Source organism: Lepisosteus oculatus, chromosome 10 (genome assembly GCF_040954835.1).
Source record: "Lepisosteus oculatus isolate fLepOcu1 chromosome 10, fLepOcu1.hap2, whole genome shotgun sequence".
NCBI lineage: Eukaryota > Metazoa > Chordata > Actinopteri > Semionotiformes > Lepisosteidae > Lepisosteus > Lepisosteus oculatus.
This window is the reverse complement of record NC_090705.1, coordinates 20,694,211-20,838,389: the sequence shown is the minus strand read 5'-3', so window position 1 is coordinate 20,838,389 and position 144,179 is coordinate 20,694,211. Positions and strand designations below refer to the sequence as shown.

The 144,179-nt window shown below is 37.4% G+C and overlaps 1 protein-coding gene across 4 annotated transcripts; it reads right to left on the bottom strand.

Moving 5' to 3' along the window:
- Positions 1 to 30,428: 30,428 nt before the first annotated feature.
- On the bottom strand, positions 30,429 to 142,470 carry adgrb1a (adhesion G protein-coupled receptor B1a). 4 transcript variants are annotated; one of them, XM_015357160.2, is made up of 33 exons: positions 141,906 to 142,470; positions 113,556 to 114,540; positions 98,259 to 98,417; positions 96,931 to 97,035; positions 94,667 to 94,831; positions 92,565 to 92,744; positions 90,374 to 90,538; positions 89,804 to 89,968; positions 89,024 to 89,125; positions 88,394 to 88,500; positions 87,285 to 87,479; positions 86,563 to 86,631; positions 85,473 to 85,581; positions 82,583 to 82,726; positions 79,684 to 79,759; positions 78,966 to 79,068; positions 78,170 to 78,213; positions 67,793 to 67,919; positions 62,989 to 63,092; positions 60,574 to 60,676; positions 60,256 to 60,406; positions 59,784 to 59,853; positions 58,986 to 59,052; positions 58,466 to 58,551; positions 50,296 to 50,394; positions 44,070 to 44,241; positions 42,768 to 42,863; positions 42,349 to 42,388; positions 40,762 to 41,390; positions 34,156 to 34,191; positions 33,756 to 33,860; positions 33,399 to 33,452; positions 30,429 to 32,547 (listed from the first exon to the last, which is right to left on the bottom strand). In XM_015357160.2, the coding sequence occupies exons 2-33, from the start codon at positions 114,298 to 114,300 to the stop codon at positions 32,353 to 32,355; spliced, it is 4,767 nt and encodes a 1,588-aa protein (XP_015212646.2). In that variant the 5' UTR covers positions 114,301 to 114,540; positions 141,906 to 142,470; the 3' UTR covers positions 30,429 to 32,352. The 4 variants fall into 4 exon arrangements, with proteins under 4 accessions (XP_015212646.2, XP_006635755.3, XP_015212647.2 ...); XM_006635692.3 differs by having other exon boundaries at positions 92,565 to 92,729; XM_015357161.2 differs by lacking the exon at positions 50,296 to 50,394.
- Between the last annotated feature and the right edge of the window lie 1,709 nt (positions 142,471 to 144,179).

Genomic DNA, 144,179 nt, shown 5'->3' with positions numbered 1-144,179 from the left:
TTTCCACTGAAAGAATACCTTTCAAGAATTAATTTGACCACTCCTGACACACTCTTTTGGGTTAGACAGTGTTGTATTGTCTTTTCAGACTCATATTTTGATTCAGAGAAGCAAATTTCCCAGTCAGATGAGTGGAATATTAAGAAAATTGTCTTTGAGAAAGTTTTGACCACTTAACCCTAACTAGCAAAACCCGAAGCTAGGGTTAGGGTTACATTCCTATACAATGTAGACAGTTTTTAATGGCATGGCTGTGTTTTAGGGCTCAAAGGATACTTAGGAATATAGTTCTTTCAATGTTTTCTAAACATTTTTTTCTGACCTATGTGGCTGTATATAGTGCTTTGCCCAAAAATGGAATGGTGTCTGAACTGCCCTCCAAGCAAGAGTTTGAAAGAACCTGATTTAACTTTTAAACTCTTGCTATGGGCTTTGAAATCACAGGCATATTAACAGATCAAGCCAAAATGTACTAGTTGTTTCGGACTTTTAGGCCACTTAAGCCTATACGTACATTCATCCAGCACTCCGTTCAACACGAAATTTCCAATGAAAGAATACCTTTCAAGAATTAATTTGACCACTCCTGACACACTCTTTTGGGTTAGACAGTGTTGTATTGTCTTTTCAGACTCATATTTTGATTCAGAGAAGCAAATTTCCCAGTCAGATGAGTGGAATATTAAGAAAATTGTCTTTGAGAAAGTTTTGACCACTTAACCCTAACTAGCAAAACCCGAAGCTAGGGTTAGGGTTACATTCCCATACAGTGTAGACAGTTTTTAACGGCATGGCTGTGTTTTAGGGCTCAAAGGATACATAGGAATATAGTTCTTTCAATGTTTTCTAAACATTTTTTTCTGACCTATGTGGCTGTATATAGTGCTTTGCCCAAAAATGGAATGGTGTCTGAACTGCCCTCCAAGCAAGAGTTTGAAAGAACCTGATTTAATTTTTAAACTCTTGCTATGGGCTTTGAAATCACAGGCATATTAACAGATCACACCAAAATGTACTAGTTGTTTCGGACTTTTAGGCCACTTAAGCCTATACGTACATTCATCCAGCACTCCGTTCAACACGAAATTTCCAATGAAAGAATACCTTTCAAGAATTAATTTGACCACTCCTGACACACTCTTTTGGGTTAGACAGTGATGTATTGTCTTTTCAGACTCATATTTTGATTCAGAGAAGCAAATTTCCCAATCAAATGAGTGGAATATTAAGAAAATTGTCTTTGAGAAAGTTTTGACCACTTAACCCTAACTAGCAAAACCCGAAGCTAGGGTTAGGGTTACATTCCCATACAATGTAGACAGTTTTTAACGGCATGGCTGTGTTTTAGGGCTCAAAGGATACTTAGGAATATAGTTCTTTCAATGTTTTCTAAACATTTTTTTCTGACCAATGTGGCTGTATATAGTGCTTTGCCCAAAAATGGAATGGTGTCTGAACTGCTCTCCAAGCAAGAGTTTGAAAGAACCTGATTTAACTTTTAAACTCTTGCTATGGGCTTTGAAATCACAGGCATATTAACAGATCAAGCCAAAATGTACTAATTGTTTTGGACTTTTAGGCCACTTAAGCCTAAATGTACATTCATCCAGCACTCTGTTCAACACGAAATTTCCACTGAAAGAATACCTTTCAAGAATTAATTTGACCACTCCTGACACACTCTTTTGGGTTAGACAGTGTTGTATTGTCTTTTCACACTCATATTTTGATTCAGAGAAGCAAATTTCCCAGTCAGATGAGTGGAATATTAAGAAAATTGTCTTTGATAAAGTTTTGACAACTTAACCCTAACTAGCAAAACCCGAAGCTAGGGTTAGGGTTACATTCCCATACAATGTAGACAGTTTTTAACGGCATGGCTGTGTTTTAGGGCTCAAAAGATACTTAGGAATACAGTTCTTTCAATGTTTTCTAAACATTTTTTTCTGACCTATGTGGCTGTATATAGTGCTTTGCCCAAAAATGGAATGGTGTCTGAATTGCCCTCCAAGCAAGAGTTAGAAAGAACCTGATTTAACTTTTAAACTCTTGCTATGGGCTTTGAAATCACAGGCATATTAACAGATCAAGCCAAAATGTACTAGTTGTTTCTGACTTTTAGGCCACTTAAGCCTAAACGTACATTAATCCAGCACTCCGTTCAACACGAAATTTCCAATGAAAGAATACCTTTCAAGAATTAATTTGACCACTCCTGACACACTCTTTTGGGTTAGACAGTGTTGTATTGTCTTTTCAGACTCATATTTTGATTCAGAGAAGCAAATTTCCCAGTCAGATGAGTGGAATATTAAGAAAATTGTCTTTGAGAAAGTTTTGACCACTTAACCCTAACTAGCAAAACCCGAAGCTAGGGTTAGGGTTACATTCCCATACAATGTAGATAGTTTTTAATGGCATGGCTGTGTTTTAGGGCTCAAAGGATACTTAGGAATATAGTTCTTTCAATGTTTTCTAAACATTTTTTTCTGACCTATGTGGCTGTATATAGTGCTTTACCCAAAAATGGAATGGTGTCTGAACTGCCCTCCAAGCAAGAGTTAGAAAGAACCTGATTTAACTTTTAAACTCTTGCTATGGGCTTTGAAATCACAGGCATATTAACAGATCAAGCCAAAATGTACTAGTTCTTTCGGACTTTTAGGCCACTTAAGCCTATACGTACATTCATCCAGCACTCCGTTCAACACAAAATTTCCAATGAAAGAATACCTTTTAAGAATTAATTTGACCACTCCTGACACACTCTTTTGGGTTAGACAGTGTTGTATTGTCTTTTCAGACTCATATTTTGATTCAGAGAAGCAAATTTCCCAGTCAGATGAGTGGAATATTAAGAAAATTGTCTTTGAGAAAGTTTTGACCACTTAACCCTAACTAGCAAAACCCGAAGCTAGGGTCAGGGTTACATTCCCATACAATGTAGACAGTTTTTAACGGCATGGCTGTGTTTTAGGGCTCAAAGGATACTTAGGAATATAGTTCTTTCAATGTTTTCTAAACATTTTTTTCTGACCTATGTGGCTGTATATAGTGCTTTGCCCAAAAATGGAATGGTGTCTGAACTGCCCTCCAAGCAAGAGTTTGAAAGAACCTGATTTAACTTTTAAACTCTTGCTATGGGCTTTGAAATCACAGGAATGTTAACAGATCAAGCCAAAATGTACTAGTTGTTTTGGACTTTTAGGCCACTTAAGCCTAAACGTACATTCATCCAGCACTCTGTTCAACACGAAATTTCCACTGAAAGAATACCTTTCAAGAATTAATTTGACCACTCCTGACACACTCTTTTGGGTTAGACAGTGTTGTATTGTCTTTTCAGACTCATATTTTGATTCAGAGAAGCAAATTTCCCAGTCAGATGAGTGGATTATTAAGAAAATTGTCTTTGAGAAAGTTTTGACCACTTAACCCTAACTAGCAAAACCCGAAGCTAGGGTTAGGGTTACATAAACCATACAATGTAGACAGTTTTTAACGGCATGGCTGTGTTTTAGGGCTCAAAGGATACTTAGGAATATAGTTCTTTCAATGTTTTCTAAACATTTTTTTCTGACCTATGTGGCTGTATATAGTGCTTTACCCAAAAATGGAATGGTGTCTGAACTGCCCTCCAAGCAAGAGTTTGAAAGAACCTGATTTAACTTTTAAACTCTTGCTATGGGCTTTGAAATCACAGGCATGTTAACAGATCAAGCCAAAATGTACTAGTTGTTTTGGACTTTTAGGCCACTTAAGCCTAAATGTACATTCATCCAGCACTCTGTTCAACACGAAATTTCCACTGAAAGAATACCTTTCAAGAATTAATTTGACCACTCCTGACACACTCTTTTGGGTTAGACAGTGTTGTATTGTCTTTTCAGACTCATATTTTGATTCAGAGAAGCAAATTTCCCAGTCAGATGAGTGGAATATTAAGAAAATTGTCTTTGAGAATGTTTTGACCACTTAACCCTAACTAGCAAAACCCGAAGCTAGGGTTAGGGTTACATTCCCATACAATGTAGACAGTTTTTAATGGCATGGCTGTGTTTTAGGGCTCAAAGGATACTTAGGAATATAGTTCTTTCAATGTTTTCTAAACTTTTTTTTCTGACCTATGTGGCTGTATATAGTGCTTTGCCCAAAAATGGAATGGTGTCTGAACTGCCCTCCAAGCAAGAGTTAGAAAGAACCTGATTTAACTTTTAAACTCTTGCTATGGGCTTTGAAATCACAGGCATATTAACAGATCAAGCCAAAATGTACTAGTTGTTTTGGACTTTTAGGCCACTTAAGCCTAAATGTACATTCATCCAGCACTCTGTTCAACACGAAATTTCCACTGAAAGAATACCTTTCAAGAATTAATTTGACCACTCCTGACACACTCTTTTGGGTTAGACAGTGTTGTATTGTCTTTTCAGACTCATATTTTGATTCAGAGAAGCAAATTTCCCAGTCAGATGAGTGGAATATTAAGAAAATTGTCTTTGAGAAAGTTTTGACCACTTAACCCTAACTAGCAAAACCCGAAGCTAGGGTTAGGGTTACATTCCTATACAATGTAGACAGTTTTTAATGGCATGGCTGTGTTTTAGGGCTCAAAGGATACTTAGGAATATAGTTCTTTCAATGTTTTCTAAACATTTTTTTCTGACCTATGTGGCTGTATATAGTGCTTTGCCCAAAAATGGAATGGTGTCTGAACTGCCCTCCAAGCAAGAGTTTGAAAGAACCTGATTTAACTTTTAAACTCTTGCTATGGGCTTTGAAATCACAGGCATATTAAAAGATCAAGCCAAAATGTACTAGTTGTTTCGGACTTTTAGGCCACTTAAGCCTATACGTACATTCATCCAGCACTCAGTTCAACACAAAATTTCCAATGAAAGAATACCTTTTAAGAATTAATTTGACCACTCCTGACACACTCTTTTGGGTTAGACAGTGTTGTATTGTCTTTTCAGACTCATATTTTGATTCAGAGAAGCAAATTTCCCAGTCAGATGAGTGGAATATTAAGAAAATTGTCTTTGAGAAAGTTTTGACCACTTAACCCTAACTAGCAAAACCCGAAGCTAGGGTTAGGGTTACATTCCCATACAGTGTAGACAGTTTTTAACGGCATGGCTGTGTTTTAGGGCTCAAAGGATACTTAGGAATATAGTTCTTTCAATGTTTTCTAAACATTTTTTTCTGACCTATGTGGCTGTATATAGTGCTTTGCCCAAAAATGGAATGGTGTCTGAACTGCCCTCCAAGCAAGAGTTTGAAAGAACCTGATTTAATTTTTAAACTCTTGCTATGGGCTTTGAAATCACAGGCATATTAACAGATCACACCAAAATGTACTAGTTGTTTCGGACTTTTAGGCCACTTAAGCCTAAACGTACATTCATCCAGCACTCCGTTCAACACGAAATTTCCAATGAAAGAATACCTTTTAAGAATTAATTTGACCACTCCTGACACACTCTTTTGGGTTAGACAGTGTTGTATTGTCTTTTCAGACTCATATTTTGATTCAGAGAAGCAAATTTCCCAGTCAGATGAGTGGAATATTAAGAAAATTGTCTTTGAGAAAGTTTTGACCACTTAACCCTCACTAGCAAAACCCGAAGCTAGGGTTAGGGTTACATTCCCATACAATGTAGACAGTTTTTAACGGCATGGCTGTGTTTTAGGGCTCAAAGGATACTTAGGAATATAGTTCTTTCAATGTTTTCTAAACATTTTTTTCTGACCTATGTGGCTGTATATAGTGCTTTGCCCAAAAATGGAATGGTGTCTGAACTGCCCTCCAAGCAAGAGTTAGAAAGAACCTGATTTAACTTTTAAACTCTTGCTATGGGCTTTGAAATCACAGGCATATTAACAGATCAAACCAAAATGTACTAGTTGTTTCGGACTTTTAGGCCACTTAAGCCTAAACGTACATTCATCCAGCACTCCGTTCAACACGAAATTTCCACTGAAAGAATACCTTTCAAGAATTAATTTGACCACTCCTGACACACTCTATTGGGTTAGACAGTGTTGTATTGTCTTTTCAGACTCATATTTTGATTCAGAGAAGCAAATTTCCCAGTCAGATGAGTGGAATATTAAGAAAATTGTCTTTGAGAAAGTTTTGACCACTTAACCCTAACTAGCAAAACCCGAAGCTAGGGTTAGGGTTACATTCCAATACAATGTAGACAGTTTTTAACGGCATGGCTGTGTTTTAGGGCTCAAAGGATACTTAGGAATATAGTTCTTTCAATGTTTTCTAAACATTTTTTTCTGACCTATGTGGCTGTATATAGTGCTTTACCCAAAAATGGAATGGTGTCTGAACTGCCCTCCAAGCAAGAGTTTGAAAGAACCTGATTTAACTTTTAAACTCTTGCTATGGGCTTTGAAATCACAGGCATATTAACAGATCAAACCAAAATGTACTAGTTGTTTCGGACTTTTAGGCCACTTAAGCCTAAACGTACATTCATCCAGCACTCCGTTCAACACGAAATTTCCAATGAAAGAATACCTTTCAAGAATTAATTTGACCACTCCTGACACACTCTTTTGGGTTAGACAGTGTTGTATTGTCTTTTCAGACTCATATTTTGATTCAGAGAAGCAAATTTCCCAGTCAGATGAGTGGAATATTAAGAAAATTGTCTTTGAGAAAGTTTTGACCACTTAACCCTAACTAGCAAAACCCAAAGCTAGGGTTAGGGTTACATTCCCATACAATGTAGACAGTTTTTAACGGCATGGCTGTGTTTTAGGGCTCAAAGGATACTTAGGAATAAAGTTCTTTCAATGTTTTCTAAACATGTTTTTCTGACCTATGTGGCTGTATATAGTGCTTTACCCAAAAATGGAATGGTGTCTGAACTGCCCTCCAAGCAAGAGTTAGAAAGAACCTGATTTAACTTTTAAACTCTTGCTATGGGCTTTGAAATCACAGGCATATTAACAGATCAAGCCAAAATGTACTAGTTGTTTCGGACTTTTAGGCCACTTAAGCCTATACGTACATTCATCCAGCACTCCGTTCAACACAAAATTTCCAATGAAAGAATACCTTTCAAGAATTAATTTGACCACTCCTGACACACTCTTTTGGGTTAGACAGTGTTGTATTGTCTTTTCAGACTCATATTTTGATTCAGAGAAGCAAATTTCCCAGTCAGATGAGTGGAATATTAAGAAAATTGTCTTTGAGAATGTTTTGACCACTTAACCCTAACTAGCAAAACCTGAAGCTAGGGTTAGGGTTACATTCCCATACAATGTAGACAGTTTTTAACGGCATGGCTGTGTTTTAGGGCTCAAAGGATACTTAGGAATATAGTTCTTTCAATGTTTTCTAAACATTTTTTTCTGACCTATGTGGCTGTATATAGTGCTTTGCCCAAAAATGGAATGGTGTCTGAACTGCCCTCCAAGCAAGAGTTAGAATGAACCTGATTTAACTTTTAAACTCTTGCTATGGGCTTTGAAATCACAGGCATATTAACAGATCAAGCCAAAATGTACTAGTTGTTTTGGACTTTTAGGCCACTTAAGCCTAAATGTACATTCATCCAGCACTCTGTTCAACACGAAATTTCCACTGAAAGAATACCTTTCAAGAATTAATTTGACCACTCCTGACACACTCTTTTGGGTTAGACAGTGTTGTATTGTCTTTTCAGACTCATATTTTGATTCAGAGAAGCAAATTTCCCAGTCAGATGAGTGGAATATTAAGAAAATTGTCTTTGAGAAAGTTTTGACCACTTAACCCTAACTAGCAAAACCCGAAGCTAGGGTTAGGGTTACATTCCCATACAATGTAGACAGTTTTTAATGGCATGGCTGTGTTTTAGGGCTCAAAGGATACTTAGGAATATAGTTCTTTCAATGTTTTCTAAACATTTTTTTCTGACCTATGTGGCTGTATATAGTGCTTTGCCCAAAAATGGAATGGTGTCTGAACTGCCCTCCAAGCAAGAGTTTGAAAGAACCTGATTTAACTTTTAAACTCTTGCTATGGGCTTTGAAATCACAGGCATATTAAAAGATCAAGCCAAAATGTACTAGTTGTTTCGGACTTTTAGGCCACTTAAGCCTATACGTACATTCATCCAGCACTCCGTTCAACACAAAATTTCCAATGAAAGAATACCTTTTAAGAATTAATTTGACCACTCCTGACACACTCTTTTGGGTTAGACAGTGTTGTATTGTCTTTTCAGACTCATATTTTGATTCAGAGAAGCAAATTTCCCAGTCAGATGAGTGGAATATTAAGAAAATTGTCTTTGAGAAAGTTTTGACCACTTAACCCTAACTAGCAAAACCCGAAGCTAGGGTTAGGGTTACATTCCCATACAGTGTAGACAGTTTTTAACGGCATGGCTGTGTTTTAGGGCTCAAAGGATACTTAGGAATATAGTTCTTTCAATGTTTTCTAAACATTTTTTTCTGACCTATGTGGCTGTATATAGTGCTTTGCCCAAAAATGGAATGGTGTCTGAACTGCCCTCCAAGCAAGAGTTTGAAAGAACCTGATTTAATTTTTAAACTCTTGCTATGGGCTTTGAAATCACAGGCATATTAACAGATCACACCAAAATGTACTAGTTGTTTCGGACTTTTAGGCCACTTAAGCCTAAACGTACATTCATCCAGCACTCCGTTCAACACGAAATTTCCAATGAAAGAATACCTTTTAAGAATTAATTTGACCACTCCTGACACACTCTTTTGGGTTAGACAGTGTTGTATTGTCTTTTCAGACTCATATTTTGATTCAGAGAAGCAAATTTCCCAGTCAGATGAGTGGAATATTAAGAAAATTGTCTTTGAGAAAGTTTTGACCACTTAACCCTCACTAGCAAAACCCGAAGCTAGGGTTAGGGTTACATTCCCATACAATGTAGACAGTTTTTAACGGCATGGCTGTGTTTTAGGGCTCAAAGGATACTTAGGAATATAGTTCTTTCAATGTTTTCTAAACATTTTTTTCTGACCTATGTGGCTGTATATAGTGCTTTGCCCAAAAATGGAATGGTGTCTGAACTGCCCTCCAAGCAAGAGTTTGAAAGAACCTGATTTAACTTTTAAACTCTTGCTATGGGCTTTGAAATCACAGGCATATTAACAGATCAAACCAAAATGTACTAGTTGTTTCGGACTTTTAGGCCACTTAAGCCTAAACGTACATTCATCCAGCACTCCGTTCAACACGAAATTTCCAATGAAAGAATACCTTTCAAGAATTAATTTGACCACTCCTGACACACTCTATTGGGTTAGACAGTGTTGTATTGTCTTTTCAGACTCATATTTTTTTTCAGAGAAGCAAATTTCCCAGTCAGATGAGTGGAATATTAAGAAAATTGTCTTTGAGAAAGTTTTGACCACTTAACCCTAACTAGCAAAACCCGAAGCTAGGGTTAGGGTTACATTCCAATACAATGTAGACAGTTTTTAACGGCATGGCTGTGTTTTAGGGCTCAAAGGATACTTAGGAATATAGTTCTTTCAATGTTTTCTAAACATTTTTTTCTGACCTATGTGGCTGTATATAGTGCTTTACCCAAAAATGGAATGGTGTCTGAACTGCCCTCCAAGCAAGAGTTTGAAAGAACCTGATTTAACTTTTAAACTCTTGCTATGGGCTTTGAAATCACAGGCATATTAACAGATCAAACCAAAATGTACTAGTTGTTTCGGACTTTTAGGCCACTTAAGCCTAAACGTACATTCATCCAGCACTCCGTTCAACACGAAATTTCCAATGAAAGAATACCTTTCAAGAATTAATTTGACCACTCCTGACACACTCTTTTGGGTTAGACAGTGTTGTATTGTCTTTTCAGACTCATATTTTGATTCAGAGAAGCAAATTTCCCAGTCAGATGAGTGGAATATTAAGAAAATTGTCTTTGAGAAAGTTTTGACCACTTAACCCTAACTAGCAAAACCCGAAGCTAGGGTTAGGGTTACATTCCCATACAATGTAGACAGTTTTTAATGGCATGGCTGTGTTTTAGGGCTCAAAGGATACTTAGGAATATAGTTCTTTCAATGTTTTCTAAACATTTTTTTCTGACCTATGTGGCTGTATATAGTGCTTTGCCCAAAAATGGAATGGTGTCTGAACTGCCCTCCAAGCAAGAGTTTGAAAGAACCTGATTTAACTTTTAAACTCTTGCTATGGGCTTTGAAATCACAGGCATATTAAAAGATCAAGCCAAAATGTACTAGTTGTTTCGGACTTTTAGGCCACTTAAGCCTATACGTACATTCATCCAGCACTCCGTTCAACACAAAATTTCCAATGAAAGAATACCTTTTAAGAATTAATTTGACCACTCCTGACACACTCTTTTGGGTTAGACAGTGTTGTATTGTCTTTTCAGACTCATATTTTGATTCAGAGAAGCAAATTTCCCAGTCAGATGAGTGGAATATTAAGAAAATTGTCTTTGAGAAAGTTTTGACCACTTAACCCTAACTAGCAAAACCCGAAGTTTAGGTTAGGGTTACATTCCCATACAATGTAGACAGTTTTTAATGGCATGGCTGTGTTTTAGGGCTCAAAGGATACTTAGGAATATAATTCTTTCAATGTTTTCTAAACATTTTTTTCTGACCTATGTGGCTGTATATAGTGCTTTGCCCAAAAATGGAATGGTGTCTGAACTGCCCTCCAAGCAAGAGTTAGAAAGAACCTGATTTAACTTTTAGACTCTTGCTATGGGCTTTGAAATCACAGGCATATTAACAGATCAAGCCAAAATGTACTAGTTGTTTTGGACTTTTAGGCCACTTAAGTCTAAACGTACATTCATCCAGCACTCCGTTCAACACGAAATTTCCACTGAAAGAATACCTTTCAAGAATTAATTTGACCACTCCTGACACACTCTTTTGGGTTAGACAGTGTTGTATTGTCTTTTCAGACTCATATTTTGATTCAGAGAAGCAAATTTCCCAGTCAGATGAGTGGAATATTAAGAAAATTGTCTTTGAGAAAGTTTTGACCACTTAACCCTAACTAGCAAAACCCGAAGCTAGGGTTAGGGTTACATTCCCATACAATGTAGACAGTTTTTAACGGCATGGCTGTGTTTTAGGGCTCAAAGGATACTTAGGAATATAGTTCTTTCAATGTTTTCTAAACATTTTTTTCTGACCTATGTGGCTGTATATAGTGCTTTACCCAAAAATGGAATGGTGTCTGAACTGCCCTCCAAGCAAGAGTTAGAAAGAACCTGATTTAACTTTTAAACTCTTGCTATGGGCTTTGAAATCACAGGCATATTAACAGATCAAGCCAAAATGTATTAGTTGTTTCGGACTTTTAGGCCACTTAAGCCTAAACGTACATTCATCCAGCACTCCGTTCAACACGAAATTTCGAATGAAAGAATACCTTTCAAGAATTAATTTGACCACTCCTGTCACACTCTTTTGGGTTAGACAGTGTTGTATTTTCTTTTCAGACTCTTATTTTGATTCAGAGAAGCAAATTTTCCAGTCAAATATTTCTCAAATAATTTTCTCAATATTTGAACCCTAACCCTAACTTTCCAAACCCTCTAGCTAGGGTTAGGGTTAGTATTATTAGAAAACATAGAGGACGTTTGATGGCATAGCTGTGTTTTAGGGCAGAAGTGAAATTTAGGAACACTGATATTTTAATGTTTTCTGCTTTTTGTTTTTCTTGTATTTAAGGCTCTATGTACTGCATTGAACTAAATGTGAATGTTATCCAAATCCCAGAAAAGCCAAAGATTTGAAAGAAATCGGTTAAATGTCTCAATCTGTTGCATTTGGCATTGAATGCACTGGGATTTTAACAGTTGCAGCTAAAATGTATTGGGTTTTCCTGACTCTTAGCCTATTTAACGCTGACACCATGCTCATGGCGAGTACTATTCCACACAATATTTCCAATTTCAGAATTGTTGTCAAAAAATGAAATTATACTCTAGTTGATACATCTTGCTTGGTGTGGTAAGGCTGCTAAGTATTTTCAGACTAATATTTTGATGCCCTGAGTTACAGATGCAGCCATTCAAAGTGTGCGGTACACACACGTACCGGAGGTAATTTTCTACGGCGTTGCGCATTGTGACGCACGATGACGCGCGGTACCACGGTACGTGATTGGTTGACCGACAGGGGCACTCGTGGTCCGTTGGTCTGTCGTAGAAAGATTTACAGTAACAGTCTTTACTGTGCCCGTTGTAGTATTGAATATTTATATGGAATTTTACCACTGAAGAGAAATCTTAGTGCCTAAGCATGAAAAGAATAGGAGCATACTGCAACGCGTGTGAAGGCCATAAACGATATTAATTCTGGAACTTAAACATACAGTATATGGCTGGTCTCGGTACTTTAAAGAAAACATACACTCCAGTATTCCATTTCTCCCTAAACATTTTAAGCATCGAAGTCTTTAACTAACGTGATACCAGAGTCAACAAGCATACTTTTAGAATTTGATTAAAAGGGAATATAATATGCAATCGCGTATCTCAAGAAATTAATAACGATATGATTATATTTGTGTACTGCGACAGGGCTGTGTAGGGCTGTTTCGCCTCTCTCTTCATGGGACTTCTTTTGTAGCCCACTGGTCTACGTGCCCGATTACCAACTCAAGGGTTGTGTGTTCAAATCCAGCTGGTGCTGGACTTTTCTTTTAACAAACATTTCTTCAAAAAAATAGAATAGCAATATTATGGACAAGCAATTGACTTTTATATTTCAAAATATCTCAACATGATCGATTCTAAGTCATTTTTGATAGCAATGAATAGTCGCCTTCTTCCCTTCTGACAACGGTCCCTGCGGCCGCTTCCTGCTTCTATTGTGTGTGTGGGGGGGTGGGGGGATTCCTTCAGATCTCCCTTCAGATTTAAAAAGTTATTAATCATATCTTCGGTGTCGCATCTTACAAGTGCAGCTGATCTTTTGCTGCCTGGGTGGGTCAACTATCACAAAGCTTTAGAGAACCTAACATTTCTATTATCAACAAATTGTAAATTTGTAATAGAGTAAATTTTTATAGAGAAATGGAGGCTGGACAGTATGCGTTACAATATAAACATTTGTATTGATTTAAATCGTGTTTTGATTTAAATCACAAACGCGTGTTTAATTATATGTGTTTTTTTTAATCATAATCAGACTAATGCAACATAAATTGTTACAGTATCTTTGTCTTCTAAGTATCTTAATAAACTTTCAGCATAGCTTTCTACCCGTTTAGATTTATTTTTCTTGGGATTTTGGGATCAAATGTGGAAGGATTAGATTGTAATCGTTTTTATTTTTCAAATACATTTTAGAAAAGTGTAATCTATACCTACCCAGACTGTACACCTTCCTAAACCCCGCCCTGACCACTTTCACTCCTGTCCTGCTCTTCCCCGCGCACCCCAGCTGGGCGCTCTTCGGCCTCTGCCCGGGACGAATGTATATTTAGATATTTACACCCGGCGCAGCACCGAGGGAGCGTCTGCAATTATAACTTAGTTTTTAAAATTAGTCAAGCAATATGAAGCATCTCCTTTTACTTTTAAGTCCCTTAAATACATTGAGCACAGCCTTCTCACCACTTAGATTACTTTTTGATACCATCCTTACACAAAGCAGAAACTTCTTGTATTTTCCGATGACATACAGTACAAGTGGAAAGATTACAGATTTTAATCGTCGTTAATTTTGTTACGTTATACGTTTTAGGAACGTTTCATCTATACAAACACCACAAAACTATTCTCGATTGTATTTCTGAATGTTATGTTACACCTACAGTAGTTCACTGCTTTAAATACATCGAATTAAGAAAGTTAGGTGTAGCACTTTAGATATTTTTTTCTGAACCGGGGAAAATCTGATCATGTTTCTCTATAACAATAATAAAATACATTGTTTTACATATCACCTTTAAAAGTGGCATCTCAAAGCAATAAAGAAGATGGAAAAACAGTTAAAAGGGACCAGAGTAAATATCAGACAAACGCAAACGCGTTTTTAATAAAATGCTTTTATTCATTCAGCAGAGAGTGAGAGGGACATCCAGCAGAGAGAGACACACACACCGGTTTCCATCGACAAAAGTCTGCATTTTCAGGAGTGACCCCCATTAGTCTTCCTGAAATCGTCGGATTATGAACGAATAAAAGCATCTTATTAAAAATGTGTTTGCATTTGTCTGGGTATTCACTTTGTAATCTGTGGTTTACATCTACTGTATTGTTTTGAGATGCCACCTTTAAGGGTGATATGTAAAATAAAGTTTTTTATTATTGTTATAGAGAAACATGATCAGATTTTCCCTGGTTCAGAAAAAAGACGATTAAAATCTTAAATCTTTCCACTTGTATGTCATTGGAAAATACAAGAAGTTTCTGCTTTGTGCTAAGACATTAACGAGTACAACTACCCTCTCTGCGGGAGTGCTGGCTGTGACGAATTAAACTTTGAGTTTACACTTACAGCTTGTCCAAGGTAATTAATTATTAATACTATTAGTAATATCTTCGTTAAAGGCTTTGATGGCAACAGCTCAAACATGAGAGGTTGAGCTTTATTAGCTCCACCTTGCTGAAATTCCCGATACTATTATTTTGCTTGCCGTATTATAGGAGAATTTACGGTAACTAGCGGTATTTACCGGTAACTCGCGATAGACTGCGTACAGCGCACCGGAAAATAATGCGGTATCGCCCGCGCATTTTGAATGGCTGCATCTGTATATTTTCTGCTTAAATGAGTGTTAGGTTGCAATGAAGAAAGTCCTTAGCTAGGGTTAGGATTAGTATTATTAGAAAACATGGATGGATGGGTGGCATAACTGTGTTTTAGGACAGAAGTGAAATTTAGTAAAAGTGATATTTTAATGTTCTCTGCCCTTTTTTCTTGCATATATGGCTCTATGTACTGCATTGACCTAAATGGGAATGTTGTCCAAATTCCCAAAAAGCAAAAGATTGATAGTAAGTGGTAATATGTCTCAATCTGTTGCATTTGGCATTGAATACACTGGCATTTAAACAGGTGTATCTAAAATTTATTGGGTTTTCCTAACTCTCAACCTATTTAACGTTGATAGAACGCTCATGGAGAGTACCTTTCCACACCAAATTTCCAATAGCAGAATTTTTGTCAAAAAATGAAATTGTACCACAGTTGATACATTTTGCTTGGTGTGGCAAGGCTGCTAAGTCTTTTCAGACTAATATTTTGATGCCCTGAGTTATATTTATATATATTGTTATGTATTGAATGGTCCTGCATATTAAGATAGAAAGATTAAATTTGGGGGGTTATCCTACTCTAACCACAATTGAGCCTGAAACTATGCTCATTGAGATAATCATCCAGCACAACATGCCCAAAAGTAGAATACTTTTTTTAGCCTTGTTGGTATGTTTTTTTTAGTATGGTGTTGTAGCGGCAATGCTTTTTAATAAGACAGAATTAAGCATTGCTGTGCTTTCCTTAATGAGACCCCATCTCTCTCTTCATGCAGGCTGATTAAAGGTGTTTTCTTTTGATAGGGGACAGCTCCCAAATGGGGATGCACTTAGCTAAGCCTGGCTATCATGATCGATGGTCATCCATTGGTGCCTATCTGTCTAGGGAGTACCAGATGGACATCTGGACTGCATTCCTAAGTGTCAGGAGTAAGTGACCCATACCTTGATCAACCAATCAGGGACTGGCAGGGCGTGGTAACACCATGTGGGTCTCCAATGTCCGCCAAACTCTCAACTAATCAGCACACCTCTGTGTCTTGGTCAAAAAGGTAGCGCAAGCTCAGATCGGAGCTCTCCTTGGCCATTTTTCGCGCATCCTCAGAGACAAGCACGTGACAACTGGTGTTGTCTGCACTGGGACTTGGACTTTGTTCTAAGCACGAGGCTGGGAATCCCGTACGTACTCAAGAATTCTGCAATGACCAACGTGAATGCCCCACTGATCAATGGCAGCCTACAGTTCACCCTCGTCGACAACCTGAATAGCTTATTCAGAAGCACCGCTGGACAGGGAACGAACCAGTTTCTTCCCGTGCAAAAGAGTGACTTGCGAGGACCCGCGGTCACACTCCGTGCATAGAGACTTACTACTAGTCAGCTGGACTGCTGGTAGACCCCTCGGAGCAACTACTGCCCTGCAAGCCGCAGTTAGATTCCTCCGCCCGTCCTACTCCGAGCTGCACCTCGATTGGTTGGCTGGTAGCCAGAGGACGCCTAGATGGACACCTACTGTATTGGACAAGTGCTGGAACAGAAGTTGCAACAGAGCCTGTCATCTGGTTTGGTGTTCGTGCCGGGTAATTCAAATCCCTACAGTGGATAAGTAAACCTCATGTTCTACAGTGCGTCTCGAGAATTTAAACGTTAACTCAACACAAGTTTTTATCAATTTAATTCATGAGTAATGTATTTACTTCCGTGTCTAGTGTAACAGTGGGTAATAACACTGACTAGAGATTTGGTATAGCCGAACGATATATTGAAATATATTCTCTGTTGTGTATCTCTTTGTGTTTGCATCTCTTCGAGATTATATACCTTGTATATTGATAACCCTCACAGTAAGGTCTGCCGCCTGTATCCAGGCAGACTGGTAAATGTTTGGTGCAAAATTAATAATGTATCTCGTGTATTGAATCTGTGTGTGTGCGTTAGTTGTTCAGACTATAGATTTTCTGAAAGCCACAACGAACCACCTCTTGATTACTGCTACAAAGTAGATACTTTTTGATGGCATGGCTGTGTTTTAAGACAGAAATGATATTTAGGAAAATCGTTATTTCAGTGATATCTTCCGAATTTCGTTCTTCCATATATTGCTACAGAGCATTGCTCTAAAAGGGAATGTTGCCAAAATTGCCCTTAAGTCAAAAGTTAGAGAAAAACTGTTAGGGTTCCAGCAAAAAGTGGATACTTTTTGATGGCATGACTGTGTTTTAAGACAGAAATGAAATTAAGGAAATTTGATATTTCAATGTTATATTCATATTTCTTTTTTTCTTGCATAACCATTGCCCTAACAGTCTCTGTTGTTTAAAACTTTCTGAAATCAATAATTTGAAGGGAAATTATTTTAAATTTTAAACTCTTGCATTTGGCATTGAATGCACTGGCATATTAACAGATTAAGACATAATTTATTAAATATTCCTTGACCTATTTAACCAGTAAACCATGCTCATTAAGAGCATCATTCAACACAAAGTTTCCAATAACAAAATCCTTGTCAAAAATAGAATTTTACCATCATTTATATAATCTCTTTATTGTGGTAAGAGTGCTTAGTCATTTCAGACTGAAACTGTCATTCAGTGAAGTACTGTAAAACTGTAGTCTGAATAGCACCTCAGAAGTGTGTGTATTCCTCACACTTTTCTCTACTAGGACTCAAGCAAGGCTGCAGATACAAATCAAAATGAATACTGACTTAGCAGTCTATTCCATTACAGTATCATTGCTCTATCATACGTAACCACAATATGACTCTAATAGACAGTATTAAGAAAACTAGGAGAGAAAGCACCAGGAAACAGATGAAGGTATAATATACAGAAGGGATAAATAACATATGTATATAAGTATATATGCACATGTGTAATTGTTTGCTTGATTGCTTGACAGATCCATTCAGCACATGTCATAGGTATTTGCTCAAGGTCATTGGCACCAGTCAGCATAGCTCAAATCAAATGAAATGCTGGATGTTCTGGGAGCTTTTTAACATGTTTTCGAGGTCCCTGAACAATATTCTTTCCCCTCCTTTTTGTGCAATGCTCATGATAGAGGGAATTACCTCTGTTGTTTGAAGACAAACTCTCTTTATTCTGCCTTCAGCTCCCATGCACCCTGTCTGTTGGTATTATAGTAACAGGAAAAAAGGTTGTATTTGTGGTTTTCACAAGTAAGAGCTTTGTGTGAAAATATTTATTAAACCAGTCTTGTATTTGAATTTGTTTTGTTTTTTTTTTCATTTCAGTTTGTTAAAAATCCACAAAATAAAAAAAGAAAACACAAAGAAAAAATAGTGTACCCCACACTTTGGCTGTATCTTGGCTTGAGGTATAGTCTTTTGCTTCAGAAATATACCTGTAATGACCTTCACTGCAGGTGATGTATTTACATGATGAGAATTCATTTCCATTTGGATCAGGATATAGGATTTTATGAGTACTTTGAAGCCTACGCAAACCATAAAAGTTGCAGTCTTCTCTTTATTAATGAAATAAATCAAAACATTCCTTAAATGGATATTTGCCAGCCTTGGAGAAAGTTACTAAAGAACTGGGCTGTTTTACAAGATAGTGAGATTGGACAGTTTATGAGCACAGGGGTATTGGAATTAAAAATCATGTCCCTGCAGGAGCATTTGTGAATTCTGGCATGTGAATTGTTTTGGACTAGAGAAGAAGCTGTGATGTACACCCTCATTTGACAAGGTGTTTGCTTTAGTGGAGATAAGATCAAAATCATTATCCTATTGTTACTTCTACAGTCTGGAAATTATTCAACACAGTAAAGTGCATGTGTGATATGTAGACATAATGTAATTGACAATAATAGAATATTAAACAAGTTTATAATTCTTACTCAGAACCTCTCAGTGTGTATGCAGCATTAAAATTGTCCTTCTGTTGAATGAATGTACTTTAGATATTCTTTCTTCTTTTTTTATTCTTTCACAGTCTTAATGTTGAAGAAAAATCTTACCTATATTTTGTGTGGAGCTTTAGAAGATAACACAGTTGCTCAAAGATGGATCTTCATCATACAGTGCATGCTACTGTAATGATGTTTTACAGTAAACATGTTGTGCTGCTAAAGAACCAACATGTAAAGTTACAACTTTTAAACTTTTTCTGGAGCTTTTACCACTTTATAATGAAAATCTAATTAAGGACCCTTTATGCCTTTTTTTGCTGAGCATACTTTCCACAGGTGAAGGTCAATACTAACACTTTCAAAGACAAAACAGTTGATTACCCCAAGCAGGAGCTGTGTTTATTACCCCAAACAAAAACATCCTACATACTGTAGATATAATAGAAAAAGCACAAAGTACAGAATTGTTGGCATTTAAATATCAGAAAAAAGGATAAAGAAGTAAGTCTGGAAAGCCACATTCCTCTTTAGTGACTAATTGTATTCCTATGTTCTCTCACTTTTTGTGCATCTGGTCTTGTTTCTTACCATACAAAGAAGTAACAATTTTACTACAATCTGAGACTACTGAAAATTAAGCCTCAATTTTACCTCACTAAGCCTACAATTTAGAAAAATAAATCTTGTCATGTTTCCCCATACCCTAGCATAGAGGCAGTAGAAGAGGTTTTGCTTGCTGTAAATTTAGATAGTGGTAATAATAATGATAATCCTGCATAACCCAACTTAATCTCAGGTGTTACACATAGATTGTAAAACTAATTTTACAATGAGCTACAGTATAGATCATTGTCCTGCTGCTTTTGTCAGTTATAATGGTGATAAGATAATTCAGCAGAAGGATAATTACCCTTTGTTGGACAGGCCTTGATACTGAGTATCTGTTACTTCCTTCACTTCTGACACATTACAGGCTGTGGTGTCTTTTCATTTTAAATACACAGATTCTCTTCAATATGAGATGAGATTTGAGTCTCCTCTGTGTGTTTACCTGACTAAAAGATAAGCAAGGAACAACTCCTATTTGTCCCTTAATGACTACAGTGAATGACAGTTTCACAGAGAGGACCTTCTGTGCAGGAGACTGACTGCTCTTGTCAGAGGATTATCCTTAACAATGTCCCATAGTTAGAATTCGGCTTTTACTATGAGCTGTGCAGCTCCAAGATTGAACTCCAGGATTTAAGAGCAATTCACCTTGTTGCATTTTACAATTTATCAAAATGAAAGGACAAAATATTCAGTAGAACTAAGACTTTTTCTATCGCTTTCTTCTGCAAGTCTTGAAAAGTGCATGGTAAATGCAAGACACAATCATTTGAAGTTAACTTGAATAATAATAAGCCATTTCAATGGATAGATTTTAATGGATGGGTACTGTTTTATATCTAATGCAATTATATTTATGAACAAACTGTGGTGGTCAGAGGTGGCTTTGAGAGAAAGGCACCTGTTAATGGAAATAAATGATTGAGTAGTTAGCATTCAGTGCAAAATTCCCTATGAGGGAAATAAGAGAAAATATTGTAGCGTTTACAGGTTCTTTTCAGAACAAAGGACCAGTGGAGACGCAATTAACAAACCAAGCACTAGCTTTATTCATTAACAACCACACAAAACCAAACACAGGATATACACGCACATGAGGAGACTGACGGAACACGTACACATCTTTAGGGTGGTAATTACTTAACACCATGCTATACTTTTACAAGACTACACAGGGCACTAGAACTACTAGGACATTATTTACACAGGTAGGGTCAGCCGCTGGTCATCGTGCTGACCCTCAGACTCTCCCCGGCTACCACTCCCAGCATGCCCAGCGGTACTACGAGCGCCTAGGGGCGCTTCCTCCTCACCACCAGGCGAGGACGTTACAATATCTTACAGGGTAAACTCTGTGTGAGATTAGCCACTCCCCTAGGTTAATTAAGAGGTTTATAAAAACAGCTACTGTAGGAGGAAAAACGTTTTAGGGTGTGTCTAGGCTTCAGGTTGTTAGGAGAGTACGCAGGAGAGCTGTAGTATGGTGCTCATTAGTAATGGACTGAGCTGGCTTATAAGGCTGTTAGAGATACTTGAGAAAGTACAGTTTAGGTATGTACTAAGTGATGATACACATGCTGGAAAGGTGGTCATTTGGTAAACTGTTCACCAGGCTGCGGATCAGGGTGAGCCAGTTGAACCAGTTCTGACTGGTGGTGTTGGGACCTTAAGGACTTGAGCATTACAGTTCAGTTTAGTAACATACTTTTCTACCATAGGAAAGAGGGACTGGTCTAGATGTAGTCTAAATCCTGAATATCCATCAGGATGGTGTCAGATATTTTAAAAAATCAACAAACCATCTGCTGTTGTGTTAGGGGTGCATGTTTTAATTAAGGAGTGGTCTCCCAGGCCAAACACCAGTTATAGGATCATAGGATCAGCTGAAAAATTTAGTGATGGGTGGGTGGGGGTATTAGAGGTTATTGGTTGTTATCTGGTGCTTGAAGAGTGAGTTGTAGTGTTTATTGATTTGAAGAATGAGAACTGGGTATTGGGGGTTATGCTGTGTTTAATGCTCCAGTGTGTCTTTGAATTAATGATTTACTTTGGTGTATATTACAAATGGGTGACATGGAGTTAATGGAGTTGAATTCTTCAGTACCTACTTATTGAATCAGATTGAGAGTTAAGATTAAGAGCATACATATGAAAAAACTAGTGTACTCAATGCACACAAAAGCAGTAGTGTTGGTTTATAGTGCAACCAAGTTTAAAAAAAAGCAACTCAGAAGGAAGAGGACTGTGTAGTCTTACCTGTCAGCGGAACAATGAGAGAGCTACTGTAGGTTTCCAGAGACAGTCTGAAAGATGAGAGACCACCTAAAATGTGAAACCTAAGATGACATGCTGGCGGTGTTGAGTAATGGTTATGTGTGTGCTAGTACTCTCACAAAAGACAAAAAAATAAACATCAGGTTTGTGTAAAAGTATAGTTCTGAATATTCAGTACTGAATCCAGTATACAGTATATGGCGCCTGAGTGAAAACACAAGCTACTACTCAGGTATTTGCATAACATCAGCATCACTTGCATTTTTCAAGCATAGCAAAAGAAGACAAAAACTAAACGTCTTTCATTTAAAGTCACATAAAAATGTAGCAGGCACACCACTTCACAAAGGATTGTGCAGAAGTTTACATTTAATCACAATTACTTTTGCAATTGTTCATTGTTTATACAGTAGAGTCATAAAAACACTCTAAAATGAGAATGAGAGAGAGACCCATAGTAGAACAGCAGATTATCAATTAACCAAGTTCAAGGACTTCATATAAATCTACTTTAAATCCTTTAGGTATAATTGAATTCAGGTTGCAGCAAATTACTGAGAATTAAAGCAATAAACCTTGACGTGGGTGGTCAGTGTTCCTTCTTTAAGATTTAATTAAGTGTGTCTGGTGAGCTCTTCCATACAGTATGCAGATCGTAATGAGGTTTGAAGCAGGAGCTTGTGGCAAAATTCTGAGGATGAAGACATAGCCAAATACTGTATAAGAAGTAAGAATACTACAAATCAGTAAGAATAAGTTGCAAGGTTAGTGAAATGCATTGACAATCACAAGAAAAAGCAATGTTTAGAAAATGGATGACCTTCAAGACAGAGCTAGTACTGGCATCAGTGAGACCAAAGAGGCAGAGTAAGAATGAGGCTCTGTGAAAGCTTGGCACAATGACAGACCAGATACAGACTTGCACTGGTCCAAGGATCCCAGCAGGAAAGAGGAGGACTAAGGTGGGCTATCTGGTAACTAGGTTATGTGTGGAGCATCTGACAATTTAGATGCCAAAAAAGTGACTGCTTGATGTGATCAGGGCTGAAGAAACAGAAATGTGTAAATTTAGGATCAAATAGTAAGACAAATTGCAGGAGTGATACAGCAGGTAAAGAAGTTGGAAACAAAAATACAGGGAAACTAAGGTACAGTACATAATAATATGAGAATATGCTGAGACTAGTTATTAGATTCTCCTTTGATTTCTCACATGTTCTACATGAAGAATACCAACTGAATTTTTCAGTTTTTCGAACAGAATTTTTAGAGTTCCATAATGCAGAATTCTCTTATTCCTCATTCAGGTGACTTAATAAAGCACTGTAATGGTATGTACAGTGCCTTGCGAAAGTATTCGGCCCCCTTGAACTTTTCAACCTTTTGCCACATTTCAGGCTTCAAACATAAAGATATGAATTTTTTATTTTATGTGAAGAATCACCAACAAGTGGGACACAATTGTGAAGTGGAACGAAATCTATTGGATTTTTGAAACTTTTTTAACTAATAAAAAAATGAAAAGTGGGGCGTGCAAAATTATTCGGCCCCTTTACTTTCAGTGCAGCAAACTCACTCCAGAAGTTCAGCGAGGATCTCTGAATGATCCAATGTTGTCCTAAATGACTGATGGTGATAAATAGAATCCACCTGTGTGTAATCAAGTCTCTGTATAAATGCACCTGCTCTGTGATACTCTCAAGGTTATGTTGAAAGCGCAGAGAGCATCATGAAGACCAAGGAACACACCAGGCAGGTCCGTAATTCTGTTGTGGAGAAGTTTAAAGCCGGATTTGGATACAAAAAGATTTCCCAAGCTTCAAACATCCCAAGGAGCACTGTGCAAGCGATCATCTTGAAATGGAAGGAGTATCAGACCACTGCAAATATACCAAGACCTGGCCGTCCCTCTAAACTTTCAGCTCAGACAAGGAGAAGACTGATCAGAGATGCAGCCAAGAGGCCCATGATCACTCTGGATGAACTGCAGAGAACTACAGCTGAGGTGGGAGAGTCTGTCCATAGGACAACAATCAGTCTTACACTGCACAAATCTGGCCTTTATGGAAGAGTGGCAAGAAGAAAGCCATTTCTCAAAGATATCCATAAAAAGTCTCGTCTAAAGTTTGCCACAAGCCACCTGGGAGACACCCCAAACATGTGGAAGAAGGTGCTCTGGTCAGATGAAACCAAAATCGAACTTTTTGGCCACAATGCAAAACGATATGTTTGGCGTAAAAGCAACACAGCTCATCACCCTCAACACACCATCCCCACTGTCAAACATGGTGGTGGCAGCATCATGGTTTGGGCCTGCTTTTCTTCAGCAGGGACAGGGAAGATGGTTAAAATTGAGGGGAAGATGGATGCAGCCAAATACAGGACCATTCTGGATGAAAACCTGATGGAGTCTGCAAAAGACCTGAAACTGGGACGGAGATTTATCTTCCAACAAGACAATGATCCCAAACATACAGCAAAATCTACAAAGGAATGGTTCACAAATAAACGTATCCAGGTGTTTGAATGGCCAAGTCAAAGTCCAGACCTGAATCCAATCGAGAATCTGTGGAAAGAGCTGAAAACTGCTGTTCACAAACGCTCTCCATCCAACCTCACTGAGCTTGAGCTGTTTTGCAAGGAAGAATGGGCAAGAATTTCAGTCTCTCGATGTACAAAACTGATAGAGACATACCCCAAGCGACTTGCAGCTGTAATCGCAGCAAAAGGTGGCTCTACAAAGTATTAACGCAAGGGGGCCGAATAATTTTGCACGCCCCACTTTTCATTTTTTTATTAGTTAAAAAAGTTTCAAAAATCCAATAGATTTCGTTCCACTTCACAATTGTGTCCCACTTGTTGGTGATTCTTCACATAAAATAAAAAATTTATATCTTTATGTTTGAAGCCTGAAATGTGGCAAAAGGTTGAAAAGTTCAAGGGGGCCGAATACTTTCGCAAGGCACTGTATATGGTAAGTAAGATAAGTGGTTATGTGCAAGAATGAAGGGGTATTGTGCAATTATAGGGGCTAAGGATGATTGTGGGGAAGTAAACTTAAAGGTTCTGGTAATCTGTGTGTGACACATAACTATACTGTATATAGGTTAATGTATTTTATGTAATGTTATATATATGTATTTTAGATGTAGTGTTTTTGTATGTCTATTTGTAAAAAAAAGATAGCTGCTTGGATGCAAAACAAATCAGACAAGAAAGTATTATTGTATGCTACAAAAAAGTTCAGTTGAATAATAGTAATATTTTTTGTTTCTATCCTGTATTGTCCCATGTAATTCCACTAGCATTTTACTTTCAATGCTGTATCAACTGCCTGGCAATGCAATCTGTCAGATGAGAGAGCAATTGTATTCCAAGAGATAAGTACCAGGCAACATCCGATCAGCTCACTAATATTTGTCACATGACTCTGTCAACACCAGTGAAAAAATACCTAAAAATGGACACTGCAAAAAACATTGTTGTCTGGATTAAGGGTAGAGAAGTGTATTGAGAGCTTTATGATGGTTAGGAGTCCATTTAATGTTTTCAGATTTGGCAATGAAGTGTAGAGGCAATCAATGGAAGATTTTAAGTATTAATATACTGGGCCAATTATAATGGAAAGATTAGTACCCTTGCTAAGACAAAGATAACAACAGAACACAGGCAATTCCTGTTCCTCTAGAGCATCATTAGAGCTTTTAAATATTACAACCCTTAACCAAACCACAACCCAGGCCTAATTGTTATGAAAATACTCTACAGACACACTGGAGGAGGATACACTTTAAAAATGCTTTCTTAATCTCTTTGAATAGGAGTTTTAAATTATTTTAAGTGAACTCTTAGAACAAACTTTCTCTGGGTTCCAATGGATGAGTGCTGCTTTAGAAGAGGAGATCTTTGAGACAGAACCCTCAAAACAGACTACAAGATTACGATCTACATACAAATAAATTAAATTAAATATAGTAAAACTAAGATACTCCATTTTTATATTAAATAACATTTTTATACTATGAATCACATAATTAATGCTCTAAATTTAAATTCCTGCATGTGAGTACTTGCTTCACTGTTGAAGCAAGATTTACATGATATAGAATTTAAAAATGTGATTGGACTTTTTACCAATTGTTACATTTCCAGTAAAAACTGGTGAAGTAAGAAAATGTGAAAATGTTGATTATTTATTTAAGAAATTAAACCTTGATTTCCTGTTGTCAGGTAAACTTCCATGCTTCACAGAAGTTATTTTTAACATAATTATAATTTTCTCATATTGATAGACAGGATAGGAATAATTTTGAAACATGTATTTGAAAATTAGTGTACATACTGTATGTACTGTATATGGCAATATATAGTACAGTAATTAATAACATTCCTTAACTGTTCTTAATATAGCAGGTTTTATTTTTTATTTTACATCTGAGATGCGAAGTTAACAGAAAAAAAAATATTTATGGATGATGAATCTTTTAACCTTTTATTTACCTCTGTGCACTGACTATGCTCTGTTTATGCAATGTTTAGCAAAGTACGTGCTTAATGAGGAATTGTTCTGTAACCTAGGGTGAAGAAATGGGAAAGATAAACAACTATGTTAAACAAGAGACTGAAGCTTGGGTATGAATGTTATTCACATACAGTGCCAGACTGTGATGCCCAGAAATCATCTCCTTTTACCTGGCACATCAGTGCCAAAAATGTTGTGAAGGCCACTTAGTGTAATCAGGTTTTTAAACTGTGGTTCTACAGAGCATAATGTTTTTTACAACAGAGCCACCAATCTATAATGTACATGCCCCCAGCAAAATTAGCCCCCCACAGAAATGCATCGTTGCATTTTTTCTCCACCACTACATTGTCCCTTATCACACAATGGACTGAGGAAGGCCAAAGTAGGCCTGTTTTATAAAAGAATAGCTCCACTGCAAAGCACTCAAATAAAATAAGTGCAGTTTATTTACAGTGCTTCCAGTCCCCCACACCAGAAAAACAAAAACCCAAAAAGGAACAAAATTAATTCTTCAAACAAAGACATTCTCCTTTTCTTATTTCTTTCTCTCTGATTTAAGTCACACTACTTGACTCACCGACCACCAACAACTTCTCCTCCCTCTTAGGCTGAGGAGACAGCTTAAAAAGCATGTAAGCCCCTCCCCCTCTGGAACAAACCATTTCTCCAATTCCCAAATTATACATTCATAATTAATTCCTTTCTTACCAAAGAACATCACATATCTTAATAACACGGTTCTTTTTATCCTGGTCCAAATAGACAATACAAACAATAACATTTCCCTCTCTTCACATGCATGTGTTTTTTTCCATCTCCATAAATAAACTTGGAGAAGTGGTGTTAGGATTGGCCTTCTGAGGCCACCATAGGGTGACCCACCCCGGAAGTACCAACACCAAACAAACAGTGAGTATCATCCATTTAGGGAGTGCTCTTCATTTACACTCACTCATGTCTGTGTTAACTACAGTATGTGTTTTATGTTTATGAAATTAAGTAATAGCAGTTGTGGTGTGATCAATAATTCGGTTGTATAGCAGCTGTTTTTTTCAGAAATGAACATGATTAGTGGTGAACAACTGGCTCAGCAGTGCCTCGTGTAGGGTTTCAATTGGTGAGGAATCTTTCAGCTCCCAGTGAAACAGTGGACCCTATGGTTTTCTTGGCTTGCACTGGCCTCACTGAGGGACACACCTCTCCTCCAATTAGTGCTGGACCTCCTGCAGCTGTCTGTCGATGCTGTACATAATCCCTAAACAGCTGGTTATTCCAAATTGAGTTGGTATATAACAATAACAATTTCTGATGAAAGAGTCTTTCCAAATGCATCATGTACCTTTTGACACACAGGCATCCTTATCTACCGCAAATTTTCTTAAATAAATTAAAAGAATAATGTTCTATTTAAGATATCAACCTACTCCTTGACGTACTGTAAATTGCGTCTGGATGATGCATCTCTAAGCTGCAGTTAACAGTGAAAACACCATTGAAGATTACTGAATTTTAAAATTCACTAAACAGCATTATTCTACATTTCAGACTTAAAAAATTAACAAGAATAATTGATAGTTTTATGTTCCAAGATAGGTTGATAAATATTAAAAACATATTCCTTCAGTTATATTATGACATAAACTAAAATACCACTCTCCATCATCAATCCACCAATTTGTATATATACAGTATCTAGTGCTACCTTTAGAACCAATCAACCTTTGGGATTTTAAATTAAAACTGTATGGCCAAAGTGATATAAATGCAGTATTAATATTGACATGTGTAGTATATTGAAATCTAATATAAAATATTAGAATATAATAAATAAATCAAATATAAATCATGGATTATAAACATTATTTTTTAATGATTTGATTTATTATCTGAAAAACAGTGCATGTAAAGTATGAGTCTTATGGATGTATGATTTCAAATCATTTGTACCGTGTAAAAATATATTTTTTTTCTGATTAGGTAATTCTAACTTATTTTTATTTTCATCTCAGTTTTATTATGAATGTACTGTAAAACCCCACTAATTTCTGACATAGATTATTCAACTTAAACTGCTTGTCTTGCAAGCTTTTTAAAAAAAGGCAAGGGTATTAAGTACAGAAGTAACACTTAACACTGCACTCTAATGTGCTTTATCACAAATCTGCTTAACAACCCGTAAATAATGAAACACTAAAGCAATTCTTCAGAAAAATGTCTGTTTAATTCTCAAAAGCAAAGGGACTACAGCCTTTGCATAAAATGCAAAGAGACAGTCTCGTGCTAGGATAATTTTTTTCTGTAAGATTCTTTCACCAGTCCTGTGTTTCTGACATGGGTGTCCATGTATTTTTGAGTTAAATACATAAATTGGCTTGTTCTTAATGTAAAAGTGTGACATTTTTGTGATTATGAATATTTTTTTAAGATGGAAAAGAACATAGATTTTATTTTAGGAGGGGTTAAAGATTTGACTCAATTTTAAACATTTTTTTTTACATCAGGTTTGCAGCTTCAAGAATATAAGTGGTAGAGGAATATATAATAGAAATGAATCAACTACTGTGTGTCCTGTTCGGTGAAGGCCAGGTTCAGTATTTACAATCAAAGTGGAACAAAACCAGGGCTTGAATTGAAGGGGAACATTGTTTTCCTTGTTAAAAGGTGGTAAACTAAATATTCCCCTTTTTACACAAAACATACCTGTTAAAAAGAAGGTGTTTCCTTCGTGTGATGAGAAGCGTGAGAATCCTCTGCTTCTGGACTATTACTGAGCACCCTGTCTCCTCCCGAACTGGTGGAGAGTTCACAGGGCTGTTCACCTTATTTTTATTTTAACTTCTGCCCAACATTACACAACTCATATTTCACACTGTCCTTCAGATAATACATCAAATAATGGGAACTGTCACCATCCAAAACATTCTGGAAGAAAAATCTCTGCTAAATTTGAGGTAAAAAAAATACAAAATAGCATACATTGTTAAGTTTGTGAACCTTTGGCTTTTAAGAATTTATTTTATTTTTTTCAGCTTGAATGAATTGTTGGCTTCTGTCCTTTGAAATGTTCTGTTTTGTGATGCAGGCAATCTGGAATGGATTCAAATTGATTTTCTAGGAGCTACAGCTTCCTAGGGATTGACCTGTTACGTTTTAATTGGGTTTAAGTCAAGCAATTCCAATGGTTGTTCCAGCTATTTGACCATTTTCCTCTTAAAATCCTCTTCTTGTTTTGCTTCACGTAGATATCAGTCTATCGGTGTGAAGCTGTTCAACAAGTGCTCCATCACTGGCTGACGGCAGGGTTTTAGTAACTGGTGTCTGTATTTGTTCCCTTCATTCATGTAAACCTGTCCATCTCCTGAGTAGATAAAAAAAAACTGCCCCATGATGGCACTGAAACTGTGCTTGAGTCTGTTTGATGAACATTTCCACAGTTCTTTGTGGGGTACACCTACTGTATTATTTCAGCATGACCTTTAGTTGTTTTGGAAACATTATCATTTCTGACTGATTAGAGTCATAGGATGTTGTTGCAAACATATCAGAACTGTCTGATTACGTGTTTCAGAATTCCATGTTTTGACAATCTAATGTATATTTGAGAACAGACTAGAGTTTAGCCTACATTATATCCACTGATAGACATTTTTATTTTACTGTAGTTAAAATTTCAAACTAGTGTTTTGCATTCTGCTAGTTCCATAGTATTTTTTATGAATCTTTTTATGAAATTAGGAAACAGGAATTTTGCAGAAATCCTAGATTTCAGAGCAGAACAGGCAGCTTTCTGATTTTAACTTTTCTCTTGTACTTCTGAGTTATATTCTTATATGAGTTCAGGTAGGTAGCTGCATCACCATGCGTAGGCTGCAAAGGAACAAGTAATAGGTTTATTCCAGGCTGAAAGAAAGAAGAGAGAAAACACAACGTTTCAGCCATGGAGCCCTCTTCAGGCTTGTATTCTTATATGAAATCCACATATTTATGACATGTGATGTGTAACCTTTTTGTGAGCGGTCTCTTTTATCTTTTTTCTAGGTGCATGCCATTTTTTTGCCCATCATATGAAGGTAAATAGCTTGTTCTCAAAAAGCTTCTTGTTCATAGCAGCAAACCTTAATATTGTAATATTGTGAGTTGTTTCAGAAAGAAAGTGCTTCACAGAAATTATTTACCTAAATGAGTTAAGTTCAGTTATATGGAATCAGTGCAGCTGAAGAATCATGTCATGCAAAGTCATGCAGAAAAGGAAATATTATCAAGATCAAACAGGCTGATCATTCATTGACAATATTAAGACATTTTCAGTAAATTCTAATTTGGATATGTATCCTCACATATGGTGACATGTTCCAGACACCACTAAAGGACAAACATTTAGTTTATAGCATTTTTATTAGAAATAAGACACATTCATCTTGTGCTCTGAAAACTGTACATAAACAAAGAAAACCAAAAGAAATAAAAAGGAGGATAATAAGTATCAGACAAATAGAACTTGTCAGTTGGAAGTGAGGGGCAGTAGGAAGGAAAAAGAGGGGAGGAAGACAGAGAGGGGTGGAATATTGACAATTATATTAAAACACACATCATTACATTAGTTACAGAACACTGATATTGTCCAGTAACCAAACAGGAGGATTCAGAAAAAAAATCCTGAAGCACAGTATAAAGATATTTATAGGCTAAAATTCATTCTGTGTAACTGTATAATTACAATACTGTACAACACGGCTCCCAGGAGCCTTGTGCTTTCACATCATGTGCAATCAAAAACTCTGACTACTAAATCACAGTTTTTATAAATATGAAATCTTGTTTTTTTAAGTACTTAAATATTCTGTATACTGTTTGGAGCTATTTTTTTGTAAAAAATAGCTTATCTATATGCTGTATATATATACTGGTATATATTTAAATAACAAAAATATTCCATTATTCTGAAAATTAACTATGCATTATATCTATCCATTATGCTTGCATATCAAGCAGCCATTAGATCATTGCTTTCCATTCATGTTGATTATACAGAAAGATTTTCTTTAATCAGCTGGCCCCAAGACAGTGAGATCAGAATTCTCAGTTGAGGACTGGGCCTGCTGTAGAAAGCGGGTCTGAGTTTCTGTCATCAGAACCTGAAGCACTGCAAGGCAAAAACTAGCCATGGCTGGTTTGGCTGGGGAACTTTTAACAGTCAGCTTATCCTACTGTTTTTCGTCAGCACCCGCCCAGACGTTCCAGAGTTCACTTCTCTGTGCAGCCCTCCTCCCCACCTCACTGATAGCTGCTCATTGACAACGCTCAGTGCTCTATGAATCGACATGTTGAGGCTCTCCACCTGGTTATGGATAAGAGACGTCTTAAAGATAAACCAGAGGCTCTCTCATGGAGCTGCTTTCTTTTCCTAATTGTTGAGAAAATCTGGACATGAGCATCATTTTGGATGATACTCATGAAGAGCTTGGACAACACTGTCTGGAACCCTGTTCTTGTTTTGTAACTTTGCATTTTACCCATTTACATTGTTTCTTTTGAATAAAGCTACCAGCAGTCTTAATTCCCATCAGTGAGGATGAGGTTGAGGGCTTAGTGGTGTAATAAGTAGGGGGAAATAATTCTGTTTAGTGGAAATCTGTCACAAAAAGAGGCATTTTCACATTGCTTCATTAATCGGATTGCTTCATAATATTCTGACACCTCCGTAGGTCAGCTACAAGAGAGTTCATATTGACCAACTATGCCTCTAGTAAAAAAAATTCAAGGCAAAGTAGAACTGACAGTTTGGTGGCTGTACTTCAGTAGTGTCACTTTTGAATTGTGTCCATCTACTGCAACATAAAATAAAGCAAAACAATTGCAGTCCAAGGATTCCCCCATGGATAAGGGTATTTTCCATGTAACATTTCCACTTTCCGTTAATGCTGGGAGATGTATTGTCAGTCCTGGACAAGCTCCAGCAGATATTGAAATCCTGCTTCCTTGTCAGCAGTAACACACGGTCTCCATACATGTCAGAAAAGGCCTGGTAGGCTCTCTCAAGCCCTAATCACGAGCGAGGTATGTCCCACACTGGCACAGAACAGGTCATCCTTTTCAGATTAACTGGAGGCTTTTCTTTTGAATTCTCCTTTTCTTTTTTTGATTTCTTTAAGAAATACCTGCCCTGGTATTACAGAAAAGAATTCAACACGCTTCCTCCCGCTTTCTCTACGGTTTGATCATGTGCTCTGCTGCGTTCATCTGTTTCAAACCCAAGTGAAATGAAGAGGAGAGGAGTTGTGGTGACTGGTCCCTGGTCTCTCAGACTTCGGTCTGCAGGTCTATGATCTCTTGGCCTACCAGGGGGATGGTGGCTCCAGCCTTCTCCCATTCCACTGACTTCAGCTCCAGCGGTGAGGCCTGCAGAGGCTCTAGATCTTTGCGTACCCAGGAAGGAGGGGAGTGAGGTTTGCGTATTCCTTCCCATGCTCTCTTGCTAGGAGTCTGCTGTTTGTCCTGCAGTGGGAAAGAGAACAGGAAAGAAAATATTCTGTAACTTTCTGCAGACACTGATACTTGAACAAGTACTTGCTGGAAACCAGATGAAAAATGAAAAAGTCATCGGTTGATATGGGCTGAGAGATGACTAGCATTGCAACTTTCCAACCAAGAGGTTGATCCTAAGTTTTTGCACAGCTTTTAAATGTGTTTAAAGGATTTCAAATGAGTCTACATGAGCCAAAGAACATGCTGTAGTCTTCCTATATTTCTCTGTTAAATACTAAATAAAAAAAGCTTAATTTTAAAACATTTGTATTTGAGTAAATGTTTCTCTACCTCTAGCTATTTTTTTAGTTATATAGTAATAACAATTATGAACTGATAAAAATAATTTCATGTCCCTTTGCAGACCTATAGAACACTTGCTACTGTATATTCCCACCATTAAACTTTGGTAATTGTTTTTGGAAAAACAGATGACTTAATGTTTTAATGTTTTTAATTTACTCTGTTTATGTTGTATAATATATGCACATTTTTAGCTGTGTAACACAGGACACCTATAAGTAATGCTTGCTTATTAAATATTTCATGTGTGTCTGAAAGTGAAAGAGATTTAAGAATAGTCCCAGATATTTAATGAGCATATGTTTCTACCGTACCCATGAGAAATATTTAATGGGCAAGCTTTATCATCTTTATACCAACAGCCCAAATAGATGCCGTGTTATATACACTATATTTGACACAGGTGCTTATTTTACTCTGCCAGGACACATCTGAAGGGAGAATGGAAGTTGAGAAATAAGGGGAAACAAGCCCTATCAGTGTAGTTGGCATTCGGAAAGACAGTGAAAGATACTCACACTGAGGTTTGTTTTGTCACTGCCACCTGATGAGACACTCCATCTCTTGACAGACTGTGCAAGAGAAAAAAACAAACAAAAAAAATCTTTCTGTGAGTTTATGGCAGGATACATAACACAGCGTTCACTGAGTAAATGTTCACATGAAACTAGTGAACTAGGACTTCTCATATTAGCACAGATTCCCTGTCCATTCTTAACTAATTTTGTACTACGTGGTGAACGTCCCTCCAAAGATCATACAACGTGTTTGTTAAGAACAGTCTACATTTGTTGGCTTATCAACATTACAGTATGGATATGGAGGGCAGCAGGACTGTCTAGTTCAGTGTGGAGATCAGTAGAACATTCTCTTACCTTGCCATCCACAGGTGGAGACTCTCTGTCTTTCTCAGCATGCTGAAGCTTCCTGTTCAGATCCTGGAACATGTCCTGGTGTCTCTTCCGTGTGTGCATGATCTTCTACATGGGACAAAGACAAGAGGAGCCCACTGGTTTAGGGCATGCAATTTTATCTTTCATTTATAATTTTTTGACAAAAAACTTACTTTTGGGTTGTTAATAGTTCTCCTAATTATAAACATTTTTCTTAAAATAAGTAGTATCACTTCACTTCTATTTCTTAAGAAGATTCCAGTCTTCCTGTTTTTTAAGTCTTCATCTTTAAAGTATTTGATACCACACAATTAAAAAGATAGTAGGAGTGTAGAAAAAATTAATTCATTTAACCAAAGAGTGAAAAACATGGTATAATCACCTCAAAATCCAGTTCTGCGTAGCGGGACTTTCTTCTCTGAAATAGAAAAAAAGATGCATTTTCAGAAAGATAATACAGTACATCTATTTTACAATAAATCTATTGTTTCAGAAAGCCTGGAGATATCTTCCAGTACATAAAATGTCTTTTATATACTGATTCCTCTACTCACTTACCCTGTCAAACCTGCATTTCAAAATGACCAATATTCACCAGAATGTTCCCAAGCTTTGTTGTAAGTGAATTTATCAAAAATGTTTACTGTCTTTTGGCAGTTTTTGAATCTCAAATGCTATTTCATTTGAAAATTTAGATTCAAAATCTTAGTTTAAGGATGTGGACTGCAACAGTTTTTAATATATAAAACACTTTATTTTATGCCAAGGGCACTTAATGCAGTAATGCTATAAAGTAAAGTACCGCCAGTGAGGATGGAGGTATAACACTCTGCTGATTTCTGAGTTCATAAGGGCAAAATAAATAAAGAACAAACAGGAAGCAAGCCCTTACATCATTCTAATGGTAACAAATCCCATGCAATACACCACTTTAATGTTCCTATATCTGTCTGGATATTCATTTCGCAGATGTAACATTGCTACATTACTTTTTTTCTCTCTTCACATCTACTGCTTTTGAAGAGCTCCTTTTACCTACATGTAAAATCAGTACAGGGATAAAGACTGCTGCATCTGTGCTCTCTACTCACACAGAAAGTGCCTAACAATACAGAAATCAGGGTACTTGTGTATGCTCACAGTGAGCAATGTGTAATCGGTTACTGTGGGGATATGCAAATTTACCGGCTGTGCACTTAAACATTAACCAAACAATTAAAATGTAGTAGATTCAAGAACAGCACCAATGCTGGTTTATGTGTTACTTTTTCTAAACACCGTGTTTGAAACCTGGTTAAATTCTATGATGATTTTTTAACAATCTGAACCTGAAGTAAATGCTAGGCTGTTCATGAACTTATGAGTAAAAACACAAGAAAACTGAGATATCTATGAGTGAAGAATTTAAATATTTAATACATCAAAAGGGGCACAGAGCAAAAACTTTCTAAAGACTGTTGAAGAGAAGAGTACTTATAAAAGAGGACATTCTGTATGCAGTACAACAATGTTCCCTAGGGAAGCTAGATGTTCTGACTCTGCCAGTAGGGAGCAGTAAATCTTTATGGAGGAATGCATAGCATTTATATTGTATCTTTCCTTGGGAATACGCCAACTCAGCAGCCTTGAGCCTCATTAAATTGGAATAAAACACAGCCAGGGAAAACCTTTACCATCTCCTATCACTAGCACACCATAAAATCTGTAAATCAACAGACTTAAAACAAGAATGAGGTCTCGTTCATGTGTCTTATTAGCCTGACTCATGCTTGGCTTCCTGAAGACAGCATTTTAAAGCTGCAGCAAACCCATTTCAAATACAAGGTCACAAGGAGCCAAGACAGCTGCAAACTGCAATACTGCACTGCTCAGGAACAGCCTCATTAACATTTTTACATTCATTACCTAAGTGAATATCTCTTTTTATTCAGCATGCTGAGGCATAAATGGCAAAGTAAAATAGAAATGTTACTCTTGGTACTTTGGAGAAAAGTTAAAATAACTGTCTCCAAAATAAATTTCTATAATGATTTCTGGTTTGGGTGGTATTTGCAAACCAGCTAACTGTCATAGTAATATAAAAGTTCCCTTTTACTAATTTAATACTAAAGTATTGACTATAAAATCATAAAATCCAATATAAAAGTCAATATGTTTTGCTGTACGTAACCAGCAAGCACTCTTGGCACATAGTTACTGTGGTAACTTTGCCTTATAACAAAGCAATTGTCATTGTCCAGGCCACTCAGCATCATAAACAGTATATAAGCACCTTTGTTATGAATTGCTTAGGGGCAGAAACTTATCTCACTGTTATTGCCTTTTTGTACCTTATGAGTATGATGTTCCTCTTAAACTGCAAGAAACAATTACATAAATTACTTGGTTCTGTTGTCTGAGAGGGGGTAAGAACAAGACTCATAGTATTCATTCCTAAAACTGAAGACATGCTACAAGAAGTTGAAGTAATTATTCGGGACCTTGAGGAAAAAGTTAAAGGAAGTGAACCTCTTAGCAAGTGAGCCAAATAATTCTTAATATACAGCAAATGTTTTTTCATGTTTTATTTATTGGTTCTAATTATATAAAACTTTTTTCTTCATTAAAACAAGTTTCACTTGGGTGCACAATTGGAATTACCTGACAAGTGATATAGAGGAAAAACAACATCTAAACAACACCAATTGATCATTTTTAAGTAAATAGAATTTGATTAATCAAATAATCCTGTGATGTACAGTACCACCATACTCAATGACCAAAAAAACCCTGTTGCTAGAAAGTAATCTTCACTGATGGCCTGCTTGGTGCTTTTTATTAGCTAACCTCACTTCACTCTTTCCAGTTCAACATGTCATCCCAAGCTTAGTATTCACAGCTCATCACTGATCACTCTCATTAACTGCATGAACCCTGATAAGACAAAGGCTTAATAAATATATCTCCATGGTCAAGAATGAGATCTTAGATGCTTTCTTTGATTAAGAGGCTTGACTGAAGTCTTCTGACTCTTTAACAGGAAAGCTTACCTCAATTACCCTTATAATGCCTAAGTGCCAGGACTATTTTTGCTCATTATACAATTAAAAAATACAAAGGCATCCATTTAATCATTGAAAGTGGTGGTCCTACACCAAAGGTTATAAGTCTACTCAACATTATCAGACTACCTAGAGGGTATGCAAAAAAGAGTAGTGTGTAAAATCTTTCACAATGGATCAGCCAAGATAATGTCCAGGGTGAATCTGCTCTCAACATTTTACCATAAACACCAGCGTTGTTTATCATTGCATTGATTTGATTGTAGGAAATTAGAAATATTCAGAATGAGATTGAAGGAATGGAAAAGTGTTCTATAATTCAACATAATTCTTTTGAATCTATTTATTAAACACGAACATGCACAAAAAGGTGGTCTTATTTGTTAAGGGCATATCAAAACTGAAATCAGTCAGCATTCAACAGAGAACACAACATAATTACATTCATCCACTCCGGTATTGTTCACCATTTTAGCTAGTCTATGAGATGTTAAACACCCTACTCTATACTATAGCATAAATAATGTGTCTTATCCCTAGATGCGGCATTCAAATACCCATGATTACTGCTTCTCTCCCTCTCTATAGCAACAAAAAGAATACTCATGAATGAAAAAACATATATGCATATATACTGTACAGTATATATGTATATGAACCTTTATATTTTGATGGACAGATGCTTTTAAATACAATTACTGTATATATTCCAGCTTAGATACAACAGCAGTAAGATCCTACTGTGTTTTTGTGCTTTCAGTTTGTAGACTGTATTTGTATATTTTCCTTTTATCTTTGTATAGTGAGAGGGCAAATTTCAGAATTCTTCACATAACTGACTACACAAGGCTGTACAATTTGTGCTTGTACAGAATTTTACAATACATTCATAAATGTTTTTAGTTATATAAAGATATGACTGGAGCCTAGGTAAATTGATGTTTTAACAATAATGTGTACTCTATTAAACAGTTCACAAAAAAAACTATCATAATAACTGCCCAACTCTTCAAAATATCCCTGCTTTGCACAAAAGATTTAATTTACTCAGCAGGTTTTGTCTCTTGGCTATGGCCTTTATTGGAAATATGACAAAAGCTTATGATACAGTTTATTGACCATTGCCTGCGAACTGTTTGTAGGAATTAAAAGCAATTGAAACTTGACTTTTCTACGGTCAAATCTTTGACCGAGATTCAGAACTGTACTAAAAAAGTCACTTTTCCAATTACTCTGAGCAAATCATGTGGAACTTCCACTGCTGAAATAACTGTTATATTAAATCCAACACACCAGTTGGGTGACTTATTCTACAGGAAAGCCATCTATCTTTTAGACTTTTATCTCCAGTCCCTCAGCTCTCGTTGTTATCCCTCAGTTTTACTGTCTAGTTCAAACTAACTCCCAGTCTCCCAGCACTAAACACAAACTGGGTCTTTTTGCCTTTTATCAGTTTTGTGCACCATTCTGCACAGTCCCCCCAGTCCCTCACTACTTTCCAATTTGTTCAGTCTTACTGCCAACTGAAGTCAAAGCTCTCGCTCTCCCCTGCTGCACAGGACGATCATTATCTCATGAAAAATGTATGGCTGTAATGAACATAAAAGATTAAAACTGCTTAATTCAACATTTTGTTTTACTAGTGCAGTGGTCAATCTCCTTATTATATTTCACAGCTAAAATTAGAATCTTTGCTATAGTGTACTGCCTCCAGACATTCTATCAATCGATCAATATTCCAATGAGAAGATTCCTTTCTCGCTTCATGATCTTTCTGTCATTGCTCTTTGTGGGAAACACTGGCAGAACATTCAGCACAGGTCAGATACAGACAAATGCTACTAGAGAGTCCTACATAATCATTCAGTATTCTGATGACGCACAGGTCAGCATCTAGTCTGAAATTTGCATTTGAAAAACAATGATGTACATAATGATTTAATAATGTGATTTTTGAATTACAGGAAGTGATATCCCAATTCCAAAAAAGGTGAATTACTTTGTCCGATTAATAGAAAGCTGCTATGCATAATTAATTTAATTATTAAAGATTCTTTTTGATGGGGTTTGGTACTTAAATAATTTTGAGAATGCATCATGAACCTAAAGCCACAGATAGATATTGTTATCATAGACATAAACATTGTATACTGTAGCTAGGGGGTTTTCTTCGAACAAACCGCAATTGCAAAACTCAAATAGACTCTTTAAGCAGCAAGACTTGGCTGTTATTTTGCACTTCCCAAGGGGTTTAGAAATTCACAATAAATGAACACTGAGATTTAAATCTCAAAGAAGAGACAACAAATTATAGAAGACTCAACCAAATCAAGACTCAACTCAACAGTGCATCCTGGACAATTGTCACTTATACTCTGAAGAAAGTAAACAAGAAATAGAGCTCTGTAGCAAAAATCAGAGACAACATTTGGCCTGGGTCTGTGTCTTGTGACTGTGCTGGCATTTGCATATTCAGACTATTCTTGCACAGCTACAATATGCCTTCTCCTCTGCATAAGCATCTGCCCCATTCAATAGTCGTCACATACAAAAAAAATCTTTAATAGAACCTCTCACTCATACCTTAATGAACTTCTAAATGGGAACTGTTTTCTGAAACGTAATACATAAAACATCAGATGAATCCTTTTAATTATCATAGGCCTTGTCTCATCTACTACAAGGTCTTCATTTCCATGAATCACTCTGACAGCATTTCATTCAGGGCACACCAAAGCACAGCTCATCTTCATTTAATGCATGTAATTGGGAATAATTAAATGCATTCATATGGTCTAAAAAACAGATCTTTCATAATCTGCACTGCCATCTGCTTGCACTCCTTTAGGTATTTGTGTTGTATGAACCTGTTTCTCCCAGTGCACAGAAGGGGAAATAAGCACTGTTGAAAACAAGAGCAAAAGCTGCAGAGCCAGAACAGTTTGTGTAGAAGAAGGCAGATTATCTATCCGCACATCTTTTTTCTAACTGCTTTAACCAATTCAGAGTCACGGGGAGCCGATTCCCATTCTGGCATACACACACTCAATCAACCCACCAGTATGTCTGTGGACTGTGGGAAGAAACCAGAGCACCAGGAAGACACCCATGAAAACATGAGGAGAGCATACAAACTCCATACAGATAGCACCCCAGGGCTATAGTGCTGTGAGGCAGCAAAGATAACCAAGTGCCACTGTACTGACTTGGCAGGATATCCATAGAAAATGAATAGCATAATTTCTAGCCCTATCTAATGTAAAATGTTTTATGTGAATCTTATATTCTGAATGATGTTTACAACCAATGCAATTAATACTTCATAATTGATTAGACATAATGATGTCCCAACAGGGAACTCAAAGTACACTTTCTGATTAATGTAATATCCATATTTTGTAGGGTATTTAAGGGCAATTATGTTGAAGTCAAGTGATTTTAGTCACTGAACAGTACATATCACCTAGTAAGTACTGTTTAAAATATGCACATTGCCCCATGAACAAAGGGAAAATACAAAATTTTTGTTCAGCAGCTGTTTTTTTACTGCTCTAGAACAAAGCCATGCACATCAGTAGCTGCAGGTATGGTTGGAAATTGTACACAGAATATTAGAGCTGCTTCAACTATAATTAATCTAAGTGGATGCTCATTTGGTTGCTGGTATACAATCTTTAATGGTTTCAGTGTTTTGCATGCATGTCAGGTGTCAAAATGAGCATCAGCCTTCTCTACTGTATCTTTTTAGCAAAGGATTTGGTGAAGAATAAACTACAAAAACTTATCATAAAATACTCACTATTATGTACATGTGTCACAACATATATAAACATATATAAACACTATCATTCAGAAGAGATAGGTGCAAAACCTCTGCAATTAGTAAAATATATTTCACTTTTACAATAATATCTGCTCAATTGTATGAGAGGCAAATGGATTCTTACCTCTAAAGAGCTCATGGACAGAGTGGAGACCGTCTCGCTCTTGGACATCATGCCTGAATTTCCTGAGTCTCCAGCGTCACACAGGCTGTTGGTCATCTGGGACTCACTGGAGATATTCTGCAGATTCTGCACAGGGGAGTCTCTTTCAGAGCAGGACACACTGACCCTGTCTGCAGGCAGTGTCTTCAGTCCAAAGCCGGGGATTGGTTCTCCTGCTGGGGTGCTAAGGTGAATTAGCCGAGTCTGTGGAAGTTGTTCGATGCTGATGTTGTACTTGGCGGAGTCTTCTTTGGGTTTAGCACGAAGAGTTGAGGTGTTGTTTGGCAACAGTACATAGCTGCTTCCATCAGGAGCACTGGATTCACTCTGTGTGCGGGTCAAGTCTGCATCTAATTGCTTGAAGAGCTCCCCGTCACAGATGTATATGGACTTGGCACTGGGCAGCTCGCTTCCCACACCACTCTTGTCCCTCTTCAGCGTCAGGGTATGGCTGGCATAGTCTGCGACATTCTGCAGGTGCATTTTGGTCATATTGGCTGGGAGAGTATTGAAGTTGGATCCTTTCTGGAGAGTAAGCTGCTGGGGTGCCATCTTTTCATCTCCTTGCAGTGATGACCGCTTAAGGGTGCCTAGGACAGAGGTCAAAATAGCATTCAGCATAATTAGATGTACTTTGATAAAAATCTTTTTGCCACCTTGACTTCATGACCCATGTGTGCCACAGCTCCCCAGGACAATGATACATCTCTGACTGAGATGCGCAGAAACAGTATGCTTTATAAGAGCTCAAGGACCACAGTGGGAGTTAAATGCCCAGAGAAAAGCAAGAGGCTTTTAATCTCAGGTTTAGATTTTCTTTTCATAAAGATATAAAGGATATATAATGATGTGAAATTACCTTACTGAATGCTTCATACCTGACACAATCCTTGTTTTGTAATTCAGCAGAGAAATAGGTTATATAAATTATATAAGTTAAATAAGTTATGTAAGTAATGATTCATGGTATAGATATGTACACACTGATCAGATGTGAGAAGTGAAAACCAACAAAAGAATGAAATGTTGTATGACTTCAGAGAAAATTATTTGAGATGACTAATTTTTCTAATATCTGGCAGAAATGGTGTATTTTGGCTAAAGACAGTTTTGTTATGAAGCCAGAAACAAACAGATTCACACAAAAGGAATGAAAAGATGTACCCAGTTACCATATATCTACATGGCATTGCCTGAGAACGATTTTATTTCTATACCTTTTAAAATTAATCAATTTATCCTGCACCATTCATAACATTTTTTTACAGTAAATTTTACATGCCTGTACAGTATGCAGCACCTTTGTGTATTTTTATCCAGGGAGACAGTCAAGTGGATAAATTCAAAGGAAGCTTTTTTCAGCTACATGTAAGATGGAAGCCAGCGAGACATGATTTGCCTGGAGCTGCTGCAGAATGTGAAGTCATGGTGCAGAAACACAATGGACCAACCTACTGGAGAAGTGTAAGGGGGAGCAGCTACCCATAGCCATTAAATAACAATGCTGATGAAAGACTGAGGGTGTACAGAAACAAAAAAGAAACTCACCTGATCGGCAAGCCATGTCGACATCTTTCTCAAAATCCGTCTGTCAAAACAAAGTTATTCACCATAATTAATTTAGTTAATCAGTAAATATTAAAGCATCTTATTCACTGTAAATACATTAAATGTTACTGCAGCACCTCTTTCAGCTCTGAACTAGGCCACTACCTTACTCCTGGGCCTTCCAAATAAGGCAAATGCCTTGTTACTGCTTTTACTGCAGGTCTCAGACCATAAAATGAACCATATACAGTACTGTTATCCAGGTTAATTTATCACATTCTCCCTTCTATTTCTTCAGCTCAAGCTACTATTACAGACTCTACCTCTCTCTGTGCTGCCCAGGTTTAAGCACCGGTATATAGCCCTTATTCTTCCATCCCAAAAACTCTTCAAGTCGTCAAGCTACCACTTAAACCTACCATGAGCTGTGCATGTCCATTTTGAAAGGACCCCCCAGAATCTCCATTTCCCTCATCCTGACGATCCACCACACGACACTTCACGGCATCCTGCACCTGCAAAAACAGCACACAGACAGGGACGTTACACACAGCACAGCACAACAAAAAGCAGCACACAGAGGGACATTACACAAAGCACAACACAACACAGCAAACATAGGGCTATTATGCAAAGCACAACAGAACACAAAACACCACAGCACATATGTCATGTTTTTCTACTATAGTCGGTTTCGTTTTCTATTCAGCAGGTGGAGGCAGACAAAAAATAGGTTGGTCAATTTCTGAAAGTTATTTCAAAACTAATTATCACTCCTCCACTCAAACAAAAAATTAACACGAGCACACCTCCTGTAATTCCCAATCTGTCAGTCAGAGACAGCTTCCTTTCCTGTTGTGTCATATGAGAGTCTCCGATCACAGGAGGTAACGCAAGGCTGTGTGATGCCATCAGCAGAGCAAGGCTGGATAGGTTGGCATACTAGTAGATGACTCATGACTATGATAAACTTGTTTTATAATTAATGGGAAACCACACTGCATTTTAAATCCAGGCTGCGGAACTAAAAATGTCCCAATGACCAGCTGCAATACAGCCTGGAAGAGATGCCCCACCAATAAAAGACATTGCAAAGAGGAAAAGAGCTGCTCTGACAAACTAAGGTCATGCTGCAGAGAATGTTGTTTTTCTACATTATAGCACAAAGACGTCTGATATCATCTGGCAAACAGGAACTGAAATGGGATGTCAAGTGGTGCTTGGGATTCATTGAATTTCCTAGCACTTTCATATGCATTATGCTAATTTCTTTGAGAGAAATACTGCTGAAGCACATTAAATATAAGGGTGTGATTGACACTAACATGTTCTTATGTTGCAATTATTCACAAAACCATGTACACTACATAAAAAGCACATAATGCATGCAGAGCTGTGAATCTTTTTTTTCTTTTCTATGCAGTTTAGTAAGCCAAGGCCTCTGTTCTTTTTCTGTTGCAACAATGAGAACTACTTTTGTCTTCCTCGTCTTCCTCTGAACAGCACAGGGTGACAGGAAATCTAAGTCTGCTAGCTTAAAATGACCAGTGCTCTGCTCAATTTATTAAAGTAATTCCCTTCTCAGTGCGTTCAAGTAGCCTTCTCTTTTTAGTGTCTCTGAGCAATGCATATAACTGATCTTGTGTGCCGTGCAGAGCAGATCTATCTGTGCAGTCTGCAAAGTGTCTCCCCGTCTCAGCAGCATGTAATAGTGACCGTACCTCTCGCCGCAAGATGCAGTGCACCATGACAATCACAAAGCCCTCCAATGAATCAAAAACAGCGAAGAGAATCTGGAAGAGGGCTGAGCGGCGGTCTGTGATGGCCAGTACCGCTGACATCCAAGTCAGGGCCAGCAGGGGCAGAACAACACAGGAGCTCCACAGCGACGCCCTGCAGGAGAGACAGGGAACAGTGGCTCTGTCAGTCTGGGCAGCAAAGTGGCAAGACAACAGAACAAACAGGGCAAGACTACACTGCAGGGTGCTTGGTGCAATAAGGACACACCCACACACCCACTCTGACAAATGGGGGAAGAGTTCACCTTTATAGTGAGATACGAAACAACTGTCCACAATAATTAAAAAGGAAGGGGCTAAAGAATCTTAAAACTAACTCTGAATTTCATTTAAACACTATTTTAATAAATATATACTAGAATTAAATGTTTTATTTTATGTGAAAATCCATTCTTCAAAAATATCAATCTACGGTTCATAAACTAACATTAGATTTACAGATAATTACAATATGTAGTTGCATAAACAGTAAAACAATTCCAAAAATATGTAGTATTATAAAATGATGCATATAGTATTTGATGATACATTTGGTGATACAAAATATTTGATTATGGAAAAACCAAACTGTAAAATGAATTTATAACTTCATAAATATTCACCTATGTAGAATTGCCCTTTTTGTTAATAAAATGCCATTTAAAATTGATTAAATAAACAAGAATTTACATCAAAAAGAGCACAGGTAGCACAGGTGTGGGAAAACAAAAAGTCAACAAAAAAGTGAAGACAGAGCAATGACAGTAAAGGGCTTCTTTCCTGGATACATCTACAGTCCTGAGAAACAGCCTGCCCTCTCACACTGCACAGAGAGAGAACTAAGAAGAGCTTTTGCAACAGTGATCATCACAGTATAAACCCAGAATAGCCTTTTTCTTTTCAACACAATCCAAGTAGACTTCTATGTGTTATATATGGACTTCACACTGAAAAACTTCTGCAGTAATTATTAACACACAATAACAACATTCAATCACCTTTGTTGTTCTGTTTCAAGTGCTCTTACTGTCCTTTGAAATGGGTTTCAATGACTCTCTAACATTTGTAACAGAAGTATTGCTTGCAAATACAAGATCCTGCATTAATATCAGGTTTTATAATAGTTTTATTATTTTTTTGTTGGTTTGAGTCTCGTACTTGATTAAGCAGTACAGCAATTTCTGGTAGAAACTTTGTTTGTCTTGCTGCATTCTCAGTACATTTTCCATGCCCTAGCAATTACCTGTTATTAGCAGAAAATATTGATCTTTAGCTTTAACTTATTTCTTAGACCTCTATGGAGGGAAAACTCACATAGCATCAATGAATATTTACTCACCTACTTTGACATGTTATTGGGCCCATTCATTCATTTTTTCAAATTTAAAAATTAATTGAACATTCCCCATTATAAATGCTGAAAAAATATGTTTTATTTAGAAGCTAATTATCTGGTCAGTCGGGTTGAGATTAAAATCTGTTTTACAAGGCAGACCAGTCATAAAGGGTGGTTCAACAAAATGAAATCCATTACATTTACAACAGCAATAAATTATTACAAACGACTAGACATGGTATACTAATCCCGAAAGGACAGATTTTTTATGATGGTGAACTATGAGGAATTATTTTAACAAGCATTTAATAGCCTCTTCTCAAATCACACTGCCATCTGATAGCGATAAGCTGAAGAGGATGTCTGAAGGTTGAACTGAGCTATCCACAAAGACAGACATACAATCAGCTAAATTTTCCTTGTTTTTGAATTGTTGCTATGGTCTCCAAGTTTGTCTTCAATCAGATACAAGATCAATATTAACCTAATAATCCAAACTCCCTCACAGAGCTAAGCACTGATTGTCCTCATTATAACATTTTAAGCATTCTGCAAACAGGATCCCCTCTTAACCTAGTCACATTGTGCCAGACTGGATGACGGTTTTGTAATGTGGACTAGTGTCTCCTGGGAGCTGACCTAACAAGAGTAAAACTGATTTGGGACAGTTCTAAATCAACAACACAAGTGCCAAAATGTATTAATTTGTCCATCATAGCCAAAATGAAAAATACAAGTGAATTTCTATCTAGCGAACAGTTTTGATGATTCATTTCAACTATAATTCCTGTGCCTGAAAGAATGTTTGAATCTTCACTTCATACAAAAGACTATATATGGAAAATGTATAAAAAGGTTTTTCTACAATAATACACCCTTTCCTTGATTCACAAAAAAAGTTAATATTACTGAAAGAACTATTGCTGAAAATATTACTGAAAAGTTAATATTACTATAATGAGTTCTTAAATTATAGTAATTTATCAGAAGTTATATGCAGTATACAGTTCTGTACATTGACACAATAGCAATTCTAACAGTCTCTTATCAGTACTTCTTGGGCACAACTGTTATACCGCATTTCAATTTTAAATATTACATAAGTTTGTGTATTTTTGTGAGTAGTATTTTATATTGGATAACAAAACACTGAGTTCAAGTTACTGTATGTGATTTATAAAACTGCCAGGCTTTCAGGATTTGGTACAATATCTTAGTTGAGTTAAAATTACTAAAACGATTCAATTAAGAATCTGTACAAACAGCCATTGAAAAAGACATACAGTAATCTAAATTAATGCGAGAACAGCACTGAGATATAAAAATCACTTGGTTGTGATCAGCATGATAAAAGGTGGCATGTTTGTGAGATCTCACCTGGAGAAGATGTTCTGCTTCAACAATCAGCAGACAAGTCTAGAGATACCAAAAAGCCTGCTCTCTGAGGGACACACTACATCCTCAAACTGTGGATCGTTGTCATACTGCAGGACTACAGGGCAGACATTTCCAAAAAGATATGACCAGCAAAACCGCAAAATGACTGTAGCCTACCATCTGCATGCAAATAAACTACATGCTCAGAAGCTGCTCAAAAGGCACATTGATGGTCTGGGAACATCTGAAGTGACGGTAAAGAGAATGATAGGACGTCTGTGGGACCAAGATTGGACTCCAATGTCATTAACAAAAGACAACTTTCACTAGCTAACTAGAGAGAAATAGGAACCTGGTGTGGAACCTCTGTAGAATCCACAGTCTATCCAAAGGCTGATTATGTTAACCCTCAAGAAAGCCACACTCTGTACTAAGTTGGAAAGGTTTTCATGTTGGCAGTGTTAAATTTCATGCTAAAGAAGTACTTTTATAACGCACATTTATTTCACATTTTTTGTGATTTTGCTATCTATGTTCAGATATCAGGACTGGGACATTGTATGCCATTTATATCACCTCTTTATCTCTATTGTCAAAGAGGACTATAAAAAATAGACAATAATAAATACACAACTTTCAGAATGAATACTCGGTTATCAAAAACAAATACTACATATTAGACTGGAGATGTAAAACTTCCAATCTGAATATTGAAAGTGAATTAAAGCTTCCTTTGTGTTTCAGTGCTTGCAGTGTTATTGTGATATCACAAGCAGAAAGTTAATAGTTCTGTCACTGGAAACTACAGTGTAATTACCTTGATATACATTTTGTACAAAATGTTAGACAATAAAATTTGGAAAATTAAAACAATAAAAGTAATTTACTAGATATTCTCTTGGCTGTAAAGCCTTCTCTCATCACTGCACAATATGAGCAATGGGAGACCAGACAGAGAGGTTGGCTTCATTGTTTGAAGAGCACGGATATCTATCCTTATCCACACCAAATCAAAATTTTAAAGCATGGCATTAACTTTACAGCATTAGAGATGTTTCAGAACTAGAACCTTCCTATGTCTGATGCTCTTAATTCCTTAAAGACGCCTATCATATAATTTCAAATCTGGCATCTTCAATGCATCTGGTCCAGAGTACTAAACTGCATCTGTGACAACTGAATGACCGTAAAATATTTCCTCTAAAAGCTCCTTTATTCAAGTGTGTAGAGTGTAATTTCAGCCACTAAATCAATAGAATATATTTGATGATAAAAATAGTGTCTGGCTATTGCCGGTTCTAGTCTTTTTAATTATTGCCAATAAAAAGTGGAACTTGAAACAGGGTCTTTTCAATATGCTCAGTGCAAGACCAATTGCCTGTTCACCTAAACATAGGGAAGGTAGCACCAGCATCCAGAGAATTCTGTATACGGTAGAGTTTGAGGTCCTCAATTAAGAATTCAATCTATCAAAGATGCCAACATATTCTGCTTGTGTTCTCCACTACTGGAGAGCATCAAGCAGAGACAAAAACAGGGACCAAAGAAAATCAGATTACTACCAAACATTTCAAGCTGTGTCCCTCATTGAACAAAACCCACTTACAAAAAAGCTGCAGAACTGCAGGCAGTGTGTTAGGGGTTATCATGGCTCATATAGTCCATCAACAGAAATGTCCTTTTCGGTACCACAAAGGGGAAACAAGAATGTGCTCATCTCAAGTACCTTCACTGGCTTTGGAAGAGCAGGTCACTTGTCTGAGTACATCGCGTCTGAGATGAACAGAATTTTAGAGGTCAATTTTCAAGATTAAATTAGTTTCTGGCAAATCTGGCCATGCACATATAGTCTGATAAGGTAAAGAAAAATATGTGCAAAGCAGGCAAAACAAAAGCTGGTGGCTTTGGTCTCTTTAAAGCTTTTTTTGAGAGATTGACTGCCCAATTAATAAATTAACAAAAGTAATTAAAGTTGTTGAGCCTGGTTAGAAGACAGCAAGTCACGTGTCTACTGTATAATTTTGTGGTCTTATGACTCAATGAATAAATAAGACCAAAGAAAACCTATTCTAGCTGTATTAGTAATACAATGATTTATAGTCCAATTGTACTTATTTTTAAAATGAAAGATCTGAAAAAGGGCATCTTTTCTTTTTTATCACCTCATACCAGCAAGGGTACAGCTCTAATCTGTTCCCTTTACAGCTATTGTACTTCAAAGACAAAGGAACTCATGACTAGACAAATGACTAATGATAAGAAGACATCAATAGGTACTAAACACAATTAAAGGAATGTAAATTGATTTTTTTCTGAATAAGCTATTTCGCTGTTGAGGGAAAATACAGCTGCCATCTCTGACTCTAAAAGTAACTCACTAATGACGCAATTTCTTTTTTTTTGCTTTAAAGAAAAAAAACTGCAACACACCTATGTGTATAACTATGTAAACATCTAGCTTAGAAAGAATACAGGGGTCTTGAAAACAGTGTTTTCAATACCTACAGTATGTATACAGTATATATTTTATGCAACTGAAAATAACAGTTAACTGTGATTATCCTGAGATCTCAAACAATAATACTACTACAGTACGTCTACCAACAGACTTGAGCTGATCAGTGTCTTTCAATTACTGATATGCATAATCATATTTTTTTTACTGTTAGTGCCAATATCAAATGATGCTAAGCAATATACTGTATTTTCCAGATAATGGGGGTATTGTAGAAATTTACTACAAGGTTAAAGCAATTATCTTCACTCCAGCTAGTCATAATATGGAACTGTACTGACACTAGCATAGCACTGGAAGGTGGGAAAGTAAAACCCACCTGGGGTTTCAATAAACATCAAAAGCATTAACACTGCTTTTCTTTACTTTTTGTCAAGCTGATGCCTCTAGCCTTGGGGACTTCTCCTCCCAGAGCACCAAAACATAATACTACCATTTGTTGCTGTCTTGCTTAACTAAAAGCTCAAACCACCCCAGAACTCACTAAGGCGTATAAAAAAACATGCAAACTCTTCTGGCTTTCCTGTATAAACATGCTTGACAAAAACAAACTGTAAAAAAAGTGTATCAAAAGGCACTATATGACAGTTGTACTGCCATGGAACCCTGAATGCTTTCAAGCATAAAGTACTGCATTTGTGAATAAATTTGCATTACTGCTGCAATTGGCATTTTGGTAGTCTGCTGCTTACTGCATGCCTTTCGCAATCGCTCAGTTGCAGTGCACCACATTGAGACAGTATGAACAGCATGTGCTGTGCTTCTTCATACTTCTACTGCAACAACTAGCCTGCTAGAAAAGCACAACGGGTATGTGAAAAAAATGAAAGGAAAGTAATAAAAATCTTTACAAAAAAGTGAAGAAAAAAGACAGAAAAAAAAGGAAATTTGTAAAAAATAAAGCATCAGAATAATAGTTTGAAATAATTAGCGGGACTAACATGGCGTTACTGGTGGCTGTGGTGGAAACGTCAGCCGACGAGATTACTCCGCACTTGGCACATTTGAGCGTCATACTGTACAGAGGCACTGTCATCTGACTGCAATTCAAATCAACACACTGAAACACACAGAGCCAGCCACCAAACACAGCTGCTGCAGTATCCCCTTTCCTATGAAGGGCCTTCACTCAGGGCAGGGGGAGGAGTCAGAAAGGGGATGGTGTATCTGGAGGGGGGGGGGGCAGGCATTGCATAGAGAATAGTGGTGTGTTCATCTGGACTACAATATTGACAACTGTAAGGCAAACCACTGCTCTGTAGAGAGAGGGAGCTCTGACTGGTATCCAAAGGAAGATATGATCCTTAGTGAATTCTGAAAAGATGATTGTGGTTATTCCAGAATCTAAGCTATGAAAAAATCTAAAGAAATCTAAAAAAAACCTAAGCATTACTAAAATTATAAATTAATATATTCATTTGAAATAGATAATAGATAAAAGTTCAACCTTTCAGAATTTCTTTTTAAGTTACAACTCATTCTGTGTTGGTTTTATATTATAACTATGTGTGTATTTAGTTTTGATAAAGAGGTCTGAGTATTTTTACCATGAAGCCTTATTGATCTTTCACTAGTTAGTTAACATCTTTAATTTTTCAAGACTATCTTAACTTAATGCAGAGTGATGCTCTGTTACTTTCTGAGTACCTTCTGGAAGCACTGAAATTAATTTGTATAATTACATTTCTAAACACTCTTTAAGAACATTCATTAAGAAATTAAGCACATAAAATTATATTTAAGTGCAGTAAATAAAGTTCCTTTGTCCTAAAATTATTTCACTCATAAACAAAATACATTTAGTTAAAATACAATAATCTCCAAAAAAAATGTTGCTATTATATTTATGTTTTGTTTCACAAAACAAATTACAAATAAAAACTGCTTCCTTTTTGAAAAGACATACAGTACTGTGTTCCTGAAGTTATATTTTCAACATGGTGTTATATTTAGTCAGCTTTGACCCTTATCCAATATCTATCCCTTCATGTACTGTACGGAACATACAGTATGCTGTTAAACTTTTTAAGAATTAGCAGTTTCAGCAATCCAAAGGCTGTTGCATATGACATTAATTTATTTAATTTATTAAAATAAAAACGTTGGTATTCATTTTAACCTGTGTACACAAAACAGTTACTTCATTAAAAAAGCTGATTAATTACTCTAATAAAACTAGAATAGCTACAAAAGTAATAAAAATGCTTTGATTTTTTAAAGATGGCTTCCTTGTGTTTGGACCCATCATTATCAACCCAAATTAGAATTGGTCCGAGCTTGGCCCCTTATGAAGTCTCAATTGGAAATAGAATGCAATTTCCATACTAAGAGCAGAGAGGGTGATGTCATTAATGACTTTGGGACATGTTCTGCCATGTACAATACTGTATGTTGATTCTAGATCTCGACATAACAAAAGTTCCTCAATACTATTTGTGTTCTGCAAGAAATATGGTAAAGAAAATCTGTCAGCAAAGTGGGCTGGCATCCAAACTGTAGCTTTCCAGTTCATGTCACCCCAAATCCTTTACATTCCTAAATATGCTGAGAAGTCCAGGAGCAGGGACCGCTGGTCATTCAGTGATTTCTTTTACAAAAGACCACAGTTATATACGCATTTTAAAATGCAGAAGCTTGGCATTGTGTCCTGGATAATTTATAGCCTCCTGATACCCCTGTTTACAATCTTGTTACTTAACTGACATTTAATTTGTCTCAGAACCATTGTATTTAAAGCTAAGACATTTTAGCCAAGTACTTACTGTGCTACTTAGGGCTTTTAAAACAGAAATTGCAAGGTCATGTTATTTCTAATGCAAGCCTGGACACTGAGCGCAGCAAAATAACTATTGCATGATGAGAAGTCACAGGAATAAGTGCGTGTCAGCATCAGTCACAGAAAGAAAATTGAGCGATTTGGCATTCGTTTAATTTTACTATATCTAAAACATAATCTTTTGGAAATCCTGAGTTGTACATATTGCAGAACGTTGGGCATGGTGGAAAAACACCTCCCTAAATTGCAAGAGGCTCAGATACAGGTAGCACTGTGCCATTTTACGTAAGAATAAAAACCTTAAGTGAAGAATACTCACATGAAATTAGCTGCAGGTATGTGGCCACTAGGAAGGTATACAAAGGAACAGTTCTGAGAAGAGTGCAGCTGTCTGCTCTAGGGATCAGCAGGAGAAATACATCAAATGTTCCACTAGAGAACAGGATGATCATTCCCAGAATCAGTGCTGACCGAGGAAGGTAATGCCAAAATGAAGCGGCCGTGCCCTAAACCACTGCTGATGGAGGGGTTTTGCAAAAGATGAAAGAATGGCCACTCTCAGGACTAGCTCTGATGGATGGAAGTACTGCCTGAAAGGAGCCAACTCCGATGGAAGAGTTCCTGAAGTACCCTTCGAAGGAGCACAGGTGAAAGAAAGAAGGCAGTCAGCTCTAGGATTGTGCAGAAGCCTGACAGAAATAAAGAACTCTGCCAGTCAGATACCAGTACTCCACAGCCCCAGATAGGAGTGAAAGGTGGAGTCTTTTCCTTTCTCCAAACCCCTAAAACAAATGGGGGAAAGGAAGAGAAAAAGAGGTCTCTTCCACAAAAGAGGGTGTACCGGGACAAAGGCAATAATCCCAGAGAGGATTTCAATTGTAGTTATTGGGTCTGCCTGGAGATCTACAGAAGATATCTGCTGAAGAAGGGAACTCAGGAGAAGAGTCAATCCCAGAAGGGAAGAAAAAATGAGATTTGCAAGAGCACCCCCAAGAGATGAGAAATTAAGGAACACATAGCACGTAAGAGCTACTGGCATAGAGGCAGCTATCCAGAACATCCTGTAATCTTAAATCCTACTGAGAGGGAAGCAGCAATAAAGTGGATTTGGAAAGTAAAACCTACTGTGATGGAGGCAGCATAAAGTATATAGTCTGAGGCATAACCTGTGCTGAGGAGACAATCAATATATGGGAAAAGATATGCATGCTTGGACGAGTAGGGGTATAGAAAAAACTCTACCATAATTTAAGGTTCGTTGGGAGCAGCCCAGTGGTGATCCATAATCCCAAAGGGGATAAGAGAGAGTGCCTACCATACACAGAACAACAGAGGAGCTCAGGGTTGGTTCTAGAGAAAACATGACACAATGCCTGTACCACAGTGCTAGGGATGGCATATAAAGATGTGCAGGCTCAAAGAGTTCACAAAACCCTGTGAGCATAGAAGAAAATACAACCACAGGACAACTAAAACATTGCAAGAATCCGCAATCCAAAAGTCATGGGCTGTGGGTCGAAGTACGAAACTAAGAGTAGTGACACAAAGCGCATAATTTGTCTTAAATAGGGTATACAGTATATCTATATAAACTTTCCTTTCTCCATACATTGCCATATATTGTTACTTTGACTTGTAAATTACAGTCAACTGTACACAGTTAAAACCTGGCACCTAAAAAAATACTAACATTGATATAAAAACAAATTCAACAAACAAGCACACACAGAAAAAAAATGTACAACTATTGTCCATATTAAAATCTAGGAAATAACATTACAATATTTAGGCATTAATAAGTGTTGCCTGGAGAAGTCATACAGTATAATGCAGTTCTATCAAGCTGGCATTTTTCTTCTGACCTGCAAAAAAAGGTACTGCAGTGCTGCTAGGCATCTGTGTTTCACCTTGCTAATGTATTATAGAGGATTTGAAAGGCAGCTACAGATAGGATTGCACTGATCACGGACTAGCCCTTGACTGTCTCCTTCTCTCTCAGAACAGACTAGGACACAATGAAAAGCCTTAGTACTCTCTATCATTTTTTATTTACTGAGGACAGGTGTATGCCTTAATCTTCCTCCATTTCAAGACTACTGTCTCTGTGTCTGTCTTACTATGGTCCAGCAGGATCCATTTCAATGCCTATTTTGACTATCTGATGCTAATTTCTGGCTTTCAATTAGGAATGTAAGCACGCTGCTTAGATACTTAAGGCCTTTATGTTCTGTTTTTTGTACTTCTCGGAAGAACAGCTGGCTCTTATCATAATGTCCCTTTAGTATCTCAGTGCCTTGCCTTAAGGCTGTACTACTGCAGTATGAACAGCCTGTTACACCGCAACCTGACACTGCAATCAGAACTGCATTAATATACAGCTTTTAACAACTAATATAAAACATATCATAGGTTTATACTGTATATATGTATAACTTCCAATTTCTTTGGAAGGGCAACATGACCAATACATTACCTCCTGAAGGCAATGCCATTAAAATACATAAGCAGTTCATTTTATAACATCGTACTAAACAATCTCATTTGTGCCTGATGGATTCTGTGAATTAAATATTATGGAACTACACAAGAAGGCAACCATCAATAAATGGAGAATATAGTGATATATAGAAAACATATATCAATCTATTCTTTATTATTCAAGTCTTGCTTAGTATATAATATGATATTTAAATGAAAATTGTATTAAAGCTGGCTGAACATATTTTAAAGGAAAACGCTACTAATTCCAGTGCAAATTTCAACTTTATACAACTTCAATATATGATAAGCAACAGGTCCGGAGAGAAATATAAAAGTGAACAATTATGACCATCTACAGTATAATTTGTTAATGAATGAGACCTGCTTGGCTAACCCTTTCAGTCCTAATCTAGACTGTATTTACTACTCTCAAAATTACTCACCTTCACATTTTGTTTGTACAGACTTAACAAATGTAACAGCACAAATCTATCTTAAAATAGATTGATTAAAGAAAAATATTGATTTGAAAAAGCCTTTCTTTTCACTCCAGCCCAAAATGCGCAGACAAAAGCTCATGCTAGTTGGAGTGCTCATTGCTCTGCCATGCACTGGCTATATTCTCCTGACAGTGTAAGTAGAGCAATTTGTGTCAAGGAATTTACACTTAAACATTTGAGCTTATTTTATCATTGGCCCATACTTGTCATTGCACAGAGCAACAGAAAAGGCTTAACAATGATAATTACAGCTTTAAAGGCTGACAACAAGCAGAAAAATCAATATGTCAGGAATGGGTGGCTCTAATTGCAAATGTTTAAGTCCAGATTGTCAAGCACAAATACTGAAGTTTACATCACAAACTGATTCTGTTTGTTGAGAATGTTTTTTCAGGAATCACATTATGGTAACTGTTGGGAACAAGTCCCAAGTGGCATCGTAGGATTGTGTCCTACAGATATTATAATGTGTCCATCGAGAAACAGCCCAGTTCATTTAGTTTCATTAAATTCATTACCAATCAGAACACCACTTGGAGCCAAATGAGAGAAAAATTAACAAATCTGAATGGGATCCCATGACCAGTGAACAGGAAAGACCGGACAGGTTTTAAAAGAGTTCTATTAACTATCATCACTTCTCCTCGCAGATATATTAAACTTCCTGCAGTTATCACACTGCATAGCAAATTGTTATCACATCACTGGAAAGTACATCCTGATGTTAAATGCAGACCACCAGAACTGAACATTAGCTCAATTCATTGTTCTCCCACTTGAGTGCTACTCATGGCCCAACATATCTACCGTACTCTGTTTCTCCAACTATGCCAGTTACTTCTTCAATAGGCGTTGAACAAGTCATTTATTGAATCTACCAGCTTTTCTAGATAAATTGTTGGTAACTGACACACAGTCAAACTACAAGGTCCAGCATCATCTTCATCTATCTGTCTCTTTCCCAGATAGAGAAGATTATCACAGATGACATACTGTCTGTCCTGTGTTATCTCTCCTACCCCTAACATCCAACTCAGTTGTTCACAATCCATATCCATCTGTATCTCGCTGTATCTGCACATACACATACCCAAGGGGATTTAAAGAAGCAGGTCAAAGCTTCACAGATTTGAGGATGCTTTGAAAATGTGGCACAGTTCATAAAAGGAAAGGCCAAAGAAGCAAACACAAATTTGAGAGTCCATGCTAACTAGCAAAGAAACAGAGGAGTGGTTTCTCGTTATAAACAAGGAGAATGGGCTTGACAATCCTCAAAAAGTTTTAAGTTTTTCAAATGTGGAATGACCATTGTATTTTAATACAAATAACAGAAAAATCCAAATACATTTCTTAATATTTAGCATGTATTGAAACAAAGGGAGCTTTGAGCAAATTATTTTGATTCAAATGCATTATTTTTAAAATGGTTTAAATAAACATTACTATTTATTGTGATAACTACTTAATGTTGTGTAGTAGTTGTTAACTGCTAACTAAATGTTGCTAAAGAGATAAGTTCAGTGAAATATGACCTATTTACCTTAAAGGTCATGCTCTTCAGAAATTGTGCCCTATTGGAAATGTTTTTTTTAGAAATAGATTTGTTGTCCTCTCTCATTATGCAAGCCTGCCCCAATATTTTTATTATGATTTTCTATTATTATTATTATTATTGTTGTTGTTGTTGTCGTCATTATCATGTAGGGGTTAAGGGTTAAGAGTCCACAGAGAATCATCTATTTATCTTATAGATAAATCTTCTATTTTTAATTTCCCTAAAGTCAATGTGAATGACAGGGGGAGCTGGGGACCAAATAGGTTTACTTGTGAATGCAAATTGCCTGAGTGTGAGGGTCCTTACTGTGGCAAGGGGATGCTGCAGAATTTGAACACAACAAATAAACAACAAATAGAATTTATCAGAGGCAATTATAGAGGCATCACATTGTTTCAATAAAGAGCAGCTGGATGCAATAAAATGCCAATGTGGAGACCTGTCTGGTTGCTAAGGGATACAGAAACCAGGGAGGGAGTCAGCCCAGTTTTACATCAAGGGTAAGCAGGCCAAAAACTGCATGCACTGTCTCTACACCTTTCAGAACACATTTATAGTGTGATACCACAAATTCCTTCTCTAGTATGGCTGCATGGAGCACACTGACTCATTGGCACAGTTTAAAAACAACTATCAATGCCCAGAATTCAAGATAAACAGAGCTTTGGGCTTCATAAACATTACTGTACACTGTAAAGATACATTTTTTTATAAATACTGTTGTGCGATATGTTCATAAATGATCTAAATCACAAATAACAAGATGTTAACAGTTTGTTCTCCATTTAGCAGTGTTATTAATCACGTGCACTGAGGCAGCCCAGTTAATTATCTAATTTGTGACTTTTTTCTGCCTCCCTTCTTGGCTTTCTGATTCCCTTCAATTAAAGAAGAAAAATAAATGGATATTATCTTAACACAGTATATACACAGGTACATATCAATAGCTACATCTGCAAAAAGAAAGCTGCAGCAATGTACAGAAGCACATATGATATACAAAACCATAAAAAAGATGCAATGAGGTGAACACAAACATTTGGATTAATAACCAGTTGTCCCTGATGTCCAAAGCCTTGAACTGGCTACTTATAAACATACTGTAGAACTATCAGACTTTCTTGATCTTTACAGAATCATACAAGCTTGCGATGAATTATTTCAATGAATATATAACATTATATATTTTCCACAAATTATTTACTCTGGAAAAACCAAAGAGTAAGTACACAACTGCATGTACCTAGATCTTAAAATAAAATAAAACACTATGGAAATATAGAGAAAAGAGCAACATCATTAAACTAGCTCATTATGTTTATTTTTCACCTACAGCTATCTACATATCTAAAACAGAACATATATAAAATATATATTTAATATATTGCTTCAATCAAATCTCATTTAGGTGGTATCTCACTACTACTCTGTCATACTCCCAGTTTCTGAATTCAGATGAGCTAGCCCACAATGCTTCTCCTGTCCAGTCTACCCTACCTTAAAAATATACCCTTTCCCGCTTCCCTTGGAAACTATGAATGGCCACCTTTTTCCCATGTAGTTCATTGCCAATTTTAAATGTCACCCTTTCATCCAGTTCCTTTACTCTGTCCCTTGCAGTTCCTTCGCTCAGCCTCTCTGCAGTAACCTAACAGCTTTCTGCATTAGGCCCTAGTTATAGGAGTCTCACTAAGCTCTTCAGTAGAAGTGCCTGTGGAAAAGCCATTTCTCTCTCTCCCCCCTTTAGACAGGCTGGTTATGAATCCACAAATGGATGGTTATGTATTTATAAGGCATACCCTGCCCGCTCCTTCAGTTTCTTATCTGTAATCCCATCTTTGGATACAAGTTTGTTAAAAACCAGAATCCCAATAACCATGTTCACCTGTTAAAAACAGAAACAGACATGGTAAAACACCAACATCTGCATTTAATCTTCAGTCTTCTGCATTCAGAGTGTCTATGGATGAATTATTGTTTATATAAAATTCACAGGAAAGCACAGACTTTATGCAGAATTAGAAGTATTTCTCAAGTTGTTTAAATATAACCAACACAAAACTAATATTGTTGCTCAAATAAATGACTGTTATACAGTATATTACTATACGTTTTACATGACTCTAAATACAAATTCCTACCTATGTGTTTTTTGTGATATTTTTCTTAGGTACACAAGATGGCAATCTAGCATCTTCAGGCTAAACTAAACATTATTCATTCTACCTAACATTCATTCTGTGAATGCAAAATATCACTATATAAAAGAAAGATAGTGGATAGTGCATAAGGAACTGAGCCTGAAATGTAGTGCAATACCAAAACGACAGCAGCAGCTGGTCCCACGAAGGCATAAAGGAGACCTCCTTCCAGAGAAAGCCAGCAACTACAAGAGAGACAGAAAGGCTTACAGACTGCAGTCTGACACCCACAGACATACAGATAACCTGGGAAACAGACTGGATAGTAAACAATCAAGAAAGACAGAAGGGTATACGTAAAAAAGATAAAACAGTCAAGGAACACTACATACATTGAAACATACATTCTACTGCAATACTAATAAGATTGGCAGTTAATACTGTCATTTAAAATGAATAGAGACATGTCAGTGACTACTCTTATGCTGCAAATCATTCCCTGTCTGATTATGTAATTGGATCTTCTTCCTCCAAAAGACTCCTTTGTTACTGGTTAATACTTCTGTAAATATATTTAAGACTCACACTTTTAAGTGTAATTATTAATAAATGCAATATTAATTTGTCAGGAAAATTAGCAAGATAATATCAGCATTTTCATTTACTGCCAGTGTACCTGTCTAGAATCAACTGTACATATAAAGATGTAAAAAAATAAGGTCTACAAATATCTGATGGAAAACTGAAACTGTTTTAAGCAGTTATTAGTTTCTGTCTCATTCAAAAAGGATATATAGCTCCTTCATGAATACACCTCCAATAAATTATGTATTTTCTGGTTTCTTCTGTATTTTGAAATAAAAACAGGTGCTAAACCAATTTCAATATATCTTGCAATGGCACTGCATGTAAAAGCCACTCAGAACCAAAGAGCCATTTTCTGTGATGCTGCAGAAATTGTAAGATGAAGACTCACTAGTTGACAGTGCCATATCCCTTAGCTTTGGTGAATCCCACAGACACAGCAACAACCAGAGCAGGGAGACCTGGAAGACATGATATAGAGGACACTAGTAAACAATTAGAAAAATAAGGTTCTATGAGATAATTAATCGTGGTATAGTAATAAAAAGAGGTGTACAAGGGCTCTGAAAACAGCTTGGAGAAACAATAGTCTTAATTCAGAAAGTTTTTTTGATAAGTAAATAGGAAGTAGCTTAGTTGTCATGCATTCACCAAACACGACTCCTCTCTGGCTCATCAGAGAGCACAGGAATAAAGGACTGACTTTAATCAAGCAAAGTCACTTAAACACAGAGGACCATGCGTGAAGGCCATCTTTGATTTATTCTGAGGTACTGACACACTCACAGGCAAACCTTAACCAGTCCAGGGACAGAGATCCTAGGAGATGTGTAAAATAAGGAGGAGTGCGCAGATCGACTCACCCCAACCCAAGCAGAGGAAGCGCTTGCGGATGATGCGGTTTCTCAGGCGGCCTGTGACCGCCATGTAGGACTGCCATGCCTCTGTCAGCACCCAGCAGAATGAGGACAGGAAGAAGAAGTGCAGGAATGCAGCAACCAGAGTGCACACCACCTTGGAGAGGGAGAGAAACAGAGAGGGAGTCTTAATATGCCCACTGCATTTAAGACTGAGAGAGAGACAACAAGGAGGGAAAATAAAGAACATTTCCTCAGCCATGTCTCATTTTGAACCAAACACCTATGAGTCTTGCAGTAATATACATTGAGGGCTTCTCATACCTTGTTTCTGGTCTGTGTTTGTCCAATTAGGATTAGGGCATTGGATGATATGATAGACAGGCAGAAGTTGATTAGGATGACTGAGCGCTCTGAACGGATATACCTGAAAGACAAGTACAGGGATAAAAACAACAGTGAGGAAGGGTAACAAAAGGCCATCTGAACAATAGGAGGGAACACCCTCAGTAGAGAGAGTGGGTTAAGGGGAACAAGAGTCCCAAGATACCGATACCTATAAAAATCAAAATAATAGTCAGAAGGTAAATAGGAATAGCAACTATGCTTCTATTCAATGTTTAAATCCACGTTGTGATATTCATTAAGAATATGTTCAATGTCATTCACCTATAAAAAAAAAAAAACAATAAAAGCCCAAGGACTTTTACCATTTTTTTCTAATTTCTGATGTAAATTCCAACGATCTAATTTCTGTTGAATTTCAAACTGGTTAAAGAAGACTGAATGTCCAAGTCTTTTGTAACACAAGAATCTTTCTGAGACATTGTTCTGTGGACAACTGAATGCGAGCAAGTTACTCATCAGCCCATTTTTGATAGCCCTGGATGAATGGTAATTAACAAAACCTCACAATTCTTTTGTTTCTTTTTCTTAAACAACAAATGATAATTAAGAATCTAAATTTAAAATAAATAACATGGAACACTATTCTTGTACAGTATATTCACCCTGATCTGAAAGACCTGCTGTATTATGGTCAACCTAGAGAAGATTTGATAAGTATTTACTGCAGAATAGTTTTCTTTTGTTGTATTGCTAACATCTTTTTTTTTAATTGCATCTGTTCAGTTTTGAAATCAAATTTATTTTGATTTATTTGCTGTTTATTTCAGCAGTATAAACTAAGAAAACAAGCCCATAATCTCATGCGGAAGTCATTTCCTTCGGTGTTGTTTGAAACTATCAGATCAGACTGCTGATGCATATCTCCTTAATCCCTTCCAGGCTTTAGAGAGATCTTAATTAATTATCCATATCTAATCTCAATTGGACACATCCTAGAGGCCACAGGATCAGGTCAGCCCAATTAAACTCCCAATGAAGTCAAATCAGCTGAAGTCAATAAGCAAAAGAGGCATTCTGTTGCTCTTAATGGGTTTCAGTCTACATTTCTAACAAAAACAAATAAAGAGGACTGTAATATTAAAGGGTCTGTCTCTCTAAAAAGGTATAGATCTTGTGCATCAATAACAGTGCACGATACTACAACAGTCAGAAGCTAAGGTACATTGATAACCCTCAAATGAATTTAATTGCTACTGGATGGTAACATTATGTGCTACCATGTGCGACTGCATCGCACGTGCACAGCACAGTGTTGAAAAAACAAACTCAACCTGGCCAAGAGGACTAGAGCTTGAGCTTACTGTAGTGCCAGCTGGAAATACTTACAAGAGAGCCAAACTCCTGGCACACAGTAACCTGAACACTGGGACAGGTTTATTCTCCATTATCCCTCAATTAAGGTGGGCAAACACTGTTGTGTGTTTCTGTTTACAAGATAGCAAGCAGACTGTGCTCTTGGCTGTTTGTCAAATAAATGGCAATTTAAATCTTTCAGATTAATGTTTGATTTCTAAATGACAAGCAGTCTTTTCAGAATGCAAAGCATTCCTCTCAGCAGATACGGCTTCATCTGCTTGCTCAGTCACGTAAGACACTAGGACTGCAAGATGGCAGAGGCTTCCCTGTGGTAGCAGAGACAGAGGAGGTTTAATGAATCGCTGCGCACTCAAAACCCCAACATGCCTCTACTGCAGATTGGGGTGGGATTCTTGTGAGGTTACAAGGATGTTCAGGAACACTTTAAAATAGATCTATTACATTTGTGTTACATAACTGTTGTTGTTGTTATTTTTTTATGAAAGTGAGATCTACTGAACCATAAACTAGGACATCTTTAAGGCTGAAATTAATCAATCTTGCTTTGTCAATTAAGAACAGTGAGGCAGAACTAAACTAAAAGGTTGATTAAAGAATAGATACAACATTTATATTTGCTGGGAAATGAGAGACCTTTAATGGTACAAAACAAAAACGTTTCATTGTTCTGTTCTCTCAGTTACTGTAAGAATGCAGTAATACTGAAAGATTGTTGTCTTTTTAAACTGTTATGAAACATGGTGGATTTTATGACAAAGCAGTCTCAATTCGGAGGTGTCAAAAACCAGAGCTGAATAAGTTAGAAAATAACCAATTATGTGTCACATTATGTTAGGTACACAGGCATGTGTGAAACAGTGCATATAGGTTCATTGGTACAGTTCCGTACAGTCTGCACAAGAGCCATCAGCAGACAAAACCTAAAGTAAATCAGCCTGTGATGGATAGAAGCCTTATTTCTTGCCATTCAAAAAAAAGTTGGCATTTGATGAATTTTAGAACTGAAGTTCTTACTTCCACACAGACACATAGATGATGATGAGGAGGAGCAGAGTGAGAGAGGACACTCCGCAGCCCACAATCAGAGTCACCGAGGGCAGAAGGACTTTGTCCATGTTCTGCAAAAAGAAGAAAAAGAGCCTCATCAGAAAACAGGACAGAGAAGCCTCCAAAATCAATTTACATCTTGATGAAGTCTCTAAATCCTGGTCAGATTTTTGCAGTTGCTAATCCAAACCCAGCCTACTTAATGACATAATTGGGCTAGGACTGTCAGCCAAGGTGAATTCAAGGTGAGACAGTAAAAGGTGTACTGCTGGGGAAATAACAGATAAAGACAAACCAATAAAGAACGGCACAGTGTAACATTAAAATAAATACAATCATTAGTTCTAATGGAAACACTCCTTTCTGACAAACCTGATTAATATAGAGAATCTGTTTATTGAAAAAAACAAATACTTTTTTACCAGACTAATACAATACATTTCCATGGATGTATCCTTGCAGTGCTTACAATTGTTGATGGTGATGTATTCTTCTGTCAGACAGTTTGCAGTAATCAATCTGCTAATGTTATGAATTTGTGCAGTGTTTCTCGCTAGGGCAGGAGTCAGTGGGACATTCAATTGAGCACACTGGGATGGATAGTGGAGGCAAGGAGGAGGCTAGAGACAGCAGCTGCCTATGCAGCATTACCTGTATCAACCCTGCTGGGACAGACAGGTGTTCACTAATCAACCTGCACCTCCTATACTAAAGATACCCATTAACTCGGGTTAGTATGCCAATAATAATGCTCACCCAAGTGAAGGTGAAACATGCTGCTGAGCAAGCTTTTCTTTGCGTGCAAACTATGTTTAACACTCCAGCAGCAACACCGTAGTGACAGGTACTGTCAAAAACAATAATGCTTCTTGGGAGGTTATGAATGAACAAGAAAAGCTTTTCAATATCTCAGGACTCTGCTTTCTTTTCCAGTCTCTCTATTTTTTTTCTTTAAAACAAAAAACAAAAACCATCAGGCAAAATGAATGACTCAAAATGTCATGATGGACACAAATGTGGATACTAATTCCCAAATTAAAGAAAAATTTATTAAATAAACAAAATACAACTAAAATTAAGAAACTTTGGCTGCCTACACTAAACAAAATATATTCCCTTTCTTATACTTGCTTAAGGTTTTTGATAAAAGTATGGAAGTACAGTCAACTGGGGCTTATTAGGATGTTATTCTTAGCATGTTAGTCTCTGCTTGCACCACAGGCACCATCTTGCCTTTAACATGCCCACTGGCCTGGAACCTTCCAGTACAGACCAAGGATAGAACTGTTTGAGCTCACAGTACAGCTGTGTGTACTCTTTACTGTAGCTTTACTATGAATGTACAGGAGGCCTGATAATGAAATGCTCCCTACCCAAGCCTCACTGAGGAGATAATTGGTACAGTTTATAGCACGCCTTGTCTCCAGGTTTGATTCTTATACTGGGCCAAGTTAATTAAATTCATTTGATTAACCTGCACTACAGCAGTCCCACAAAAAGCAAGGAGACTGTGATTAAAAGTGCACTGGAATGGAACACAGGGGAAATTGACAAACGTTAACTGCTACCACACAATGGATTATGAATATTTAATCTTGACATTCCAGAAACAGTGCTGTCCGATTATAAAATGCAAGATACTCATAAAGTGATAATCATGTAATGCAGGAAAACTAAACAGTATAATAAGAATACCATTAATTAAAACCCATTTGAATATTTCACATCCCAACTCTGGAGCTGTGTGTAGTTCAACAGGACCCAGATTTAAGCAAGTATACAGTACATATCAATCAGAAATATCCAATATAAAAGCACAAACTTATTTCGTTTTGGTTAAGTGATGTCTTGAGACAGACATTGGGACAAGATGGTATAGAAAGACCATTTACATTCAGATGCAAAAACAAATCCATTACAGTTTAAAAGATTCATGGTCTTAGATGAATAAATACTGCTGTGTTCAAATCAGCAGACAGAGGTATGAACACTGTTTGGCTACAGTGTTCATAACTGGCATATCTGGCATAGCAAGATTGCTATGCCAATATTGCAAGTGCCAATTTAGCTCCAAATCCCACTGAAACTGGAATATGGATTTGTGTTTAATAGCATCAGATCCTTCATGCATGTTCATAATTCCAAATCTACAAACTGTAGGTTTATGCATAAACCAAAGTATCACGATTTAAGCAGGCATTCAGTTGTTAATAATACTTAATATTTAGTGCACCAGAGAGAAGACAAAGACTGCATATTAATTTACCTTAGTAACTAACAACAACAGTAACATAAGTGTCAATATGTTCGCATTTAATTGTGTAATATGTTCAAAATATTGCTAAAGCTACTTTTAAATGGTTTAATTAAACTAAAAAAATTGTGAGAAGAGGTCTACTCTGAAGCATTATTGAACAACCTTATCTATTTTTGATTTTGTAGAAGGACTGGAAAGTAAAGCAATGTGAGACAATGTTGTCATAACACAGAAGTGCATACATTTAGGTAATTTACATTGTACAAAAATTTTGATTGTCCTGTCCACCAGAAATTGTACAACTGTTTGAACAGGCTAAAACCCATTTTGCGGTCAGGGGCACAGTTGGCCCAAACCAATAGACAGCACAGCCAGCAGCTGTCTACAAAATCAGTGCAACAGCTTTGCATCTAAATCTCTCCAACTGCATCACTGGCACAGAATTCAATAAAAAAGTGATTCCAGAAGAGCCCTCAGTGCCATCTGAATCTTGAGATAAGAAGTATTTAGGTGTTTCTTGAAATATCCCTATTCATGATCTCTAGTATGGCAGCCTATAGTATGGCCGTCATTCTCCCTTGTGTACCACATATTTCTATGGAGCTTATCATTAACATTTTGGATGGCAGGTGTGGTGTTTGTCAGTTACCAGTCTCAGTTTCTTTTTGGAGTTAAATCTACAGAAATCAGGAATGATTGTTTAAAATGATTGCCTTTTTTTCTTTTTCTACAGCCCATCATTTTGCAGTGAGTGGCATTCAAGAAGTGTAGAAGGTACATTAGCGAGAGTGAAAATGTCTGCTTGGCAACCAGATGTCTGTCTCTCATTGGTTAGCTTCTTTGCTATTCACAGGCTGTTCAAGACTAGCTTCAGACATGGCTGCTGGACAGAAAATGTTCAGATATTGGCAACTGCAAGAGAAATTATTATCACTGTGCCTGGAGCCTACAGACACAAGGGCATTTCATCTGTCCTTCTAATTTGGCAAACTGGCGAAAAGGAAACAATCACATCACCAAAAATATACATGCAGCTGACAAAACACTGCACTGAGCTGAAAAACACAGCACATCTGTCCAGGTAGAAAAGAACAGAAACTCAGAATGTAATGCATTTTCATTGACAGTGGGGTTGCAACAGACCAAAATTAAAACAGCAGAATCTGCTCTAATGCAAACAAGGCACAGTGTTCAGTGTAACCTAATGATGAACCTTAATTCAGCACCACAAGGATATATTTCAGAAAAGCTTACTACAGTATCAAATATTTTGTAGAATACAGATTTATAGCCGAAATTAATTGCAAACAGGGATGTTAATGTAGCATTTACAGAAGAAAACCAACATTCAATCTGAAAGCAATATTTATCTTAGTGTAGCATTTTATATTGATTATTTATTAGACATTTGCTTTATTAATACACATAAGCTTTACTAGTTAAACTCAATCACATAAAATAACCATCAGGTTTGATGCAGCAAGTGCAAGTAGCAGGCAATCATAAAATCCAGAAAGTGGAAAAGATTCTCACTCCGTCAGTAGCTGGCCAGGAGGGGTTTGAGGTTATTTTTTTCTCCTTTTCCCACTATCTGGGCCAACCCACACAAAAGGCCCTGTTATACCGTCTTCTATAGCTTTAAGAGCCTCCAGTGCAGATGTTGTTACCAGGGCAACTAGTGAACAAAATGCTTTAGAGGCAGTTTCCACTCTAATAATAACCAATCTTACTCAATGAAAATTTTGCACAAAGACACTGCCCTTTTCTACAGAAATACAGAAAAATGCCTGGTATTAACCTTCACATCCCCAATTTAAACAGTGTGTATCCAATGCATATAAGTATTAGGAGAGCATGGCCTTTTATAAAAAATACATTTGAAAAAACCTGCAAGTACTTAATTTTTAGGATAACCTTCGTGTGAAGATAAAAACTCTTTTTTTATTACTTATGGAGACAAATTATGTACACGTCGAAAAGGGTTCGCTTTCAACTGCTTTGCAGTTTGTACTGTATAAAAATAAAAATAAAACGACGTTGCAGAAAATGTTTTTTTTATTTAAATGCATATCAACCAAAACCCCGCGAATGCAAACCTCATTTTGTTGCCATAGCACAATTGCGTACCGTATCTTTATTCCATGCTTTTGATAATGTATGCTAATCAAATCTAGATTAATCAACAGCAACACGATAATCAAGCTTGTTGCTTTAAAACTGGACGAGCAACCTTTATTATGGTTACAAGATCAGTAATGAAATAACTATGAAATGGACGACATTTTATCAGTCAAGGAATCTATAAAGTGTTCTTCACCTATTTGCAACACATCACATAAACTGACATGAAATTAAGATATTGCTGAATACCACTGACACGCTGGCGAGAGAGACTGAGAGCAAGCGAGCTAGAATGATCTGTTGATACAGAATGACACAAACGATATTTTTCGTTTTTAAATTAAACAAAAGCTACGCTAGTAGGGTTGAAAGAAATGGAAGTGTTCGACTTACCATATCAGGATTTAGCCGTGCTAAAATGGCGAAGGTAGAGAGTCTGTCACAGACACATTTAGTTCTGAATGAATCGACTGGGACCGCTCTGCATCCTCTGCCAGACCACGATCCAAGCAGAGAGGAGCTACACGGGGAGAGAGAAGATAGAACACGGCGAATTAGACAGAGAAAACCGAATCCAATCCTCAAATTAGCTAGCTCTTTCTTAATCCTTTACACTCTCCACTGCATCACACACAGCTGTATAAAAACAGGCTGGGAATTGTGAAGAGAGGTCTAGCTGAAGCTGCTTACACTGCAAGGTTTCTCCTCATACAGGTTATTCCAATACACGCGAAACAAATCTGTTAATTATTCTAAAACCAGAAAAAAAGCTTAAATCCACATATAATGTATCAATGTAATGTGAACATTTTTAAATGTCTACTCTGAATATTAAAAAAAGAGTTATAAAGTGAACAAATTTGATCAAGTGAAAATATATTTAAGCACCCCTAATTAAAGTGGGTCATTACCCAAAACAGGGGAAATTAGGCTGTATCAGACACACTATGTAAGCAGACTACAGGGATAAGATTAAACTAATCATTATCGTATACTCCATTGTACCAACATCCCTAGTGAGACAGCTACAGAAAGTGACTCAGGGCGTCCAGTAAAACATTCGGAGACATTTCTGTGCCCGTGTTTTTATTTCTGCTATGTTATATGGAAAATAAAAGTAAGTCCAGATTGTGGATTGTAGAATTAAAGCTCAGTCTAAGACCTCTTTAAATATTCAAGTCTTGCAGTTGTATCTGACTACTTCCTTCATCAATTTTATCATTTAACATCATTTAACAGCCATTGTTCTTCATAAACAGTTAGAGTTTAGCAAGAAACCACTTAATTTCTGAGAGTTATGGGTGTCGCCTAATGGACTTTTTAAAAGATGCTCTGGAGGAAACATCTGTCCAGAGCATCTTTTTAAAAAGTCCATTAGGACTGTCCTAATCTTGTCCACTTCTGCTCTCCTATGTATTTTTATCACGCCTACTGAGCTTGCCTTTGCACATCTCTCTTGCACCCATTCCTCCAACTCATCTTAATCCCTTGCTCATTTCTCACAGAAGTGAGGCAGGGTTTGATCACGGCCTCATGGGGAGGATGCTGTTCCCTCAGTTATGTAAGTTATTGTATGATAAATATCCTCTAATACGTACTGTCTCTATATCACATTCATTAGGATTTACTGAACTACTGTAAGTATTTGGATCTGCCACACTCTTTCAGAGACCTTGAGACAGTTGAAGTTAGAAATGCTAGCGCCTTTTGGTGACCTCATCTTGTCCTTAACATATTAACATAGCATGCAATACGCAATACAGTGTTTGTTAGAAGAGGTAAATGTCAACTGCCCTATGTTTGTCCTGACAATATTGGAATTTGTAGTTTCAAAGTATCTCATATACAGCTTTGTTTTACAACAGCAGAAATAGTTTTTCCAGCCACAAGTGCAAGCTCTAATTCCACAGCGGTCCCAACAATAAATACAAGTTTGTTACAACTAACATCACACCTACTGTTATGCAAACCTAATTCCTGGTATGACTATGGAACCAATTACGCACACAGCTAGTGTGACAGCTAAACTTACACTTAATGTCACAACTGCTATGGCTCTTACAGACAACCTCCGCTACAGCTACCATCTCAGCAGCAGGATGGAGGAGGTGAGCTCATTACCCTTATGTACAGTATAGGGCCATAAGCAGCTAAGGCAGTGAAGTTGTTGGTGGATGACAGCCACTGTGTGCTGTGAGTTCGTCACTCCCACACATTCTGCTGTCTGCCCAATACGCACAGTTTCTGTCACAGGCTGAGTAATGTCTCCGCTATTAAAACTTTCAGGTAGATCCTTAAAAATAGTATCAAGGTAAAGTAATGGCAGACAAGGAATCAAAGTTCGCTGAAGTGAATACAAATATGGAATTTACGGTAGATCACCACAAGCATCCACAGCTACTGAGTTGCATGGTTTTAGAAACAAAAACATTTTAATGTAAAACAAAGCAAAGTTTAATACCAAAGAATGACTGATATTGATAGAATAATGGCTTTGTTCATAATCCTACTTTACCTGTGAGTAGCATATGCGTGCTCTATACAGTATATTGTCTCATCAATGGCACCAGTGTGAAATATATTTGAATAATTTCAGTCTCTAAATTCACACCACTTTAAGGAACATGAGATGGGAGACCCTGTATGCTGTCATCGTGAAAAAAAAATCTAGTCAATATTCAATAACTACAAGGTTTTGGGCATCACAATTGAAGTCACATCATGCATTGCTTGGTTATGTATAGTAGCAATATAAAAATGGATGAAATCAAGAAATGTTTAAAAATGATTGTTGTGTCTCTAGAAAACCTATTAGAATTAATGTGAGAAAAGACAGTAGGTAAGGAATGTCTTGTGAGTGGGTGGACAAGTTTCTTTTTAAATAACCCCTGTCCTTCTGTCAGTGTGTTATGCAACGTCACTTTTGCATTCAGCATGCTTTCAATGCCACTGCTCTTTGCACATGGTACTATAATTCATAGTAGTCTTTCCTATATAAAGATTTATATCTAAAGCTTGGTGAACTGCAGGACTATCTCCACTAACTTCATGGTACATTGGAGTCAGGATCAGTGGTATGGCAGGGCAGTATTCAGTGAGCTTGCAGTCTGGCTGAAGAATACAAAGTAAAGGCATGCTGACAGAGGGAGCCCCCTTTGGGCAATCAGGCTCAGCTCCTGGCACTGATCTGGGATCTTGGGTAGAAAGGTTTTAAATGGGCCATTTAGCAAAGTGAGCCTCTCTTTTGCTTTTCCTCACTCCCCCTCTTCTCATCTCATTTACTACATTCGCAGTCTGAAAGTGGAACTAAAGTGCTCAGCTGGGAAATGCATGATTCCACATTGCTGAATCTTTTCCTCTCGGCAGAAGTTACTTGTATTCTGAGTGTCTGGCTACAAGCCTCATACACTGCAGCTTATGAATCTGTGGAGTTATTAGCAAAGCAGTGATCTTAAAGCCTTGAGAAAACTCTGGAGCTGAAAGCTAGGGACAGTCGAACAGAGACAGACCCAGAAAGGTCTGGCCCGTGGCCTGGAGAAAGGGAAACAACTTGCCCTTGGATTCCAGACAGTTTGCCTTGAAAGATTTTTAAAACAAATTAGCATTAGTGCCTGAGGCAAATTTTCATTGAATATACATAACAATTGAGCTGAATCTCCCTAATTAGACGTCAAATGTGCTCTAACTGGTGGTTGTATTTTTTATTCTTTATTTCATAAAACAATTATAATAGTTGTTACATGAAATGTCAAGGGCAGGTTACTAAAGGCACCTGTTTTATTTAAATGGAACCTTTTTGAATTATTTGTTATCAGATATCGCATATGAATTTCATTCCTGAGGGAAATGCATGACTCGGTATACAGTGTAAAATATAAAAGGTAAGTTTTTTAATTAACTGCTCTATTTCTTTTGCATGCACAGTCCATATACTATTTTTTTGTTCACAGATGTAGCTAACAAATGTTCTTCTATTTCTTTTTCACAACAAAAATGACTCATTCCAAAAGCCTTCAAGTTCCACTGCCCTGCAAGTGTCACTTTTTTAGTTTAATGATATGGAATTCACACAAGCATTACAAATGCCATGACATTGTATCCTCACTAGAGAGTGTCAGGTGTGGGAGTCTGTGGATGATGACTGTGAGAAGAAGTAGGATTGCTGTCGTAATATCCATAATTTAGGTATCCTATTGTAAATCAAATTCAAGGAATTTCAATCTTTATATTTTTTAAATTCCTGGTCATTAATTCTTTGTGATGTATAAGGCTTTCTTTACTATCAAAAATAATAAATTCCTTAAATTAAAGCTATGCACATTTAGCAAAAAAAATGATAGCAGCAATCATCATCATACATTTTCAACCTGTACTTGTCTGCAGAACACAGTAACACAGCTGTGCAATCTGACACCACTCAGCTAAGGTGGTAGACAGTCCTCTCTGCACACTTCCCAGTTCCAAGGCCTGCCCTTTTCCTAGTGCACGGTAACAGAACAGATCACTCTCAGAGGCAGAACAGAGAACTCGGTCAGTCTAGCTATTTGTAATTAAGTAATTTCATATTCTCTCATCTATTCTGTACATTAGCTACCGCTTTTTCTTAACAGCCCTTTCTGGAAGTTTAATCCCAAATGCTATTAATCTTACTGCTAAATTTGAAAACATAGCTTTGCCAAAACCATAACCATAAATTTCATGTATTTCTTATATCTACAATTATAGCCTTGTGTTGTCTGTATATTGGCGTGGATGTCATTACTAGAATCAAAACCTTACATTTCATTCCCAAAATTCCAGACTTGGGAGAAACTTGGGGATAACTTATCATCAGAGAAAGAAGAAGGCAGCTTGAAAAAGCCTTGAAAACCAGTGTTTCTTCCTTGTCCCAAATTTGCATAGAGCATGAAGTCAGTTACAACAGACCTGTCTCTAGCCCTGGTCCTGCAAGACCTTGAATGCAGCATGTTTAATAGGGTAATCCCTACATCAATTCCTAAAGGCCCAGTACAATTTAACTGTGGTCAATTTAGCAGGCGATGTGTTCAATTAAGTATTTAGAGATCATTTGGAACAAAAATCTGTATATCCTTCAACCCTCATGGACCAGCTCCTTAACTGAAAAAAAAAACACTTGTTTAATTGATTCATAACTTCCACGTATTCCCAGTATTTAACAAAGAGGCAATTCAGGGGACCCTAAAAGACTAATTGGACTGTGGTTCCTAAGGACCAGGTTGGAGACTCCTGTTATACATCTTAATATTCTGAAAAAATACCTCTAATTTACATGCATCTGCAGAATTAACCAGGCACTTAAAACACTTTGTGCATAGACCACAACAAAATCACTTCCAATACAGCTGAATGAAAAAAAATGCCTTGACTTAACTCAGACATAGCTAGAACTCAGTTAAAGTGGTCCAATGTAAACCTTTGTTATGACACTGTTGCATACAGCAGAACTTTCAGGGTCTTACATAAGATTAAGTTTAACATGCAGTTGCTAAGCAACAGAATGGACTTCGTTCTCGAGGTTTTTTCTGAGAAAAAGAAAGTGGCTGCTGGCAAATTAAAAATGCCTGATGCTGCTAATGTGGTCTACTATTTCATGGGTCTCTGCTTTATACTCCTTCCTTCAATTTAACTCCACTTGTCATTGAGTCTCTTAGGTTCCTGAAATCACCTGCTATCATACACAGTTTATCACACAGGTATTCAATATCACTGCTGAAATATGTATGCAGAGGTCCAATTGTGCATGCTCAGTCCCACATCATCACAGAGCATCATTCCTTTGCACATCTTCTGGCGTTCTTTAGGTCTTAAAATATCCATACTCGCTCCCTGGCTGCCATTAACGACAGTAATATAACTGTGTAGCTTAGGTAGTTGTAAAGGTGTTTACTGGATACCCGCCTTTTACTGTAGCATACATTTTTGCTTGAACTTCAAATTAAAACCCTGTATCCTTGCCAGGCAGTAGTGGCTCAAATATTAAAACAACAACATTTGCAATAAAATGGAAAGCGAATGTCTGCACAAATATATCAGGCACATTTTAAAGGTGTTAGTGCCCAATATAACATCCCAACATAAAAACAACAAAAACAATACAAAAAAATATGCTGGACAAAGAGGGACCCTGCAGTGTCTCACTACTAAGAGATGACAGTAAGCAACTAAAAAGACAGTCAGTTCACCACCACCCATCCATCAACTATTATTAGTACAAGACTCCTTCCTCCATTTTTTTTATTTGAGATGTTTTGTACATTGTGTTATTATTCTGTAGAATCAATCATTTAAAAAAAAATATTTTTCTCAAATCTATACACACTGTATTGAAATATTCACTATTACAGTACATGGAAATTGTTGTAAAATAGGATTTTTATGTACAAATGCTGAGTAACAAGATACCAATAATAAAAAATATGTAATAAAAATTTTGGATCTTCCTAAAGCTATACACTAGACACTAGAATACGCAGCTGTAAAAAATGTATGTAGAATACAAATAAGCCTTAGGGAATTTGATATAAAAAGCTCATTAAGACATTGTGTCAGCTTGGATCCCTTCTCCTGTTCCCTTCCTGTTCGAGCTGTCTCCTTTGACAAAGACTCCCTTCTCTAAGGCTAAGGCTAGGCAGCACACACCAGGTACCACACAGAGCTAGCCAGACACACAGCACTATACTCACCCCAGAAAATGTGTAGAGACACTCCCATACATAAAAACTACGCTTTATTATTACTCTTTCTCTTGAGCTCCCTTTCTTGTCATGCTTGTCTAATCACTCCTCAAAGCTTTGAAGAGTTATTAGTGCAGGGGCAGTGTGGCAAAGAGCAGAATGTGAAAACAGGCATGGTAATGAGCTTTCTTTCTTCACTTAAATATCTAGTTATGTGTACCCATTCTGCTTCAGTCACTGATAACTCCTCCTTGTCCTCCTTGATATACCAGTATTTTTTCTGTCCCTTATTCCTCTTGTTCATGTTGCTTTGTTGTTGATCTTTTCTTTGTCTTTCTAAGTGTGATCTCCTGGCAGCACTAGCATGCAGAGTGCTTTCAGAGATAGTTACAGCAGTCGGTACTGAGCTGCTCTGACCTGTCTGCACACCTCAGGTAAACATCTTATTAGCTTTTTCTGGGTACTGAGCTAAATTAATAAATTGGGCAGTGACAGTAACTGCCCTTTGTCTCTGCATCCAGCAGAGGTGGGTAGAACACTTATAAAAAATCCTCATGCTAAATGTGTAGTTACTTGTGTTTCCCAGCCCTCCCCATCTTTCTGCTAGTTATTTGGGGGGACCCTAAAAGACTAGGTTATTTAGTTAACTAAATATGGTTTAATGGTTTAAAATGTTTTTGAATACTTTATTGTACAGTAGGTATCATGATTTTATTCTACAGTTATCATAGTGAAGCACAGTGACTACTCAGTGACTACACTCAGTGAGGTTTATTGATTTGTGTCCTGATCAGGGGGTAATCTCTGAATTTCACTGAATTCCCCCAGTGGTGAACAGCACCACAGTGAGGAAAACGCTCAGTCTTAATTCCACAGAAGTCCACAAAGAGCAAAAAATAAATTCTGTGTTCTTAAAGTAGTAAATAAATCTTTTCTTTTCCGTCTGAAAGGTCACATTTGATATGCTCTGAAAAAAACGGTGTCCTGAGTGGTAGTGAACTTTAGACTTTATTGAAACTGAAGAATATCTATGTATATATGCTTGCTGGACATTTACTTTCAATAAAAAACTTAAGCCATTCATTTGCCGTGTCATTATGTGATATTACAGTGGTAGACCTAGACAGATCAATTTGTCAGGAAGCAGGGAGTTAGATTTCTAAATGCATTCCTTTCAGGCAATTGATATTTTAACAAAATCCAGTAAAAGCAGCACCCTAGGGATAGGGCAGCTAATTCATCGTACTTGAACTGTGGTGATAACAAATTGATCCTGAACTATTTAACAGAAACTCTTCCAATAAATTCACACCAAGTGTGATCCGGAACCCTGCCGACCTCATCTCTGCAATCACTCACACAGCCACTTGCTTCTAGAGACACAACTGTTCAGACAGAGTTCAAGGCACAGGAGAGTCAATCAAAAATACATTTTACTTGAGTTTTCAAGGGCCCCTCTCAGACTTCTTGTCTGATATGGAAAGAAATGGTTTTCAAACTTCAGAGAGAGTGGGTAGTGAGCTACTTTCAGGCCTACAGGTACCTGAAATCCATTACTAGATGAGTTTTGGACTTCACTGGAGTCCCTTCATCTAACGTTTTTTTTTTAGATCTTACTTAAGTCTGACTCATTTCTAAGCACCAGAATGCTTATAATGGCATTCAATACCATCTAGCTTTACTACGAAAATTGGAATTTTATCCACCCATTCGTTTTTTTTAAATCCGCTTATCCAGTACAGGTTCGCGCGAGGGAGCCAAAGCATAACTTGACAAGCAATGGGTGCAAGGTGAGATAAGCGCTGGATGGGACATCACTCCTTCACAGGGCCAGTTGGAATTTCATGTTAAAATAAATGAATTAAAACTAAGTTTCAGTAGCTCAAACTTATAGTGACTAATGACACACTGGGACAGAAAACAGGCATTTTACTAGCTCAGTTAGAGATTACTCAGAGTTCATTAAGATGCTTCATGGTCAAGGTGTCAGAGAGTATGTGAGGGATGTGACTGCACCCAATTTTAACTTATGACTTAACCCACTTGTATGGCTCCAATATAAATCCAGTTTTTAATTTATTTTAATCTCTGTATTCTGCCTGATATTGAGTCAACTGTAGCAACATAATTCAAAAAAATATCTGAATGCAATCTACTAGCAGAAACTGTTTTTTTAATTCAAAATAAATCATGGCAATAGCTGTCAGTCAAAACTTAGAGCTACTTTCTGCGTCGAGCATTATTGAAAAACGGATTATTACATTTCCATTCAATGAGTGAAAGCATTTTTTGAGAAGTTGTTTAGAAATCAAGTTGTCACTAGAAAAAATTAAATTTAAGTGTATGTGACAATAAATATTTCTGAAAAAAAATTACATCCAACTTTAATTTTGTATGCAAATTCCATCGTAACAACTGCTAGCTTTCCATAGCATAGTGAATTTGGCTAGAAAAAAAAACATATTTGGACTGGAAGAGTAAAGTAGAAACTTAATTCAATCAGTTGTCAACTTACAGTACATGCCATGTCTTTCGGTTTTCTGTTATAAAGGCATGTGAGTGCAAGGAAAACATATAACTTGCAAGTAATAAGTTGACCTGATTTCCTGAGGGTACAAAGAGGTCAGGAACATAACTTACTCATCTCTTACTTGATCAAATGTTTTTTCCCCTCAAGTGCCATTGTAGCTAGTATAAAAAGGTTTATCCAGATTCCCAAATTGGAACTGCTGGCAATTTCATTTGCAATCCAAGTGCACTACCAATTGAAAATCATGTAGATCTTTATATGTAAGTGAGAAGCATATCATTTATTTTACTTGATTATCCCCCAGATTTTTTATTTATAGATTTCATTAAATGGTACTGTGTACATGGGTATATCTTGGTTAAATTGTTAGGTTGAAGTAAGGATCTAATGACAGAACATGTAGGAGAACGACAACTAATAATATTACTTAACAAAATCTCAATTCAAATTTACCTTATTCCAAAAGTTGAGAAACATAGAAGTACATATTTTTACAGTATCATACCTACAACCATAATATTTTATCAGAAGTGTAACAACCTCTTACACTCCATTATGTCACAGCGTTACTAATCCCTATGCTACTGTATATCCTCAAATAGCCTGGAGAATCTAGGGTAGATTTCTTTCTAGAACAATGCCCTTGAAGAGAAACACAGCAGCTAAGCCAAATAACTGGGCTCTTTAGTTTTCAATTCATCCACAAAGTATTAACTCATTAATCATACACTCCATCCAAAATAAATTTTAATTTTACTTGGATCATTTTTTCAAAGCACACAGCCAAATTGGATTTCTTTTTTTTTCCTTTTTTCATCACAATTTTTTAATCCAAGAAGTGGAAAATGCATTTCACGTTTCATCCCTATAACACAAGTGGTACATATCTATCTAAATGCAAATATCCCATCTGCATTGTGTTGAAAGGGCACAATAAAACTATAGGTGATCTATCTTTTTTCAGGGACATATAAGAATTAGCATTTATGAAAGCACTTCACACTGCACTAGATCCCATCCAAAATAACTTTACCTTAAAGTGTAAGTGTTAGGCATTATGAAAAATTAACACATATCAATTACAGCTCGTTGCCTAGTGTAAAGCAGATAAATCCTTGCTTTTCCTTCCCGTTACTACTCCTTACAGTGCCTGTGAGAGTCTTAAGTTAACCAAAAGTAACATGAATGATAAGAAATGCATACTAAGTTAAGGCAACATCATGAAGAAGGGTCTTTTAGCTTAGAGCTCTGGAACCCCAATAGAAGTCTAAGGCAGAACCTGCTACCTAATCAGCCCTCAAAACCAAATACATTCCCGACTCCAGGGATGACCATGCATGGGTGTTCTTGTTCTCTCTCTGCCTGTGTCCTAAACGTGATAATGACATTTTTATATAACATGAAAAAGCTTGTCGTAATGGAATTTTAGACAAGTAAAAATGTATACCAAAACAAAGATATACAGCAGCAACTCTCTCTGAAGCTCAAGCTTCCATTTCAATTTCTTTGATCAGCATTGGGTGAACTCATAAACGCACTGCTTACCTTTCACTCTCATCCCATGAAATGCAGGTCTGGTTGATGGTTCCCTGTGTAGAGAGAGAAGACGTTCACAGAGGGTTAGGAGAAGGGCATACAATTCATGTCTGTCACTACAACTATCATTACACATGCAGGAACTCCAAAATCAAAACTTCCTACTGCTACAATTCTCTGGGTAACTGTAAATGGCTGATGAGATTCAAAAGCTTTGGGGATACCCAGAACAGGAGGGTTAATCAAGCAATAAAATAAACAGCGTTTATCATGTTATTATTATTTCTTCGATACAGCAAAGTATTCTGCACTGTTGTAAGTGTTTGGAACCTTTATCTCACAAAAAATGTATACTTAGTCTTAGTATTGTAAGATGTTGAATACTGTTGAATTGATGAAGGCTGTTTTGTCCTTGACAGACCAGATAGAAGAGAAGTTGTGTGGATCTTTTAGAAGTCAAGCTGGAAATGTAGATTGTAGATGTAGGATAGTGGAAGACCACAAAAAGTGCTAGAATTATAATGATACAATTTGGAAGAAAAAATGTTTTTTCCAAGACAAGCTTCTGCTTCTATTGAGTCCTGTAGAATATTTATGGAACCAATTTACCAATATCTTCAACAGGGGACATCTGCGACTGGCCAGCCTTTGCCAGTTGGCAAGGACCTCGGTGATTAACAACATTTTAGACCTATCTGTACCACTGTTGGCACTTGCCTGGTATCAGGTCAGACTAGGACACATCTGTGCTTGTGGAGGAATTAACTTGTCTGATTTTGGTGCGTAAGGGAAAGGAAGTACTCACGTTGTACAGGTGAGAGAACTCAATCTCAACAGGAGCTGATAAAGAGCCAGGGTTGGGCTTGATCGTGACTGAAATCACCTTAGAGTTGAGCACAGTGCTGTTCCTGAAAATCAGAAAATGCTGGGTCACACAACAGCATCAATAACAACAGACATAATCACAAACAACATCTGCTCCCTGGCTTAGACCACAAATGAAATTCTCCCCCATCTGCACAAAAACAAAAATGTTTCTCTCAGGGCACTCTGCATGATGTCCTGTGGCATATCTCTGATATTTCTGTGTGTTATCAGTCAAGTTAAATGTCAGTGTTGTGTAGCTGTATCTCAGCCCCAGGACCTGAAATCTGATTGTCACTGATTTTATTTTCTCTAGATGATAAGAATAATATTGGTTTTATATTTATGTCATTTACATACAAAATAAACAAAAATAATAGTTCTCTTATGAAAATAATTTACTGGTGACCTACTGTATAAGTCTCTATGAAAATGTCACAATTCTTTGTAGAAGACAATATTTATACTTATATTTTTTAGGAAGGTTTATTTTTTATAAGGATTCATAAATTTTAATAACATTTTTGGAGTAACAATGAAATGAAGTCTACAAACCACATCTTTCAATTATTCTCAATCAGTTGCTTATATAGAAGACAGAGTATGTCTACTCTTATATTGAAGCTCAGTTAGTTGATTGGAATAAAACCCTGTCTTACCGTTGCAATGAAAGAATGTTGCCCAGGTTTCTGTATAGAACAATCCCCGTCACAAACACAGAGGAATCATCTACATCTGCAAAGAGTAACATCATCATAATTATCACTATTAATAATATTAAGAAGAAGAAGAGGTTAGGTCTGTTTAAAGTTATCCTATGCACTGTACTTTGTAGTGCACTATAGCAACAGTTTTATACTCTCAGTCCTCAAACACCTACATAAGATTATTATACCACTCAGTCTGCTGATGTGCAACCTGAAGCAGTTAACCCATGAGATCAATAAAAACACCATTAAAGATATTAACTTTATCCACAACCTCAAGGACTAAATCCAATAGCCAGTGGGGGCTCAGATGATCTGCTTCACATGAGAAAGGAGACAACAGACTGTACACAGGATTAAAAGCAATGGATACAAATACACTCTGTAGTTCTCATTTGTGTAGCCCTCACAACTTGAATAAATGTGCTTAAATAAAATAATACTTATTTTAAAAATATTTTTTTATCACCATAGTGTAGTAAAAAGCATTTCTAAAAATGATGTAGTCTCCCATACTGTATTTCAAAGAAGGAAGAGTGCTGGAAATGTTAATCCTAGACAGGCATCTGAGCTCTCATGGGTATGTGGCTGTAGCAGAGGAGTGGAGGGAATAATTCTTTCATATTTGTATGTATATTTATTTTTTATGTCCTGAAGCACCATTCACGTACTCTTGGAACTAATGTCTGCTGGCCTCCGTTCAATAGAAGTCTTTGAGACTGTATGGGACCTGCATGCTGCCTCTTAACTAAAACAAATTAGTATGTAAACTAAGTGAAATTTAAATTTCTGGTATATTCTCTTTTTTGTCAACAGCTGATCAACATAATTAATGAGTAAGGAAGATGTATGAATTAGCAGCTTCATAATATGGCCAACTGCAAATTCATAGCAATAGCATAAAAGAAATAGCACAAATACAAATCATTCAGGATAGTTTTCATATAACAATTCTAGTATTTTAATGGTTTCTAATGATAAGGCATTCAGAGTGGTTTGTTTCATAATTCATTTTTAATTTAGGGGGTTTAATTTAAAGGCCAGGTGAACAATCTTATCTTGTCTGACACCAAGTGTCTGGTTGATCTGAGGCAAATGGGAAACCCTACCTGGAACAGTATGTGGTCTTTTTAGCTAGTGAGAAAATCTGAAATCAGGTTCTTTGTTTCATTGCTTCAGACTCTGAGATTTGCAGATCCAATCAATATTAATAAAAGCATGATGAAGACTCTTGAAACAAACAGAAGATGCAACTACCAAACTTCTGTGTAACAAAGAAGGGGCTAGTCTTGTCCATCTCAGCTGATCAACTGAAAGCCTAAAGCAGTAAGTCATATTAGTCCAAGTCGCAATTGAAATTCTTCAAGTAATCCGTTTCAGGTAAGGAAATTACTATATACTCTTTCTATCAGTGGCAGCTCTTACTGCTGGAGAAAAGTTCCCGAACTGACTGTGAATAAAACTTTTCTGGATAAGAGTTATACTATGGAAACCTACCACAGGAAGATTCATATGCACTCAATTGGCAGCTGCTGACATTTGACTTTTAGGAGCATGTAACCATGCTGGGCTTTCTTTACCTATACAAGTGGATAAAGTCCTGATTTCTACACTTTATTACAGAGTGGTCCAGTTGGTGGATTTACTGTATAGAGGCCTTGGAAATCTCCTCTCCCTTTATGCAATGATACAGAAAGAAGCTGACTGTGATTTTCTTTAAAACCTTTTATATATTGTCACAGTTTTTGCTTGAGGGAGATTTTCCTTTTTACAGTAAGATTACATTCATCACCTGTGGGGTATAATATGCAAGAGGCTAGAATTTCACTTTCTTCTTCCATGTATACACTACCTGGAAATGTATACATACAGTATATTAGAAAGATTGTGCCTCAGAAAGTGTGCCATTTTTATGGATATTCTATTATATTCTGAAATACATCATGCATAATAATCTTTCTTATGGCTGTATGTGCTGAAAGATTAGTTTCCTCCAGGGTTTACATGGAAACAGAAATGACAAAGGCTGGTTGTGGAACTGTGGCAGACAGAAAAAATAACTAATTGAAATGCAAGCACAAGACAGAAAACAGGTGAAAATCAGGGTGATTTGTTTTAAGGTAGATGTAAAATATAAGAACAAGAAGTTATTTTTTATTCTCTTTTTAGGAAATTAGAGCTTGCAACTGAATTGGAAAAAGTTGAGTAAATTGTGCACTGGAACAAAAAAGCTTTTGAAAATTGCTCCAAGAGTGTGAAGACTTGAGGTGGGTACTGTGATCTTTGTGAGATCAAGTGAGATGGCTTTCTAGTGATGAAGTGCATGCTTCTTGTATGAGGTTCAGGTGTTGATGAAGCAGCCTCTCAAAGAGTACCACACCTTTTTATGAAAAGCAGGTGTGATCACAGTCATTCCCCTGCAAGGAAACTGGCAAATTCAAAAAAGACTGAAGAGGCTGATAGAAAGCCAAATAACACGTGAGCAAGGCACAGGTCAGGATCCTGACAATGTTCTCTAAGGTGTTTGAAGGTGATAACCATCACAGCTAAAGACTGTATTTTCTAAATTTCACTGTGGAAGGAACTAAATCACCAGCATATATTCAGTATATGTAGTTTGTATATATTCTACATTATATATCATTCAAGGGCTTATGAAAATTAGAAAACAATACAAAAGACATTTCCAGATATACCATAGGTTAATTCTTATTTTGTAACAGGGTAAATGAAATTAATTAACACTTCACAGGGCACGTAAAGTTAATTAGCACAGCAGATTTCTAAAACAAATGTTAACTTATGACTATAATATGCCTGTAACCCATGTGTGTTGTCATTTTGGCCTTACCTGGTTTGCCCAAGGACAGAGCATTCCTGGAGACAATGACCTTATCTTCTGCGTTCCGTGCCCACTCTACCATTCCTCTCCAGCCCTTCATGGGAAAGTTGATATCAGTGGCCCCACTAGCTGGCCTCTTGTGGATGCTGAGCACTGAGTCAGAGAAAGGAAACAGTGGGAGATGAGTGAGGCTGATCTCTATCACCATGGATACCACAAACAACCTTCCCAGCATCCTTGTGAGAATGCCACACAATGATGCCAAGGCTCCCCAATATGCCACCCGCTGCATAGCAATGCCTCACCACTATAGGTGTCAGAATAGGGCTGCCAGATCAATCTGGCATCTTTCCTCTGGTTTCTCTTTTGTTTTTATTGAACCACTGGAGCCTGTGCTAAAGTCCTTCCAACAAAATCACTATTCGGCACATTAGAGATGGAAAACATACTTTTACAGACGGAGGCATCAAAAAAGAAAGGGTTGTCAAAAAGTTCTAGATTCAGGGATACATTTTTAAAATTAATTTCAAAATAATCAATTGCTTGCTGCACTGAAAAAGGCAATGAAAGAAAGAAAGTGTTTCCCTGCTGCCTGTTTCCCCCTGCACCCACAGCCTACTGTACATCACAGACACTGTATCCAGGATGGCACTGGTGATCTGCAGAGGAGGCATCTGCTGTGTGGGTTTCAGCGCTATCACTTCACGTGTTGTTTTGCCCTAAAGGTAATCTGCATGGATGACGCAGAGCATTTACTTTTTACCACCTTTTTGAAAACCAACAGGAGTCTCCATTGGTGCCTCCCCCACAGTCCACGTGCAGAAGATAGAACAATGTGACATGCTCTCAGTGTCACTCAAACTAAACTAGCAGGAGTGATTTCAACTCCTAACACTTTCACATCATTCACGTGTCTTTGTTTCCTAAATTATATGCAACATAATTAAAGATTACTTACTAAGTCTACTAAGTCTTTTACACTGGAAATGTGAGCTTTTGAGGAGTTTGTTCCTCTGCTTTACAAAGGTTTTCTTCTATGTTTTACAGAGAAAGATAAGTTTCCACAGGAAAGGTAAGTTCCATCTTTGTGTCTGTTGAAATCCAATTTATACAGCAAACTTTTACAGGTTTCTAAATAATAGGTTTTTAAATAATGAGGAATCTAGATTTTAGTTCTAGATGACATTTCATATATGTACAACAAAGGCAATACGTTTGTGGTTGTAAATTGAAACAAAGAATGTAAAAAATACAAAAGGACTTTATATATCATATTAAGTGAAATTTGACATAATCACAATGATTTAAAAATTAAAAAATAAATATATTGCCATAGACAATGCAGCAGACTTAGTAATACAAGGTAATTGAATTAATGGACCATTCTTTCTGTTATTTTCTCAGTTGTACTTTGGCCACAGGCTGGTATTCAAAAGAACAAATATGTACTATCACAAAAGGCTGTAATTTAACTGAATAACTAAAGTATCGAATTGGTCAATTGACATATTCTGGTAATCACATTTTAAATACATTCATATAGAGCCTTTCTGCACATTTAAGAACCTTAAGACATTTCTTATTGCCCAGTACAAGCATTGCCATTTTCATAGCCTTATCTGGGTCAGGCAATGTTGTGTTGGCACACATGCAGCAATATGTCTTCTGTAGTGTAACTGGCCACGAAGGTGAAAGGCCACCCTGATAGCCCTCTCCCAGGGGCTGTGTATGTCTGAGACTGCACCCCTGAAGAAAGTGGGATCAATATTATTCTTTATCCTGACTGAAACAATATCAGCTGAGTGCTCAATGAGGTATAAAAATGAATAAAGTTTTTTTTCCACCAGCAACTCTAAAAAGTGCATAATCAGCTGTCCTAGAATCACTCAACCTTTCCTGCCTGTTATCTGTCTAATCTTAACACTAAACAAAGCCAGATCTAGAGTACGCTTTCACTGTGTTACAGGATTTTTAACAAAGATTTAAGAGTATTATTTTAAAAATGTACTTTTGGGGAATTCAGAAATATTTTTTATTTTCAGACAAGACATGTTATTATCCAGTTTCTACTCAGTATGCAGCATTCACGTGGAGAAAACCTCTTGACAGCACCCAGCTGTTCTGGTTGAACTACAGGAGTGGTCCATCTGCTGACTCCCTACCTCAGTAACAAACAAGTGCTCCCTTTCCCACACAATACACAATACACAACACAGGAATGATTAAAAGAATGAATGAACAGGAGCTTCTTAATATTAACATACTGTTTTTAAATTGCCAATCTGTATTGCGAATGCTATACTGTTTCCATATCTGTGAAATATAATTGATTACTCCAATTAATAAAGAGTGCTCTATTCATGGATACTGAGAATTTTAGATCTGTCAGAATCAGAATGTTTCAGAACAGACAAAAAACACAAACAAAATACCAATATAACTGAAATAAAAACAAGAAAAATATTGATAGATCACAAAGAGGCTTTTACAGCAATTCAATGACAAGGCAGTACAAGTGTTTGCAGAGCTGTACCTCCCTCAAAGAGCTTAGTACATGTTCACCACATCAAAGATAATCTATCCTGCACTCAACACTGCTCACACACTGCCAGAGTCTACAAAAACTCAAAACCATTTTCTGTAACACTAAGGCCTTCAGTGAATAATATTCAGTATGATTAAAGGGCTTATGGGAAGCAACTTGTAATTATTCAAAGTTGTTATCCTACTGTGTTTTCCTGCTTATACTTTGCAAATGGACAAATGTCAAGCATGTAAGCACAAATTGTTGACTCTGCATAAGTTGCTATCTGAGATCTACAGTAGGATTACTAGATCATAAAGTTTATGAACATTTACAGGAACACAATCTGCTTCTCCAAAGAGAAAGCACACGTACCCAAGTTCTCTGTGACCTGATACGAGTCTCTGAAATCCTTCATACGGAAACCAATTACTTCGATGAAGTCCTCTACCAGACGGAAGAGCTCTTTGACATTGGGACCCATCTGGAAATTAAAAGAATGTTATCCACGAAAGTCCACAAAGGGCTGCTTGAGATATTTTTACGTATCTTGACAAATATTTAAAAATGTTCTGGATGTGCTGAGCATTTTATAATGTAAATTATTATAGCCTGCCTATAATAACCTATTAAAACTAAAAACCTTCAGCAAAATATTTTCCAGATACTGATTGTAGTTTTTCAACTCTTATTTCTTATTTTATCTTTTCCAAGCACAGTATTGACAAATACTAGTGCTGAAGCAAAGCTTTGAAAATGGTCCTATGAGTGTTATCAGAAGCATGTAATCTTTGAGGTTTAACAGGTGGGTGGGTGTTTATCATTCTCTTCAATATTAACCGACTCCTGCAATATTTTCCATTTGTGGCCATTGTTCTGCCCAATGGCTGAAGCTAAGCTTGTGAACCATTAGATGTTTGGATGGGGGCAGTTTTCAATTCCCTGTACCTCCATTGTACAAGATTTGGAGAATCTGTGAAAGTGATCAATTAAAACCTTTATATTAGCTTTAATATCATGGATTGTTTCTGTATTAAAATGATCACTTTTAATGATAACATACTGCAGTCCTTTAATTCTGAAACAATTCCCTTTCTGTTTTATAATCATAAGGTTGATTAATATAATAATGTACATTACAGGATCAAGAAGGGGGGATAAAGACAAATGAGATAAATGCATAAGAAAATATGTAAAGTGCTAACACACCTTTGAATTATGTTGCATATTCAATTCTGGAGAATTTCCATGATTCTTGAAAATTGCTACTCTAATGGTTTCTAATCAGAAATATGTTTCTCTACATGAGCTATTAAAGGGAGTATTTACAGAGCAACAAATGGGATGAATCATATCAATTCTGTTTATTTAAAATTGAATACAGTGAACAGATCAGTACACTTGGAGGAGTTATGATACAGCTGTTCGATTGTTAACAGTCTGAATTACACAGAGAGATACTTACTAGTTGAGCTTCCTCCCATCTCTCCCTGTTCTCTTCTGACAGCAAGTTGCTCACAGTCTGAACAAAGTTCTGCAATTCAGGAAATAATGCAGGGTTATCATTTTCAGCTGGGACACCATTTTACAGATAGAGATACAATTACATTAATTTAGAAACTGTTGCTTGTATTATGGTTGCAGCCACCCAGTGCCCTTTATGAAGGATGTCGAAGGATACTGCATTTCTAAATATTTCTGGTTAATGACTGGAAAAGGAATGCCTATATGTCTGAAGGTCTTCAGTCACCTGCTCTTTCTGTCTTGTCTTGCATACTGTTGTTGCATACTAAGAGTGCAAGATGCACAAACATCTATACTGGTATGGAAAATAGAGTGTTCTTTGAATGTCTGTATTAATCTTGCAATATTTACAGTACTGCATTATACTTTTTATAATGCATTATACATTATACTGCATTATACTTTTGGTCATTATACAGTATAGGCCACAAAGCTGACAGTGAAATTATGCAAACCATCTAGCAGATACCTTACAAATGCTAAAACAAATAAACACAACCAGACTCTGAAACAGAAAGCACACATCAACACAGGCTGACAATCACAGAGATCCACACAGATAAACAATCATAGGAAAAGACATGCAGGAAGGTACTTTTTTAAAGAGGTGCATGTACTCTTAGATAGCAACGGAGCCGCACACACAAGCAGAGAGGTACTGACCTGCATATCTTCTGTTCTGGGGCTATAATAAGTTCTTCTGAAGATCTCTGTCATATTCTTTAGCACATCCATGATGGCCAGGATGTCACCACTGTAACTTGTTCCATCTTGAGAGGTCTCTGTCAGCTTGGCAATGACCTCTGACACCCCTTCACCCAGCCGCCCTCGCTGTGCCATTGAGAGGAGGTCCCGTGTCTGCAGTAGAGAATTACACACATGACACTTCTTGTAGTCTATTTCACAGCATAAATCCTAAGAACAAGAGTTCAGTAACTTAAAAATGACAAAACAAATAACTATTAACATGGACATCATTAATGGCATATCAAAAGTAAAATCCTGCTGAACATTTTGCATTTCTGATTTGGAAAACACTGTCTTATTATCTATAAAGCCTTTGCATGTTTGAATATCCAGAATATTAGAGGGAAAAATTATCTGCAATTTTGGAACGTGCATCATTCCTTTGAAAAAAAAAAACCTGAGGTGGTTTGTTAAGTGAAATTTAAGAAAAAGGTGTACTTGTGAAATCTTACTAATTTTCTTGTCATGCATTGTTTTCAGTTACTGCTTACTACTACAACATACTGTATACAGACACAGTGGTTCACCTAGATTTACATTCAGCACTACTCCACTGTTTAATCTTTCACTCAACAGGCAGGTCTCCAACCAGGATCAGAACCATCCTGGTTCCAAACTGTTCTCCCCCCTGCACTCTGGCAAGCATTGGCTCTGATACTGCACTATTAAAGCATGGACCACTGGACTTAAGAAAAGCTTCAACCCTACTCCAGTACTCATCCTTAAGAGCTAAGTGCAATTCCTCAGACTCAACATACACTATGCCTGCACTATGCACTTTTTGCTTGGTCTACCGTTTTTTTTCCGCTAGTATATATTTATTCTTCTCCACAACAATTATTATGTTTGTAATATACTCTCTGCATTGCGTGTTGTTGTCTGTTGTACTGTGTCGTCTGCTGTACTGTGTATGTCTAAAGAGATCAGCGCAAAAGAATTCTACATGTACTGTACATATGGCTATAAACATCTCTACTCTCTACTCAAAACAAATTTCATCATGCATATGCAGACACACCACTCACCATCTTCTGGAGGGACTGGTAATCATTGGAGACGCACTTGATATAGGTTGGTGGTTCCCAGTAAGCAATTCCCTCTTCGTCTAGGGTGCAGCGGCGGAGAATCAGTCCTAGAAAAACCCAAAGGAGGATCACTACAACTGCTATAGCTCAGGACCTCTTGAAGCCAGGTGTGCCAACTAAGGTCATGTACAGTACCGGGATAGGTACATGTGATTGTGATATATTACACAGTATATTACTGGCAGTATATATGTATATTAGTGGGGAGTCTCCTGCAAGTTCTGGCCACTTAATACAAGGAAGTCATATCAATATTCTTAATTAGAACCTGTTTTTTTCATAGTGATAAAAAATAGTCTGTATAGCCTGAGTTGAGGAATTACTGGATTTAATCTGTAACTACTAGTTTAAAATGTATTTTTATTATCATTTAAAAGATAGAAGTCCTTTTTGAAAGCAACTGCTTTAAACTGGAAACCCTAGCCAGGAGAGCTTAGCATCTGGGCACTGCTTAGTTGGCCTTCTGGTACAATGAAGAGACTGTTTTATTAATGGGCACAAGGGTGTTTGTGACAGCCTTGGCACTGCTTTGGCAGATTAAGCTGTGCCTGTGTCAGTGTGAGCTCTCACCTGAGGCATTAGGTGGGCAGTTCACTGCAGCAGTCTCTCCTGCTGGGGTCTTCTTCCACACTACCTTGGCATAGTTTTCCTCCTCACAGATCTCATGAGGTTCTGCAGGAAAGGAACACAGAATGGTGAGTTCAAAAAGTCATACAACTGATTGAAAAAAGGCACTATTATTCTTAAGTCTTTTTATTACATTATGCTCAGTAAAAGCTACAGACTAAAATCTTAAGGTTATTTAGACTATTTTGTGTTTTTGATTTTTAATATGACTCAAGGAAATCAGTTTCAACAATATGCTGGACTGTTAGCTCTAAACAACCAGTAATTACGTTTGAATCCTGAAAGTAGCTATATTTAAATTCCACTTGCAACTTCAGTTTGCTTTATCATTGAGCTTTTAGTTAGCCCAATGGGTTGCCTTTGCTATTAAATTTTAAGTTTTTTTTAACACTTGAATCAAATCCCCCTATTGCCTCCCCTCAAGAAATTCAGTTCCTTTGCCCCTTTCTGTCATGAAGGTATCCAGGCTATCGATATTAGAAGTTATGTATTTCCATGTATTACATGTATTACACTACACACCTGTATGGCAGGAAAGCCATATACATGACTATCTCTCCAATGCAACAATCTTTCATTCTTAGTTGTGTATCGAAGAAAGGGCTTGAAGCTGATAGTATAATTGTTTTTAGCTGAACCTAACTTCCTGTGAAGACTCTAAGAGCTTGTAGAAAAGCTGAAATCATAACTAAATGTCTTCCAGATTTTTGGTAGGAAGCTAACCTGGGCATCTCTTCTCATTACAACGTCGCACTTCCTCGCGGTCCCCTGGGCATGGCTCTCCCCCAAAAAAGGGTCCAAAGCATATCCTCTGTCTCTTCTGGTTGCCACTATCACATGTTTTGCTGCATGTGCTCCACTGGCTCCATGGCTGCCACTTCCCATTCTCTGCAGGCCAAACGTGTTACAGCATAAGACATGACTAAGAAGGCACATACTGTAATTTAATATGTTCTAAAGACAGAAACTAGACTCATAATAAGAAGCAAAACGCAAAGAGTTAATCACAAAATCTTTCTGTGAGAAGCTGATTTGGCAATAAGAAAAATGCAGCGCATCCCATTCTAAATTGAAATTCTTACACTACACTGTCTTATTTTAAATTAAGTATAGTGAACTTCACCTTGAAAAACAACAGGAACAAATGGAAGCCTAAAAACACCTGTTTTGGGGCTAAAAAGTAATTAAATGCAGCTAAAGAGGCATTAGAAACATTGTTCTTGAACTTGAACCATAGTGGTTAACAGCTACAAGTCTGGGTGCTGAGTATGGGGGTAAGATCACAGTGCCAACCTGGGCATTCTCTCAGGAAGCAGTCTCGGGTTTCCAGCCAGTCACCACGGCACTCAGAGCCACCATAGGAAGGACCATTACATTCACGTGTGCGTTGCATGGTGCCGTTGGAACAGGAAGCAGAGCAGGAGCTCCAGCTAGACCATTCATTCCAGTTCCCATCCACTGTAGGCAGAGAAAGACTCATAAGGGACAGATTCACGCCAGAGATAAGCTTCTACCAATAGTATGACACTGCTGCTTCTAGCACAGCTACTACTGTGAACATTAAAAAAATATGGACTATAAAAAGCTAATAAAAAAACATACATGGGAGGGCAGTGTTGACCATGGCAATTGACGTAGAATGTAGAACATGTGCTGAGTTAGGTGATGATGAGAAGTTTTCAAACTGCAGTGGGATGCAGATAGTACCAGTGGCTAAGGTTCTAGCATTCTATTTAGAAGTCTGGGGGTTCAAATCCTATACTGCTACTGTACCCTTAAAACCACACAATGAAAGGTTTTTCACTAAAATGCCAAACTGCATAATTGGGTTCAAATTTAAGGTTTTCTGGGCAAAAGTGTCTAACACATTAGGAACTAATAATTGTCTAAAAAACTCCACAATGCAATATTGTGTATTGTGACTATGTACTACTGCAACTTCAAAACACTAACTTCAAAATGCTAAAATATATCCATGATCTGGATTACATTAGTTTTTGATTAGTGATATGGTCAAATTACATTTAATTAGTGCAAAGTGCCTCGCACCACACCCCTACAATTTGCACTTGTAAATAGGAGGGTACGCAGGGATTCGAATTTGACAAAAACTCATTAAGCACCAGTGGAACTATTATAGCTGCCTTGCTCTGTCAGTGTAACCACCCTATTGTCTCGGAATGGCAGGGGGGTATTACATGGATGCCCAGCTGATCAGTGTGCTCATCCTTCCTTTCACACTTTTTCAGACTCACATACTGAACAGAGTTTCTGTTCTTTCATTAAGTGCTTCTCTTTCACATTTAACCGAGGTACAGAATGTTTCTACAGGCAGGCTTGGTGTTAAACTCCAACTTTTCCATTTTTTAATTTTCTTTTATCCTCTTTTTAATTAAGTTCCTGTGAAGATCTTGACCTGTATTATCCTTAACTGAACAGTAAGGTGCTTGTATGTGTTGCCAAACTTGAATGAAAACAAAAACACAGCAAGACTAATTGGCAGGTCCTTGAGTAATTCCAATTTAATTCCTTGCAAATTCAACCTCATTAAAATTGATTGAATTTACATGAGAGAACTGGTGTCTTTTTGTCCAATGACAAATGAAGCTTTTGTTAACTAAAAGATATTTAGAACACAAGCATCAGAGAAATTGGATTAACATTTAAAGCTGCCATATGCATTTTCTTTTGAATCTTTTTCATTCATTTGCATTCAAACATCTAGCTGGGCTGCAAATGAGCATTACACATCTTTGGGCCATGAATAAAAAATGTAAAGAACTAGAAGTGACAGAGATATAGATAGAGGAGAGACAGAGAAACAGAGACAGAGATAGGAATAAACATCAGAGCACCGGGAGTGGTTGCAGATCTATTGAGAAGATTGAGGAATGACACGGGAACTACATAGACTTACAGTATTAATACCTTTGTACTTCAGATTAAAAACAGCTTCTTCTTTTCTTGAAAATGATTGTAAAGATTTGAAATAAATAGGTATGTAAATAGGTATAATGAAATTGGGTTTGATTTGAAGTAACCACAATCAGTTTAGGATGGCATGGTGGTGCAGTGTTAGCATTGCTGCATACAGCACTGGGGCCCTGGTTTTAATTCCAGACCTTGGTTACTATCTGTGTGGAGTTTGCATGTTCCCCCTATGTTTGCATATATTTCCTTCAAGTGCTTTAGTTTATTCCCACAGTCCAATCACATACTGGTAGGTTAAATGGTTTCTGGGTAAGCTGGCCCTGGTGTGAGTGGGTGCGTGTCTGTGTTTATGTGTCTGTCCTGCAATGGACTGGTGTCCCATCTAGTGTGCTCCCATTGCTTGCCAGGTTAGGCTCTGGTTCCTCCGTGACCATGTAGTGGATAAATGTTGTTAGAAAATGGATGGATAAAAGGTGTAAAACTTGCACATTAGTAAGGTTATGGTGCTATTGTAGAGCAACAGACAGGCAGAACAGCAGACAAAGCAGCGTACCTGGACAGACAGCGATATTGCAGAACTTGGTCTGTTTCTCAGGGCCATCACATGGATTCCCTCCGTACTGTGGTGGCCTGCAGGTGCGTGTTCGGTCCCGGTATCCCCGTCCACATGTGGAGGAGCACAGGCTCCATGGAGACCACTCATCCCAGGCACCATGCACTGCAATCAAAGCAGCTAGAGTGTGATTTATAGAGGAGAAAGTAACACAGCGCACCCTGCACATATCTCTTTTTGGCAAAATGTTCAGGGCCATTGTAAAGATTACAAAAACTGCAGTGCATTATGATTCTTAATTCTTATACTTGAGTGCTGATTTGTAAATATAATAACTTTATCAAGTTTTTAAAATTGATTGTCATTGAAAATACATTTAAGCCATCGAATGTTTGATCTAGATCTATACTAGATCAGTTCAGTTAGTTATACCCCAAAGATAGAGTGCTCTGAAAAACCCACACTGAAAAACCCACACTCAAGGCCAGTGCAAATCTGATCATCCTATCTTAGTGTTTGATCTCACACAGACAAACAGGGCCAAATGTACTCAAGTGCTCAGTGTATTTTCACTTCTTCATACTTGTCAGAAACCAGTCTAATTCAAACCCCTTAAGATATAGCCTTTCCTAAGCCCCACATTTCATTCTAGATTGGACTTTGTGTTTGCTTTGAATTAACCATGTGCTTCCTTTTACAAAACAATAAATCAGTAAGTTCCTGTTCTGTCTCAATTGCACAAGAATTGATTCTCTATAGCTTTGATACTGTACATCTCAAGAGTATTTCTAAATCCAAATTCATTGTTCCATTGTACGTTTGGAGCCTTCAGTCAAAATAAAGCAACATCTGAGTTTTAGTGTACAATTTAAAATGAAAAAAAGATTCCAATTAAAACAATTATGCAGTGTTAACAAATCATATTTATGTTTTGATCACTTGCACAAAATTGTGCACATTTATTTAATAAAGATAAAAAAACGTAATCAAATTTGCTTCTTTATATCTTATTAATGTTGTAGAAAAGACATGTCAGAACAAGGCTAAATTCTTTTGAGTATTGACAGAAACACACACGTACATATTTTGCAAGGTCTTTTCAGTCATTATTGGAAACTGAGTAGGATTTGTCAAATATGGGCAAGAATTCCTTCCAGAGTGTCCAATATAGAATTGATAGAGAAGTTGATATGGAAGTGATAAAAGAAATTGGTAAGAACAAAATCCAGTGTCATTTTCTTACACACAAAAGGCTCAAACAAGTGGATGTTTGTCTGTCCTAGTAGGACATGCTCTAGGTCAGAGTTAATTGCCATGAAAAAGAGGAAGAGGAAGGGTTTTTGCTTTGTACAAAGCTGGCAAAAATCTTGCACTGGTCACTCCTATTATCAGAAAAATGTAGGATATTTAGTTTCCTGCAGAATTACAGCTAATTAGTAAGATATTGATTGTATAGAGCAAAGGCCAGCAGTTCATAAACTTCAGCTGTTTTCCGAGAATTTTTAAACACATGATGATGGGAACCATGCACTGTTTACACAGTGAAAATTAACCACATGTTTTGTTTCACAATTACTTAAAAAGCACAGACAGGAGAAAAAAAATAGAAACTATCCAGGAATGCACAGATTATTTGCCATCTGTATACTGTACATTGACATTAATCTGAATTGAGTTTTTACCAACTGAGACTAATTGACAAACTCTGTAAGTCTGTGGTAACAGCAGTAAGTGTTGTAAAGTACATCGGAACATGAAAGAGGCAATCCTGTGTTCCCATGACTGAGCTGATCACCACAGAAGTTTGAATTGAAATCCATGTCTTTTGCTGTTGATCTGATAGGAAATCTCTGAACACATAGCTGAAGGATCGTCTTGGCTGTTAAGCCTTTCATACAGTACATGGGATAACTTAATCAAAAGAACAGAGGAGAGGCATCTCATTCGAGGCTGCCGAACATGAAAGGCTTGAAATGCTTCTGGCTAACAGCGTTGTCACTCATTTAATGCACTGAGCCTCAGAGACAGGAGGTGGAGGTAGGGCTGGAGATAGGAGCAGAAGGGTGTAGGGATTGGGCAGGGGACTGGATGTGCTGACCTACCTGGACAGACGGCGGAGTTGTTGCACTGCCTCTGCTCACGCAGGGGCCCGCTGCACTGTGTGCTGTAGGAAGACGACACGCAGAAACGTGTGCGACTCTGCCAGCCCTCACCACACGTGGTAGAGCACACGCTCCAGGGAGACCACTCCTCCGCCGCTGCCGTGTCTATCGTGGGGAAGGGCAGGGATAAGGGGAGGGGAAAGGGAGGAAGGGGAGAGCCAGGCATACACTGTTAGCATGCAGGGTTGTCCTAGACTAAACCTAGGAAACGAGACAGTCCCACACTACAGCCACATGAAACCCAGCCAAATGTACTACGTCTTCTTTAAAACTCCATACAAGAAACTTCAGAGGTCAATTACAATTTGTTTTTTTAAAGCACAGGAAGAAAAATGCTACATAATTAAGCTGAGCAATAATGGGGAAGTTTCACTTAAGGTTTCTGGTCAGAAATCAGTAAAGCAGGTTAGTAAAATTGTTTGACAAATTACAATTTTCTTTTCATAAATCACAAATGAAAATGCAGCAGTTCCATTGCACCTCCCTGATGCTAAATAGAAAACTATTGACTGTGTTTCCTGTCTGTTATCTTGAAAAACCAATTGTATCTTTAACAGTCAAATGGAAAGTTACTCGCTTTCGCTACTGTCACAGTAACAAAGACTTATATCTGTGATCTCAGCTAAGAGGTGTTTAATCATTGACGTGCAAAATTGACAATTAAACAAATGAAGAAAAAACATTTCCAACTGTAGAAGGATGTCATGGTTAAAAGCCTTTGGAAGGAATTACAGCTGCCAGGGAAAACCTCTTCAGACATAGGGAGAGCATGCAAACATCACACAGAGGGCATCTGCCAACACAATCCAAATTATACTACTGACTTAATGCAGGTCTTCCTAATGCATGAACTCAACTTGTTGAAGAAAGATAGCAGACTGGGCAGGTTTGGATCCAAAATTCAGTCAGCTGATACAAACTTACTTCACCCACTGATCCCTGTCAGAGTGAGGTTTTCTACCACTAGCTAGCATCAGCATTTATGTGGTTTGTCTCAGCAGTGCAAAACAGGTCTTTCACTTTATTTCACTTTATTTTAAAAGCCATAATACTGGATTTTAAAGAGATCCCATCTTATTGCTTAAAGAATACATTCTTGTGAACATAGTCCTATAACTTCCAATATTCACTTATAATGTCTCCTGAAAATTAAAATAGTCTTCCCCTTAGGTATATTTTGTACTCGGGGTTCTTCACTGCTACCAAATTCTATCTCTGCAATATCATATTTGTGATATTCTTTATGATATCTCCATATAAATGAAGCAATTTTGCTCTGAAATGAACTTACATCCCATCCAGGATGTACTGCACTGTAGTTACAACTTTACACCTCTGCTAGTGTATGCTCTGTCTCACCAAAACTCTCTAAAGTATGAAGTGGCAAAGGAAATAGGTGAAGGCAGTATATTGTCCATATAAGTCCAAAACTATATTTTCCAAATATCTGGTCAGGTTCTACTAAGACATGCCAATGGAGTACCATGGGTGTCTAATTCAAAAGCTTATCCTCAGTGAACACACAGTTTTGGGCATCATCCAAGGTAACGTGCCAGTGTTTGTATAGAAGTGTGCAAAACAGTGTTCTCCCAAATTATATCCTCACACTCTGATAAACACTCTTGTCAAAAACATTTTTGAACAGAGAGCCCAAATCAACAAAGGCAAAGCAATTGAAAACCTAAATGTAATTTGTATTTGAGAGTCACACTAGTTATGCAGGCTGAGGTACTTCTTTTTTTTCTGAGACTGAGATTCAAACCAAAGCACCTGCACCCATGTGAAGGTACTGTATTTATGCATAACCAGATGCCCAGGCAGGGAAGCCATGTGTTTACACAATGAATTCACATCTATCATGCAAGCTCTATTTGTCTTCAGCCCACCCCACAATGGCATGATAACACTATTTCTGCTATTAAGAAAATTAAGGACATTCTGTCTCTTGAAAAAATGGCAGGGATGCTGAATCTCCAATTAGGATTGACCTTAGGGTGTGGCTATTATCTCACTATACCAATGGTGCCATTGGAAGCAGAAAATTAATGTCTACTTTTTTTGAAAACCCTGTTTTTAAAAGACATCCAGTATAAAATGTCTCTTGTAAAGAAAACTCTGGCGCACCAAAGTCTATGACCATCAACATCATCATCATGAGGTTCAATGCCTCCCTGGGAGGGACAGACAGTCAACCCATTGCTTACCTGTCTGTGGGGAGAGGTTTCCATAGCGGGGCTGTTCATTGTCATCTCTCCTGCGGCTGTCGATGGAGCGCAGTGACTGGCTTCGGGAGGTATAGCGCACTTTACCTACAGCGGGATAAGATCCAGAGTTAGCAACCTCATATTCTACTTGCTGCATTCCGACAGCTAAGAAACAGCTGTGTATCGCAATAGAATTGTCTCAGGGAAACTGCGCCAGACACCAAACAGTCATGTTGGTGGAATGAGGTTGCTTTGAGTAGCAATTTACAGCATTCTTGTGAATGAAGAAATCTGCTAAAACAACAATCCCATTGTTAAATCTTCAAGCGCTAGCTTTTACTCACATTATATTTCATTCTTATTGTTTATGTTCAAGTAGACGTTTGTACTGTATGTCAGCTCACCATATGCTACCTTGTGTGCAAGCAGCGGCGAAGGAAGGTTGATTTACAAAGTAGCTAGTTCCTGAGATGGTACCAAAGATAAATGAAAAGTGAGACATGCAGAGTGATTTGCATTGAGAGGCAGGGACCGAGGCTGGCATTAGCTGGAGATGCACAGCATGTTCAGGGGCTACCAAACCTGAGATTTTTGCTATAGGAAAGATGGCTTATACTGTGTATCAGGAGAAACTGTACAATGCAGAAAGGGATAATATTGTTTGGTAAGAATTTTGACAGCGTACATTTAGTCAGCAAGTGCTGAATTTCCACAGTAAGATAATCAGACTATGCAATTAACAAAAGATGTTTTCACAACAACCACACACCGAAATGATGACGATCTTTTGTCTTCATCTCAGAAAACCTAATGATATTATAAATAAACAACAATAATAATCAAGCTTCAATCTGTTTTTTCAGGGTTATGTTGTGAAGTAAGATGATTTTGTATAGATAAAATACAGTTAGTAGTTCAGCCACATTGTGAAATTAACTACTATGCCCTAAAGAAGTCAAATTCACTCTATGTGGAGGCCCTTAAAGCTGCAATGTGAAGTATTAATTTCACATTTGGTCTAGAAAGGGAAATGAAGACTCACATTATTCCTCCTTCAAGCTATGCTTTGCTCATTCTACATTTCAAAAACCATACGGTTAGAACAATATTTAAGTAAATCATCAGGTACATAAAAGTGGTATTGTTGGGAAAGGTTCTTTGTAGACACCATTGAGTAAATGGAGCATGCAATGATTATTTTTCACCCATACGTGCATTGTTAGAGCATAATAAAGAGATGTTGTTTCTGTGTAGAAGCTAGAAAAAAAAAAGAAAAGCCAGAATATCATGCTGGGTCTTTCTCTGCATGCACTCCATGGTTGACTTACCAATACAAGGCTGCTGGTTGCAGGGCCGGCCCTCTTCCAACACACCTTCACACAGGAAGGCTTCCTCTGGGGGGGAGTGACAGGTGCGGCTGCGTGTCTGAATCCCTCCTCCGCACTCACTGGTACACTCCGCCCAGCGCCCCCAGCCACTCCAGCCTCCTGCACAACAGACAGAACCGGGGTTAGAAGGGCAAGGAATGACATCCTCCCTCACACACACGTGTATCCTCTCATAAAGTCTCCAGACAAATCCTTGCCTCGCTGAACCTTAGCATACCAACTCACAAATGTCCTCTTAGGGTTAGTGTTTGGCTCAGAGTTAGCCTTATAGTTACTTCTGTGATGTTTTTTCCAGCCGACAAGCTGAAAATGTGATAAAAATGCATTAATGAGGAAGAAAATGTGTATGACTCCTACACTGTTTAAATAAAACATGTCTCTTAAACTTTGAGCTTATGAGCTTCAAAAAATGACTCAGCTGTTGCTTATCATTTATACAGTAAAAAAGGAAAGAATGCTTGGTTAGGTGTAAGCTAAAGACATCCTGAAATCAGCATCTGTTGTTTCATTTTATTGTTATTTTGGAAGGAAAACTGGTAAGATAATAGACTGAACATGAGGAAGAAGTGATGAGGTTCCATCCATTTGGGAAAGAAACGGCATATAGGATTAACTAACAGACTAGAATGTAAACACAATAATTATATAACATCAGATATGGTGTAATAAAACCCACATATTCGGAAAAATGATCTGGAAATGGAATGGAAATCAGATCCCAAATAATGTTTGAATGTGATCTTTTACTCTTCAGTTCTTCACTCATGAATGTTTAATGTGAGTATAAAAGGACAATCTCAACCCAAAGGCACAGACAAATATGTGTTAATCTGCACGAGCAGAACATTAGGATGGCTTCTACCCAGGGACTTATGTTTTAATTACTGTAAAGCAATTACTAAGTGATACAAATCTTACCTGACAGCTGGACTATAAGACTGTAGTTTTGTTGTTGTTCAAAAGAAAAATAATGATTTTCTCTAATCACCAACAGGACACTTAAGCCATTTTCATAAAACATTTACTACCATGATGAAAGCATAGTATCCATGATTCTTCCTAACAGTGAAGTACTTAAAGCATTACTTCAGTATGTTTCTATTAGGTAGTAAACAGTTTAAATATAACTGTGCTAGTTTGTAAGAATAGCAGTTTGCTTTTCCAAAACACACTAAAATTAGTGTGACAGAGAAACTTATATGAAAATGTATATTAGAGCTTAAAAATGCTGTGCGAAATCCTGTGGTTGTAAGGACATTAACTGCTCTTACTCTATTTTCTACAATAATTCTAGTTGGGTATGTGCAACATTTGAAAGAACAGGAACCATAAAATGTCACTGGTGCCTTAGTAGGACTTATAGAGGACTGCTGAAAACCAGACTGATTTGGGTTGTGATTCTGAGCCTGAACATTGAGTTGTAACAGTAACAGTTCAAAACACATGTACAAATTACCTTAGTGCTTCAGTAATGGAGCTAAAAAGACTACCCTACTCTTCACTGTCACAGGACAGAAGTGCTATAATGTTGTCCTATAATAATATAAAATAATAATATTATAGTCGGAAACACACAACATTCATAGAAATAGCCTCCTAACTCCCCCCAACTTTTCTCCCCATCTCCAGGTTTGGAGGATTTAATCCCTGGCCACAATATGTTTTGTTCGTTTTTTCTCTCAGGGTTTTTTTTATTGACACCTTGATTCAGCTTAGATATGTCTTCAATGGACTGATTGTTTTTGGTGCTTTCACTTCAAAAACTGTTGCAATTTTCATCCTACTGCTTTTTTTGTGAGGATCTTCAAATAATTCACCTATTAGGGACAGGGAACAACTAAAGAGCCCTAACAAGGCAAATTATTACATTGAGAGCTGAATGAAATGATTGCATGCTCATATGGAACTAAAATCAGAAAAAAACAAAGTCCAGATAATCAAAGCTAGAAAACATGCTTCAAAGCAATCCAGAAAATCTGAATGACAAGTAGATATTTCAGAACTGTGAGGCCCCTCTCTAGTGAACTACTGGGTACTGTCCAAGGTCCTGAAGTCCTGTACATCACACCATTTATACAATTAATCTTTTAAATCTTTTAAGAAGGAATCTTTAGGTAGCCAATAAATAACACTATTCATAGTATACATAATCTCATTATCTGTTTCCCCACATAACATGAGACCATTCCAAAGACTTTGACTTGACTCATTTAGTAACATTATTGTATGAGTCATGACATGTTCAATGATTAAACTTAATAAACCTTAATAAACATTTTTAAAAACACTCAAATGTGATTTATGTTGAATATTGCAGCAAAACACAAAGGCCACAGCACAAGTTACAAAGAACTGAAATTGCTTTAACTTCTGCAACCATTTTTCAGATGTAATATGATTTTATTGTTCCATTTGGGATTTAATAAAAACATATTTAACAAGCACGAATAAACAGAATCAATATTAATTACTGCTTAAAAGTTCTATTTAGTGATAATTGGTAAATATTAATTGTGAAATTGCCTCCACTGAAGTCTTTGAGATATGGACCATAAAATAGTTGGATGTTCAACAGAAGATTAATCAATACAATTAATTATGAACCCCCAATACTTAGCAGACTCAAAAACATTTTATGGCTTTTGTCATGAATTTTACCTAGAATTTAATATCTTTTAAATTGTATTTAAAAAAACCCAACTGCACCAGTAATCACTTACTGTATGTTAAAGGCAAAGCTTACTGTAGAAGACAAGATGAGCTCTTTTAGTCCATAGCTACTTTGAGCCCTGATCTTCTGGTCTTGACACAGTAGATCATGAAAGCCTTTAACACTCAATAGAGATATTTATAAGACTAAAGTGTCTTACATTCAAATAATACATTATTAATTGATATCATTCTTAAAACAATTTAAGACATATTTTGAATTCGTACATGGAATGTCTGCTAAAACACAAGGTTTTAGAAAGGTTAAGCTGGATAAATATATCCACACAAGGCATGAAAATCAAGTAAAGTAAGCCCAGTGGAAAATCAATTTACAGATAACATCCTTTCCCTTTTAAAAATGAAACGGGTGTATTAACTTCTTCCACTCAATGGTCATGGCCTGAATGAAAAAAAGAATAATGCAGTGTTTTCTTTTTCTCCCCCAAGGACATTTTACAATGTTTTCAATAATTCAGGATGCTTCTATTGTTCCAGTGTTCCGAAGACTATATTTCAAACTGACATAGCCTTAGCTCTCTGCCAGTTCCTCATCACAACCAGAAGAAACCTAGTTATTCATGTGTAGCCTGTGTTCTGTCAATTTCTACTACTACCCATTTATGACCCTTCTGACTGATTCCTTATGATTCTACTGCTTTAAATAAGAAAGCTACCCAAAGAGCAGTCAGTGATACAGAAAGCCAAGTTTTCCAGCAATTGAAGAATCAGGCTCATGAGGATGTTTCAGGCTCCAACCCCTGGCTCTGTCTTATTTTGTTTTAATAAACACATTGTTCGTAAACATGTGCTTCTTCCTTTGTAGGAGACAAAACAAAGGTACCATTTTAATTATCACTATGTTTCACTGTCTCTCCACTGTAGTGGTAAACAGTGTTCTTGTGATGTTAAAGATTCTGACAACCAGGTGCTGGAATTACTGAAGAGGGACCCAATTTGTGCTGGTGAGTGTACTTCTCAGCCCCAGTTTGTGACCTTGCTGAAGTTTACTTGAGGAAAGTCACCTTGCTCCTCTCTAAAAGCATGCAGTAATGGGGAGCTGAATCTCTGGTGATGTATTGTATTTCAGGCAGCTCTGAAGCAATCGACAACCAGCAGAATGCTCCTACCCCCACCCGACCGTCATCTCGCCGCAATCGATTGGGTGTCCGTAACTGGACCCCGGGCAGACGACAGTATGTCTTTCATCACTCCTGGCTCCTTTTACTGCTCTATTAATAAAGCTGAAGAAACAAGGCAGATTCAACGGTCATGGGCACTGAGTAACCAGAGAGACCGCAGGGTTTAATTAACAGCACATGAGATGGAAAGGCAAGGCGTTTGAAAAGTCCTGTCTCTTGTCTGCTTTAGATTACATTTCAACAGAGAACACAACCTCTGGCACTAATGGAGCATGGGGTGGCTTGAGTAATTAGTTTATTTAAAGATATATTTTTATGAGAAGCACCCTATGAATCCATTCTTGCTGCATTATGGACAAGGAGGAGATTCGATCAAGGGGAAAAAGGAGGGATGGTGTAGTCAGCACGCATGTCTTTCAAAAGTTTGTTTTCATTAAACTGCAGTGACAGAAAGTGAGTGTGCTCAACAGAGTGTACTGAGATTGCAGATTAAATGCACCCTAACTGCAGTGAACGGTAGATGAGTCACAGTGGTTGCACTCAATCAGAAGGCACTGTATCACAGTGTTTTCCCAATGTCTGTGGGTCTGTTACACTTCACATTTCAACAATGAGGCCGATAGATCCAAGTATAATACTAAAAAATAAACAGTTAAAAGACAAAAATGATGATTGACAGATACATTTTAAACAGAATCAACAATACCCTCCCTCATCATTGTGAGCCAACAAGAACTAATTAATATGTATTTTTATAATAGATAGATATAACTTCCTTGCAAGATCAATTTTATTATTGCAGCTGTTTGTCTGATATTTCCCTTATAATCTAATCTAATACAGGCTTCATATGTGAACCAGAAAGTCAACAGGAGGCTTTTTACAAGAAATACAATGTAGCACTAAAAATTGTACCCTAGGGTAGAAAAGCTTAGATGAAGGAAGTTTAGTGCCTTAACTTGTCCATTATGTACTCCTGCAGTATAAATATAATATATAAAGTCTCTTGATTAATGTAGCCTCAGTGATTACTCTTGCCCTATGGGCTGTCTGCTGTTAAGAGGTGGGTATGAAGGCGAAACAGCATAGATAACAACATGACACAAGATGTCTGAGAGAAAACAATTATTCAGCCAATGTAGGCCTGCCATTATCTGGGAATTACAGCACCTTTGACCAGCACTCAATGTGTTTTGGATGATCTCACTGTGGGATGTAAGGAGGGAAACATTGGCCCGTCTGAATGTGCTTGTGGCAGTTAGTGACAGTGCTCTCTCTGATATTGATAAAGAGCAGTTGCAAGGACAGAGGTCAACAAACATACTAGGGTACAAACAAGGGAAGGGACTTCTGTCCCATGTGGTTAATTTCTCATTACTGAGCACGGAACTCCTTTCTCCCTTCATCTCATCTCACTCTGTACATTTTGTTATCTCCTCCCAAATAATAACTACTTAAAATCTTGTCGAGTCTCGTGAGTGGCCTTTGCTTTCTTCAATGATAATCCAGCAGTAGCAGTAACCAGAGGAGAGGCTCTTTACTTCACAGACATCACTGAAAGCATACTGTACAAACACCTGCAGAGGCCCTGGTGTCAACAGACTCTGACAAAGCCCTGATACCTAAATCCAATTCTTCCTTTGGTGCTCAGCCAATTATACAGCATATTGCCACCTGGGTTAGTGAGTCCTATCATCCTGGAGTGCCACAGAGCTCCACCTTTTCTCAGGCAAGCACCTTTACTGATTGAGCCACTTGGGATCCCCTCACAGCTTGCCCACATTCTGCCTCATCAATATCAGATTCATTTTGAGTGGAAAATGTAATTGTTGTTAAGAGCTTATTTTTTGCAGAGCTGATTAAAATATAATGAAATGTAATGAACTGCAACATCTCAGCACCTCAAAAAGCCAGCTGACTGCTGGGCAGGTTCAGCAGGTAGCTGGTTGTCCTGCTAGATTCCCAGGTGCTAATTTGTTTATGCTTTCGACTGTGGCTCTTCTGCATGCCTCTTTCTCTCACTGTGCCACTCCTCCATGGGGCACAGCTGTTCTGTAACATAAACACACACAAACTCCTTTCTCTCTCTCCTACATTATTCAGCAGCCCTTTCCTTCCCCCAGCATTCATGTACTTGTCAATCCAAATACTCTTGGCCTTAGAAAGACTTCCCTGGTCATTCTTACTAGGCATGCATGAGAGGATACCAATTACAGTGAGTTCTTAATTTTGCCTAGTCGTTGTGCAAGACTGAAATTCAGTTACAAATTCCTCCACTGTACTGCACTGTGATAGAGAGTAACTATACAGTATATCCAATGTCCATTCTGAATCAGTTTTTGAATCTTTTTCTTTGCATTGTTTTTTTTTCCTGAAAGAACGTGCCAAGATAGTTATCCTTCATGGTTTACCATTCATTGACCAGAAATGATGGCTGCATTAAAGGGACAGCTGCACTGACCAAATTAGCCCCAATGAATGCCCATAAGTTTCTGGCTGTGATTTCATGACTAAACAGCACTCTCCATAACATGTTAGTGCTGACACCCAGAGGACAGATGAAGTCAATTGAATGATTTTCAGCAGTATAAGAGATGGAAAAAATAACTGATTAATCCAGTGTCAGAAAAAATATTAAGCCATCTATAGTAGTTTTATGATATTTTACAGATTTGTTTGCTTATTAAAAACATTTTCATTATATCTTCTGCATTTTGTTAAAGAGCTCTAAAATTTTACTATGCTCAGAATTTCATGACTCACTGAAATGCATGAATGAATATGGAATTCTTGCATGGTAAATAAAACACAACATATTCAATCTCACTTCAAAAATGTGAAAACGTTAATGGAGAGACAGAATATCAAGAAAATATATCAATGGCTCTAATAGCAATAGAGGAAAGATTTGTAAAACTTTAGCAAAAATTGACCAGGAATATTTTAATACAATATTTGTGAAAAAAAAGAGTTTGCTAGTTTTCATTTTTGGCAGTCACATGTGTTTTAGTTAGAATTAGAAAGTTGAAATGGCATATAATCTAAAGCAGATGAGAATATCTTGGGAATTCTTCCAAACTGACAGAAGACTCCTGAGAATATTGAAAGTACCGTTCTTTGCAATTTGACTTGAGCACAAAGGATTGCTTCACATGTCTGAAGTCACTCCAGTTCTTCGAGGAGTTGTGTGTGGCTCAGCTGTGCATTTGCATTAGCCATTATCTTACTGAGTGAAAAAATCCTGTGCGCTTAAACCAACAGAGCTAATCCACTGCTTGCCTGACGACAGCTGGCAGTCAATATTTCATACTGAATAAATATTTTACCAGCCACACATCGACTATCTGGGCCTATTGATTGATTCAACTCCCACGAAAGAATAAGTATCGGAGCATTATTGTTTTAAAGCCACAAGTGTGAACAGTACTGTATTCACTGACTCTGTCCCTGCAGGCAGCACTGTATAGAAAAGGAAGTGGCAGTTAAGATACAGTGACTGAGTCTTATGGACTTTAGGATCTGCAACATTAGATGGCTGAAGAGATGAAAAGGTTATTGAACATAGATAGATTATACATCAGCATTTAAATTAAAATCACCACATTGAAAAACAACAGAAATTGCAACATAATGTCTCTACAATTCTACATTGAGAAAACAAATTATTTTTATGTTGCTTTATTAGTACAACCTAAGTTTTTGATAGCTCAACAGTGCAGTTTATCAGTCTCAGCTACACATTAAATCAGAAATTGCACTGTTACATGAACAAATAAGTAGAGGGAAGGTAAATGTGTACTTCATGTTGAATGGCTCGCCTTCAAGTAGAGACATTTTTTTTTCCATGTGAGAGAAAACCAGCTCTTTACTTTCTTGCAAAAAGAATGTTTCATGCCTCCTGACAGGCTGTTAGGTGAATGTGTTCCTATAGTAACTACAATAGCTGTGTTTCTATTTCCAAGAAGGCTGTTTTCTTCCCACCAATACCTCACTGTCATGGCATCTGGCCGGAGCCTCCCACTGTGCACCGTGCTCTGTGAGGGCCCTTTGTGTTCCCCAGCCTGGGAGGAGAGACCCTCCAAACCCTCATTCCACCACCCCCCTCTGACAAACCCCACCTCCATCCCCAAGATCCAATATCATTCCCAGCAATGGATGCTGAGAGAGTAAGACACACTGCAGTTAGTGTGCTGAAGGTTCATTCGTGAGTGCAGTTTACAGACCTCCACATCACATGACAGATGCACTGATTCAACTCTTTCCCTATCAATCCCAAAAGATCAAACATACTGTACATGTATAAGGAATTAGAGGAAAAATAAATGTTACAGTTTAGAAAATGTTACATTTCTTTGTTGTTTTGAAAAATGGGTCTGCTTTCCCTAATAATAGACAATAAAGGTGAATAATAGATACGATTTTTTTCAATATGCTGTCTATTATAGTTATTTCAGATGCTAAATGCTGATAATGGATGATTTAAATTAAGGCTACAGAGCCTTTTTTAAATATTGTAATATGTTATAGGGTGCTGTATTCATACCTAAATGTAATGTGTTTTTTTACCTATTCAGCAACTAAATCAATTCACAGATATTTAAATAATTCAGGATAATTCAGGGTATGTTCTCAAAATGTTTAACAACTGCCCCTTTTTGTTAATGAAGCTTTGAAAAGCGAGGCTTTGTATAACCTAATTTTCAGGAATGTCATATTTTAAATTTCCGTGAATAAAATGGGAACCCACATGCATGGGACCGTACATCATCTCTGGGTTGAATTAAATTAAACTATTTTGAACTTGAAATATATCCGTTTGAAATAGGCAGAGATACAACATTAAGAATAATACATTGCATTTGAGATCAGAAAATACTGTATGTGCACTTGTTTTACTGTTAATAAAATAAATACTGTACATTGTGAAATAGAGAAGGCACACAGAAAAAGTCAGGACTAGAAATACTATGAACTAAATATCTATTCCTATTTGTTGTTGCCAGTTTTGTTTTTTATATTTTTAAGTGAATTTGCAGTGGTGTACAATCTGTGTATATGTAAAAGTCACAGTCATACAGCATTTTTGGAACAAGACTTGCATGAGTATAGAATGGAGTGAGTAACTGAGTTACAGCACATTCTGATATTCTCTTCATTATTCTGTTTTATTTATAAGAATAACGGTGCAGAATAACATTGCTTGGCATTGGGAGGGAGGGTACTGTGGTACTCTCTAGATAATTTTACAATAAGGACATCCATTTGTTTGCTAACCGTTTTATCCAATACAGGGTCACGGGGAAGCCAAAGCCTATCCTGACCACCAACAGGCACAAGGCATACCAGTCCATCGCAGGGCACACACAGACACAAACACACACACTATCTCCAGAGCCAATTTTCATTAAGATACAGTACCAGTGTGCCTTAGGACTGTGGGAGAAAACCAGAGCACCAGAAACCAATGCAAATGAGGAAAAAAAATACAAAATGCAAACAGAAAGCACTCTAGGAGTTGAACACATGGCCCCAGCACTGCAAGGCGGCAATGCTAATTGTGCACCATGCTGCCCTACAATAAGGACATCTTCTACTATTTCTATTTCTTTCTTAAAGTAATGCTACTTTAAATATTTCCCTCACTTTAAAAGAAGTTAAAATCTTGCCTTCTGAAAACTTGTCTGAAAAAGTAGAGGAAGGGATGCTAGAAGTTCAGATAACTGGGCAGAATTAAAATGAGAGGCTGCTTCCACATGAAGTATTCTCACTTAGTCTTTATGCTATGCTTTTGAAATTAGGTAGAATTCCAAATGCAAAACGACACTGGCACATCCACTGAAACACGAGTCTCTATGACAACAGCTGCAAAGCTACCGTAAATCAAAGGTGAATTATGAACTACTTGAGAAAAAAAGGAAAAAAATGGAAGTTGAAATCTTTTTCCTTCGAGTCTTTATCGCTGAAATTAATGTATCTCCTACTCCGAGCAGTCTTTTATTATCGCTCATAAAGTAGGTATAATAAAACAGCTTAATTAAAACATGAATTTTTAATCAGCCTGCCAGCACCTTGATAAAGCACGGGATTGGCTGGGTATTTCCAACAGGTCTACTGGCTGGAGACCACTCATTTCCCTTTGAAACTATCTCAATTATTTAATTGGACCAAAGAGTTTCACATCTCCAAGTTTACACTAGATGTTTCACTGCAGCAGTGACAGAGAGGGAGGTGGTGAGAAGAGGAACCTTCATTCTAATTAAAATCTACAGAAGAGAATAGATTAGGAGGGAGGGAGAACTCTGATGTATTTAAAGCTCTCACTCCAGGGCCCTGGAAAACAATTCAGCTTATTTTTCTTCTTCCAAGTTACTGCTGTACACAGAAAAGAATGGCCATTCAGTTACTGGTAGCTTCATTTGATGATTTGTACCATGCATTACTTTTTTCTACAGGCAACATGGCATTAATATATTTAAGAATATCTTTAGATTCCTTCTTAACACTGCTTTATGAGCATGTAGTATATGATTCCTCATAGTAATATTCTTGTACAGATGTATGACGAATTTGCCTTCTGGTGTCATTGATTGTGCTCAAAGAACCTGTTCCATGGAACATCATGTCCTGCACATCTAGTGGGAGTGTCACTGGGAGTGTCAGATGTTATGGGTATATCTGTATAGGTTAACTGCAGAAATCTGCCAACTAACTCAACTTAACACTGATGGCCAATCATTCCCAATTACTTCTGTACCCATGGTATAAATACCAGCCTCCTGCTGGAGACCTTATGCATTAATACTTGTATGATGCAAAGCAAAGTGTATTTGTATTCTCTGCAGTTCTGGTGGGTTTTTGGTCACAGTTTGATTATAACACTGTTATTTGTTACATTCTTGAAAAGTGCAACAGGTAACAAAATGACAGATAATTAAGTTATTATTAGCAAGGATGTGCCCACCAGAGGATTGTCTAGTGCTGGACTTTTTGGTAATCCAATAGACATCCATTTTTGGCACTTTGAATTAGCTGCAGTGTACCACTGAAACACATCTACTTTAAACTCTGAGCTGCAGCTTTTGCATTGCTTTTTCTCACACTAAGTTTGTCACTAATGCTTTAAGAACACTTTCCCATTGTGCTAAAGTGCATATACACAGATATTATTAGATACAGTTAATTACCTGTGATGCTACAACAACATATGAACAAAAGATAGTTAGGAGGGAAAGAGTTGGACATTGGATATTGTTGTGTAGGAAAACAGTGTGATCTGTATAGTAACCAATTATATTGTTAATATATTTGAGATATATTATAAATATTGGTTTAGATTCTAGTACTGCATATGCACATTTATTTAATCTGTAGAATATGATTAAAGATATATTAAAAGTATTATAGGTTTGTAAAATGCAGAATGCACTTACTGTACAATTTGAATTATGGTAGTTCCTTACTATTGTCTGCATGCTGTCAGACTTTAATTGTGCAGCATCGATATGAATGTTTATAGAAGCATTACTGATGAATAATGAGATTTAAGTATGTCAGCACTGAAACTATGCAGCAGATAAAGAATCAACAAATAGCAGGGAGTGACTGTATGTAAAGACGAGCCATTTTATACTGTAGCAAAATCTTCCATAACTTTTCATATTTTTACAATTGAAGCCATGCCCTTGAATTATGGGTAAATACAATGCAAATTGTGTTTTTTTTACATGTAATTTTTCTTTTTTTGAACATTGTTGAAATCAACCAGGACTGAATCAGCCAGACAGAATACACCCTGCACAGGACGCCAGTCCATAGGAGGGTACACACAGACACACACAAACACCAGGGCCATTTATTCCCAGAAGTCAATTAACCTTTCAATATGTCTTTGGACTGTGGAAGGAAAAGGAGTACCCAGAGGAAACCCATGAGAACAATGGGAGAACATGCAAATTCCATGCAAATAGCACCCTAGGTCTGCAATTGAACACATGGCTCCGATGCTGTGATGTTCAATTCTAACCACTGCACTACCCCCACAGAATATCTAGTGTTCCTTTATAAATTGCAGTCTTGGGTACTTACTTTCTGTTCATTTCTTTAAAATTACTGAGTCATATAGGTTGTCTGCCCAATGACACAGAAACACCAAATGCAATAGGGACAAGCAAAATTCTCATCTCTGAATGCTACTGTGCTCCCTGCATTCAGGCAGTACATGGTTAGAAAGTCCTAGATGTATCAGAAAACCCTTTGTTTGGTCTCACAAGTGAATGTTTTGCCCTTTTCTGCCTTTTTAAAGATTATTGTGAGAAACAGTGCATATTAATCTCTCTTGGTGACCTTTTGTAAGTCACTTGACTATGTAACACTGCTTTATCATGGGCTTTGCTTTCAATCTCAGTGTCACTTCTCAGCTGCAGTGTTCTGTCAGAGCTGGTCCCTCCTGTCCAGATTGATTCCTCTGCCCTGCACTGCCCTGTCCCTTGTTCCCCTATCTGTGTTCCAGACATACTGTACAGACAGGAGCCTGAATTTGTCTCAGTATTACAAAGATTCTATCCTCTAGTGAAGCAGAATATTTGGAAAAATGAATCAGTTCAGCTAAAATCATCATTGCTCATTCTTAGCAGTGGGACACTGACAAGTTAAAAGAAATAGCATTTGAACATGTACATGACTCTGAAGATAAACTTCTCTTGACATATGCATGGTTTTATTATCTGCTTGTTTAAGTGGATCTACAGCTGCAAACTTCAATGAAGTTCAGTGCTCCTACTCACATAATGGGTATTAGAAGTGACTGTGAGCTGCGCCTAGAGACAAAGTGTTACTGAGACAGAAAAAAATCCATAAATCTATAAATGTTTGGAACAGAAGATGAACAGAGAAAGCAACCTCTACTAAATAATCCTATAACATATTGCCTTCCCAAAAGCCAACTTTTACAGTATTTCAGCACCATCTACATTTTCCTACTATTTTTTTAAGTGACCACTGAGTGCAACATAGTACCTGTCCACTCCTGCAGTGATCTTTCTTCCCATTTTTTCAGTCACTGTTGAGTTTAAATTATTCCACATTGAATATCAGCTTATATTAAATTTAATAAATGTAAATGGCCTTTTACATGCATTAACTGATTATGTTATGCTTTGTGTAGACAGTTTCATTTTTATATCACTAAGCATACAAAATCACATCTGTCTTAAAATCAATCTGCTCATGTTTGATGAGGAGTTTTCCATTTTTCATGTCTCTGAATCTCTTCAAAATAAAGGGGGAAGTAATTTAAAATTCTACAGTGAAAGTCACTATACAAACTGACACTATGTAAAGTGACAGATAATCAGATATTCACAGATTTGATTCACAGGTGGTGAATTTCTTCATTAAGTGAAAAAGATGTTCCACATTCAGTGACCTTTACATCAAGAGTTGTCTACTGGATATCAGATTTACTTAAAAAAAACTTTTTTCTAGTAGATGATGATACAAGTTTCCAATATTTGCTGCTCCAAATATGCAGACAGATTTAAAATAACCAAGTTAAACAGCCATATGCAGGAACTGAAAGAAAGAGCCAGACTGGATATAGAAAGAGGATTGAGGGATTTTATAGCAATTTTCACTGTGTTGATGGAATATCTCCATTTTCTTCATGGGCAATGCTAAATTAGAAACCATACTGGGTCACAGTGTGATGGAAAGCCCCTATTGTTGATGGAATTACATGTGATTTAAAAGCAGTTTTAGCAGCAATTGTTTTATGTTGCAGATGAAAGGAATTTCTCTTTTCTCCCTGACAGAATCCTGTAGGCTGTGTTTATGTAGGAAACAAACTATACGTGAAACGTGGCTCGGATCCAGAGATAAAACAGGTTGTCACTGAAAATCAATGCTGAAACTAATATCTGAGATTCCATCAACCAAAATTCCCAAAATTACAGCTGAAATTTCTGCTTTAGAGTTTCAGGAGGCAAATTAACCACAAGTCTTTTATATGACTCATTAAAATGATTTGATTCTTTGTGTCTGCAGCTTGGGGTTGTAGAAAGAAATCATCCCCTTCCTCTAGGCCTGTTAGTTACAAAAATAAATTGTGCCCAATCAATGCAAACAAAATTCTAGAACACATGTGAAAGAGTATTTTATTGATAAAGCAAACAGAATTAAAATGTTGCACTATTAGTCTAAATTCTATCGTTTTCATTCACTGGGATTTGTGTACAGAGGGGTATCTGTATGAAACCATGATGAGAGTGCCTCATTCACAGCTCATTAAACCATTATCAGCCTCAATCATTGACTATTTTATTATCAATGAGAAAAAAATATCCTGAACATGATTCTGAAATCCAATTCTGTGATTTTTGTGTATTTCTCCAATATTTATTTCTTTACTGTTTTTCTTCAATTTAAGATATTTCATTCAACATTATCCTTCATTATTATCACATTTTCTCATTACCTGCACTGAATGGGCAGAATTTTGGCCACAATGATTTTTGTACAGTGATGTTGCAAATTTATAGTTGCAGTATGGTTAAAGTAAAGAGGAATGATTGAGAAAAAGCAGGAGTGTGTCTGGTACTTGTAGGAACAGAGATGTACTGTACATCATAGGTTAGGGAGCAGTGTGCAAAAGCTTCTGTGGTTGCATACTGGAGTGTAGCTTCCCTATCTCAGCAGCCAAGCACTGGCTGAGCTGGGCCATGGCTAGGGTAGCAGATACTTCATCTGGGGGTTAAATTACAAGAGAGAAGCTACAGGGCCATTGGGAATGATGATAAACCACTTCAATGGAAATGCAGACCAAGCGACACAGTAGCATGGCTATCAAATATCCCTGATGTGAAGCCCTGCTGATGGAGACATTTTGACTAAGAGAACGTTTTGCAAGGTCACGTAATCAATAAAAATGAGCTGAAATTCAACACCTCATTTTCCTGCCTTATAGGTTTTTGTAGAAAGTGTTAGAAACCTAACTCCCCTGCTAGTCATTTAGCAAACCACTAAATCATCTTGCCTCAGACCAAAAAAATTAGACATCAGTCCCCTCCAGACCCTTAATTCTAACAAGGCTCATTTATAACAAGTAAAATGTCTTCTTTGCCATCCAGTAAATCATTATCCACTATCCCCTTTGCTTCCATGTTTGTCCACAGAACTTATCCAGATCTTAAATTCTGTTCATATCATTCAGCTTTTGGGGTAAATTGAAAAGGGTTGGGTTTTAAGAAATCTAAACATAACAAGGTCTAAACATACTTTGCATAAAATAAGTGTTTTCTTTTCGCTTATACTAAATGTTTTTAGTGTAACTAGAATACACAGGAAAAAAAGAAATGAGAGAAATAAAGGTTGTTGTTTGACATAGACTCACCCATGATCTCTGCGTCTCTGGTCATCTCCTTCAGGCTCGTTATGCAGTTCTCCAGGAAGATTCCACCTCGGAAGCAGCCATCGGCTTTTCGTGGAGCAGGTTCCCAGCACTGGCAGGGGGTATGCATGATGCCACAGGGACGGGTGGGTGTGCTGGAGGTTAGGCAATCTTCTAGCCACTGGCACAACATCTGGCAAGCCGGCATGCTGGGGTTTCTGTTGCCTACAACCAAGTATTCAGCCTTGAACTCTCCGTCATCCTCCAGGCTCCCTGAGGTACCCTCTCTTGGTGCCATCTTGCGCATCTGCAGGAACTGCTTCCCAGCCTGGAGGAAGGCCACGCGGGTGGAGGAGTCACAGACCTTCAGCACCTCATCAAAGCTCTCCATGCCCAGGTAGGTGCGGGTGGTCTCCAGGAAAGAGTCGAATTGGAAGGTCTTCAGTTGGCGTGGCACGCAGGCGTCAGTGGGCTTGGTGACCTTCATGAAGATAGTGTAGCGGCGAGGATCAGGATTCTGCAGGGTCCAGGAGCAGGGCAGCGACGGAAAGACTGAAGACGAAGAGAAGAAGCCGAAGAAACGCCCCTGGACCAGGGTGACGCAGGTGTCAGAGGCCGGGCCTGAAGGTGCAGCGGATGTGACGGTGAGGAGCAGCAGCGCCGGACAGGCCAACGCCAGCCACAGCGACGGGACAGCAGCTGCATTCATCCTTGGCCCGTTTCCGTAGAAACCAGAAGGCATTTTCATAAATGGCAAAGGCAAGAGGAGAGGTGAGGAATACACCACACCTTTTGAAGCTGTTTCCTCTTTCTTTTCTCTCTGCTTGATTTACCTTTTGTCCCTTTACTTTTGTGTGTCTGCTTCAGTACTGCAAAATGATCGTTTTTCTTGGAGATGGAAAAGAACCAGCAAGAAACCTTGTATCTTTTACTGGTGATGATACCTGTCCATGTCCTTGAAAGGGATTTCTTGGGTGATTAGATGTATCTGTGGGTTAAAAAAATAGCTTTTATGAAAAATTTCATATTACTCAAGATTTCTAAGGCCCTGTTGTAGATAACCTGGACCTGCAGCCTCCCTGTTAAGTGAGATATGTTTTTAACACCATTTTTAATAATGAAAACGATTTAAAACATAAACTAAGGTACATAATATATAAAATAGACTACAAAAATTAAAACTTCAGTGTAGTAAAATAGTACAACAACACAAACTACAATGATGAAGAAAAAAAGTAATCCCTGGAAATATGAAGCAGATCACAAAACTAATATAATAATACAAAGCTAATACAATTGCTATTTGCTAAAAGAATATACAGTATTACATAATAATACTAATGCTTTTGAAATACTGAGAAGTTAAGATGGGCTTATTTTTCTCATTTGTTCCATTACATTTACTTTCACTTTTAGTTTAAAAAGTACTTTTTTGGGAGGTCCTGTGAACCTTAACACATACTGAGTTTTAGAACACTGTAATACAGCAAATACTTTTAAAAGTCCTTGTGCAGCTCATTCTTTCTGATTTTCCATACGTTTTCTTTTACTTTATTTGTGAGTATTGATATTTCCTAACAGAGTTCTGATGTAAAATCTATATTGCACAGTTATGACCCCCTCTTTAATATTCAATAATTAATCAGGAGGTGACATTAAACAGCCTGTTTCACTGACTACAGCATATGATTTTTAGATCATGAGCAAAACTAGAAGAGGCACAATCTACATATCAGCAGAATAAAAAAATGCTCTTCATCAATTACCCTAATCTAAACATTTTATTTCAGAGCTGCTCATTTCTTTAATTTTCTTTTGACATAAAAGGAACTAGCACATAATCAATTTTCTAACATAGTACTGTACAGACCTGCTGCAGAGGGAGGAGTGTTCAATGTCAGAGAAAAAAAAAAGCATCCTTGCAGCAACATTCAGAAAGTGTGGATTGTATAAACAGAAACTGACATAGTACTGAGAAAATTCTAGAAATTAGACTTTAGATCAAACTCAGCTCTGTAGTATAACAGTTTTGAGAATGGGTAATAGAGATGCTTGTCTGGCATTGTTTGGAGACAAGAACAAGAGGTTTCCTTAACTGGGTACTTCTTACACTCCTAAGGTAATAGTAGTGATGATCTATACATCTATCCATTTTCTAACCGCTTTATCCAATACAGGGTTGCAAGGGATCAAGACAGGATACACCCTGTATGGGACACCAGCCCATCGTAGGGCACATACTCACAGCAGGACCAATTTTTCCAGAAGCCAATTAACCTACCAGTATGCCTTTGGACTGTGGGAGTAAACAGGAGCACCCGTAGGAAACGCACAGGAACATGGGGAGAACAAACAACTTCCATGCAGATAGCAGCCCAGGAATTGAACCCAGGACTCCAACGCTGTACAGCATGCTAACCTATCTAACCCTTCATTTTCTTCAGCGGTCCATTAAGTGCAATGAACACAATATTAAAGTAGTTCTCTTTATGAAAACTAGGCAATCGAGTTTAAATAAATATTCCATTTTGTGGAACAACGAAATGCAATACTTTGCTCAGACCACCCTAATGACGTGGTCTAATCTAATGACTAATGAATCTAATGACGACAAAAAATCTGAGATTTATGATGATAATCTCTAGGCCCACTGTGTGCCGATCTATTTGTCCTGCAGCAAACCTTACATTTTGTCATTAAAAGGAGATCTGTTGTTTCACAAGATAGCATTTCAATGTGCTGCCCTTGTTTACCAACCTAACTTTCTAGCTCAGCTATATTTTTGATCCATATAAGAGACCAGTTTCATTGCAGGTAGGATTGTTGTGGGTGCCTTCATTATTTACATGCTCAGTTGCTAGAACTGCTAAAGCCTAGGTTATGTGGGGTTCATTAAACCTAAATTAAAGATTTCTATTTGTCTTTTTTTATTTCCTCTTTCCATGAGAGTCTTTGAATTTTGGTATAACTGAGCTGGAGTCACACAAGCCTGCTGCGAAATCAATGCAATTTTTTGTGAAACTGTCTTTGAAATGGAAAACTCTTTGTTCAATGCTCTGAATCATGTATTAAAGAACAATAACAGCTAGTTATTCTCTGAATCTAACATAGAAATGTGCTGTCCAGTATATACACAGTTACTCCTCTCCAGGGCTACATTCCCTTTACTTGTTCCAGCAAGGACTAGTAAGTCAGACAGGAGACTAGTCAGTCCTGGTTCAATTCAAATTTTCAGATAAAGTTTCAAAACTTTACAGTTTCCAAATCTACTGCAGCTGACTACCTATTGATAAAATTGAGTTTTTATATTCTTTAAAGCAATTGCTAAATGTTCAACATTTCAATCCACGAGAGCTGCATGCAAAAAAAATCTCTCATTTGTCACATTAATAAAATAATTTAAAAGAATCCAACAATGCTCATGTGAAATGAAGAGCAGAACAATGCGGTGCAAAAGATTTCATTTCTACACACTGTATAATAATATAACCTTCCTTATTAATTGAAAATACCTTTGACAGTGCTTTCAGGTAAAATTGTGAATAATATTTATTTTCTTAAACAATTTCAGTTTTACTTTGGTAAAAGGCTGCTGTGAGAAATTAGCTCCCAATATGCTATAAGTGCTGCCCTTGATTCTTGATTCCTTATTTTTTTCACCTGGCAGCTGTGCATTGTGACAGGAGGGTAAGAGTGTGTCTCTCTTGTTAGAATAACCTTGGTGAGTCTAAACTCATGTTGCATGGATAATTGGAAACACACGTGATCAACAGTGCACTGTTGCTGGCTCCTTCATCAGAACCTGAATTAGGTGAGAAGCTGGCTTAGATATCTTATATACTCTGCCATCCCACTCACTCTGGTGGAGGTATCTTTAGTATGGGAGCCATTACATAAAGCCTTATTTCACAAGATCTCTTGCACATGTGCAACAATTAAAACTATTTATTTCTCAATGTTATTGATTAAGTGCATCATTTTATAACTTATAACTGGAAGTCTCAATAAAAGAAACACTTGATATTTAATGCAACATGCTGAGAAGTGGAAGACTGAAAATATTTGTAAATACACCAGTTAGCTTCTTAAAATGTACACACCTCCCATTGCCCTGTCTGCTTTCTCCAACAATAAAAAGTCAGCTTTTATATCCCATTAACTGTCTTATAGTTCATCCTTGTTCCTGAAATTTCAATGGATCAAATGCCCACTGGCCTCAGATTCATACCTTTTCCACTTTTCTTATGCTACCTGACCTGTATGTCGAAAAATAACAAATATGCTTTACATACTATATAAGATGTGATCCACATCATCTGCTACTGAGCTACAGCACCTACCAGCCATTATGCATCTACAGTAGAGCAAGTTGAAAAGTGTGAAATTGCTTCACTGATTGAATGAAGGGTGAATTTTAGTAAGATCAAATAGTGGAACCCAGAGTTGAATCTAGTTAGGACACCAGGGTTAACAATTCTGACAGTTATTTAATGACAAAGCAGTCAGGATATTGGTTTAGCTTCTAATCTGAAGGAAGGTACCTCTTACAGAACAGTGTCCCTGGTTACCATACTTGGCCATTGTTTTTAAGAAATTCTGGTATAGAGTGAACAGTGTCATAGGTACCACTTGCCAGTCCACTTTCTTTATGTACAACAGCACACTGGGTTTCCTCAAAGGTCTCCCTTACCAGTACTGACCAGGACCAGTCTTGCTTGGCTTTTAAGGTCAGATAAGATCACATTACAGGGTGATAACACCATGTTAAACTATTTTATCTTTCTTTGCATGTCTTGTATCTTTGTATCTCATCTGCGAAAGACTGCATTAATGCTTGTCACATTGATATACAGTTGAAGCACCTGTTCTTCTAAATGCAATGAAAATTGGCTTTGACATATAACATTAGGTGTCCTGCTTTACAAGTCCCAGTGCAAAGTACATTGCAAAGTCAAGGATGAAGTAATGGCACAACATTTATATTTCATTGGCAGTGGCCAAGATTACAAGATTAAAATTTAATTATGGGAGCAACTTAAAGTTGATTAAAAGATTAATGATACAGTAAAAATGTGATGTGATGATTATATATGCTTTAAAGGTAGTACAATTTAAATTACGACTAAAGCTTTTGTAAGTTATGCTGATTATTATTGTTGTTGTTGTTGTTGTTGTTGTTGTTGTTGTTGTTGTCAGATGAAGACTATATTCTACCACCAAAAGGCTCAAATTTTTAATTGCTGAACCACTGTGCCATTGTTTTTATTTTGGATTCCAGGTGAAGATGCAGTAACAGACAGCACACAGTGAACCACTGATACTCATTATGCCTCACTTTATACAAACCCTGGAATGAGACAGAAATATTACTTTTTATACTACTTTTTACTACTCACTGAAAACCAAGTCAAATACTTTGAATATTGGGTTAAAGTCATGGGTCTTTAGGAAATCATTGAATGAGGTGCTGCCTGACACATTTGGCAGATAGATAGATAATGTATTAAATATTCTTGTTGTTTGTTAGATACACAAACAAGGGCACTGAGATAAGGATCAACACAAAAAGCAGCAGACCATTTAGGAGCAAGCATTGTGAAGCTGCCAAATGCCCCAGCAGGTCTGTGATGAGTCATTGCAAGCTGAAGAAGAGTTCAAGGTGCGCAGTATTCCCATAGCACTTGTCGAGAGAGAGCTTACATGGTGCGTTAACCCAGTGTCTGCAAGCTCTCCACTTCCCACTAGTTTCCTACTAAAAGACACTTCCTCAAAAGGACAAGCCGATCAATGGGCCAATTCTTTTATTCAAAAGTCCTTGACCAAATGGGGGAATTTATGCTATGTGTTTCAAACTCCAGATACCTTAATGAGAAAAGATTGTCTGGTGACACTGCAGTTAGTACTAGCCAGCTTTGAAGTTGTTTTCACAGGTAGGGCCTAATGCAGGAGGTAGGGAAGTGTAGGAAAGACAGAGAGGAGATAATAGCCCTTTTAAGTATTTAGGCCACAAATCTGAATTGTTATTGTTGCTGTCTATGGTCCTCACATTTCCAATTAGCTGGAAGGTAAATTGCACATATTATGTCTTTGTTTCCTGATAGCGTAGGTAGAATGATTAATCTTAGGCACATGAGATCTCTCATATTAGGCAGGTTTAAGCTTCAGCAAGGGCTTTGCACCATACTGTATGGTTTGTACACCTCTAACGTACACATCCAAACTAGCTCCTTAACAAAAAGTGAAGCACTGATACTCAGTGCATGAGCAAAAAAGGCCATGCAAGAGATTTTGGCAGGGGGGAAAAACGAGTTGTTCAAAAAGAAATAATTAAATGCATAACCAAATTATAGAGTTGATACTACTCCATCCATCAATTTTCTAACTACTTTCCGGCAAGCAATGGGCACAAGGCAGGGTACACCCTGGTGTCCATCGTCAGTCCATCGAACGGGATACATAGACACACACATACCAGGACCAGTTTTCCCAGTAACCAATTAACCAACCAGTATGTCTTTAGACTGTGGGAGAAAACCTTAATTCCATTAGGAAAATCATGCAAACATGGTAATAGAACTCTGGGAACTGAAGTCAGGGTCCCAGCTCTGAGAGACAGCAATGCTACACACAGAGCTTCCATCCTATGCCACTAAATGATATTGCTAATAATATTATTGTAACGCTGGGGGGGTTCACATGGGTATGTGCCCTCACCGCTGCCGCCTCAGGTCGCCCCCCCCACCGCTGGGGATTTGAACCAGGACCTCTGGCGTCACTCAACAGGAACCCAGCCAGTTGAGCTAAAGGGAAAACTCCCGTCAGCCCGGCAGCTGCGGTCCCTGCTATTCACAGGGAAGGGCAGTGACGTCACCGCGCTGGTAAGCTAGCTCAAACAACCTGCAATGGTGGACATATGCGTTACATTATTTTACATTTACAACAGATTTGTGGGAGTCTGGTAGAAGCTACAATATAGATGAGTGTAACAATAGCCATTTACTGGACTCAATAACTCTGTGTTGAGTATCTGCTGGAAAAGTTTTGTTAAAACATTTTGTTGGGCCAATGAATAGTAGCTATTGTTTCTTTAAATGCAATTGGCTGTAACTTTAAAACATTGTGCTATGACTGTATAACCCACAAAACTTGCCCTACCTCAGACCCCAAGTTGAGTCTCTGATAAGGAAATGGATGTAAAAAGAAGTGTCAGCACCCCCACAGAGCCACACTCTGTAAAGCACAGATGGGCTACGACACTTGGTTGCAGCACATCATCTTACATTATCATCACTGCAGGGCTGGACCAAGAGCCTCTTCAATCCATGACACAAAATCACCATTACTGTGCAACACAGGGCTGTACATTGGTTTAGTCCCCCACCCAACATCACCAAAACTTTCAGCTTTTGACACTTACTTCTCTTCACCCTGAGGATTTGTGAGAACACAGGGATTTAGTTTTTTAAAACATTACTGTGCTTGTGATCAGGTCTAAGCTGTTTTCATCTCTTACAAAAGACAATAATACTGCTAATTGATTTTTTATATTTTTGCTATTACAGTAGGTCTTTTAAATTTATTATATTTTTGGCTTCCACTGTTAACGCGAACATTGTGGCTCTCATAAATAAAAGGTTGTTTTCCTTTTTTAACGCATTACTTATGCACTGCAGTTTGTTGTAGGAGCCATGATTTTCCAGGCTTGCTCTGAAGACTCATATATACCAGCACAGTTATGATAATAATTATCTGTCTTTGATGACAAATGTGCTTGTTGTTTTGAAAGTCAGTGGATGTTCAGAAGTTGGAAACCTCTTTCAATAAGGAATTGGAAACACCCTCATTTCAAAATACAGATGAAAGCAATCAATCCTTTATCTTTACCCCAGAAAATCTAAGATACTGCAAACAAAAAATTAAATAAAAGGACAGAAAGACATATTAGACATGTGGGCATGGAAAAAACAACAATACAATACAATTTTTCACAGACTACAGACCATTCCACAGGTCATCAAAAATGATCATTTTAGTTTACGAGACTTTAAATTGAACATTATTCATAAGAATATCAAATGAAGTTGCACTGCTGAACGATGTAGGGGTTTAAATCAACTTGAGATCTTCTGAAACATCAAATACTCTTTAGCAAAACTAAAGGAATTCCATGCTTTAAATGTAATAGTATACAATACATGCCTTTAACATTACGAAAAGACAGGCTTTGTGACTAGAATTTGAATAGAATAAACTATTTTAAATGGTTGCCATATACACATTTTTATAGTAAAAATACATAAATCTTATGATGTATTTTTCTAAAATGATATTGCTAGCTACTTCTATTACTCTATTGTCTGTTTAGCTCTCAAAGCTTCTGTCATGATTTTTGCCAGTGACTAAAATAAACTATGGCAGGTTTTTTTAAAGATGTTTCAACCTTGTTCCTTCTGTGCAGGTTTTTTCTAGGAGTCTTCTAGTACTGTTCCACTGTGTAGTCCAGCTTCATAGTTCAAGGTACAGTGAAAGAGGAAGGGAGTTATCAGACCATGGAAGGAGCTATTTTTTCTGATTAGAAAACACAAACACCTAAGTTTCTAAGAAAATACAACACAATCAAGTGTTTATCTGGGTGTAGACTATAGTTAATTCCAATTTAAGATGTATTTGTTGAGGAACATAAATTAGTTAATCTGAAGCACTATAACTGTGAAGGAGAAGAGGATGATTAAGAGTGTGCTGTTAAAAATTAAAAATTATTGTCAAATTATACTGTACGTTTATAATGCACTTTCTCATCATCATTTCTCTGTCAAGTGCTCATTTACAGAACAGTTTACATTAACCTTACTCATGTTATGCTCTGCTATGACCTAACACTCCTCAGATCCCTTAACCTTTCTTTTTATTTGCGACTTGTTTACAGCTATCAAGGTGGTGGAGGCTAAAACAAATGTTTTGGTTGATTTTAAGGATTCAAGGGATTTAAGTAAGTGTAAACCCTGGCCAGTATGGCCAGGGGTTGGTCGGGGGAATCTAGGAATAGAGTACTCAGATATGAAATAGAAGAGCAGTGTGAACCTATGACTTTTCCTTCAGCAGGGCAGTAGAGCTGAGCCACCTCATTGGCAAAGCAGATGTCTTATCACCTCAACTGAACCTGCAGGGCACAAAGAGCCCACAGTGTAGCACACCCCCTGTCTGCTTCACACCAATCCCCCTGTAACCCTGCTGGGTCAAAGCATGCAAGGAAAGGTCAGATCTCATAGGCTTACTGCTGCTTTCTAGGATCTACAGCAGGAGATTGTTCACAACAACATAAATTACTCATTTGCTAGTAAATGGGATGCCACATGGACTCTTGAGATTTGTAGAATATTAACTATTATTGGTTGCCACTCATTGAAAACAAACTCTTGAGGATACCAATGGAATGCATTTAAAGAAGGTTCCTAATATTACATTTATCCTGACAATAGCAATTAATCAATGTTTGAAACAAATATTGCCATAAACATTCAAGCCTTTTTATTGTAAATTAAAAACTGTAACGTGAAACTAAAAAAAATATAACTAAAGATATGCTCCTGATAATTCTGTTCATGGGAAAGAGCTGAACTTCATTTCAGAAATAGATTTAAGTCAATTTGAGAGGCTATTACTTCAGGGCATCAGGGTATTAAATCAGTTTGTTAAATATGAATTTCATTTAGGTGATTTCATTGTGAATGGAAATGGAATTCAATATGAGCTAACTTGTTTTCTCTATAATAGAAAAAAGCTACTAATTTTAACTCTGTGGCATACTTATGTAATTGTCTGATCACACTGACACGTTTTAAATGTTCTTGCATATATTTAACAGTATTTAAAACCACAGCCATAAGAAAACAATGCCTGTTGGTAACAAAATATCAGAATTGCAATACCTTAGTTTAACCCAAAAATTACATCTTTAGTATTTAAGTTAAATTTCTTAGTGTTTCTGAGTCTGAATATATAATGCCCCATAATGAAGGGTACTATCTTCTAAGAAGATTACAAAAGCTGCTTTGAAAACACTATGTAGGCTCTTACACAAGCTCCCTGACAATCAGATTAATTGAGTTGCTACTCTGAAGTTTATTCACTGTCCCTGGGGTGTCACAACTCAAATATATTTAAGAAATTCATGTAAAAATTATTATAATACATAAGTGGTTAAATAAATAAAACTTTAATTTCTGAGAAAGACAAAACCTCTTGACAGTCTACAGTATATCTTTAACTGATCTGAAGAAACCTGAATTAGCTCAAATATCAGTCAGATAATTTAAGTCCAGGACATAATCCTGAAGAAAACACTTGAACTGACCTTTAATATATAGAAAATGTAGTTTTTTACTGATTGCAATGCAGTAACAAATCCAACTCAAAGAAGGGGAATCATCCAAGAATGGTTGTGATAGAAATTATTTGCATGGATTGTACAGTATGTAAAGCTCCTACTATACTCATTATTAAATGACAATTTTGGATAAATGCCAGGGGTCTCTATCTCCTCTTCTCTTAGTTCTAGAGGAGATAGAAGAGAGAGGAAGTTGAGCCAGGGTTCACATCTATGCCCATCTCTCAGCCAGACCTTCTGTGAGCATGACTCCAGGACCATCAGTCACCCAAGTTTAACGGACGTACAGTATTTATTTAAAATGCAGAGATCAATGATGTTGCACCTTTTTGCGATCTTGCCTGTAACTCATTTATCTTCCTCTCAGAAGACTCAAAACCTGAAAGGTACAGAATGTGACTTGCTTTTACTTAAGAAACTACTTTTATTAAATGGTTTTAAAAATACTGTTACGTCCCAGTGTGTGTTCTTTGTGTGTTTTTTCTATGTTCCACACTGCTAACCCTTGATTGTTCTCCCTTCACCATTGGCCAACCATCACACCACTGTTTCAATATGATGTCATCATCAATCAGCCCTCAGCCAATCAGAACACATCTTATTCACTATATAACATGGAGGCTTTCAGAAAGAAGTGGCCTTTCGTTTGACTTCGGTCCCGTTCGGTTTTGGTTTTTGCTTCGCTTCGCTTCGCTTCTTGTTATTGCTTCGGCTTCGTTTGTTGGTTTGTTTTGTTTTGCTTTGTGTGTGTGTATTTTCGTATAGCTTCGGCTTTGTTGTTTTGTTGGATTTACGTTAGTTTCTCTGTACTTTCGTTTGTTTGTGTGTTCATCCTTGTTTTGTCATTACCTTGCCCCAGTGTTACATGTTCAACTTTTGTGTTCTTTTTGTACCCTGCTCCTGTTTATTACTCTTGTTTTCCCTTATTTGTCTTCCTGGTTCACTTGTGTTTTTGTGTGAACTTTTGTATATAAGGTTAGTTTAGGTTGTTGGGTACACTTACACACTTAGTTGATTTTGTATTAGTACACTAGTTTAGTACGGGTGAGTGCCATTTGTCTTGTATGGTTTTGGGTAGTCAGTGCAGGTTAGCTAGGGTGTTGAAGACACCGAAGACCGTGTGTTTCGGGTTTTCTTTTGTAGTCAGATTAGCTTTCCCTCACTGTCCTAGCCAGCTCCATTTTTGTTTGTTATTTTCTTTCCTTTGGCACCACTCTAGTTCCTTACCCTTGTTATCATACTTCCTAGTCCCTCACCAAAACCCCCCCTGCTTCCAAAAGAATGATCCTAAATGTTACACCCCTTTTCCCCTAGACACTTGGGGTCGTAACAATACGTTTTACATAATGAAAGTACTTAATTCAACTGTGTATTGGTAACTAATTACCAGAATAATCAGGCATCAGCAATTATTCTTTTCCATGGTCTGATGGAATAGTGTATACGTTTATTACATTAAAACAACTTCAAAAATAGTGTCTCCATGAAACTACATCGAGAGTATTTCAAGGTTGTCTAGTTATTGTGTTCTAGTGGCTGTGTACTAATATAACCTAGTTAATACCAAGGCACACCTAATCTTGAATATCAGTACCAGACAAAAAGCCTTTGAGGACAGTACAGTATTTCCAAGTATTGTTACGTTTTTTTGTTTCAATTTAATAGGCCGCATGATGACACAGTAATGTCAAATTAATGTAGCTCTTTATTCAGTCCAGAAGCCCAGTCCTTCCTGAAAATGACAGAGTCTGACATTAGCTTTTGTGAGGAATTACAGTGACAGCTATGGTTTAATTCTATCATAAAACAGCACACTGCCGAGCTATGATGAAAGGCATAAAATTAACAATTCTATCACCCATTTGTGCTTTTCTATCAATTTTGGTGGACTTTTCAGTGCAACGACTTCACCCTCTCACATAGTCCTCTACCTATTCCGCCTACGACTGTGTGAGTCAAGCAGAGAAGAGAGTGAGTTTGCTGAGAAACCTTCAGCACGGGACTGGAGAGCAGGAGCGATTTCAGTGTCCCTACTACCCATTGGCGAATGAGGTGATGAGTGTGAGGGTGATGCTGTCCAAGCCAGCGTCATTATAGTGCGGACTCCAGCTTGCAGTTACTGGAGCACAACAAAGCTGATGAAGCAGTGCTGCTCCTGCTGATTAAGCTGACCTGAAAGATGCCATGGCCTATAAGATTTAAAATATACCAGGCATGCTGTCACTGCCTTGTGACTGCATTCTGTGTCCCTCAATGGCTATTTTCATTTAATAAACCAAGAGCTTAACAGTTCCAGAAAACAACTGCTAAATAAAATATTGGCTACTTTTCTTCTTCCACCACTTGCACGTTAGTTAACATAACTTACAGATTTATTTTATAGATTTAGATTGTCTCAGAGGTCAGGCTGCTCTACTGTTTCCAGATGCAAAGGCATTTTCTTTCTTTGATGATTTTTTCGCTTGGTTTGTCATTGATCTGTGAAGGCAGTGCTCAATACAGTCTGACCCTTTTCTGAGCCAGTGACAGAGCGGTATGTCCACTGAGAGAAAGGGAGCAGAGTCTAGAAGTATTGTGCCTGCACACTACTGCAACAGTCATGGTCTGTAAAGGATGCGTTAAAAAAAGAATCAATTAATGGCATTAACTCATCAGGTCTTTTGGCAGTGAATGCAGAAACAGAGGATCTTCTGTGAAGAATACAATGGCAACCAATGATGGCTAACAAAGAAACACAAAACTGTTACAACTCACAACAGATTAATTCTTTAGAAGAAAATGTTCTTCTTTCCAAGAGATTTTGTAGAAATGATGTACTTAGACTATTAAATGGGGGGCTGGGTGGAGTGTAGTCTTATAAAAGGTTATAGATGGCTTTCAATCACAATCACACATAATTATCATTTACACTTTTGTACAATATAAATGCAACATAAAATTAGTTTCTGTTATTAAAGTAGTTATTAAATAGTGGTCTTATTTTGTCCCTGCCAGAAATGCATGCATAAAATAAATTTCTTAGACATACAAAAATCTAATTTATCCTATTTAAGGTTAAATATTAATTTAATGTAATGAAATCTGTTGAGGGTGGCATTACAGGTTAATAGATGTCACTGTTATGTAAGCTGTGAGAAGGAAAACTGACCATTTGTCACAGCCACGTGAGAAATGTCCATAATTTAGCATGAAAAAATAGAATTCTGTTATTTTCATTTCAAACATTTAACTTTAATACTGATGCATGCCCAACACCCACATCAAATCTGTTGGAGTGGAGTGATGTATTATCTCTCTTGATTAGTGAACACAATCAATGCTAAGTTCATTAGACCTACAGAGAGAGAGGAGTGTGTGGGATTGTGTGACCCTATCATGTGAATGCAGTGCACACTGAAGCAGTTAGACTATAAATGACAGGGTGGGGGCTGTCATGTGCTGTTCTCTTGTTATGAACCTATCTGAGCATGAAATGCTTGCAGGCTGCAGGCACAAAACCCAGTGCCAGGCTACACTGTCTTTTTGAGCTCAGTGTCAGCCTCCCGCTATATGGACGCAATTTGTAGGAATTTCAAAATTAATCTCTGCAAAGAAATGTCTTTTCTCGGTTGTCCTGATATTTAAGGTTTGGACTATACGAGCAGAATATGTGAAAATTTGCTTCTTGAGCTATATGAGGAAACCTATGTTTACTTCTGAAGGGCGTTAGGGTGGAATGTGGCTTACAATGTGGCTTACAGTAAGTCACCATGCAACTGAAGAAGTGGCAACAAGGAACACCAGATAAATAGGATTATAACATCATGACATCCACAGATAATATATAGAGGTTATCTACAACAAAGAATGATTACTACATTCCCAGAAGGAAAAGACACACACTTATTACAATATTCTGGGGCACAGTTACAGGTTCCCAAATTCAAATCAGCTATCTTGTGCAAACAGTTAAGCCCTAAAGTGAGTTTATAAAGACTTTGCTGAGCTAGAATGAAGGAACCCATTGATAAAAGTCTGACCACAGAAACAGATTCTCATTACCATACAGATGGGAAGAATTGTTGACATTTTGCCTTGACAAGTTAAATATGTGTGAGTTGCTTATTTACAAAGTCATCTATTGCACAACGATAGTCAAGGCCCAAGTTACTCCTTTTTTCTTCAAAAACATTTAAGAAACTCCTGCTCAAACCCTGCTACTGAATATTAAATTGTAGGTTAATTTTACGATAACAGCTTGAGTGGCATTTTAATCTTCTGCTCTTTAATGATATTTGCCTCTAAGATATACTTCTTGGTATCAAAATGCCATAGATAAATTTACAGCACTGACTCATCAAACAAAGCTTATTTTGTCCAAAGCTTAAAAAATCCATATCTCCAATCAATCGTATGTCTATGTATTACACACACCTAAAGGGTGGCTGCTGTTAAATGGCTAGAAAATGAATGTTGTATGGTCACAGAATCAGGCTTCCTTCACCGCACTATTGAAACGTGAATCACACAGTAATGGTAATGAAGAGCTGAATACAAACACTGTAGACCTCTTATATCTAACCCTGTTAGTGGGAACAGCAAACTGTCTGTTCACTGGTCACCAAAGCAGTTCATTCTTCTTTGTGTTTGATGGGAATTGGCTCCTCACCCACACCATGAGCTAATTAAAAAAAGAGGATGTGGAATGTGATGCGCAAGACAAATGTAGCCATTAAATGCTCAGGCAAGCTATTTACCTGTCTCACATCTAACAATGAGCTCTTTAGTCTGACAATATGAGACCTCAAGGTGCAGCGGGTAGGAGAAAAGGTCATTTATACTAAGACTAAGATGGAGAGAGTGTGTGTGGGGATCATCGATATCCCATTGAATCTGAAGGTACTTGAAACACACCACACATAACCTTTTAAAAATGTGGCGTTTGCATTTGTTGTTAAAAAAAGGATATTTTAAAATAATTATATGGAAGTATGGAAAGTAAGCATTTTTTTGGATTTCCAAGATGAAAAGGATTACGGGATCAGAACAGAAAAACGATGCAGAAACTAATGTCTCCCTCTTGGGTTTGTTTGCAGAGGGGACTCATCCAGGCTGACAAGAAATGTATGATGTCCGCGGCTATTATCAATTATCATTCAAGGCCATGAGCAGATCTGAGATGATGCTGGGTGGCTTTTAAACTTTACGGTGCTGTGCGAACGAAAAGAGGGCATTGATGAAAACAAACCTTAACAATCAGAAAAATGGCAGAACAAGAAGAGAGAAGATGGCAGGGCTGCAACGCGTTAGGGGAGCTGTGCTAATGAGGTTACTGCTGTTTGGTATTTGCTTACAAACTGCACACAGCTTGAAATTTAACATCACTCTAATTACCACTAAACAAGTGGGGGTGCAAATCAGTTTATACTCTCTGTTCTGTTATGCATTTCAATAAACCTAAACTACTAGCTTGACCACGACCAAAGTAAGCCGCAAGCTATTAGACACCATTTTGAAGTTTTCCCCTGTGGCTGCTTGGACAGCAACAACATATTCCACAAGTTAGTCCTAATTAAAAGGGCACACCTCTGGTTCCACTTTTGTCACCCAGTACTGCTACACAACACCTCCTGAAGAAAACCCCGGCATCCTGGCCAAATTTCCCCATCGGCTGTTATCAATCATGGCCTCCTAACAATCCCCCTCTGTGAATTGGCTTCATTACTCTGCTCTCCTCCCCACCGATAGCTGATGTGTGGTGAGCGTTCTGGCGCACTATGGCTGCCGTCGCATCATCCAGGTGGATGCTGCACATTGGTGGTGGTGGAGGGGAGTCCCCATTACCTGTAAAGCGCTTTGAGTGGAGTGTCCAGAAAAAGCGCTATATAAGTGTAAGCAATTATTATTATTATTATTAAAATGGCAATTACTCTTCTGACCTCTAGAGGGCACTGCCTGCAGCTAGCATCTGTAACCTTTCATCTTCAGTAACATGTGACATGTGACAAGTGACATGCCTTCTGTCTGTTCAACTGCTAAATCAGATAGTTTGTGTATACAAATGTTAATGTAAATTCAGTGTGATTTTGTTTTTTATATATATTTTGAGTGATCCCCGAGAACCTCTTACTCATTTCTGTGTAACTACTCTACTACTAGAAACAACAGTAAAGTACTTATAAAAAAAAATAATCAAGACAAAAACAAACAAATCTTTTCACTCAGAAGCGGTGAGTCAAATCTTCATAGTTGCAAATTGCTTTCTTTACAGATTTGTTTTTATTCATTACAAGTAATAAAACTACATTTGTTTTGTGGTGCGAAATATCCTGTTTGCTGTTTCTTCAAAACCCTCAGTGTATCCATCCATCCTGCTGAACAGTACCTAGTGCACCACTGGAATCCCCATTAAAATGTCTTGCTGAAGCAATACTCTTTCTTATATTCTCTTTTATTCCCCTTTCTTCCTTCATATACTCTATTGCATCATATTCTATGTTGCAATACACGAAGAACTATAATTTTCGTAGCACTGCCTATACCCTATTATGTTTGCTATATATAAATCCACAAAATGTTAGCATGTGAATTTTCTTCAGCATTAGACAGGAAGAATTATTGTTGACCCATTTATGCTTCAGAGCTTTTGAATAAGCAGCTGAAGGTAAAAATGGGATGTGTCCCCCATTACCTTTGGAGTACTTTAAATGTTAGCAATTGTTTTTCCTCTTCTGCTGTGTCTGATTATACTGTAAAGTACTCATATTTTAAGTAGCTGAAAGGACCACTATTACTCCATTTCAGCTGTGTTTGGGAAGACAGGAAGCTTGGTGACATCACTGTCATTATCTCTCTCTCTCTTTCTGCCTCTCAGAAGTACTCTCAGCAGCAGGGCTGATCAGTACTAAGAGCTCAGCTGGAAGCTGAAAACAGGGAAAGAGTGGCTAATCCCAAAGAAATGTGATGAAAATGATAAGTCTCAATCAACGAAAGTCATAGACCTCAGCTCCACACTGCTATCAATGATGTTCACACATGTGGAGCGGTAATATTGGTCGAGCTGACATCCCACTTTCAGTCAAAGCGAGTGCCAGTAATTCCCCTTGAGGAAGAACAAAAAGGTAACTAACCACCACTGTAGCTGCGATCCAAATGCTCCTGGATTCAGTTGGAACATTTCATTAAAATAACATTTCTAGTATTGGCACTGGTGGGGTTGTTGTGTGTGTGGTGCAAGAGTACTGAATATTGGCACTGTAGTGTGACTACTGGGCTTTTCTGAAATACTGTCCGACAGGCTATGGGGTCCTTTAAATGGCCATGTCTCTCTGTTTTCTACCTTTTGTTTTCAGGATCAACACTTTTATCTAAACAATTAATGGGCTCCCACTAATGTTTTAGATATATAAAATAATATTGATGGTCAAGGCCTCAATACTGGACTCAACAACCAAGCTAGAAAACCCAGGAATGTCCACTAAACAAAGCAAACAGCTGCTTGTGCATTCCTAAACCAGTAAATACTGTACACATAAACTAAAAAGGTCTGACTATCAATTGCAAAGCTTTTTTTTCACGTGCGTTTTTAACAAGCTGGCAACAGTAGATTAGAGCCATAGTTGTTATGGAAACTAATTCTAAAAAGGACTTTAGAATTCAGGGACAAAATAACTAAAAAAAGGAAATAAACATTACCATCATGATGTATTTACTGAATTGTACAACAGAGTATACAGTATGTTTTAGTTTTGGCTACATCAATAATATCCATAAGAGGATATCAAAAAGCTTTACGCCATAAAAATAAGGTTCTAATTGTTTTAGAGCATTTATTGTGCAGTGAACTGGGTGCAGGCATTGGGCACACATCATTCACTGAAACAGAATAGACACATATTAAATTCAATAGTCATACATATTAAAAAAAATAAAGTTTCATAGATTTACCTAAAAAAACTAAATCAAGAAGGAATTTCTACTTAAAATAAAAACAACATTTAACAGTTAATTTGCATGTCCCATGGTTTCAGCTCTGCAGCAAATACACTGAAAACAAATTGCCTTCAAGCAAACTCAGAGATGGAAAAGCATCAGCCAGCATGACTAACAGAAGAGCATAGCTGTACACAGGGTTCAAACACAGCTGCATTCACAGTTAACTCTTTGCTTACTCTAGCTACCTCATTGGATCTATAAATCAGTGAAAAATTCTCCAGCAGTCACCCTGGGCCTCTGAGGACTGAGCAGACACCTTACCTCAGATGTTCTGTGGAATAAATGTTCTGTCCTTGAAAACTAGATACAGGTGATTTCATTATTATTAATCATATTAGATTCTGAATGAACAAGCTGAGATAAGGAAGCAGATGTCACTCCCAGTACTGTGCTACATGTGCTCTGGGGTGGCCACTGATGGGTGACAGGTACGACACAGTGCTTCCAAATTCCTGCTGCAGTTTATAAAATAGATCTAATCTTCCAAGTCAATGCCCAGAGGACAAAGAGTTGGCATTAAGCCACAAAGGGAAACTGGACACTGTCGCTGAAAGGTGGTTAAATTAATAGTATATGTACTGTATTATCTTTAACAGAAAGGAGGGAAAGGGAAGGCTACCATGTAAATCTCCATTATTGTTGTGCTCTGCTGCTGAATAAGGTACTTATAAGTTACAGGCTCCATTTCTCATTTCCTTAAAAACGTTTATAAACAATGTTCCAGCAAAAGGAAACAAGCAACTAAGATCTACAGCATGAACTGTGATGCTGTGAAATAAACTCATAAAGCCTATAGGTAATTTAAAAAGGAAAGCAGATGTTCCCTTAGGCATTATTTCATGCATATAATTGAAAACAGGAAATGGAGAAGATCAAATCCAGAGCTCCAAGACTGCAAAAGTGGCCGCTGACTCCGCAGAATCTGGCTATTGAAAATGTACTAGACCATATAAACGATCATGCTGACATCATGTATTCAACTTCTTATTTTTACAATAAGGTTTAATGTATAGTTTTATTGGGGAATTAAGTAGCAGGTACACCACGCACAAAGAAACACAAACTCATTACAGGTTTGTCCCAGCAAAGTTTTTGAAAATGTAGGTGATCATACATTTGAAGGTAAGACAATGGGGATTTAAAAAAAATATATTAATGAAAACAGATGTTAAAACAGAAACCTCAAATTACCAACTTCTCTCTACTGTTTGTAGAGTCTCTCGTTTTTCTTTCAGGCTCATCAACACATTAAATGGGTCATAATGGCTCCTGTGCACAATTGCCCACTTTAACCAGAGCAAATCATGCCATCAGACCATCAGATTCTCTGGAATGTTAAAAAGTTCTACCTGGATGTACATTTACGTCTTTCACTGTAAATGCAGTATAAGGTCACAGCCATGAAGAGAAAAGAAGGAACTAACTTGTGGCAGCTATACTTCCAATTTTCATTGGCTTGGGGATTTTAGATACATGAGTGTGTCTCATTACTCTCTTCATGTCAACTCTCCTCTCTACCTGCTATCAAACTTTAAACCCTATCAAACCCAGGGGTCATGAAGTTCACCTCCACCGTCCCTTGTCTCAGATCAGAAACATCTTCTAAACCCCTACAAATTCCTTGGAAAACTGAAAATGTAAATTCTCTTTTCAAAGAAAAGGAAAGGCAAATGTGTTACAGTACATAAAATATCCTGTATTCTAAAAGAGGTACAGAGGATGTACTGTAGCTAGCTGGAGAAAATGAAAGGGAGCAATGATAGTGCTAAAGAAACAAAAAAAAACACCAAAAAAGGAATTGGGGAGAATATTGTCAGGAACAGAAAGTACCCCAATGCGACTTTAAAAGCAAATTAGTTTATAATTAAAACGGATTGAGAGGGAAAGAAATTTCTAGACCTTGCAGCTTGTGTGTGCTCGTAGGGAGCTTTATCAAGAATTTAATTATCAAAAATAAGGAAGGAGCAACATATTCTCAGACACTGCAAATTTTCGTATGTGTGGAATTCTAGGAATGAAATCCCTGTTGGGGAGTGTGGAGAACCAATTTAATATGAGGGTTAGACAGGACGTCTCCTGAGCCATGTAAGAACTGGGAAAATCAAGTTAAGGAAGCATGGGTTTTATTAACCTGCTAAACTGTCAAAACAACACAAAGAAACAAGATGAAAACTCCCTTTTGTATGTACATGGTTTACTGACAGATAATTAAAGGTGTGACTATTGAAGGCAGGAGATTTCAGAAAACTCCCTGACTACAGACAGTCTGTAATGAACCTCATACATTTACACAGACAGGAGTTGGTCCTAGAGATAACAATCTATCCCACCAGAGATTCTGACATCCAGCAAATTCTTTGCCATGAGGTTTTCTTAGTGAAACCTAGGAATACCTGATCTTTTAAAAAAAAGCACTAAATTCAATTTGGCAAGTACATCATAGTGTAAGTCACTTTTGCATCACTGTAAATCCACAAACAAAAGACTACACAATACAGTACAGTATATGCTTATGGTCTGTGATGTACTTTATAGGCATTACTTAGTACTGTATATAATCATTATCTACATTATTACAATCTATAGCCAAGTGATTATTACATAAAGATCCACATAAAGCTTTCCTTAGAACAATAAATTGTTGATGCATTTCTGAAACATGCTGACACAAATGATTTTTTTAATCATTTAAACCTTGTGTACAACATAAAACCTTCCTTTTCTTTTGCTGTCATTTTGAACATTGCTGTGCAACCAACTTTAAGAAATTTAAGTTTTTTTCTTTACATTTACAGTCCTATCTTATTACAAAAAGCAAAAGAAATGAACAAGGATAAAGTCTATGAAGAATCACAATGGTTTTTGTAAACCAGACTGCCTCAGTTTCAATATGACTAAATAAAACACAGTAACAACCATCAAGCAGAAAAACAAGTAATGCTCAAAACAGCAGAGCATCCAAAAGCATCCCACATCACTCTGACCTGCAGCAGCAGAAGAACCATTCACAGTAGAACTCCACAGCTTCTTCATTATTGATGAGAGTTAAATGCTGCAGTTTTCCTTTTTCACAAGGGAACAAGAGCTAGGCAGGAAGGCAGAGCCAATGCTGTTTGTGCCTGTTGAAGCCCGCTCCCATAACGTTGTTCAGTCTGCTGCACTACACTGCCTAACCCCCATGGGCCCACAATCACATCTTCACACTCCCACCACAGCACAGAGCGCTTACAAAGTCAGGCCACAAGGCAGATGCTGTCTGTGACCTGCTGCCTCCTCTGAGCTGTCTCCACACCGTTCCTCTTTAGCTAGACATGCTGAAGTCTGATAACAGAGACCGTGACCATAGATGCATTTATGAGGAGGCAATAGCTAAATATCAGAAAACAGGTGTGGATTTGCATATTTCATCATCATCCCATCTTGGATTAGTAAATTGTTACTGAAGTTTTTTTTAATCAAAAATTCAAACAGAGGTGAAAGCCACTGAGACTCATAATAACAGAAAACAAATATATAAACCTGAAAGAACATTCCAAGGATGATCTCACACCCTAATATGGCGTCTCTAATCTTTCACATTACTTCTATGGATGTGGGGGCATACTGTAAGAGCTCATACTTTAACTTTCATCTGCGTATGGCATTGAATAAATGTACAATGACCTGTCTGAAAAATCAAGAGTAGTTACAGATCTTATGGACAGAAGCTTACAGAAGTTACAGACGCTTTATCACTATAAGAGGAAAATAACAGGAATGGCCATTATACTGTATAGAGATATTTTGTTCTAAAAGATTAAATAAGCTGAAAGTAAAGGAAAGCAATGAAGATTTCAGCATGTGAGTTGCTACAGTATATTGTTAATGTATTGCTGTGTGTGCTTTATGAAACACTGACAACCTCTTCCTACTTTTTAAATAAGTAAATCTCATTTTCTGGTATTGGTGGGAGAATGACAAAAACACTTTAATGAATCTAACTTCATTAATGTTGTTCATCATCCAGAAAAGATCAGTGCTCAGCACAAGCCCTGCTATAGGACCTAACTATTCCATAGCTATATCATTCAGCCAGACAACCTGGAGCCACAGGACATCTTAGAAAAAAAAATGTGTTTCCTAATAAAGTTATTTTTTATTGGTGCTTGTCTCTAATGAACAGCAAAGGTTATTATTATAGGACTGTCTGCAGTTTGCAATTGACATCACCATACATTTATCTTCCTAATAGCTGAAAAATTAATATCTTTAGCACAAGTAATGTTGAACATTAACAAAAAGCAGACTGTTTTATGATAGAAGAAATTCTGGTTCCTAGTAAAAGCTGAATCACTTACAAGAAATATAGGACATAAATGATTACTTCACTGGTACAGTATATGTTATTAAAAATCATATCTGCAGTGTGCACAATCACTTAGAATTAAAATATAGTATATACTGTATGTTGATTGTGACCCAAGGTGATATAGCAGGAAATTTTGTTTGCAAGTTGAAATGAAAAAGAACTGTAACAAATAAAAAAGAACATAAACATTGAAATCAACCATGTAAGATGTCAAAATGCCTAAGCTGTAGCACAGAATAAGTCAGGCTCACGAAGGGTAGGGTAGTATTACTTGACTCTCCTGGGTCTCAGCAGCACCTCCCAAGTGCCTGCAGACATTCAAAGCTGCCTGTAAGGGACATGCTTCTCCTGCAATTGGTACTGTATATTGCCTATTTCATGTTAAAGTGGCTATAAAGTTGGTGAATCTGAGAAGCTTTTTTCATTCTTCCTAATCCACTCTAGGGTTACATGGTTCATAAATTTTAGCTGATAAGTAAAAACACTCAATTGGCTGTTCGGAATTGTGTGGGTATAACAAATTGTATACCTCCAAGAAAGGTCAAAATAAGGAAGAGGCAAAGCCCCCTAAGTGTAGCCTGGAGCTCGGTGCAGTAAAGTCTGTACAGTCCTAGGCAGTGATGTGCTGTGGAACTGGTGAAACTGCCATAAAGTAAGGAAATAAAAGACATCTGCTGTGACAGAGAAAAACAGTGCAGTTTGACCTTCATACAAGGGTACATTCTTATTTTCAAAAATTCTTATTTTTGTATTATCTTTAGTTTTAATGTAATCTGGTGCAGTTCCATTAGAGACAAGGCATGAAATAGCACTTAACTTAAATTTGATTGAGTGATTCTCATTCTGCTGGTAGCAACAAGTAGGTAGTGATTGGAAGTACAGGCACACACAAAAAAAAAACAGATTAAAGCTTTCAAAACCAATGACAGACATTCTAAAGTGCAGGATCGCCTTGAGAAAGTTAATTTTTCATATCTAATTTATATGTCTTGTGTTATTTTTTTGAGTTTGCTGTCTCTGCTCAGAATTACCTTGCTGAGTACAAAGCTTGACTTTATTGACAGCTTGTTCACTGTTTTTGAGTTACCACTGTTGAGAGTTTACAACTCAGTTGAGAGGAAACAACTTACAGTAGGTATGTAGCAGAAATATCATTTTGAAGTTTTGGAATGTTTCCTTATATCACATTTGTCTTCAGAGTGCTAAGAACAATATAGAAATAGCAAGATCAATGATGTTCTCCTTACTATAACAGATTTTGATTTAGTTTTGTGAAAGTATTGGACTGTCAGCTCTGGACTGTTGCATTAAAACAGAAAGCAAACACTGCTGAAACTGAACTATGGCCAGAAAATATACAGTAATATGTTTCATCATTGCTGAGAGGCTTTATAGTGGCATTCTATATCATCAAACATATCCCAAAGACACTTTAGCACAGAAGATTTCTAAAGTCAAAGTGATACAGCACTTACACAAATTATTGTTTGCTGTTTGCATAATTTTAGATATTGCTCCTCCTCTATGAAGCACTAAAGCACAAAATAATAGCAATTTTGAACACTTTCATGATAAAGGATAATGAAGAACATACTCTTTTATTCAGGCATGTTCAACAGATAGTGTCCATGCCAATGGAGTAAGAAATAACAAACCAGACTTCCTACACAGTGCGAGTGTTGGCAGACAAAGATAGCAGCATGACTACTACTGCAGCAGAATGCTCTCACTGTCTTCTGCCCATCTAGCTACAGGACTGACTTCAAAGCTAGCTTAGAATACAAAAAGCAACATCAATTCTAAGATTTGCCCCAATCAATTAATGGTTGTTATAACAACATCTATGAATGAATGATGAACAAAGAGAAGTAAATTATCCTTTGTGTCAATATGTGGAGAGATTCAAGCTGATTAATGTGGACTCATGAAAAGAGGAGTGTTTATCTAGTTTTATTTTGTAAGTCATCGGCCCAGAATGAAAATGCATTCAAAAGAATCCCACAAAATGAATGTAGCTGTAAGAATCCATAGAAAAAAGCAAGCGGGCTTGATCTGCTAAGCTGCAGAAAAGTACTGGCAAATAAGGATGGAAATATCCAGAAACAAAAGAGAACAAGTGCATTGAACGACACTTTAAAAGCTGCTATGCGCCAAACAACTTTGAGATCCTTTATCTAGCCTATGTTTTAAAGCTTCACTCTCACGCAGAAGCCTACAGGTGGAGTTTGTTATTACTTTATTACTTCTTATACTGTATCCTCTTGTCACCATTAGGTCACTGTGCAGCAGCTAACCATTGAAAGGAGTAATACGCTGAAGGTTTCAGTTCTCTGGGTTGGTTATCTACAATGTAGCAACCGAAAAAAAAACATTGTTCCGTTTTGTTCTTCGTCATAAAAAAGTTAGCTGGAACACGGTAGTCACCTACTGTACATTATACAGCAGTACACACAGAAAAGATAACAAAACACGTTAACACTCTTTGTCCGCCCGTGCAGCGAGCAGATAACAATAGTCTAAGAACCACTTCTTAGTGAACGGATTGCGCCCTATTGTTCACATGAACGTCGTTATTACTTGATACAAAAAAAATAAAATACATTTTATAATTCTCAAATTTACATGAAAAGCATAGCATCACGTAGATTGATAAGATACTATTGTTTTGCATTGTTTACCAGAAACGTGTGTATGAAGCAGTTTGAAACAGTGAAGGTACTGTAATATACCAGCTGTATACAACTTGTTGAATATAATCTTTTTCTCTGCGTGTTTTCATGTGCCCAGTCTCCCCTCCCTCCTTTCTTCGTTTTTTTTTAATGCGAAATAGACGCCAGAGGAATGAATGCGTTCTACACAGAAAAAAAAGCACCGAGTTGGTTGGTTTCTCCGTGTTTCTGTTGTAAGCAGTGCGCACAGAGACATCTCATGCGACGCTCTCTTCCGTTCCAGCCCCTTTTTGCCATGAAGGGAGTTGTACGTTTGCAGACTCCCCCCTACAGTAAGAAAGGGGAAGCTCTTCTTTCTCTGCTCTGGAAGCTCAAGGCATCAAGACTTAGCAGTCTCAAGTCTTATTACTTGAATTGGCATATTGTTTTATGTAAAATATTTGTATTCATTTGTTTAAGGACATTGTTATTATTTTTAATAAACCGAATAGCTGTTCCCCAACTAACCACAAGCGTTCTTGTTATTCCCACTTCGCTTTGTAAAAAGGATAATTAAAATTGACACTGAAGAGCCTGTCGTACCCCGAAAGAAACATTCAAACTCCGATTTATTTCCTTCATTAGAACTCTCTATTGCATCAGCTCGAGATAACCTTTTAATAAAGCAATTTCTTTTAATCGAAACATCGTTTTTGTTTTCACTTAGTGAAACACATAGTCTTGTATGGAGCCAAATTCCTATTAATGAATTATAGGTTTTATATTCTTCTTTTACTTGCATTGGCTATTAGCTTTCTAATATTCCGTCTTTTTTCGCTGTGCCTTAAATCCTTCATATATTAGCACCATTTTCCTCATGTCTAACTTTATTACAGAGTATACTGTAGAAACTGCACGTTACAAACGTTTAACTTTTCTGAATAGTAACTTCGTGTTTTTGAACATTATTGATTTATAAATTCTTTGTTTTTCATCAGCTTTTTATCTTTAATTACATTAATCCATCCCTCTGTGTCAACTGTGCAATCAACTAAATCAGATAAATGTTATTACCGGATTTTCAATTCTCTCACTGTAGATTATACCAATGTATTGTTCGCGATGTTAATGCATCAGAGAACTCCTACACACCGGATTAGCAGCAGTACTTCAGTACTTTTCTACACGCTGGTGCGCTGCACAGCAACTGCACTTGAAAAGAAAAGTAGAAAAATACGTAGTACAAACCTCCTACACATGTGATTAACACATGCAAAACAGTGATGGGATTCAGAGATTGCACCTGTGTGTGAAACAGGTAAGAACAATGTAAAAACGATACACTTTGGGATTAAAGTACAGAAAACATATTTGTGTCAACAAATTGTAAAATCTCTAAATATTTTCTTAACAGACTTGTTACTTTACTGTTGCGTTGCTCTTTACTTTACACTTGAATGTAAATTACTTTAATTCATGCATATTCAATAAAGATGTTAGAATTTAGACACGAAATGTAAGTGACGGAATGATGTCCGTTTCATTAAGATGAAAGTGTCAAATTCGTTTCGGTCCCTCGCCATACTAAAAACACCCGGGGCTAACGGCTTACTGCAGGTAATGGTGACTTACAGAAATTCTGCAGCTACTGTACCATTGCAAGTTATCCGCAGGTTTCACACCTGCTAATCCGCAGGTTTCAGAAACCTGACGAAGGAAGAGCCACGTAAATTATTAATATTATTATTATTGACACTACAGTTCTACTGTAACACACTGGGCGATAACATTAATCACATGCAGTTAGTGTAATTTTGTTTAAATTATTTGTATTTTAACAATAAAAATCGTATTAAACAACAGTGCCAGAAAATTGGATACTAAATGTCAACACAAGGCGCACTTTCGCCTACTTTCTTATTTAAAGCTCTATTCATTTCACAGCACTAATATAGCACATTCGAAAACACGTTTGTAGAGCATTGGTGTACCGAGAGAGCCCAATGCTGGTGAGGGCTAAGACTAGACTCTCAACCCCAGGGCAGAGCAACTCCGACACTTAGAGGACAAACTGAGCTTTTTACTTTCAGAATACGGGCTCCCCTAAAACAAGGAAAACAATGGATTGCTGTTAAAAGCCAATTATTGCATGCATGTGCATACAGTACGTGCTGACGGGATTTCATATTAAAAGAACAATTTAATTATGCGTAATTGACTTGAAATATTTTGTGAAATTATAACCTTGCAGTTAAATGCGAATAGTGAAGCGCTTTATCTTCCATCCCCTCCCTGTCTAGAAAATAAAAGAAACTCGCATGGAAAATGTATCTTTCGACATTATTACATTTTTAACACTTTTATCCTTGCACTGCGCAGCTCTACCCTTGCTGCCCTCAATGAGGCGAATGAAATGGGCAGTCGGCGTAGGGGAAGTCGTTACACGATTTTGACAGGGGATGAAAGGCAGCTGATAATACCACAGGAGTCAAGCTCCTCACTATCACATGAAATGCATAATAAATATACAATGAAAGCAAAATGTCATACTAAAATACTCAGACTCTGAAACTACACTGATGTTTTTCCTATTCTCAGCGGTGTCATTCCAAAAGATGACAGAATCCTCTAGTTGCAAGTTTTATCACTGCATTGTTATGCATTCAAATAACAGAATTGCACAACAACGGATTTTTTTTTGTTGTAAATAAGTTGGTATGGTAAATTCTTCAAATTTACTTCTGATAAAATCAACCTTATGATCCTTTGCGGGTTATGTATCATGAAGCATTTGAGCCCTGAATGGTTGTGCTTGGTCTTATTCAATCTCAAAATATTGTTCCTAATCATGAGTAGGCTACAATCCCTATATGCAATACCCTAGCAGATTAGAAGGATGGTTTATAATGATGTGTATACAATAGATATCTTAAAGCTTTTGGATATTTCAAATTAAAGGAGGCTAAGACGCAAAAAATACGCTTTAAAAATCTTACCTCGGAAAAGTTGGGAGTTCCATAAATACTCTGCTAAAGTACTCCATCAAAACGTCTTCGATAGAGGATCAGCAATTCCACGGGCGAGATTCAAATAAGTTCAAAGTTTTCATTTTACACCAAGAACAAACAGGACTTCTCGCAGAAATGTGGAAAAATAAAGAAAATAAAAGAAGAATCTTTAGCTAAATATTTCCAAGATAAATTGTAGCATCAACATCCACAAAATACTCGGCAATAAAATCACTCAGATCCGAAAATGATTGTCTTTAAAATCTTCTCTAAGACAGAAAATAATACTTTTTTTAAATGAATGTCTCTTATTTTCAAAAATCCACAGACTTTTCAGCACTAATGCTCTTTTCTTTCGCAATTTGCAGTTCTTCTGGTTTAGGTGGTCGAACGTCCAGAACGGCTGAAGGAACCAAAGGCGAGCTTCTCTGTTCTTCGAGCTTCAATGTTCGCTTTGCGCACTTTTTGGAGATACTTTACTCCCGGCTCCGGAGACTCCTTGCTGTGTGTCTTTGCGCTGAAACTGGATTCAGTCTTTGTAGCCAGCGGCTTGTTCAGAAAAGCATATATCCAGCAGCCCCCCCCCTTCTCTGAGTCGGAGAGGAGTGTGGATCACACACTGAAGTCAATGAGACACAGCGAAAAAGGGGGGTTTAGAAGGAGGGGGAGCGGGGGAGAAGTGTGTGGAGGGAGGGAACGAGAGAGGTAGAGAGGGATGTAAACGCGTAAGCACGCACAGATCCTCACATACATAGGCAGACAGCTGAGGAGAAGACCTCAGCGATTACTGCACGCGACTCGGAGGATGCTTAGAATTAGGATAGGGTATTTCTAAGGAAACTCGGATAAAACAGGCGATAGATTAGAAAGAACATTACAAAGAAGAGATGAGCTATTGGGGCTTTGCACTGTTTCCATCGGTTGATGTTTGCGGGTATTACAAATAATTTATTCGTTTCTACTTTATCTGTCTTACCGTTTTTCTCCGTATGATTATTCTATGCTGTTTCACTTTATTTTCTTTTTGAGTTGTTTCTTTGCCGAATTATAGAGAAGGACAGGTTCAGCTGAACGGAATACCTACTGTACGTACGATTCTAAATGCAATGGCAGCCGAGAGCGCATTCAAAGACAAAGGTAACGGGAACATCTTCTGATCGTACACGAAATTACCGAGTTTGCAGGAAAGCCAGCTAGACCCACAGGCAGGTAGACAGAGAAGTGCTGAGCAGTTCAACAAAATCATTCCACTACAAAATATTACAAAATAAATCAGGCTCGCGTATTTGGTATTGCGTGTTCTGTAAATTCCTAAGATTCTGCAAGACATTTAACCGGGGACTGATAAATAGCTACATTACGCGTGTCTTTATTTCTCAGGTACCGGTAAGTTCTAACCTTTCATTAAAAAAACATTAAAACATAAGTTATGTGTAACGAGAGCCATTGCAGTTGTACTGCCATATCAATCACTAGATGATCAGCCGCTTACTAGGTTTAATTAAAAGCGCCCCTTTGAAACAGTCACATTTTGCATTACACAGTATGCCTTAAGGCATTGCTGACTTGTAACTGACTATTCTTGCTTTCCCCGACATATACTCGTTTTTCTGCTTGCACAGTTTAGGCTTAGTACCACAACAGGTGCTGTAAGGGAACCACCCTAGCTATAGCATCGCAAGGAAGTTTAGATGTCCACTATTTGCAAAATCAACACCTTTCTTCGTATATTTACACTCTATAGTGGCTTTGGTTTTCCAACGCAGTGCGTTCTAACAAATCGCAGGTAGACAAGCAGTTGTGTCATGTACTGTACACCAGCACCTGCCAGGGAAGCATTCCCGCTTCCGTTCTGTGGGTGGCCATGTGAATGCTGCGAGCCTGTAGCGTGCTCTCCGCTGTGGCTAGGTTGCGCGTGAGAGGGGGAGCCCGGCGGAGGCGGGGAGTGGGAGGCCTCTTGGCTAAATTACTTCGGAGGAAGCACTGCGTGAGAGAGATGTTGGAACTTTTGTTATAATAAACTCACATGAGGAGTGATAAGGTTTTGACTGCTTTAACACGACATTTGCCCATTTCTGTGACGTCATATATTAATTCATGAATTTATTAATTCATCTGCTTTGCATTGAATCCATGTGTTAAACAGGACAACGGAGCACCGCAATTTTCTCAGCCTGGGTAACGTCAGTGCAAGTTAAATAAGTCAATAAGCACAAGCTCAGCTACACAAACACCCATTCCAACAAAACCTAATAAAATACA

Coding starts and splice junctions, on each gene's coding strand:
- adgrb1a (XM_015357160.2), bottom strand. CDS start 114,300: ATGAAAATGCCTTCTGGTTTCTACGGAAACGGGCCAAGGATGAATGCA. Junction 87,480..88,393: donor ACCAGTCCCTCCAGAAGATG/GTGAGTGGTGTG, acceptor TCTCTACTGCAG/ACACGGGACCTCCTCTCAAT. Junction 85,582..86,562: donor GATGGGAGGAAGCTCAACTA/GTAAGTATCTCT, acceptor TTTAATTTCCAG/ATGGGTCCCAATGTCAAAGA.